Below are 144,179 nucleotides of genomic sequence, written 5' to 3'. Positions count from 1 at the left end.
GTAGGTAACTATTTGTCCCATGAAGGTCACTATTCTCTACCATGAAGAAAGCAGCATGTCTTCTAACCACAAAATAGTTTTTAAACCAATGTCTTGATGCAAATACTTCCCCATCAATTAGCAGTCTTTTATTGAGATATGCACATAGCTACCATGCCTTGCTGTTAATAAGACACAACAAGCAACAACACATATTCATCAAAAAAAAGGAGGTCCAGTATTTAAGGTTATTCTCAAAAAGTTAAGTACAAGTATATAACCAACATACTTGCTGTGGAAAAAGTATCAATGAAATCTGCATAGGAAGCACTGTGACTCTTCTAGAGACGCCAAGGGAAGACCGATAATTATAATGGCAATACATAGTGTTTAACCGTTTGCCGTGTAATGTTCTCATAGCTTTACAAATATTAAGCCATTAAATCTTCACAACATATGAGGAGCTCTTATTATTATCACCTCCCTTTTACAAATGATAAAACCTAAACAAAAATGTTTAGTAACTTGTCCAAGAGAATGACAGCTAGTAAGTGACAGAGTCTGGATATGAACCCAGGCATTTTGGCTCCATGTTCTGTGCTCATAATTATTCTGATATATAAGAAATAAATGTGATGGATATTTAAGTTTTAAAAATGGATTATACCTCTGAAGCTTATGAACTAAATTAGTTGATAATGTCTCTTTAACTCGAGCTCCTAGCAAATAGAATTAATAACCATATGTGCCAATCAGTGTGTTTAGCACCATGGGAATCCCACAGTGATACGTAAGGAATGATCCCTGTGCCAGAGAATTGACAATCAAGTTTAAGAGGCAAATGTGCATAACAAATAGAAACAGGAGTCAATGAAATAAGTGCAGTAATAAAGAGACACTTTGTGATGTGGGAGGTCACTGTTAGAAACAATTGGAACCAAGGCATTTGATTATTCTCAGACAGTTAAACTAAAAGTCCAGGATTTGGGGGGCTTAAAATCATAAACAGAAGGTCATAGACATAGAGTGCTATAGTGCAGATTAGAAATCTATGATATTTTATCTATGACTAGTTCTTTCACTAACTAGCAATCTGAGTTTCAGTTATCTTTTACATAAATATATCGAACTATTTCTCCCACATTTATGCATTCTTTTTTTGGATGATTTCACTGGATCATTTATTTTAGGTGAGGTTCAGGTAAGAAAATGTATGAGAATGAACACAGCAATCTGTAAAGCAATATAGGTATTATTAGTATTATCATCATAATTTTTGATGCTTTTCTTTTTATTTGCTGCCAAACAACAAAACTCACTATAGCCACCTGATATGGACGCTGTTTACGAATTTAAGGTGGGATTCATGTGGTTAAAGAGGAAGAGGAAGGGATTGTTCCTATCTCACCACCATCCTTGGGCATTTTATACTCAGGTTGCTTCCTATATTGCATTTTTAAATTTTGATTATTTCATCACTTAATCACGTTCTTCTTTGCGATTATACTTAATTGTCTTATGTTGTTGCTGCTACTTTGTGGATTACAGGAAGCTAGCACCATCATCACCACACCTACGGTGAGCTACATTTTCCAAAAATGGCTTCAGTGATAACTCACACCCTACATGCTCTTCTTACAATGTGACTTTGAAACTCTTTCCCTTGAGATGTAGGACAGGTCTATAGCTGCAGCAGAAGTAACACTGCATGGTTTCTAAGGCTAAGTCATAAGAAGCAATAAAGCTTCCTCCTGATTTTCTTGGGACATCATGTCCAAGGAAGTAGAATCAGCCCTCAGAAAAGATCCACATAGAGTATAACTCAGCTCCCAGCCCTTTCCTGGGTCAGCTCCCAGCTGACAGCCAATAGCGACTTACCAGACATACCAGTGAGCCATTTTAAAAGTAGCCAATCTAACTGATGCTATATAAAGCAGACACAGCTAGCCCTAAGATATCTTCCCAATTTGCATGTTTTTTAGCAAAATAAATGACTGTTGTTGTTTTAAGCCACTTAAGTCCTTGAGTGTTTGGACAGGCAGGAATAGCTAATTAATGCAACACCCATAATTAATTCTTACTCATTCTTTTCCTTTCTTTCTTTCCTCCCTTCTTCCCCTTCTCCAGCCTTCTTTCCTCCTTCCTTCCTTCTTTTCTTCTTTCCCTCCTACCTTCTTTCTCTGCTTTGTCTGCAACAGGCATTGTTCTAGGCACTAGAGATATACAAAATATAAACAAAATTTATTTCCTCAAGCAGCTTATAGTACATTGTGGAAAATTGACACATCAATCAATAATTAGAATACAGCCTCATAAGTGTTATAGTAGTGGTTTGTCTGATATTGAAGGGGAACTTTGAGGGAGATTCTAATTATAAATTTAATTGAATAAGGGATGAGATTTCATGATAACTAATGTTTTCTGAGTGTCTATTATATGCACGCACTGTTTAAAACATTTTAGTGTATCAATAATTTAACCTTCATGTGACAACTTCCTGAGTTAGACCCTATTGTTATTATAGTTGAGAAAGCATAAACAATCATCTGTAAATACACAGAAATTACCTAAGCTCAAAAAACTAAGAAGTGATTGAGATTTGAACCCAGGCAGTCTGGTTTAATCACTAAAGTATGCTGTGAGAACCTGAGGGCCATGCACCTTCAGGCTGAGGAACCATGTGAAGAGTCACTGAGGGACTGCGTATGTTCGGGGTGGAGAGGGTTAAAGTGGATGCGGGCAGGCAACAGACATGGAGATGTGCCACGAAGATCTCCCTTTCAGATGCAAGGAGTGGTTAGTGTACAGCTACCAGTCATTTGTTCCCTCAGGATCCACGTCATGCTCTTTTCAAGGTGGCCCCTGGCCAATAAATGAATAAAGCAGTGGTATAAAGGGTAAGTCATTTTTTTCCAAACACCGGGCTCCTCTAATTCCCGTTGGGCTGACAAAGACTTTGTCAAGTCTGCATCATGCCCAATCCTGCTTCTTCTCTTTTCCTTTCACAAATGTTACTTCCCAATAAACCTTTTCCACTCCTAATTCTACCTTGGGGAAACTAACCATAGCAGAGAAGATAAGAATAGAAACTCAGGCAGAGGCCAAGTCACCAAGAGTTTTATGTCCCTACTAATGAGTTTTTATTTTTTTCCTATGTCAGATCTTCGAATTATTTTGATTGTAAATATCTATTAGTTAAAAATTTTCTGACACATGCCCTCAATATATATGTATATATGCATTTACTTATAGAACTGAGAGGCAGACAGACTAGCAGATTTGATACATTCTAAACATACACAAAAATATAAATTTCTAAAAGTCAAATATATAAAATTTAATAATAATAGATGTTCACATTTATATTGGTACCCAATGAACTTGTCTTATACATTTCCTGGAATATATGCACCCTACTTAGGAGATTATTGCTTTTGGCAGTGAAGCTCTCTAGCTGTTTTATATTAATATAAGAGTCTAAACTACTGAGATCTGTATTTTATAAAGGTCATTCTGGTGAGACAGTGGGGAATGAATAATTTAGGGTCAAAACCAGGAAGGAATGATCAATTAAAAGGATACAGCACATGAAATACCAAAGTGGTAGTATGAATTAAAAAAAAGACATGATAGACTTAATGAATATTTGTGAGATAGAATGAGGAAGTCTTAATATCTGACAGAATACAAGTGGTGAGGAATCTCAAGTTGAAAATGATACATAGATATGGAACTTGAACAAATGAGGGGACAACTGTACCATTGACTAAGTTCAGGAATATAGTAAAAGAATACCTTTCAGAAAAATATAATAAGTTCATTTTGAGTAGTTAAGTTGTTTGGAGACATCTAGTTGGAGAGAAAGAGTCTAAAAACTGTAGCACATACTACTTTCTGGAAACATTAATTAGCAAGATATGTGTGTTAGATGAAATAGAGACAGTAAATTATGAATTAGATCAACCAGAGAAAGTATATGGATTGAGAAAAGAGGCATTCTATTTAAATTGCTATTGTTGCTATAATAATGATAATATTAATAATAATTTCATTATTACATTTATATTCATCAAAATCTTTCTTTGATTATTTTAAATTATTTTCTTATAAGATAAAAACAACTAAATGCCAAATATAACCATTAAGGAAATAAGAGAATAGAACTGTAATTCTGTAGTTTCTATTGAGAAATAAAGGAGTGGGGGCCAAGAAGGCAGACTAGAATCAGCCTGCACAGGCTGCTCTCACGGAGAAGACTTAAAGTGGAGAGTAGATAATCACCTTTGGATCAATTGTCTAAGAGAGAACATTGTCTAAGAGAGAATTGTCTAAGAGAGAACATTGGAAATCAACAGATAGTAACGAAGTGCACCCAAAGTGAAGGACAGGGTAGTGGTGTGGCCCACTCAGCAGGATCAGAGGTATCCAAGGAAAGGGCCCACATGTTGGGAAGGGACAGAGGACAGACCCCCAGGGCTCCACACTTCCCCAATGGACATTGCAATCTGAGCTGCAGGAGGGACCACTGCAGGCCTCTGGACTGATACAGGGAGTTTCCTGGAGACTATGCAGTGTCATTGCTCTGGAGAGAAAGCACAGTGGGGTCCTGCTGGTTTCTGAACCCTGGGCACTGTGGCTGACACCATTCTCATGTCCTACCCCCAGAGTGTTGCATCTACCCAGGTGTCAGCTCCCTCGTTGCTTCCTCCTCGTCAGCCCTGTCAGGCCAGGGAGGGAGTGGGGAGGCTGGGGGCTATCACATGCCCTGTGACTGGGGGCCACATGCCCCCACCAATACTGGAGGACCTGGGCAGAGCAAGCACCCAGAGCCCCTTTGCCCACTGCCACCACCTAGTTAGCTCTGCCCAGCCACTGCTGCCATAGACTTGGGCAGAGCATGTGCCTATGGGTCCCAGTACCTGCCTCCACCGTCTGGTTAGCACAGCTGCTGCTGCTACCACCTGAGTAGCACCACCACTGACAGACCTGGGAGGGGAAAATGCCCATGCTGTTGCCGCCACAACAGGCAGACCTGGGCAGAGCGAATGCCCACAGCCCTGACACTCACTGACACTGCTAAATACCTCCACCCAGCTACCGCTGCCACTGTTGCTGGTGACCCAGGTGGAGCAAAAGCCCACAGCCACACATTTCAACAGAGGGACACACTCTTCCCCACCCAAGTTTTCAGCAGTGGCCTGAGGACCAGCTCACCCCTCCACACAAATATTCCCCAGCACCTGCTCGGATTGTGGAGATCCCAGGGGAATGGGCAAATTCAGGAGAGCAGTAGTGTTACAGGTTACGACACATCCACGCCTCTCCTGCCAGCTCAATCTTCCAGAGCAGGACTCATGCACAGCATCCAGGGTCTTTTCCCTCTCCTCACCTAGCAACAGAGTTCCCATCAGAGGACAACAGGTGTACTACAAAGCTATCTGTTTTGAGCCAAGAAAAGAGGTTCCAGATGAGAAGGAACCAGCATAAGAACTCTGGCACCATGAAAAAACAGGATGTTTTGACACCTCCAAAAGATCACATTAGTTATCCAGCAACAGACTCCAACAAAAAGGAAATTGTTAAAATGCCTCTGCGGTCCAAGTAGGTACTGGAGAATATTTGCAGGAGATCCAATGATACAGAGACACAAGGGCTGAGACTTTCTGGGCAGGACAGAGGCCCACAATGTGTGCACAATCAATATGGCACCTGCCTCCTCAGCTTGGGTCCAAGGAGAGGGCAAGCAACCCTGAGCAAGCTGGCAGCCTGACACTTAGTCCTCAAGAATTTCCCAAATCGCTGCCCATAGCAGTCCTTGGGCTCATGAGGGAAGAAGAGCTTTCTGAAAGGTCAGAGGCCATCTGTCTGCCACAGGGATGAGGGGAGCAAAAACACCCCCATCTACCCTTTCCATGGGACTTCAAGTTCCTCGATGTTCAGTCTCTGCCAAACTCTTGGTTCCTTCTTTTTCTGTTCCCAGCTTCTTCCTGTGGGTTCTCGATAGTATTCTCTCTGGCACTCTTCCTTCAGTATTCTACTCAGGCCATGATTGTTCACCTGTAACTTTGGTACTTTCTGACAACTGACATCCGATGTCTCTAGTCAACCATCTTGAAAAACACCCATATTTTATTTTTTGACAGAACTTTATCATCTAGAAAATACTTCCACTTACATTGTTTGATTTTTTTAAGTAAATCAGGCATAGTAGGTATTATTATTCCCATTTTAGAGAAAGAAAAGTTGAGACCCTGAGAGAGTAAGTGACCAAGGTCACACAAAGAATAAAAGATTTCAAGTTAGGACCAGAAAGAACATCTGACACCTAGTTTTTCTTTCTTTCCACTTCACCATGGAATCTTTATTAAACTGAAAATGAGAGTAACCGGTGTTTATGACTCTTTTGCCTGTCCACTAACAATATGGGAAAGGGTCAAACCTTAAATCCACTCTTGCTCTAGTTACCATTTTACTCAAATGAGTCTGCCAAGGATGCTAGGTAAGTATTCTGTAGAAGTTACTATCAATAAAGCAATCTGAATAATAAGCAAGAGATCTGACAGCTTGTCACAGGTGCCATTGCAGTGCATGGAAGCTTGGAACAAACACAGAAGCACACTCCCTGTTCCCATTAAAATGGCTGTCAAAATAAATAAACAAACAAACAACAAATATTGAGGAGGATATGGGGAAATTGAAAGCCGTGTACATTGCTGATGGGAATGTAAAATAGTAAAGCTGCTGTGGAAACTGTATGGAGCTTCCTTCAAAAATTAAACATTGAATTTCCACATCATCCTGCAATTCCACTTCTGGGAATACACACAAAAGAACTGAAAGCAAGAATTTGACAAGTATTTCTGCACCCATGTTTATAGCAGCATTATTTACAATAGCCAAAAGGTGGAAAGAACCCAAGAGCCTATCAGTGGATAAATGGATAAACAAAATGTGGCATATGCAGACAATGGAATATTGTTCACTCTTAAAAAGGATGAAAATTCGGACACTTGCCACAATGTGGAAAAACCTTGAAGATCTTAAGCTAAGTGAAGTAAGTCAGCCACAAAAGGACAAAGACTATATGATTCCACTTATGTGAGGCACAAAGATTAGTTAAATTCATAGAAAAAGTAGAATGGTGGTTGCCAGGAGCTCGGGTGGAGCAGGAAATGGGAGGTTAGTACTTAATGGATGATAAAAATTTCAGCTAGGGAAGGTGAAAAATTTCTGGATATGAATGGTCCTGATGTTTACACAACAATGTGAATGTACTTAATGCGACTGAACTATACACTTAAAAGGATTAAATAGCAAATTTCATGTTTTATATACTTTACTATAGTTAAGAATAATAAAATTTTTTAAAAGTTGGGATCAGAGAACTAAAGACAATATACATGGACTACAACCCTCCCACCCTGCTAAAAAATTAAAATAAAAAGCAAAAAAAAAAAAAAAAAAAGAAAAGAAAAGAATGATTGATGCATACATTGATGGCAAAAAAATTTAAGTTAGCAAACCTAACAGGAAACCTCTGACTTCTCCCCTAGTCCTTTGGTATCTTTCTTCACAAGGCTTCTATTGCATTTTATGTCCAACAATAAGAATGTACTAGCCATTCAGTAAGCGTTTAATAAGAATGATTTTTCTGTGTTCCAGGGTCTGTGTTCTGTGCTGTGAGGGATGCAAAATAACTAAAATCAACCTTCTATAAAGTGTATTAAAACTTCCATAGGGTATTTAAATATTATTGTCCTGTACATGGTAAAGTTAACAATTCAAGATGAGCTAAATCTTCTTGCTGCCTATTTTCTTTTAGGTTTCCCCCAAATTATGTGAAAATCCTCTATTCTGAGGGTGAACATCACATTTGACAGTCACATAATGCTAGGTTAAGTGACTCTAAATCAATTGTCATTAGTACCTTTATAATGGAAGTTCCTAAAAAAAAAATCACATGAAATTTAAAATCGATTTTTGTGACCAGGCTGAGTCACATGGTCTAATAAAACAAAAACATTTTGATATTTTTACTCAGGATCTAAATGATCAGATTGACACTATCAAATTCTTTAGTCTATAAATCTAAACAGTCAATGATATTTCTGACAAAAAGCACACATATATGTGAATACACAGAGAAAACTTACACATTTATGATCCATTCATTGTCTGACCTTCTTTTTCTCTTTAGGTATCAATAAGCAACTTAAATTTAGTTTAAGTATTTTCCCACAGAGAAAAACATTACCTAGAAGAAGCCTCTGAAAAGACTGAATCCTTCTTAGTCATCTCTAGCAAACCTATCAAGCGTATACTTCCTAATTATTCTTTCTAAAGCACAGCTTTGATCATGCTAACTACCCTGCATAGAAACTGTTGAAAAGCCTCACTAACTGCCAAATAAAGTCCAAAACCTCACCCAAACAGTCCAGGGACTATCTCAGTCTGTATCTTCTTTCTCTGAATTATTTTTTTTAATTCATCCTCATCTCTAAATAGAATAGGAAACTTGCCATTTCTGAACAAACTCTAAAATTTCCAATGTCTAGACTTATTCTTATTCCATTCTTCCTGACTACAATGCAAGTCTATCCAAATTCCACTCTTCTCAATCTATGTGTATTATAGCCATTTGCTTAACATTGTGCTAGACTATAGGAAGGAGATTTACACATTTTGATGAATGTTTCACTATTTGTTTATAGATTAATACTAGATACCCCATGGTATTTATAAAGAGAGAGCTAGGCAGTCCTTTCAGCTTCCTAGGAAACTAGAAACCCCTGTTCTGCATGATTCTATGTAAGTTTGTCTTTTGGGAAGTAATAAATTTAATAAAAAAATAATTATTGTCATTTCATTTTTTCCTAGGAATGTTGACCCTCAAAGTGTAAAAGGAAACTGTAAACACAAATATCATTATTTATATATTCCACAAGTGTTTACTGAATAACTTGCATATACTGCAGATTATAGGAGGCAATGGGAAGTGATGGAAAAAATACCAAGGTTAGTAAGAATTTTTATCTTTCAAGAGTAATGAAGCCTAAGTACAATACAAGGTAGAAAGTGAAGTATTGTAAAAAAGAGAGAGAAAGAGATGGCTTTGGGGTTAAAAGAAAGAAGAGATTGCTTCTGCTTGGGAAGATCTCAGAAAGCTTCCTGTTAAAACAAGATGTTTCCATTTGTCTTCAGCAAATGTCAACCACGATGGAAAAACATTAAGACAGCTAAGTACAAAACCCTTCAACATGTATCTGTTTCCATGGTGTCAATTCTATATGTTTACATAGATTTTTTTTTTGTTGAGCTCATGAAGATCTTAATAAATCTACACACACAAAAGCACTGAAAACCACATTTGCCACAAAATACCAAAGTTCTTAAATATTAGTGATTTGCAATCAGTCTGTGTTCCCATCCTGTACTAGCTCTTTCTTAGAGATTTGGGGAATTATTTTCAGACTATATCTCCTTGGAAACTATTGACGCTATATGACTTCATCAACATAAAATGGTTTCATTAGTAGTAATACATTAATAACTGCTTATTTTATGAACTAAGTTCTATCTTTCACAAACTTGAAAGGCTAGAGGAAACCTTATGAATCAATGCTAGTTAATTTCAGGACTACTCTTGTTTTTAGTGTATCTCTGAAAAGACATACTTCAGAAGTGTGTTTCCTTCTTTAAATGAATATATAGATTCCCTTGTGGAAGGGAGAAGCAACAAAGAAATCCTGTTCATTTGGATTCCAACATTTGGAATGTTGCTATTAATGAAGGATAAATGAAACAAAATAGTAGTTATCTGAAAAGTCAAGCAAAATAATGGATTTTTAAAATAATTTAACAAGTATTTATTTAGTTTCTACAGGGTGTCACAGTTTTAGATTTGGTAGACATAGACATGAAAAAGGCAAACAAAATTCATGTTCTCTCTGCATCTTGTGTTCTGCATGTATGGGAAGAGAAGAGGCAAGAGGTAGGAGAGAAGAGGAGATAAAATATATGTGATTAACAAGTAAATAAATTTAAAAACTATTTCAAATAGTGATAAAATGTTATGAATACAATAACTAAGGATGATCTGATAAAGATGAATGTGGGAATTTTGGGAGGTGATTTGGGCTCTGCCTTCATGAATGGAACTAGTGCCCTTATAAAATAGGCCCAGGAAAGCTTGTTCACCCTTCCACCATGTAAGAACACAGCTAGCAGGCTCTAAATCAGGAAACAAGTAGACGCTTTGATCTCAGTCTTCCCAGCCTCCAGAATGGTGAGCAATAAACTTCTGTTGTTTATAAGCTGCCTAGTCTATGGTACTTTGTTATGGCAACCAAGATAATGGGCAAGGAAGGGAGGTATATATAAGAAGGGAATATTTTATCTGTTACCTGAGTTATCAATTTAAAAAGCAGTAAATCATATAAAAATCTATGCAGTAAAGCAGCAAATGCAAAGGCCCCAAGGTGGAAACTAGCTTGGGAGAATTCAAGAAAAAACAAGAAAGCCGGTATAACAGAAGCATGGTGACTAAAATAAGTGGTGCTGCAAATAAAACTATAAGAATTGGTAATATCATGTAAGGAAGATCATTTAAGTATGTGTGGTATATATGAACATTTTGGATTCTATTTCTTAAAGCCTAATTTGAAGTCATAATAAAGATCTCTGTATGCCCTCACCATACCTTAGTGAAATGAAACTTTATTTTTATGTTCAAATGAACATAAAAAAGCAATTATTGAAGAATTCATAGGTGCCAGAATCTGGGGCTGAAGGGAAGATAGGTAGGGGTAGACTTGGTATTTGCCCTCTAAGAATTTATAGAGTGATAGAAGAAAAAGTGCTAAATGCCATAAGTAATTATATTTATAAGGTATTATGGATATTCTAAGGACTGATATAACTTTTGCTAGGGAATATCTTTTCATATAATACAGCATATAAATTGAGCCTTGAAATATAGGTATGATTTGAACATGTGGAAATGGAAGGTGGGGGGTGCTGAAAAATAAAGACAGTAGGGTCTTTTATGAAATGTGGGAAATTACATGTATCCAAGAGTTGCTAATATAGTCCCTATGTATGTGGTAATGGAGGTATATTTTTTCATTCATTCAGTGAATATTTTATTGAGCAAGTACTACATGGGACATTACCATCCTAGCTGCTGATGAACAGTGATGAGTAAGATAAAGCCTGTTTTTATGGAGCAGTCCAGTAGGGGGAGACAGACAATAAACAAATAAGTAAGTACAGCTACAAGGTGGTGGTAGGGGCTGTGGAGGGAAACAAAGCAGAGACGAAAAGAAGGTAGTTTGTAAGTGATTCAGCTTTTACAAAGGGTGGTTAAACAAGGCCTGTCCAATAAGTGACATTGCAGAGATTTGAAGGACATAACAGAGAAACTCATGTGAACGTCTGGGTAACAGTCATCAAAGTAGAGGAAATAGTAGGTGGAAATGCCCTGAAAAGGGAGCATGCTTGGGATATTCAAGAAAAAGTGTAAAGAGACTGTTATAACTGAAATATTAGTAGTGAGCAAAGAAGGGATAAGAGATGAGATCAGAGAGGTGGGGTGGGAGGAGAGGCTATAAACACTACACACCTTGTAGGTGAAAAGGAAGCTGGGAAGCCATTGGAGGGAATGAACAAACTAGTAGGATTATCTGACTTTTATTGTCAAGGGACACTATGACTACAGTGTTGAGAAGAGCCAAAGAGGTCAGGACAAGGGCAAAAGCAGATAGATTAAATAGTAGGCTGCTAGGTTATCCAGGTATCAGAAAATGGTGGCCTGGAGCTGGGTGGTTATGGAGAAAGTGATAAGAGTGGTCAAATCCTGGATATACTTTCAATTGATTGGATTTGATAATGGATCAAATAGTGCATAAGAGAAGAGTCAGACTGACTACAAGTTTTTTAGCTCAAGCACCTAGAAGAATGGAGTAGCCATTCATTCAGATGAGGAAGAGACCAGGAAGAACAAGTATTTGTTAGGTTATCTAAATGTCAGTTTTAGACATTGTCTTAGTCAGTTTGGGCTAATAAAATAAAGTATAGACTGAGTGACTTACACAATAAGGATTTACATCTCACAGTTCTAGAGGCTAGGACATTCAAGATGAAAGAATTATTGGCTTCTGTATCTGTCTAGGACACTCTTCATGGTTTATAGATGACAATCTTCTCATTGTATTCTTGCATGGCTGAAAGCAGAAAGAGAGATACCTTGTCTCTTCCTCTTTGAATAAGGGCATTAATCTTATCATGAAGGCCTCACCCTCATGACCTAACCTAACCCTAATTACCTACCAAAGGCATACCCTCCAAATGCCATGGCATTGGGGATTAGGATTTTAACATATAAATTTCAAGGAGACCTAAGGATTCAGTCCATAACAGACCTAGTAAATTTCATATGTCTATTTGTAACTAAGTGGAGATTTTGAATAGACAGCTGGATGTATGCGAATAGAATTCAAGGAAATGCCTGGGCTGAAAATAAAAAGTGGGGAGTCATCAGGAGATAGATGGTATTCAGTGCCTTGTGACTGGATTATATGAATCATGGGGCAAGTCTACACAGAGAAGAGAAGGCCTAAGACTGAGCCCTGAGTCACTGCAAAATTTAAAAGCCAGAAAGAGAAGGAAGAACCAGCAAAAGAGGAAAAGAGTGCCAATGAAGAAGAAAGTCAGAGGAGAGTCAAAAGGAATTAGTATCCCAAACACTAAGTGAAGCAAAGAGAAAGTGATCAACTGTGACAAATACTCTTACCTATTTTGAGAACTGAAAAGTGATTATTGGATTTAGCAGTGGGGCAGTAACTAGTGATCTTGATAAGAGGAGTTTGAGTGGGCTGGTAAAAACTAAAACCTCATGAAAGTAGGATCAAGAGAGAAAAGATGGACAAGAATTAGTAAAGGTTGACTCCTTTGGGCCTATAAAAGGTGGTAAAGAAATGGAACAGTAGCTGGAGGAGACGATATGGTCAAGAAAAGATTTGTCTGAGATTTTAGATACTGTAGTCTAATTGTAAGCTGCTGGCAATGATTCAGTTGAGAGAAATTGATGAGAGAAGGACTGCAGAATAGATGTATTTAGTATAAAGTTTGTGTATAAAGTTTGATATCGAGTGCATTAATTATTTATCTATGCTAATGGGAAGGAAAGCAGAGTATATTGATGCTAACATTTACGTGTAAGTAGATGTGGTAATAGAAGCTTATGGAGCTTCTTTTCTAATTGCTTTTTTCTTTTCAGTGAAAGAGAAGACAATTTCATCAGCTGAGAATGAGGCTGAGAAGGAGACGATTGTGTTAGTTTGAGAAGATAGAAGTTTTAAGATTCTCTAAAGGAGAAGGAGAAAGGATGAAGTATTAATACATTTCCCTAAGTGGATTATGGGTGAGGACAAAGTATCTGAGATTGATTGATGGGCATGTATTTTAAGTGGTATCGTTAAGCAAAGCATATATGTTTTTTCTCCAGCTTGATTTCAGGGTCAGTACTGGAGGAGCGTTGAGTTTAATCAACTTTTATATTTTGTGTTTTGTAAGATTACCATGAGGAAGGCAGTATGATGCATGGATTGATCTAAGCTGGGAAGAGGTATTCAGTACATAATACAGTGAGCCTGAGGCTAGGAAGATCTTGCAATTATTGATATTGTTAGACTCTAGTTATCATCAAATCGGGATGGAAAGCAATATTATTTAGATGTGGAGATAAAGAAATTAGGATAAAATGGTTAAATGCCAGTATAAGAAAAAGGACTACACACTTAATCTTAGAGTACTTGAAAAGCTATGAATCTTTAAGACAGAAATTGGCATTATAAGCACTTTGAAAAAAGGTAATGAAAGTGGAGCATAGAGGATAAAAAGAAATAGGTAGAGATTGGAGGCAGAAAAAAAAATTATCAGTTTCCTGGCATAATTCAGAGCAAAAAATACTAAGACAAAAACTGAGGAGGAGTGTAGAGGTTAGGTTGTGCTCTGGTTGGAGTGTAAAGAAATATATGAATGGGGTGCATTGCTCTAAGCATTTGGCATTCAAACAGGGGAGACAGGCATGAAAACAAACAATTTTGGTCAAATGTAATAAATGCTATACCACAGGTGTGCACAAAATGTTACATAGATGCAGAGAGAGAATTAAATAATTCTGATGATTCTGCTACAAGCAAAAATGAAGGATAACAAAACTTAACTGAATACATATATATTTTAGCTGAAAGATGAGTAGTAATTTTTCATGTTGAGAAGGTACAATTGGGCATGATAAACAGAAGAGCTTGAAGTCAAGGAACCATAAGAACAGGGCACGTCAAATATATAGTGGCATTTTGGATCAGAGTAAGCATGGTTGCTCTAGGAGATATTGTGGGAAATAAGGCTAGACTTACAAGTTTAAGCTAGTTATAAAGGACTTTGAGTGTCAAGCTAAAGTATTTGGACTTATTTTTCTCTAGATAATGAGGACTTACTGAGAGTGTTAAGTCTGTTCTTTGAGAAGTTTCATGTGCATGTATGTGTGTGTTTTTGTGATAGTGAGCATGTTTATACATGTCTGTTTAAGACAATGTGTGATTTTTGTGTGTGTGTGTGTGAATAAGTCTGTGTTTATCTGGTCACATTTTTATCTCCCATGAAATGAATGACAGCATAAAGCTGGACTGGGGTTACAGTATTTTCCCATTGCACAGAGTAAATCTAGCCCCCCTTTATTGTTATCCAACTGGAAATACTGACTTTATTACTATTACACTTTAACAAATGAAGGTGATGAACAGTTATATGATAGGAGCAAAACCAGAGCCAGTATCATGTGGGGTTTGGTTTCTCTTTGAATACAGTTCCACATCTGCACAATGACAGGGGTTGAGGGGTGGTTGTACTTGATAACTCTAAGGTTCTTTTTTATGCATAAAAATGTGATATGACTATGTTAAGAGATAAAAAAGGAAAACTGTAACTAAAATTTCCCTGTGAACAAGCACATATCAAAAAATAAAATTAGCTATCCCTCTTTTTCAAACTCAGGAATAAAATGTAAAATCTAGTTGCCCAAAAGAGAAGTTGGTCAAAACACCAGTAGGTCAGCATCGAGGAGATAAACAATTATACTGAGTGTTAGTACATCCAAACTGATTTTCCAGGGTAGCATGGAACATTGCTGGCCAGTCTGATTAGCATAATTTTGTTAATGTTCAGTTCTTACTGAATATATTTCATTTGAATTCAGAGGAATAAACCAAAACTTTAAAACAAAACCAGAAAGCTTTTCCTCTGTTTATATGTTTATATAATTTTTGTGACAAAATGCTGTGACAAAACCATAGCTTTCAGTGGGTGCATGGAGGTTTAAGTGGTTTCATCTCAAACTGGAACCAGATGTGAGGAGTGGCAAAGTTACCAAATGTCATATTACAAAACCAAAACAAAACCGCTGTTCGATGTCTTCGTCTTTGCAAAGTACCAAAATGATGTGTTTCAAGGATCAGCAAAGATCTGAATGAAACTTGTCTTCATTGGGAATTAGGATTTAATCCAAGACGAGTAAAAGAATAAATTTTCAAGGGATTTGGGTGAAATATTTGTATATTTCAAAGGAAATTGTGTCAACTCTTGACCAAACTCAGGGAGGCTGATGATTAATCATTTTGAGGTATTTTTCACTGTCCTGCAAACACCATGATTATATCTACTCTGATACTCTGCTTCTTTTGTATCCCCTACTGAGGTTATTCTGCTTTTCCCCTCATTTGTTTCATTAGTGCTTATTACCAATGACCCAGTTCAAATTCAGTTGTGGTATAACACCTGCCATGAATACTACACCCTTCTCTAGAGATTAATTATCTAATCCCCTCATTTTATAAATGGTAAAAATATGTCTCAGATATTAGAAACTTTGGAAAGCCACACAGCTTACTTGAGGTTTATAATTCCTCTAAATTCCTACAGTTTTGACTATCCATAACACAATATTTATCATAACTAGAGAAGGGTACTTTCCCTCCATGTTTATGAACATCCAATTTGTGAACAATATAATCCCATGTTGACAATTAAGAGCTACCCATTAAAAATCCTAAAATGTGAGAAATGTCTTTTGAATGCTAAAATATGTTCTGTACATTGGTACTTCCTACATTGGTCTAGAAATATGGAAGGAAGCAGCTATATTTTTAATGTCTTTTAAACTGGTGCTAAGATCCAAAACTAGCACTTTACATTCACAGGTTCTTTTCTACTGCACCATAAATTATCAAATATTTTATTGTTGTGGTGTCTCTGTCCATATGGGCTGCTTTAACAAAAATATCATAAATTATGTGGCTTTTAAATAATAACTACTTATTTCTCACAGTTCTGGAGGCTGGAAAGTCCAAGGTCAAGAAACCAGCATATTCGATGCCTGGTGAGGGCCCATTCCTCATAAATGATGCCTTCTTCCTGGATCCTCACATAGCAAAAGGGACTAGCTAGCTCTCTGGGGTCTCTTTTTAAGGGCGCTAATCTCATTCATGAGGGCTCTGCCCTTATGACATAATCACCTCCGAAAGGCCCTACCTCCTAGTATTATCACATTGGGGATTAGGCTTCCATATATGAATTTTTTTTGGGAGGGGGGGACAAAAACATTTAGACCATAGCCTGTGCCATTCAAAACCCTGAGTTTTAATTTTTTTATTATTAACTATTCAACCAGGAAAGAATAATATGATAAATTTTCTTGTTCCCTGGATATAGATGAAGATTTCAAAATAGTTCATGTCAAGGTACTTGGAATCAAGTAGTGACCTAGAAGAGAAAATAAGCTGGTAGCCTAAAATTTCTTGATAATATGTATATAAGTATATATAAGGCATATATACATTGTTATACATATATATTAATACAATCACATATCATATAAGCCTATAACAGCTAAAATTCAGAAAAGTAAAAGAATTTGTATACAATCACCCAGCATAAATCTAAGGTCAGACGGCTGTTCCAGTTGTAAGACCAATGCTGTTTTCTTTCCACCTAAAAGTGTTAGTCACATTGCCATTTGTTTCCGTTTCCCTGGCCAAGATTCTACCAACATCTCATCAATCTCTTCTGTACAATGGTGACACTATTTTTAAGATTGTAATTTGTAAAGAGTTATTCTAAAAAGGACAAAATAATTGTTTTCTCTCCTGAAAAATTTGAAGGCCTTAAAGGAAATGGCATGAAATAAGGACACCTAAGTGGTACCTAAATATGAATAGATGAGTCAACCTTCTTACTCACATCCCGAAAGCCATACTGTGATGTATTTAGGATGTTGTTGAGCTCAAACACTTACACATAGCTCCTCCATGACTGTTTAACTTCCTGACTTCCTCCTAAGGGTAATTGGCTTCAATATGTAATCCTTCAATAAATTAACAGATTTAAGTAAACACCAAGTTAATAATAGTCAAGGGTATAAGGATTTAAGCTAATAAATAATATAATCAACATTGAGGAGAGGTCACATATGAAAACTGTAAGACCAAGGATTACTATTTCAGTAAATTCACTTCTCGTCTCCTCTGTCCATTTTCTAAATTTCTAATTTTATTAGGTACAATTATCAACAGTTATATTCACTATTATTTAGCAAATGTGGAATGATATTTGAATCCTATACTTCAACAGCTCATAGTCTAAATATAGTAAACATATACTTTTTTTTTTTTTTTTTTTTTTTTTTTTTGAGACAGAGTCTCACTCTGTTGCCCAGGCTAGAGTGAGTGCCGTGGCGTCAGCCTAGCTCACAGCAACCTCAAACTCCTGAGCTCAAGCGATCCTCCTGTCTCAGCCTCCCGAGTAGCTGGGACTACAGGCATGTGCCACCATGCCCGGCTAATTTTTTTTTTTTTTCTATATATATTTTTAGCTGTCCATATAATTTCTTTCTATTTTTAGTAGAGGTGGGGTCTCGCTCTTGCTCAGGCTGGTCTCGAACTCCTGAGCTCAAACGATCCGCCCACCTCGGCCTCCCAGAGTGCTAGGATTACAGGCGTGAGCCACCGCGCCCGGCCTATAGTAAACATATACTGATCACCTAATATGTGCTAATTACCATGGAGGCTCTTGAGAATATAAAATGGAAAAAAGTTATTTTCTTTTGGAGTTTTGAATTATAGCAATTCTGGAATACTTAGAAGATCAAAACAAAGAATTACATAGTTTACATTTTTAAATTAATCTATAAGTAAGAAAAGTAGCAAAGAAAGTAAAATGTTACTTTCATAAGCTATAAATTTAGTTACAGTGGTCAAATGCCTCCTAAATTAAGATTTCATAAACTAGTTTGTTTATATAAAATTTCAAATCCCAAACCTCACAGATGAAAATAAGAATAAAAATACACAAATTATTATTCTTTTATAACTCTAAGGAAAAGGGAGGCACAATTTTTTCTTTAAAATTTTGATTTGATATGAAATTACAAATGGGAAATGAGGCATTGCATTTTTAAACTTTATTCTAATTCATTTAAAAATCTAGAAAAATAGATTATATATAGATATATATCCATAGCTATATAAATGAGCAATGTTTATACAAGAAAAGGCTATATAGGTAAAAATCAAATACTGTAGAAGAAACAGGAAAATATATTCAAAGATACAATTTTACCAAGAAAAATAAATATTTCCTATGTTATGTAAACTCTTCTATAGCATAAAATGTAGATGAAAGTCTTCTCAACTCATTATAAAAAACTAGATACCAAAATCACATACCCCCAAGATTCAAGACGAGGTTCCTTTTATATACTTAGATTTAAAATCTCCTAAATAATATTTTAAAATCTGACAAGCAGTGAACTGAAAGAGTAAATATTCTGAAAAGATGAAATTTTCCCCAAGAATATAGTAAGAATATTCTCTTTGCCTCATTTGATGTTTTGTTATTTTGTTAGAATTTTTTAGAATTTGTCTAGCATATGTTACATTTCAACTTCATTATCGACTTTTAAAAATGTTTATTCTTTGTCTCTTAAATTTACTTTTGTTTTTGATTACTTTTGTTAGTTTTTATTAATCTGTTAGTTTGACTTTACCCAATTTGAAAGTGTCATATCTTTTAAAAGGGATAATTAGCCTTTTTCATTTATTGTGATCCCTACCTGTTGGTCCTATTTCATCTTTTTCCACCTAATCGTATGGTAAATTTTGTTGAGGGAGGAGGGCTTTGTGAGTTTTGTTGTTTTCTTTCACATATTTTATTAAAACTGATAGAGTTTTCTTTTAAAACTTATGTGCCTCCAATGATACAAAATTGATATATCCTGTTTTAACTTTTCAGTGGCTATAATTAAATTTGAAGTTTTTTTCTACTGTCATCTAGATTTACTTAGTATCTGCATACATGTGATAAAAAAATCTTAGCACAATTTTACTTTTCCTTTCCTTTTTCTTTCTCTTTCTTTCTTTCTTTCTTTCTTTCTTTTTCTTTCTTTCTTTCTTTCTTTGTGTTTGTGTGTGTGTTTGTATGTGTGTGTGTGCACACACACCCCAAAAGTCCAAACCACCTAAGCATCTAATCTAATCTAAGGTAGAATAGAACTTCCACCAGAGCACCAATTTTACTTCCCTTCTTTCCTTCACCCCAATCCCAGATATCTCTCGATTTAGAGCATCTGGAAGTTTAATTGCGGATTTCTATTTATGTATTTTTTTACATTATTCATTAGAAATTTTTTAAAATTTCTATGGTTTTCCTCAGTTCTTTGTTTACCAATATTTTCTATATCTTACATCTTTCCTTTCTTGGGTTCATTTTTATTTTATTAAAATATAATTTGGATCAAGTCTTAAAATGATGTAAATCCTTGATTATCTGAAAATGACTTTGTTGGGCCATTTCTCTGGGAAGGTAGTTTGAGAATGATTCTAATTGTAAAATCATTTATTTTCATAACTTCAAAGAGAATGTTCCATATTCTCTTAATTTTATCTCCTACATTTGCTATTTTCTCTCCTTTTAAAACTCCATTTTACTAATGTTGAAATTTCAGGATCTATCCTACATGTCTCCTAAATTTTTTCTCATTCTTTTCATATCTTTGGCTTTTAATGTTGAAGGACAATCTTGCATTCATTTATTTTTCCTTAATCATTAGTCATTCTGAAAATTATTGCATTTTTTGAAGCTTTGATTTTTTTAATGTAAATACATAAAAGTTTAAAGACAATATAACTTACACTCATATTCACACCAAATAGTAAATATTGTGTCATATTTTCATATTGTCTTATTTTATGGATGGACTTGAAGTCTTTTCTTGCCAACATCTTCTTAGTTCCCTTCCCTTCCCCCAGTTGCTGAGGCAACCACTACCATTACGAAGATAGACAAATGGCCAACAAACATGAAAAAATGTTCAACATCACCTATCATTAGGGAAATGCAAAGTAAAACCACAATAAGATACCACCTTACCCTTGTCAGAATGGCCATTATTAAAAAAATCATAAAACAATAGATGTTGGTGTGGATGTAGTGAAAAAAGAATGCTTACACACTGTTAGTGGGAATGTAAATTAGTACAGCCTCTGTGGAAAACAAAATGAAGATCCCTCAAAGGACTAAAAGTAGACCTACTATTTGATACAGCAATCTCACTACTGGGTATCCACCAAAGGAAAATAAGTCATTATATCAAAAAGAAACCTATGCCTGAATGTTTATCACAGCACAATTCACAATTGTAAAGATATGGAATCAACCGAAGTGCCCAGAAATTGATGAGTGGATAAAGAAAATGTGGTATATATACACCATGGAGTACCACTCAACCTTAAAAAGGAATAAAATAATGTCATTTACAGCAACTTGGATGGAACTGGAGAACATTATCTTAAGTGAAGTATCTCAGGCATGGAAAAACAAACACCACATGTTCTCACTAATAAGTGGGAGCTAAACAGTGGATACACATGGCCATAAAGTGGTGTAAAGGACATTGGAAACTAAAAAACGGGGAGGGTGGTAGGATAAAAACTTACCTATCAGGTACAATGTACAGTATTCTGGAGATGGGTACACTAACAGCCCTGACTTCAGCATTACACAATTCATCAGTTTAACAAAAACATGCTACCTCTTGGATATTTTGAAATAAAAAATTATTAAATAAAAATATGCATATCTCTTCAGGTCACTTGTAGTCACTTTTATCTAGATATGTATCCATAAAAAATACATAGTTTGTCATTTTTTTCATTTTGGAAAACATTAAAATTTATTAAGAATAGTTAACATTGCATGTTCAATTAACCACATCTTCACTAGACTGAGCACTTAAGGATTTGAGATGATCTGTGATTCAGCACACTCCAAAGATTGAGATCCGCTGTATTCACACCAAGCAAAGCAGCATCAGCGAGGAACTGTCAACCTAATTCTGGGAACAAAAACATTCAAAATACATTTTCCACTGATCCTTTAGGGAAACCAGCAATACGTCTTCGGCAGCTACACATACATCTCTATCTTTGAAAAATTGTGTAATTTACTAGATAGTACCTAATTTTCAAGTTTAAAATTTAAATTAAAATCCATCTCTATTTTGTGAACACCTTTTACTGATCCACAAATACACACGAAACCTTTTGGTTTTCATGTAGTAAGAGGCACCCACATTTTTGATCAATTAGTGCAGAAGGGAGCGGCAAAGGAGCTATACCAGATAGCAAAGTGAGACTGGAGCAAATGAGAAGGACTGGCCCTTCTGCCCTCTGTGATTCCCAGGAGGATCTAGACAGTTTTCATCTATTTATGTCCAATTTTGTTCAAAAATAATATAACTAGATGTGTTTTAAATTATACAACTATCATTCTACAATATATGTAGTCTTGCATCTTGCTTTTTCACTACATACTTCATTTACTATCTAGCTAATTTTATGTTGTTGAGTCATTTTAAAAACTATATGGCAGAGATACATGATATCATATATGAATTCTACAAAAATCTTTATGCACACAAATTAGAAAACCTGGAGGAAATGGACAAATTCTTAGAAACACACAGCCTTCCCAGGCTCAACCAGAAAGAAATAGAATTCCTAAATAGACTGATATCTAGATCTGAAATCGAAACAGCAATAAAAAACCTTCCCAAAAAGAAAAGCCCTGGACCAGATGGGTTCACACCTGAATTCTACCATACCTACAAAGAAGAACTGGTGCCCATCCTACATAAACTGTTCTCCAATATAGAGAAGGATGGGATTCTCCCCAACACTTTTTACCAAGCCAACATAATCCTGATACCAAAACCAGGAAAGGATGCAACTAAAACAGAGAACTATAGACCAATTTCTCTTATGAATATAGATGCAAAAATTCTCAATAAAATTCTAGCAAATCGAATCCAAGTGCTTATCAAAAAAATAATCCATCATGACCAAGTGGGCTTCATCCCAGAGATGCAGGGATGGTTTAACATACGCAAATCTATAAATGTAATTCACCACATAAATAGAAGCAAAAATAAAGATCATATGATCCTCTCAATAGATGCAGAAAAAGCATTCGACAAAATTCAGCACCCTTTTATGATAACAACACTTAACAAAATAGGCATAGATGGGGCCTATCTAAAAATGATACAAGCCATATATGACAAACCCACAGCCAACATCATACTGAATGGGGAAAAACTGAAAGCATTCCCACTTCGAACTGGAACCAGACAAGGCTGCCCACTGTCCCCATTACTTTTCAACATAGTATTGGAAGTCCTTGCAAGAGCTATCAGGCAAGAGAGCAGAATCAAGGGAGCCCAAATAGGGACAGAAGAGATCAAACTCTCACTCTTTGCTGATGATATGATGTTATATCTAGAAAACCCCAAGGTTTCAACCAAGAGACTCCTGGAATTGATCAATGAATTCAGCAAAGTCTCAGGATACAAAATCAATACACACAAATCAGAGGCATTCATATATGCCAATAACAGTCAAACGGAGAACCAAATTAAGGACTCAATACCCTTCAAAATAGCAACAAAGAAAATAAAATACCTAGGAATATATTTAACTGAGGAGGTAAAGGACCTCTAAAGGGAGAACTATGATACACTGAGGAAGGAAATCGCAGAACATGTAAATAGGTGGAAAACCATACCATGCTCATGGATCGGTAGAATCAACATTGTTAAAATGTCTATACTGCCCAAAGTTATCTACAGATTCAACGCAATCCCTATTAAATTACCAACATCTTTTTTCACAGACATAGAAAAAATAATTTTACGCTTTGTATGGAACCAGAGAAGACCCCATTTAGCAAAAGCAATCTTAAACAACAAAAACAAAATGGGAGGTATTAATTTGCCAAACTTCAAACTTTACTACAAGGCTGTGGTTCTTAAAACAGCCTGGTACTGGCACAAGTGCAGGGACACAGACCAGTGGAACAGAACAGAAAATCCAAATATAAAACCATCCTCACATAGCCATCTAATCTTTGACAAAGCAGACAAAAACATACTCTGGGGAAAAGATTCCTTATTTAATAAATGGTGCTGGGAAAACTGGATATCCACATGTAGAAGACTAAAACAGGACACACAGCTCTCACCCCTCACAAAAATCAAATCACGGTGGTTAACAGACTTAAACCTTAGGTCAGAAACTATTAGAATTCTAGAAGAAAACGTAGGAAAGACTCTTACAGACATTGGCCTAGGCAAAGAATTTATGAAGAAGACTCCTAAGGCAATCACAGCAACAACAAAAATAAATAAATGGGACCTGATCAAATTAAAAAGCTTCTGCACAGCCAAAGAAACCGTCACGAGAGTAAATAGACAACCTACAGAATGGGAAAAACTTTTCGCATACTACACATCAGATAAAGGACTGATAACAAGAATGTATTTAGAACTCAGGAAAATCAGTAAAAAAAAATTGAACAACCCTATCAAAAAGTGGGCAAAGGACATGAATAGAAATTTTTCAAAAGAAGATATAAAAATGGCTAACAAACATATGAAAAAGTGTTCAACATCTCTAATCATCAGGGAAATGCAAATCAAAACCACAATGAGCTATCACTTAACTCCAGTGAGAACGGCCTTTATCAAAAAGTCCCAAAACTATACATGTTGGCGTGAGTGTGGAGAGATAGGTACACTGATACCCACCTGCTGGTGGGACTGTAAACTAGTGCAGCCCCTGTGGAAAGCAATGTGGAGATACCTTAAACAGATTCAAATAGATCTACCATTCAATCCAGCAATCCCATTATTGGGCATATACCCAGAAGAACAAAAGTCATTCTATAAAAAAGACACCTGCACCTAAATGTTTATAGCAGCACAATTCACAATCACAAAGATGTGGAAACAACCCAAATGCCCATCGATTCATGAATGGATTAGCAAAATGTGGTATATGTATACCATGGAATATTACTCAGCTATTAGAAATAATGGCGATATGGCATCTCTTTGGTTCTCCTGGAGAGAGCTGGAACCCATTCTATTAAGTGAAGTATCCCAAGAATGGAAAAATAAGTACCACATGTACTCACCAGCAAACTGGTTTCCCTGAGTGGACATTTGGGAATAACACCAATTGGGTATCGGACAGAGGTCGGGGCTGGGTGGAAGGGATGGGTGTATACCTACTTGATGAGTGCGATGCGCACTGCCTGGGGAATGGAGACGCTTGAAGTTCTGACTGGGGGGGATTAGGTGGGGGGAGGGAAGGGGTGCACACCTACATGATGAGTGTGATGTGCACTGTCTAGGGAATGGACACAATTGAAGCTCAGACTCAGGGGGATGGGGAGGCATGGGCAATGTATATAGCCTGATCTTTTGTACCCCCTTAATGAGCTGAAAAACAAACAAAAAATAAAAATAAAATAAAATAAAATAAAAACTATGTGGCATTCTATCACATAAATACACATTATTTAATTAACACAGTTTTGTGACTGGACAACCAGGCTTTTCCAACAACTTTTGCTACTATACAAAGGAAATTATGCTTGCATTAAGTAGGGTTATTATTTTGTATTGCTTCACTTTTAGTAAATGTACATAGAAGTGACCATTCTAAAATTATTGAATATCTTCTTCATCAGAGCATACAGCTTATTTCCTCGCAAGTATTTTTTGGGTTATGGTTTCTCCAATCATATTTCTGGTAGCATCTGTTTTCTGCCTTTCTATAATTCTTCAACTATTACATTTCTTTTTTTTATTTCAGCATACTAAGGGGGTGCAAATGTTTAGGTTACACATATTGTCCTTGCCCCACCCGAGTCAGAGCTTCAAGCTTGTCCATCCCCCAGATGATGTGCACCACACCCATTAGGTGTAAATATACCAGTCCCCTTCTCCCCTCTCCCACTTGCCTGACACTCAATGAATGTTATTACTATTTGTGCACATAAGTATTGACCAATTAATAACTATTTAATGGTGAGTACACGTAGTGGTTTTTTTTTCCCATTCTTGTGATACTTCACTTAGAATGGGCTCCACCCCTATTCAAATATATCATAAGCATCTAAAATTTAAATGTCCTTTTCAAATACGACCCCAGCACCATCAATTCAGTTGCTTAAAATATCTCAATTCACCAATAATTCCTGTTGATTTAAATTCCATTGGTTTTACATATATAAAATATACACTTTTTATCTCTTCTGCTGTTATCCTAATCCAAGCCATCATCCTTTTTGACTAGGATTTCCATGATAGCCTCTTAAGGGTTATTCTCTCTTCTACTTTTTCTTCCTCCTTATCAATTTTCCACAACATTAGGGTTATTTATTAAAATTATGAGTGATTTCCTATCTGTATCCATAAAGCCATCAATATTTTTCCCATTTCATTTAGACTAAAAAAATAAATCCTTACTCTCTTCTAAAGGCCTTCAATGCAAACACTGTATACTTTTCTCCAATCTTATTTACTTCTAACTTTTTCCTCACTTTCCATGTTGCAGCCGGTATAGCTTCTTTTTATGTTCCTCATATACTTGAACTCCTTTCTGTCTTAGAGTCTTTATACATTCTGTGCCCTGAGTTTGGAAAGTCCTGTCCTATTTTTTATCATTTGATAATTTCTTCTAATTTCTTAGAAGTTACATTTTCCTCTTCTCCATAGAGAAATGACAAGCTACTGTGTCTCTAAGGACTGGGGCTTCCTTAATTTAGAGTGAAAGCAAATAGTATTTAAGAGGTGTTAAAAGCTGAGTCTCTTCCTGATAGCAGAAAATAAGCTAAATGATCTCTTTTGTCTGAAAGAACCTAAATGAGAAGGGGTGACCCTGGAGGAGATTTGGGAAAGAATACGGAGAGAGTATTGGATCCAAAGTTTGGATACCTGGATCTCATCCAAGAAGTGATTCAGAGATCAGCCAGTGACCTGCAAGCACCAGGCAAATGGGCTAGAAGGAATGACAGAAGAACAGCATGCAGTTGCTCAGGTCTGTGCAGGTCTCAGGGAATTAACTCCAGTATAAGTGCCCGAGAATGCCTCCTCAAGGAAAGGTAAATGGTACTTACAACTCTGATTATTAAACTTAATGTTTGACCTTAAGTCTATCACTTTATATTTATATATCTCATCAATTAAAGTGGCAATCTCTAAGATCCTTTAATTACCTAGAACCTCTACAAAGTATAAATTCCTGAAAAAACTTCTTTTTTCAGCTTATATTGCTTATGTTTATCACTTAGGGCAATATGAACTGGAAATTACTTTGGAAAAAGAGACAGTAATTAGGCTACTCCAGGTTTGTTTTACCTTATTATCACTTTATCCCATATATGAGAATCCAGAAAAGTACCTGGTATAGTATTCACTCTGTCTTGTTCCCCTCAGGTGACTTCAGAATGATTGCACCAGACACAAATTAAAGATCCTGCATAAGTTTTCAAACAATAAAGATGTAATTTTAGAAACAGCTGAGAAGTTGCCCTGTTCTTGTTCTTCAATTAGCTAGAATGTTTAGGCTGGAGACCTATTCGGAACACTCCCTCATGCCTCGTTTTACTTGTCAGTTTGTGTGATAGGTCTCTGGATGCCAGAAAAATATGTCAACTCCGGAAAGTGATTTTATGAGGAAGCCCATTTAACTTTTATGTTTTTACTAGGGCAGTTATTATTTCTACTAGTAAAAGATTTCTAAATTGGCTTACAATGTCAAGTGTAACATTTTGGATTTAAGTGTTTTGGTGGTCTGAACAATGAAAAAAAGGGTTAATAATAATCCTGTGCATGCAATTGTCCATTGAGCTGACTAGCTTGACAGCATGGCATACTTTTGAATGTCAACTCAACTTGTAAAAATAACTTGGACTCTTAAACACTTAGGTCTGTATAATGATTTATAGACATCAGATTAGAATCCCACAAAGTGCTTTGGAAATTTATTTAGGCAGACTTTATTCCAGGAAAATCTCATCATGCAAGTTTGATAGCTAAAACAGTGTGCTAAATGTTCCAGGCAATTGCCTGCTAACATGAAATCTTGTACACTCCATATAAAAATTATGGCTGCTAAATTTTCAAGGAAAAAAATGACATTTTTATTTTCTTCTTGCAATCAGTTCATTTATACTCTAAGCTCATAGATCCAAAGAACTAAGTGCAAGAATGGTATGAGGTACCATCTAACTTGATCTCTATTTTTTGTATGTGAACTCTGAGTCTTAAAGGGAGAAAGTGGTTAATATTATACAGACATTTACTGCAGACCTAAGAATAAAACACAACTTCCTCTACCCAATGCTCTTGCAGTTGTACCACAGATCACACCAAGTCTATACATAAACGTGTTTATGACCAAGAGTATAAAGTTTCAACTAGTTCCAGTATATCAACTACTAACATGAGACAAATTCTCTTTTCGCACAAATAATGGCAAATGAAAAGAAAGTTTTGATAGAAAACTATTAATAATTCCAAACATATACATTTAATAGTCTCTTACTGGTTAAGAAAAAACAACCAATTTATCATATGAATCCTAATAAAATTAGAATTTAAAATGATGTTTTCAAGTACAAAAGTAAAGTAGCCTGAAAAGAGAGGAAATGGATGGTTTTCTAAGGATATTTATTTGAATCTAACCACATATTTACTGTAAATTCCGTAAGAGCAAGGGGGACTTACAGGCGGCATTGTCTACAGCTGTGCACCCAGTGCCCTGACAATACCTGGCATTTTGTAAGCATTTATTAGCTAGATGTTAGACAGTAAATTTTATAATCCTGACTTATTTTTAAAAATTTATTTCTAGGTCTAAATAGGCACATTTATTCATTTCAAATCATATGGCATAAAATTTTGGAGTACACAGATATTTGGGAGATAAGTTATTTTATAAAAGCACATTTAGACCGTTCATTAGGTCAAATTTATTTTCTAATTTTTACATATTTCTTCTAGCCTACAGTTTTGTTTTTGTTATGGTTTTTAAAAGATTAAGAATTACAGAGAGATGATTAGATAGATAAATAGGTAGGTAGACAGAAGATAAACTCTGTTTCTCAGTACTTAACAAATGTCAGAGTGATTCATAAAGCAACTGAACCTCTTTGACAATGCTAAAGAGTATAAATGAAATAGGGATAGATGGCTCAATAACCAATGCAGGCCTTTCTATCCTGTTTCCCTCATTTGCAAAATCAAGGAACTGAAGTTGATGGTACTCAAGATTCATTTTAGTTTTTTGTTCTACAAGTTGGTTATTGTAATTTAGAAAAAAGTCCTTATTGAGAACTCAGAAATATAAAAAATAAAAATAATTTTACTAATTTTAATTTCTTAAATTATAGCTATAAATGACAATTAATTACATTAACCCTCTGTAATTAACAAGTATTGCCACCCAGATCCTCCACTTAACCGATTGTGTGACATTCAGGGAGTGGCTTCATCTTCCTATGCCTCAATTTCCTTACCTGTATAATGGAATTAATTATAGTACACACTTGCTACTGTACTTGTTGTTAAAATTAAATGAACTAATGTGTGGCATGTAAGTAGCATAAAAATAGCATATTAGAAGTTCTATACTTGTCAGCCAATAAATATAAACACAATTAATGAACTTAGGGTTTTAAGAATCTTAAATCTTCTTAATCTGCTACAAAATCTTCTTAATATTATTGATTAACTTCTAAAATTTTTTTTGAAGTTGAGGGTGTGGATTTGAAAAAGTAAACTTAAACATAGGCCTAATTTAATTAACACAAATTCTGAATCCATTCAGTTCAGAGAAGAAACATTATTATGATCATTTATTTTACTTTAAAAAACTTACGCTGACATATTAGCACTGCTTTTTCATATTTGAAATATCTTATAACAAATATAAAAAGAGGAATTCAATAATTTTCATGTATTATGACAAAAAAGGAAATGTACAAATCCTTTCTTTAATTAAACTATGAAATGACTATTACCCCGAACCACATACTATGAAGAATACTTGCCAAATATTTTGATATTTGAACCAAATCACAGGAGAGCACCAGAACAAATATCAACTTTTGATATTAAGCAATGTGCAAATTTCACTATAAGATTGAAAGAAGTTCCTAAATCACCCAAATCAGGATTATTTTTCTTGGAATGATTATTTTTATAGTAAAATGCAGAGATATCTGTGGGCCACAGAGGAAAAGAAATTTTCAATGAGTTTTTATTTCCACTCTGTAGAGCTTTAGGGAAGGTGAAACTGCAAGAGAGTCCTCAAAAACATGCCATCTTCAGCTTAAATCAGCTTTACCACTCTGAAATTAAGATGACTCAGAAGACACAAATAATCATTAAATAAACAAACAAGAAAGCTCCGATCTATAGAGCTTCACTGTGAGAAATAATGACCTAATGTAATCTGGCCACCTAGAGAGAACTTAGATTAAACATACCTCAAGCAAAGGGTACTACAAATTATGTGAAATTGTGTTTTGCAAACTCTCACTAGCTGCCACAGTTTCTCCTGTCAATCTCCACTCCCTTCACTAAACCACTGAACAAATAAGTGTAGATGGTAGTGCCAATAATATTCAGAGATCATAATAAGCTCTACCACATGGGATTTATACTTCTATTTTAATCAAAATATAAGGAAAGCAATAAAGCAAGTAAACAGCATGAGATAAAGAACATCCTTGAAAATGAAGTTTTCAAACATAATTTACTTAATTTGTTATAATAAAAGAAAATGTGAATTATTTGCAAAGAAGCTTCAAAGAATAAATATAAGAAATGAATAAAAATGATAATGAATATGAAAGGTGAAGCAGAAAAGATCAGGAAAAACATTGAAAATAACAATAAAAAGAGTTTTTAAAATTTGAAACTGAGCTATATTACAATTTGCAAGGCATAAAATAGATACCATTAGATTAGAAGCAATGAGGTAGAAGAAAAATGAGTAGACATGTAAAACCAAATAAAACAAATAATGACAAAAATGTTGAATGATAGCAGCTATGGAAAGCAAACAAAAGAGATCCAATCTATATATGATTGATATTCCTAAAGAAGGCTGTAGATTTGAGAGAAGGGGAATGAGAAATATACAACTCTGAAGTGATAAAATAAAACAGAAAATGAAAAGGATAATAAATGCAGATATGACAAAGATTTTAAAAATCACAAAAATCAATCAATAAATATAATAAATCTAAATTTAATATTAATAAAAATATAAATTTGAATATAATTTGACAATTCATAATAAAAACTAAAAGTAAAACATTTAAATAATTTTATTATGTTATACCATATAGCAAAATTGTAATATCGATAATATGATAAAGAGATATCAATGGAAATTTGTAAAACTGGAAAACTTAGATGGATAAGACAGAAAAATATAAAATGGAAAAATTGACACACAAAAATATAAAATTTAGACTATTTAGTAATCATTTTAAAAAACTGAACTGGGAATCAAGGAACATTTTTTCCTCTTTCCCTAAAAAGAATTCCTCAAACCAAAATAATTTTGTGATCAATTATCCCCAACTTGCCTTAAGCATATTGTTATAAAAAAATAGGAGGAGGAAAAGTAGTATAATCAATTTTATAGGGACATATGAATCTAAGCCCCAAAGGATAGAGGAAAATCAGAGGTCTATTTCACGTATGATTACAGTTGCAAACATCCTAAATAAAATGCCTGAGTCAAACACAAAAGTATCTTTGAAACAACATGTTTTGTTCAAGTAGCTTTCACTCAGAAATTCAGATGACCCATCATATTAGTGCAGTATAGGAGAAAATCAAAGGATTATTCAATGGGCACAGAAAGAGTATTTGATAAATATTAATAATTAATTATGTTTAGAAAAAATCATGTAAACCTAGGAACAGACTGAAACTTTGTTAATTTGATCAAAAACTTATAGGAAACCTCAGGATTCATGAAAAAAATCTTTACTCAGACATATTATCTTAAAGATCAGAAACAAGATAAATTCCTGGTTAACACAAGACCATGATGGGAAAAAATATCAATAGATGATATAAGGATAGGAAGGGAAAAGACAAAATTGCCATTATTTGCAGATGATGGAGTAAAATACATTGAAATTGAAGTAGAATAAAAAATCAGAATTACAGAATTCAGCTGAAATTCCAAATTCAAGATGAGTTTACAAAATACAAAAGCAATTACTTAAATTTTTTTAAGAATTATTTATATTGGTGATTTCCTACTTGGATATATATCAAATATCATTTGTGATAGCAAAAACTAGAAATTAACAAAATACCTTGCACAAGGAATTTATAAAGAAAAAAAACTTTTTTTTTGAGATGGTTAACTAGAGGTATTTCAGGCACTCCTCATCCACTTAGAATAACCAAAATAGTGTGCAGACAATCACACTTTGAATACATTATCCAAGAAAGAACATGAAAATTCAATAGAAAAGGGACTGGAAACACTAAAATCTAGGAACGAGAAGGAAAACAAGCACTCTGTGTGGCTGAGAACAGCCAGGAACAGGGGAACAGATGAATGAGTATCTTACCGTGGTCCACATTTCCACTGGGGAAATCATGTAATCCAGGCCACAGGAGAGCACTTTGGCCCTATCAAGCCCTGATTCTGACTTGAGAGCAGCCAGGAGACTGTGGGAAGGAACTGGTCCACACAGGGAACACACCTTGGGTACCACACCCATTCTGGGACTTGAACTTCTACAGTAAGACAGCATTCTTGATCCTGGCCTTTAAGAGGCTGTTTTGCATAGTCCTGGGAACTAGAGGTGCCAGCCCTAGTCATTAGGGAAATTCAAGATGCTCTTTGCAGAGCCAGAGCATCAGCAGAAGGTAGGCTTATGCAAACAGGACTGAGAAGCAAGTATGGTGTGGGCTGCAGCTGTTGGCACTGGAAGCAGACAACTCCCCTGGAACCAGAGCAGGATGAGAGTTGTCTTGCCTCAGAGACTTAGTCTTGAAATGATCTGCAACTCTTACAGCCTGGGGATAATTGTTCATAGTAGTTTCTTAATATCCTTTGTATTTCTGTTGTATCAGTTCTAATGTCTCCTCTTTTATTTATTTTCATTTATTTATTTACTTGCATCTTCTCTATTTCTTTTTTTTTTCACTTCTTTTTTATTTATTTATTTATTTTTTCTTTTTTTCTTTTTTTTTCAATTTAATTTTACAGAATCAAAGAGTCTAACAGTATATCTTGTTAGATACAGTATGTCCTCATAATTTATACATTATTTCTTGTACAATGATATGAAATAATATAGGAAATATTCATGATAAATTATTAAGTGAACAGTGCAAGTTAAAAACAATAGTTTCATATTTTTTCCCCACCCCCCCTTTCCCGAGTCAGCACCTTCAAGTGTTACCACTCCCCAAACGGTGCGCAATGCACTCATTGTGTAGGCATACCCCCATCCCCTCCCCCACCCCCCACCTCAGTCTGATGTCCAATTGGTGTCGTTTCCAGATTTGTATTTAGGTGATGATCAGGGAAACCAATTTTCTGGTGAGTACATGTGATGCTTGTTTTTCCATTCTTGGGATACTTCACTTAATATAATGGGTTCCAACTCTCTCCAGGAGAACCATAGAGATGGCGTATCTTCATCTTTCCTTATAGCTGAGTAATATTCCATGGTATACATATACCACAGCTTACTAATCCAATCATGTATTGATGGGCATTTGGGTTGTTTCCACATCTTTGCTATTGTGAATTGTGCTGCTATAAACATTTGGGTACACGTGCCTTTGTTACAGAATGACCTTTTTTCCTTTGGGTATATGCCCAGTAATGGGATTGCTGGGTCAAATGGCAGGTCTACTTGAATCTGTTTAAGATACCTCCATAATGCTTTCCACAGGGGTTGCACTAGTTTGCAGTCCCACCAGCAGTGTAAGAGTGTTCCTGTCTCTCCACACCCACGCCAACATGTGTTGTTTTGGGTTTTTTTGATAAAGGCCATTCTCACTGGGGTTAAGTGATATCTCATTGTGGTTTTGATTTGCATTTCCCTGATGATTAGAGATGTTGAACACTTTTTCATATGTTTGTTAGCCATTTTTATATCTTCTTTTGAAAAATTTCTATTCATGTCCTTTGCCCACTTTTTGATAGGGTTGTTTGATTTTTTCTTGCTGATTTTCCTGAGTTCTAAATAGATTCTTGTTATCAGTCCTTTATCTGATGTGTAGTATGCAAAAATTTTTTCCCATTCTGTAGGTGGTCTGTTTATTCTCGTGACTGTTTCTTTGGCTGTGCAGAAGCTTTTTAATTTAATCATGTCCCATTCATTTATTTTTGTTGCTGCTGTGATTGCCTTGGGGGTCTTCTTCATAAATTCTTTGCCTAGGCCAATGTCTGTAAGAGTCTTTCCTACATTTTCTTCTAGAATTCTGATTGTATCACGCCTAAGGTTTAAGTCTGTTATCCACCGTGATTTGATTTTTGTGAGAGGTGAAAGCTGTGGGTCCTGTTTCAGTCTTCTACAAGTGGCTAACCAATTCTCCCAGCACCATTTGTTGAATAGGGATTCTTGTCCCCAGAGTATATTCTTTCCCGCTTTGTCAAAAATTAAGTGACTATATGAGGATGGTTCTATATTTGGATTTTCTGTTGTGTTCCACTGGTCTGTGTCCCTGCACTTGTGCCAAGACCAGGCTGTTTTAAGAACCACGGCCTTGTAGTATAGTTTGAGGTCTGGCAAATTAATACCTCCCATTTTGTTTTTGTTGCTTAAAATTGCTTTTGCTATACAGGGTCTTCTTTGATTCCATACAAAGTGTATAATTATTTTCTCTATGTCTGTAAAGAATGATGTTGGTAATTTAATAGGGATTGCATTCAATCTGTAGATCACTTTGGGTAGTATAGACATTTTAACAATGTTGATTCTTCCGATCCACCAGCATGGTATATTTTTCCATCTATTTGCAAGTTCTGCTATTTCTTTTCTCAGTGTTTCATAGTTTTCCTTATAGAGGTCCTTTACCTCTTTAGTTAGATATATACCTAGATATTTTATTTTCTTTGTTGCTATTTTGAAGGGTATTGAGTCTTTAATTTGGTTGTCCGATTGACTGTTATTGGCATATATAAATGCCTCTGATTTGTGTATATTAATTTTGTAGCCTGAGACTTTGCTGTATTCGTTAATCAATTCCAGGAGTCTCTTGGTTGAATCCTGGGGGTTCTCCAGATATAACATCATATCATCAGCAAAAAGTGAGAGTTTGATCTCTTCCTTCCCTATTTGGACTCCCTTGATTCTGCTCTCTTGCCTGATAGCTCTCGCAAGGACTTCCAATACTATGTTGAAAAGTAATGGAGACAATGGGCAGCCCTGTCTGGTTCCAGTTCTAAGTGGGAGTGCTTTCAGTTTTTCCCCATTCAGTATGATGTTGGCTGTGGGTTTGTCATATATGGCTTGTATCATTTTTAGGTAGGTTCCATCAATGCCTATTTTGTTAAGCGTTTTTATCATAAAAGGGTATTGAATTTTGTCAAATGCTTTTTCTGCATCTAATGAGAGTATCATATGGTTTTTGTTTTGGCTTCTATTTATGTGGTGAATTACATTTATAGATTTACGTATGTTGAACCACCCCTGCATCTCGGGAATGAAGCCCACTTGGTCATGGTGGATTACTTTTTTGATAAGTACTTGGATTCGATTTGCTAGTATTTTATTGAAAATTTTTGCATCTATATTCATGAGGGAAATTGGTCTGTAGTTCTCTATTTTTGTTGCGTCCTTTCCAGGTTTTGGTATTAATGTTATATTGGCTTGGTAGAACGTGTTGGGGAGAATTCCATCCTTCTCAATATTGGAGAATAGTTTATGTAGGATGGGCACCAGTTCTTCTTTGTATGTATGGTAAAATTCAGGTGTGAACCCATCTGGACCAGGGCTTTTCTTTTTGGGAAGGTTTTTTATTGCTGTTTCGATTTCAGTTCTTGATATTGGTCTGTTCATGTACTCTATTTCTTCCTGGTTGAGCCTGGGAAGACTATGTGTTTCTAAAAATTTGTCCATTTCCTCCACGTTCTCCAGTTTGTGTGCATAAAGATTTTTGTAGAATTCATAGATGATATCTTGTATCTCTGTAGCATCGGTTGTGATTTCTCCTTTCATGTTCCTAATGGAGGTTATTAGAGATTTTACTTTTGTGCTCTTGGTTAGTCTAGCCAGAGGTGTGTCTATTTTGTTTATCTTTTCAAAGAACCAACTTTTTGTTTTATTAATTTCCCTTATAGTTTCTTTGTTGTCCTTTTCATTTAGGTCTGATTTGATCTTAGTGATTTCTCGCCTTCTGCTGGGTTTGGGATCGTTCTGTTCTTCTTTCTCCAGCTCTTTGAGTCTATTCGTTAGGTTGTCTATTTGCATGTTTTCTGTCTTTTTGATATAGGCATTTATGGATATGAATTTTCCTCTCAGGACTGCTTTAGCTGCATCCCATAGATTTTGATAAGTTGTATCTCCATTGTCATTTAATTCAAAGAAATTTTTGATTTCCATCTTGATTTCTTCTTTTATAGAATAATTATTCAGGAGAAGGTTATTTAGCTTCCATGACTTTGAGTAAGAGTGAGGGTTTCTGTTTGTGATCATTGTTACTTTTATTCCGCTGTGATCTGAGAAGATGCATTGTATAATTTCTATTTCTTTGAATTTTTAAGGCATGATTTATGTCCTAGGACATGGTCAATCTTAGAGAATGTCCCGTGAGCTGATGAGAAGAATGTATATTCTGTGGACTTTGGGTAGAATGTCCTATAGATGTCAGCCATGCCCATTTGTTCTAGCATTCTATTTAGGTCCATTATGTCTTTGTTTATTTTCTGTTTAGAGGATCTGTCCTGTACTGTCAGTGGGGTGTTAAAGTCTCCAGCTATTACAGTATTGTTATCTATCATTTGGTTGAGATCTAGTAGGGTTTGCTTTATGAATCTAGGTGCACTTAGGTTGGGTGCATATATATTGAGTATAGTCATGGCTTCTTGATGAATTATGCCTTTAATCAGTATGTAGTAGCCATCTTTGTCTTTTATTATTTTTGTTGGTTTGAAAGCTAAGTTATTGGAAATTAAGATTGCCACACCAGCTTTCTTTTGGTTACCATTTGCTTGAAATATCGATTTCCATCCTTTTATTTTCAGTCTAAATGCATCTTTGCAGGTTAGGTGAGTTTCTTGAAGACAGCAGATACTTGGATTGTATTTTTTTATCCATTGGGCCAGTCTATGTCTCTTGAGCGGGGAGTTCAAGCCATTCACATTTATTGAGAAAACTGATAAGTGAGACAGTTTTTTGTTCAGCTTGTTGGGTAGAACTTCATTGTGATGTTTTCTCTCCTGGACCATTGTGGTATCTGGAATTTGATCTTTAGCTCTTGAGTAGTTTTACATTCGTGGATCTTTCTTGAGCTGATCCGTGTATAATTCTCTTTTGAGTACTTCTTGGAGGGCTGGTCTTGTCTTGGTGAATTCCCTCAACCTTTGTTTATCTGAGAATGTCTTGATTTCTCCTTCGTATAGAAAACTTAGCTTAGCTGGATACAAGATTCTAGGCTGGGCATTATTCTGTTTCAGAAGAGTGAAAATGGGGCCCCAACCTCTTCTTGCTTGTAAGGTTTCAGTTGAGAAATCTGGCGTAATTCTGATGGGTTTTCCTTTGTAAGTTACTTGTTTCTTTCTCCTTACAGCTCGGAGAAGGGACTCTTTAGTGGATATTTTGGTCAGCCTGATGACTACGTGGCGTGGTGTTTTCCTGTGTGCTATGAATCTCCCAGGGGTCCTTTGAGCTTCTTGAATCTGTATGTCTAGAGTATTGGCAAGGCCTGGAAAATTTTCCTCGATTATGTCTTCAAATAGCTTGTCCAACCCTTGCTTGTTATCTTCTTCACCCTCAGGAATGCCAATACCTCTCAAGTTAGGTTTCTTCACATAATCCCACATTTCTTGAATACTCAGATCATTTCGCTTACTTTTTCGATCTATCTCTGTGACTGACTTATTTAGTTGGAAGGAGTTATCTTCAATTTCTGAGATTCTTTCCTCTGTTTGATCTACCCTGCTCTTGAGACTTTCCACAGTGTTTTGTAGCTCTCTGAGTGAATTCTTCACTTCTAGGAGTTCAGTTTGGTTTTTCTTCACTATTTCAATTTCTTTAGTGAATTTTTCCTCCAAATCCTGTATTTTTTGTGTGTTTTCCTTGTGTTGTTTATCCATTGATTCTTGTATATTATTCAGCTTGTTTATAATCCATAATTGGAATTCTTCCTGTGACATGTTGGTGTTTTGATTCTGGTTTGTGTCAAATGGTTGGGAGCTGGTATTTCTCTTTGGGGATGAGCTTTCCATTTGCTTCTTTGTGCTCTCCGTGTTTTTTCGCTGGGTCCTTCCCATCTAGATTTATCGTTGGATCTTTACTTATAGGTTTAGTCTGGTTAACAGGACTCTTTGTGCTCTATTCTTAGGCTGTGAAACAGTCTAGGTATGTTGCTTCTTTTGGCAAGAGGGGGAGACTGTTGTGTATTGTTCAGAGATTTTTCTGTTTCCGTTGGGGGACTGCTTCCGATGGGTCCAATCCTAGAGGATTGGAGTGATCCAGGACCGCTTTGGTGAGTTAGGACACTGTGTTGTGGTCTTTCAGAAGGCAGGCAGGGTCCACACTAATAGTAGACCGAAATTCTCTTTGTTTGTTTGTTTGTTTCCCTTTGGTTCTTCCTCTATAGGGGAGGTTTCTGACTCTATCTGCCGGCAAGATACTAGCTATGGGGAGAGGACGGTGACTTCGCTTGCTCAGCGCCCCAGTTGCTGTAGCTCCCACGGGCAAAAGTCTGTCTTGGCCCAATGTCCCCAGGGATCAGGTTCCACACTCTCGCTTCTGGAGAAGTATTCAGTGTTTACACTTGGGCAGGGATCCTATATAAGGTCCGTGGACCAGGGGAGAGGGCCGTCCAGGGAGCCTCTTGGTACCCTATTGCTCCGCAGTGACTTGGCTGTGGGCCCTAGAGTGGCGATTGCGTGCCCGCAGATCTCCGGCCCTGGGGGTGACTGCTCAGGATCCGGTATGTACCAGAGCCAGGGACCTGGCCCGTTCCGAAGCTCACCGTGGGTCCCCAGTTAGAAGGCGAAAAGAGAGGAGAAAGAGAAGAGAAAAAAAAAAAAAGAAAAAGAAAAAAGAAAAGGAAAGAAAGAAAAGAAAGAGGAGAAAACGTAAGAGAAAAGAAAAAAAGAAGAAAAAGAAAGAAAGAAAAAGAAAAAAAAAAAGAAAAGAAACGCAAAAAGCCAAACCAAAAAACACCAAAAACGCCAACAAAAATGAACAAAAACAAACTACATAGCACCTCACCACACCGCAAGGCAGAAAGATACACAAATCTGAAGTATATAATTCAGCGACTCAATGTTTTTTTGTTTGTTTGTTTGTTTTACGCCTTAGCACAGCTCCGCCCCTTCACTTCCGCTCGGCTGGGTCCGGAGCGGCCATTAGATGTTTTTGTTTTTACGCCTTAGCACAGCTCCGCCCCTTCACGCCCACCCGGCTGGGTCCCGGGTGGTTTCGCAGTGGATTTCAAGATGGCGTCTGCGCGCCCGCACAGCTCCGAGGGTGGTGGGGATCCAACCTCCGTGCTCAAAAAGGTGCGGCAGCCAGAGGCCCAGAGGGCAAAGGTGCCCGCCGAGGCTGTCCGCCGCCGGAAAAAAAAAAAAAGAAAAAGAAAAGAAAAGGAAAAAAAAAAAAAAAAAAACCCCAAAAAACAAAAACAAACACAAACACAAACACAAACAAACAAAACCCAGAAGAAATTTACCAAGAATAAAATATACAGTTCGGGGAGCCTATTCTTCTTGTTCGTGTTTTTTTTTTTTTGCCTAACGCAGCTCTGCCCCTTCACCCCGAGCGCGGCCCCGGCATATCCTGCACTCCTAGTGTTGGTTCAGAGACCAGCGGAGGGCGCCGGGCAGAAAGAGCCGCTGGGCACTTTTTGGCTCCCGAGCGGTTTTGCCTTCGCTTTCAAGATGGCGCCTGCCGAGCTCCGGGGCTGGAGGGGACCGGCTCCCCGGTAGGCAGAGACCGCCACTGCCCAGGGGCTGGCCAGCAAGGACACGCACCGGGGGTGACCGGCTGGAGAACTGCCGAAAAAGGCAGCACGGGGTACGATGCTATTTGCTGTCCGGGAGTCTTTTGTGTTTTTCCGCCCTGGGGCAGATCCGTCCTCGCCAAGCGCTGTCTCAGCTGAGATCCCCCAGGTTCTAAGGTAATTTCGCAAAAAAGCCTCCTGTCTGCAATGTGCCATGTATCCCTCAGTGATTCTGCGCTGGCCTGGGTCAGGGCTCTATTCAATTGGGAGCGGAGGGCAAGCCGCTTTCCCGAGAGGCTGCACCCGCCCCGGCTGGGGGCGGGTGTATCCGACCCGCGCTCCGCTGGCTAGTGTCTGTCCCGCGTTCCCAATTTTCATTCACCTAAGACCTCACTCGCTCTGTTTGTCCCACGCTGATTCTCCGTGGATTCACACCGCTGTTCCTGTGTGAGAGCGGTCTTCTAGCGTTGTGGCAGGTCCGGATCGATGCCTTCCTTCCCGGGAGCGCAGATTCAGGCCGTCACCACCACTCCGCCATCTTTGATTCTCCACATCTTCTCTATTTCTTAGTCTAGCTGAAGCTTTGTCAATTTTGTTTACCTTTTCCAAAATTCAACTCTTACTATGGTTGATCTTTTTCATTGTTTTTATAGTCCCAATTTGATTTATTTCTGCTGAATATATTTTGTTTCCTTTATTCTACTAACTTTGGACTTGGTTTTTCTTTTTCTAGCTCCTTAAAGTATAAAGTTAGTTTGTTTATTAGAGATTTTTTCTTAATATATAATAATCATTTATCACAATAAACTTCTCTTTAAAATGGTTTTTGTTGCATCCCATAAGTTTTAGCATGTTGTGTTTCCATTTTCATTTATCTCAACATAGTTTATTTTTTTTGCTTCCCCTTTGATTTCTTCTTTAGCGCATTGGTTTTTCAGGAGTGTGTTGTTTACTCTCCACATATTTGTGAATCTTTGAGTTTTCCTCCCATTATTGATTTCTACTTTCATACCATTGTTGTTGGAAAGATAAACTTTATATGATTTAAGTCTTCTTAAATTTGTTAAGCCTTATTTTGAGGCTACAAACTATTCTGGAGAATGTTCTGTGTGTATAAGAGAAGATGTGTATTGTGCTGCTATTGGATGGAATGTTCTTTGTATGTTTGATAGCTTCATTGGTTTAAAGTATAGTTCAAGTTCAATATTTCTTTTTTGATTTTCTGTCTAAATAATCTATCCATTGTCCAAGATGTAGTATTGATATTTCCTCCAACTATTATCTCACTGTTTATTATTTTGTTCAGATTTGTTAATATTTCCTTTCATATTTAGGTGTTCAGATGATGGCTGCATATATATTTATAGTTTTTTATATCATCTTGATGAATTTCCCATGTTATCATTATATAACAATATCCATTGTCTCTTTTACAGTTTTTAACTTAAAGTATATGTTTTTTTCTTATATAATGTAGTACTCCCTGTTTTTATTTTCATGGAATATCTTTCTTCTTTTCTTCACTTTCAGCCTATGTCTGGCCTTAAAGCTGAAGTGAGTTTCCATAGGTAACATATAGTTGGATCTCATTTTCTTTTATTCATTACATCAGTCTATGTCTTTTTATGGTAAAATATACTTCATTTACATTAAAGTAGCTATTTATAGGTAAGTATGTACTATTGTCATTTTGTTAATATTTTCTAGCAGTTCTGTAGTTCCTTTGTTTCTTTCTTTCCCTCTTACTGTCACCCTTTTTTATTTGATAATTGCCTCAATGATATGATTTGATTCCTTTGTGTTTATCTTTTTGTATCTACTGTAGGTTTTTGCTTTGTGGTTACTATGAGGCTAGCATAAAACATCTTATATCTATAAAAACCTATTTGAGGCTGATAACAATTTAACTTTGATTGCATGCAAAAACTCTGTACTGTTTCAGCCCTCCCTACATTTTATATTTTTGATGTCACATCTTTTTATATTGTATATCTATTAACAAGTTATTGTAATTATAGCTATTTTAATACATTTCTCTTTTAACCTTTATACTAGAGTTATAAGTTATTTACAAACCACCATTTTACAGTATTAGAGTATTCTGAATTTGACAAGTGAGTTTTATACTTTCATATGTTTTCATGTTACTAAATGACATCCCTCTTTTCAGTTGAAGAACTCTTTTCTTATATAGCAGGTCTAGTGGTAATAAACTCCCTCACCTTTTGTTTGTCTGGAAAAATCCTTATATCTTCATTTTTGAATACCAGCTTTGCTGGGTAGCATATTCTTGGCTGACAGGTTTTTCTTTCAGTACTTCTAATATAGCATCCCACTCTTTCCAAGCCTGTAAGTTTCCTGCTGAGAATTCTTATAATAGTCTTATAGAGTTCCCTTTGTATATGAGTATTTTTTCATTTGCTGCTTTCAATATTGTCTTTGTCTCTGATTTTTGACAATTTGATTTTAATGTTTCTTGATAAAGTCCTCTTTGGGTTGAATTTGTTTGGAAACTTTTGTGTGTTATATACCTGGATATCAACATCTCTTACCTTATTTGGAGAATATTCAGCAATTGTTTCTTTAAATAACCTTTGTACCTCTTTCTCTTTTCTGTTTCTGGAACTGCTATATTCCATATACTATTTTATTGATAGTGTTTTATAAAATTCATAGGAATTCTTCATGCCTTTTTATTCTTTTTTCTTTTTCTTCTCTGACTGAATTACTTCAAATGGCTTGTCTTTGAAATGCACAGATTCTTCCCTCTGTTTGATAAAGTGCCCCATTGACAATCTCTATTTCATTTTGTTTTATTCACTGAATGCTTTATTTTCAGAATTCCTGGGTAGTCTTTTTTTTTTAATGATTTATATCTCTTTGTTTAACTTCTCATCTGTGCATGTATTGTTTTTCTGACATCATTGAGTTGTCTATTCATGTTCTTTGGTAGCTTACTGTACAATTAAAACAAATATTTTGAATTCTTTGTCAGGTAATTCATAAATCTTACTGAAAAATTATTGAATTTTTTTGGTAGCATCATGTTTACTTGATTTTTTTGTGTTCCTTGAAGACTTGTATTGCTCTCTTTGTATTTAAAGAAATCATCTCCTTTAGTTTTTATCGACTGGCTTTGGGAGAAAAATGCCTTCACCAGTCAATGCTGCTAGGAATGCTGAGGTTCTCTCTGACCATTCCTATGGATGCACCTTCTACAAACCTCTGTTCCCTCTTTGGGAGTTAGGAATTCAGATTGTGTGCCTTCTCTTGATCCTGCAAAGTCAGTCTGAGTGCTGAGAGTCACCCATTTATTTTCCCTTGAGTGGTCTCCTAAAATGCCCAAGTTTGTGTGCCTTCTCACAATTCTACAGAGTTGAGCCAGTTGTCTTCATGTGTCTATGAGCCATCTGCAGAGATTTGTACTCACATTCCATGGGGGAACACACAGGGAGCTGGTTACAGTGGTGGTTGGGTGAGGCACATGGAGTGTTAGAGTGCTTGTGGGCCAGTTGAGGCAATCTTCATGACAATAATTCCAAGAGGTTCACCCCAAGAGGCTAATTTGGTCTACAAAGTAATTAGGAGAATCCAAAACCCTTTGTTGGGTTCTGAGCCCTTATTAGTGTGATTTCCCATCTCACTTCTTTGCTCCCAGTCTCTCCTCCCCACTTTACTGTTTCACTCACCTCAGTGTTCTACATGGGGTGAGAAAAAACTGGGCCTCTTGAGCAGCATTCCACACATCTAAGGAAGCTGGGACTATGCTCTCACTTTTCCCATAGGAGAAATAATGATCCAAGAGGGCCTGTCTTGGTACTGTAGCATGCTATTTTTGGGATGAGGTGATGCAGGTAAAATGAAAATGTTCTTCATACTCTCTTCAATAGGTCTATTTTTGGATTTGTGCTCTAACCATGTGCTGAAACTTCTCTGCTGGAATCTTGGACTCTTAGAAAAATACTTTCATTTGTGAGTGGTTGGTGAAATTTATTCCTTTGTTGGAGCTGACAGTAGAAATTTCTATTCTGTCATCTTGTTGATGCTACTCTAAGAATTAAGGTTACTGAAGAAGATATAAAGTTATAAATCTTTATAACGTAAAAATGGCACTCAATAAAAATTGAAGCTGGGTGCAGTGGCTCATGCCTATAATCCTAGCACTCTGGGAGGCCAAGGCTGGAGGATTGCTTGAGGTCAGGAGTTCGAGACCAGCCTGAGCAAGAGCAAGACCCCGTCTCTACTAAAAATGGAAAGAAATTAGCCGGACAACTAAAAATCTAGATAGAAAAAATTAGCCGGGCACGGTGGTACATGCCTGTAGTCCCAGCTACTTGGGAGGCTGAGGCAGAAGGATTGCTTGAGCCTGGGAGTTTGAGGTTGCTGTGAGCGAGGCTGATGCCACAGCACTTTAGCCTGGGCAACAGAGTGAGACTGTGTCTCAAAAAAAAAAAAAAAAAAAAAAAAGTTCCTTCTTAGATTAGGCCTAAATTTAAAAAAATTAAAAAAAAAATAAAAATTGAGATGATGAAAACAACTGTAGGAAGTAGGGAGACGTATGTACACAAATTCCTCATCCTTTCAAATAGATAAAGATAAGGTTTAAAGCTTAAAAATTAGGAAACAGTTTTAAGTAAAAAATTACTGCAAATCAGAATGCAACTCTCCAAATCACCAAAAAAATGAAAACAAAGGCACATAAAACAACAAAAAAAATCCAGACTATAAAGGGGATCAAAACAATGACTGAAAACACAAATATAAAATTAATAACTATAAGCATGGAAAATCTGCTCAATTTCCAAAGCCTGCCATTTAAATTTTTTAGAATACTTTTTTGTTCACATTTTATGTCTGTGGCATGCTCTTGTTTTCTCCTGTAGTATTTTGAGCACTGGTTTAATGTCTTATTCCAGTTCCATGCATGTAGTAGGCACTAAAATATAAATCCCCAATGTATAATGAACATATAAGGAAACTACAAAAACTTCATGGAAAAATGTAATCAGTAGATGAAAATAAAAAATATAAACTTTATTTCCCAACATAAGCTTCAACAAGGTCAAGACACTTTTATAAGAACCAGGGTGCTAGGAATTTAACTATATCAATATAGTCTTTTTTTACATTATTAACTCAAGAAAAATATGTGCCTATATTTTAAGATTAGGAAACAAAAAATTTTCAGTAAGAACGAAATCAAGATGCATAAAATGGATGCTTAATTTCCAATCAAAACTCTTACAAAATTGTCCTTATTTGATGAGAGGAATGAGCAGGAGCATTATTGCAGTGGAGTGGAACTCTCTAGTAAAAGTTTCCTGGGTGTATTTCTGCTAAAATTTTGGCTAACTTCCTCAAACACTCATAATAAGCAGATGTTATTGTTCTTTGGACCTTCAGAAAGTCAATAAGCAAAATGCCTTGAGCATCCCAAAAAACTATTGCCATGACCTTTGCTCTTGACCAGTCTGAATGTGCTTTGACTGGATTACTTCAGCTCTTGGTAAACATTGCTTTGATTGTGCATTTTCTTCAGGACCATACTAGTGAAGACATGTTTTATAGCCTGTTGAAATTATTGAAAGAAATTCTTCATGATCTTAATCCCACTTGTTTAAAATTTCCATTGAAAGCTCTGATCTTGTTTGCAGCCAACCTGAGTGCAACAGTTTTGTTGCTTATGGAATGGATTGTTGGACCAATTTTAATTTTTAGTCAGAATTGTGTATGCTGAACCAATTGAGGTGTCTATGGTGTTGGCTATTGTTTCTACTCTAAATCATTGACTCTATTCAATTACGGCATGACCAAGATTATTTTTTTCCTCAAATTGATCTGCATGGTCTGCTACCATGGGCTTCATTTCCAACATTGTCTCGTCCTTTCTTAAAATGAGTTATCCATATGTAAACTGATGATTTTTTTGTGGCATTGCCCCCATAAACATTTTGTAATGCACCAATGATTTCACATTTTTACACCCAAACTTCACCATAAATTTGATGGCTGCACTTGCCTCAATTTTAGCAAAATTCATGTCGCTCTCTGATAGGGACACTTTTCAAACTGATGACTTATCCTTATTAGTGCCTCAAATGAGATACTGTTTAGACATGTTATAATAAGTCAGTGTGAGTTTATTTTGGAACAAAAAATTTTGAAATCCATGCATAGTTTTTTTTTCAGAATATGCATTTTCCATGTACTTTTTTAATACCCCTCATATATATTTACAAACCTAGGTAAAAAGATGCAAAAGACTTTAAAAATACCATCCAAGGTGATTAAATTCTACATTTGATGACAATAGTTTGAGAAGGTTTGAAAAACAATTAAAATTTAGCTAGAGTTCAGTTTAGAATCTCAATGGGGAAAAATGACACACTCAAATTGGAAATTGGAGGGGAATTTCATAAAGTGATTTTTGGCAATGCTGTGGGTCTGGTGGAGGGAAACCATAAGAAACAGCACAGTGCCCTAGGACTAGTAATAGTAAAGCACTGTTACCATCCCGAATCCCACAGGAGTAAGGCAAGGACGTAGTTTTGCAAAAAGAGAGAGAAGTCCACCTGAAACAAACTGTGACCTTCCACCTGAAAGTCAGACTGTAACAATGCCTGAGGAAGACTACTAGTGGAATAAGACCCTGACTTTACTTCCCTCACACTCTCCAAATCTCCTGAAAGTGCTTTCCATTGGTCAAAACAAACTGAATGCTAGACAACAAAGGAGCTAGTTGATGCAGCTTACAAAGTGAGCCTCCCTGAGCAAAGCACAGGAAAAAAAAAAAAAAAGTGGGAGTCCTACTGTATTATCCTGGTTGGAGCTGGAGTCCATTCTTCTAAGTGAAGTATCACAAGAATGGAAAAACAAATACCACATGAACTAACTATTAAATTGGAACTAATTGATCAACACTAATGTGCATGTATAGGAAGTAACACTCATAGGGTGTCGGGCAGGTAGGTGGGGGGACGAGGGGATGGGTAAATTCACACCTGAGTACAGTGCACGCTGTCTGGGGGATGGGCATGGAGTAGCTCTGACTTGACTCAGGCTGTGCAAAGGCAAATTATGGAACCAAAGTGTTTGTACCCCCATAATACTCTGAAATAAAAAATAAATAAATAAAATAAAATAGTAAAAAAAAAGAAAGAGGTGGCAGAGACATTGGAGACACAAATAGAAGATACCCAGAACAGAGACTTCGCTTCCCACGACTGTGAGAATATATCTCAAGTCAATTTTTTTCCATGTTAGGCAGATAAATATTTGTTGTATTAATAAATACCATGTGTTGATTCCAAGCTTGTTTGACACTTAATTACAGCATCCACTGTCTGTATATCTAATATCTTTACAAATAAAACTTAAAAATGACATTCTATACACTCAGACAAACTATTCTTAGCTCTAGGTCTTATTTTGTTTTCCCTGGATTAGAAAATTGGGTCTAGGATCTAGTCAATAAAAATAAGTCATGAGTAACAGAGTTTTCTATTCAGCAACAATTTTCTGACCATGCAATTCTCAGTGCAGCAAAGATGGATTTATTCCTCTGCAAAGCAGAACCAAAGAAACTTCTAAAGAGTGTCTTCTCTGTTGGCTTCCAGAGTAGCCAATCCTTTGGCGCCAAATATTACATGACCCTTTTTACCACATCATTAATAAAAACAGATGTTTTGAATTGAGGATCACACAAAAGCCAAAATATGCTCTTGACCTTAAAAGACAGGATCAAACTCCACTGTACCATAATGCTTTTTTCATTCAGGGATGTTTATTTTGGGATGCATTCTTTTTGTTAGATTTCTGTCAAGTGAATTGAAATGCTTTCTTGGTCCCTTTTATATGGTTAAATTTGAGCTTTGCAGAAACATTTTCAACTGGTCTCAAGACAGAGAGATAGTTTAGGGTAGAAGATATTCTAACCAATGGATTGAACTTTGAGTTTCAGGTTAAAAGGAGGTAGTATGACATGCTATCCTTTCGTAACTTCTCTCATTTTTACAAGAATTCACATAACTTATGCCAAATTATGTTTCCTCACAGTAAAGTTTAGAGCTTATAGTGTCTTTATATTTTAGTCAATTTATTTTCCAACCTACCTTGTCATGATTTCAAATGTTCAGTTCTTTAATTCTCTTATCTACCTCCTTTATGGTCAGAAAAGGCTTATCCATGGCTTATCTCTGGAATGCAGAGCTGAAGAGTTAAGAGATTCCTGAATTGCTCCACTTAGATGTCACATTCATACTTAAAACTTCTATTTATTCTTTAGATATACCTTTCCCCCTTAGATTTCCAGTGTCATTAAATGACATATTTATTATCCAGTTTTCAAGACAGGTATCTGGGAGTCTATTGAATTATCACTCTTCATTATACACCCTCACCTCATATCCAATTACCATAGAATAGTTTCCCTGAGAAGCAAACTCTGAGTCACAATTTAGTGTACAGAAGTTTACTAGGAAGTACTCTTGGGATTTAAAGCTGTGGAAGGGAATAAAAGAAGTGGCTTCGGTAGAGGGAAGAGTTGAGTTGAGATGCAATCTCAACAGAAACCTCAGCTAACCCTATGGTTATTCCTGACAAAAACAGTTGTAACCTCATACTGACTAGTCACTGAATATGGGCCACCCCAGGAAGGAAAGGGAACTCTTGTTAGATGAAGCTGGGGCTTTTAAGCAGCAGCATTCCCTGAAGTGTAGATTTGCATGGCACAGTACCCAGTGTACTGACAAATCACCTTATTCTATCATTTCATTTTGTAAATCACTCTGAAGTCAATCCATTACTTTGTGTCCCATTTTTACTATCCTAGTCCAAGCCATTAACATCTTTCTCCTAATGTCAGCTTTATAAAGGGTATCACTATATTCAGCATATATTTCTTCTAATTTATTTTCTACCTGGCTGTGTAATCATTAAAAATCACTTATTAATCTCTCTCTCTCCTCTACTTAAAAACTTTCAATAGACTCCTATTCCCTTTGTCATAAAACATCAGTTCCTTACTATGACCAATAAAATTCTAATGATTTTTCCTCTTTATGTCTCTTCTTTAACATCCTAAAGCCACTCATCTTCTCTCAAGCTACCCTCAATGCCTGATTCCACTAAGCCTCTCAAATGTACCATATTCTTATCTCTCAGATTTTCCATACACTTCTTTTCCTGGTGGTTACACACATCACCCATCTCAGCTTTTATGGCTGATTTAGCTTAACCTTTTCCTTGGAGAGATAGGTCTTGAATCCATAGAAGAGGTTAGGTTCTTTATTCTTGCTCCCTTAGAACATTTTATTTCCTCTATCATAAAACTTTCCTATTATAAAAATATTTTATAATTTTCTACCATTCTTATTTTAATTTATATAAATTGCTTGCTAAATAATCTCATAAGGACAGAACTTCTGTTTAACCTAATAATCAACACGGCCCAGTATGTGGCACCTAGAAAATGATAATAAATATTTGTTGACTCAATGTATTAGGCTCATCTGAAGTGATCAATTGCTTAGATTGGTATAGGAGAATACTTTAAAATTTCTGAATCTTTTATAAGTGTAGTTCAATAATGATTCCATGCCAATTTGAGAGGATTAGATGGAATTTTTAAAATATTTTTCTTTTTTTCTAAACAAAAATATAACTAATTTATAGTAATTGTTTATAACAACAGTGTGTCCTCAGGTAGATTTCTGGTTGTACACCAATATATTACCTGCTGCTAAAGGTTTATTTAGTGATATATTTACTTTTTAAACATTTATAACTTTACGTCCTCTTCAACAACCATAATCAAAAGATCACACTGGAGTAGTAAGAAATAAGTGTATGCAGGAAAGTAGAAACAGGGAACTCATTCCGAGGATAAATTAGCTTTCTATTGCTACCCTATCACCCTTAGGGGTTTAAAACAATACAAATTTATCATCCTTTAATTCTGTGAGTCAGAAGTTGGATGTAGGTCGCCCTGGACTAAAAGTAAGGTAGTTGGCAAGGCTACATTTCTTTCTAGAAGTTCTAGGGCATTTCCTTGCCTTTTACAGTTTCTATAGGCCACTTGTACTCCTTGGCTCACAGCGTACTTTTACCTTCAAAGCCACCAGCAAGTTAATTTCTTCCACATTGCCTCTCTCTGAATAACCACATTTGGAAAAGATTCTCTACTTTTAAGGACTTGGATGATTAATTTGGACCCTTCTAGTTAATCCAGGGTAATCTCCTTTTGTTATGGTCTGTACCTTTAATCTCATTTGCAAATTTCCTTTTGACATGAGGTAATTATTCACAAGTTTCACAGGATTAGAACATCGGCATCTTTGAGTAGTCATTATTTTGCCTGATATGCCTACTACTGAGGTGGTTCTTAGGAAGATATTTTAGCAATATTTATGAGTAATATTTGAATAATTTAGTAAATTTAAATTTAGTGATATTTAAATAAGTATTTAAGGTAATATTCAAAGGAGTTCTCTGCAAATGTGATGCCTAAACATATGCTGTTGGTTTCAAATTATGGGAGGTCCTCATTATCCAAAGGCACTTAAAAAAAAATCCTCTTAAAAGGGGAAACATATCCTAATAAATAACAAAAATCAAGTTAATAATTTATCTTAAAAATAAAACTAAAATTAATTTGAGTTTACTTCATTTCAAATTCAAAAGTTTAAGCTATAATTACAATTAGATGGTAGTTCTTAGAATAAAAATATGAAGCATTATGATTTTTAAAAGTAAGTTTTCAGCTAAATTGTATGATAGCATGATAAACACTCTTTACATTAATTTTTCAAAGCAGAATGATAAAGAACGACATTTTGGCAATCAAGAGTCCATTTCTGATTAAGGCAAATTAGTTAATTTAGACCAACCCTCCTAAAAAGAATAACTAGAGAAGCTTGAATAGATAGATACATGATAGATAGATAGATAGATAGATAAATGTTAATATATCCATTGGAAAGTCCTTAAAGAACTAGCAAGACAGGGAAGATTTGCCTATTCAAATGTGACTACGTAGAAAAAAAAAGAAAAATGAGGCTCTGGATGGTGAACCCAGCGTGTGAGACATTTTGCCTGTGGGAGTATTAGCCAAAGGCTACTAGGAGAAAGATAATCTGAGTCATATTCATGACAACCTTATAGGGATTAGATGGATAAAAAAATGGAGTTAAGGGCCTGCTAATGTGTCAGGTCCCTGGTAAACCTCTGTATATCTTTGTTAAAAATTTAGAAGCAATATATCCCAGGAGAACATGTGAACTGAATGAATATAGACTGATACTTTCAGAGACAATAGATCAAATAACTTTCAAATCATCTGAAAAAGTTTTAAATACACATAAACAGTAATAACCAGGAACAAATGGAGATAAGAATACATGAAGGAAATCCAGCAGAAACAAAATATAATAGAAGCCTATTCATAGGAGCTCCAAGTATGGAAGTTGCCAGACCAGCTCTATAAAATAGAGAAAAAATTATGTAGCTGAAAGGTATAAAAACTGAAATTGATAACTGATAATTTAATGATAGGATTTAACAGTTTAGACACAGTTGAAGAGAGAATCAATGACCTTGAAGATGCATCAGAAGAAAACATCCCAAAGAATCACGGAGAAAAAGGAATGGAAAAAGCAAAACAGTTGAGTAAATGCATGAAAGATATAGTGAGACATTATAACATAAATATAATTGAGTCTCAGACATGAGAGAGAAAAAAGTAGCAGCAATATGTAAAGAGACAGTACATGAAAATTATCTAATGATGAAAGATAAAAGATTCAAGAAAGACTATGAGATTCAAGCAAATTGTTACATAACTGTATCTTTCTGACATTCATGAAAACTTGAGATAATAATCATAAGTAAAAGAAGCTAAAAACAAAATAAAATTTCGAAGCAGAAACAATTGGATAGAAATGTGAATTTTAAGCAAAAGTTATAATTGTTTTAAATATTATTTTTGGCCACATGTGGTGGCTTGCTCCTGTAATCACAGCACTTTAGGAGGCCAAGGCAGGAGGATGAGGCCAGGAGTTGGAGACCAGCCTGGTTAACATAGAGAGACTCATCTCTACAAAAAAAAAAAAAAAATTAAAAATTAGTCAAGCACAGTGGCAAATGTCTGTAGTGCTAGCTACGAGGGAGGCTGAGGCAAGAAGGTTGCTTGAACCCAGGATTTTGAGGCTGCAGTGAGCTATAATCATGGCACTGCACTTCAGTCTAGGCAGCAACGCAAGACCCTGTCTCTAAAAACAAACAAACAAATAAACAAAAAACTGTTATCTGTAAACTATTGTCTTTATTATAGTTAAATAAAATAAATACAAATCAGGAATGCTATACCCAGAAAACCAAAATGATAAAATAAACACCTCCAAGAATTTATGTGAAATAAAAGTATTTTCATATAAACAAATATTCAGAATTTTTCTCAAAAACCAAAATGAATTATGAGGAGTATTACTCAAGGAGAAGGAAAATAATCTCAGAAGATCAGGGGTGCATGAGAAATGAAGAAAAGTAAAAGTGGTCAATATCAGGGTGAACCTAAATAATCATTGACTATATAAAATAATATATATCCTAAATTGAAAATGCATTTAACACACCCAACTTACCAAACGTCACAGTTTAGCCTAACCTACCTTAAACATGCTCAGAGCACTTACGTTAGCCCACAGTTGGGTAAAATCATTTAACTCGAAACCTATTTTATAATAAAGTATTGAACATCTCTTGTAATTTATGGAATGCTGTACTGAAAATGAAAAACAGAATGATTGCTTGGAAACTTGGAGTATGGTTTCTACTGAATATGCAAGGCTTTCACACCATTGTAAAGTTGAAAAATCATAAGTTGAACCATCATGAATCAGAGATCATCTATATATGTGTGTGTATACACGTATGTGTATATATAGTCAGAAATTAGAGTATGAAAAAACATATACAGGTGAGAATCACTAATTCAGAAGTCCAAAATCCTAAATGCTCCAAAATCTGAAACTTTTTGAGCACCAATATGAGGTCACAAGTGGGAAATTCCACAAGTGCCCTCATGCAATGGATCTCAGATAAAACACAGGTGCCCAGTAGAAAAGCTTCTCATAAATGACCTAATGATGCATTTCAAAGAACTGGAAAAACAATAACAAACAAGCCCAAAATTAGTAGAAGAAAAGAAATAACAAAGATCAGAACACAAATAAATGAAATTGAAATTTTTTAAAAATACAAAAGATAAATAAAACAAAAAGTTGGCTCTTTGAAAAGAGAAAATTCACATACCTTTAGCCAGATTAACTAAGGAAAAAAGAGAGAAGATCCAAATAAATAAAATCAGAGATGAAAAAGGAAACATTACAACTGATACTGCAGAAATCCAAAGGATTATTAAAAACTACTATGAACAGCTATATGTTAATAAATTGGAAAACCTAGAAGAAATAGATAAATTCCTAGACACCATACAATCTACCAAGATTGAAGCAGGAAGAAACTCAAAACCTGAATAAACAAATAATAAATAACAAGATAGAAGCACTAATAAAAAGTATCCCATCAAAGAAAAGACCAGGATGCATTGGCTTCACTGATGAATTCTACCAAGAATTCAAAGAATCAATATCAATCCTACTTAAACAATTCCAAAAATTTAAGGTGAAGGGTACACTCTCAAACTCATTCCATAAAGCCTGTATCACCCTGTTACCAAAATCTGACAAAAACACAATAAATAAAGAAAGCTCTAGGCCAACATCTCTGGTAAGCATAGATGCAAAAATCCTCAAGCAAATTCTAGCAAACAGAATTCAACAACACATTAAAAAGATTATTCATCATGAGCAAGTGAAATTCACCCCAGGGATGCAAGGATGGTTCAACATACACAAATCAATCAATGAAATACATCATGTCAACAGAACAAAGGACAAAAACCATATGATAATTTCAACTGATGCTGAAAAAGCATTTGATAAAATTCAGCATCCCTTCATGAGAAATACTCTCAAAAACTGAGTATTGAAGGAATTTACCTCAACATGACAAAAGCTGTATAGGACAGACCCATAACCAGTATCATACTGAATAGGAAAAAACTGAAAGCCTTGCTTCTAAAATCTGGAACAAGACAAGGATTCCCACTTTTACCACTGCTATTCAGCATAGAGCTGGAAGTCCTAGTTATAGCAATCAGACAAGAAAAAGAAATAAAGGGCATCCAATTTGGAAAGGAAGAAGTCAAATTATCCTTTAGGGAGATGATGTGATCTTATATCTAGAGAAACCTGAAGACTCCACCCAAAAACTATTGGAACTGAGAAACAAATTCAGTAAAGTTGCAGGATATAATATCAATATTAAAAAAATCAGTAGCATTTCTATATGCCAACAGTAAACAATCTGTAAAAAAGAAACCAAGAAAGTATTACCATTTACAATAGCTACAAATAAAATACCTAAGAATAAACTTAACCAAAGATGAAAGATCTTTACAATTAAAACTATAACACATTGATGAAGGAAAATGAAGGGGACACAAAAAAAAATGGAAAGATGTTCCATGCTCATGGATTGGAAGAATTGATACTATTAAAAAGTCCGTACTTCCCAAAGCAATCTATAGATTCAATGCAATCCCCATCAAAATACCAATGACATTCTTCACAGAAATAGAAAAAATAATCCTAAATTTTCTTTAGAATCACAAAAGACCCAGAATAGCTGAAGCCATCCTGAGCAAAAAGAATAAAACCAGAGGAATGGTTACCTGACTTCAAATTATACTACAGAGCTAACCAAAACAGCATGGTACAGGCATAGAAATAGACACATACAACAATGGAACAGAATAGAGAACCCAGAAATAAATTCTCATATTTACAGTGAACTTCTCTTTGGCAAAGGAGCTAAGAAAGTGCAGTGGGGCTAGGACAGTCTCTTCAATGAATGATGCTGGGGAAACTGGATATCCATATGCAGAGAAGTGAACTAGACCCTTATCTCTAGCTACATACAAAAAGCAAACCAAAATGGACAAAAGACTTAAATCCAAGACTGAAACTATGTAATTATTAATATTAAAAAAAATGGGAGAAATGCTTCAGGACATTGGTCTGAGCAAGTACAAACACAGGCAACCAAAGCAAAATGGGACAAATGGAATCACATCAAACTAAAAAGTTTCTCCACAGCAAAGGAAACAATCATAAAGAAAAGAGACAACTCGTGGAATGGGAGAAAATATTTGCAAACTACTCATCTGTAAAGGTACTAATAACAAGAGTATATTTCAACAACTCCATAGGAAAAAATCAAATAATCTAAAAGAAATAGCAGAACTTGGAAATAGATGGAAAAATATACCATGCTCGTAGATCGGAAGAATCAACATTGTTAAAATGTCTATACTACCCAAAGTGATCTACAGATTCAATGCAATCTCTATTAAATTACCAACATCATTCTTTACAGACATAGAGAAAATAATTATACACTTTGTATGGAATCAAAGAAGACCTCGTATAGCAAAAGCAATTTTAAGCAACAAAAACAAAATGGGAGGTATTAATTTGCCAGACCTCAAACTATACTACAAGGCCATGGTTCTTAAAACAGCCTGGTATTGGCACAAGTGCAGGGACCCAGACCAGTGGAACACAACAGAAAATCCAAATATAGAACCATCCTCATATAGTCACCTAATTTTTGACAAAGCGGGAAAGAATATACTCTGGGGACAAGAATCCCTATTCAATAAATGGTGCTGGGAGAATTGGTTAGCCACTTGTAGAAGACTGAAACAGGACCCACAGCTTTCATCTTTCACAAAAATCAAATCACGGTGGATAACAGACTTAAACCTTAGGCGTGATACAATCAGAATTCTAGAAGAAAATGTAGGAAAGACTCTTACAGACATTGGCCTAGGCAAAGAATTTATGAAGAAGACCCCCAAGGCAATCACAGCAGCAACAAAAATAAATGAATGGGACATGATTAAATTAAAAAGCTTCTGCACAGCCAAAGAAACAGTCACAAGAATAAACAGACCACCTACAGAATGGGAAAAAATTTTTGCATACTACACATCAGATAAAGGACTGATAACAAGAATCTATTTAGAACTCAGGAAAATCAGCAAGAAAAAATCAAACAACCCTATCAAAAAGTGGGCAAATGACATGAATAGAAACTTCTCGAAAGAAGATATAAGAATGGCTAACAAACATATGAAAAAATGCTCAACATCCCTAATCATCAGAGAAATGCAAATCAAAACCACAATGAGATATCACTTAACTCCAATGAGAATGGCCTTTATCAAAAAAACCCAAAACAACACATGTTGGCATGGGTGTGGAGAGACAGGAACACTCATACACTGCTGGTGGGACTGCAAACTAGTGCAACCCCTGTGGAAAGCATTATGGAGGTATCTTAAACAGATTCAAGTAGACCTGCCATTTGACCCAGCAATCCTATTACTGGGCATATACCCAAAGGAAAAAAGGTCATTCTGTAACAAAGACACATGTACCCAAATGTTTATAGCAGCACAATTCACAATAGCAAAGATGTGGAAACAACCCAAATGCCCATCAATACATGATTGGATTAGTAAGCTGTGGTATATGTATACCATGGAATATTACTCAGCTATAAGGAATGATGAAGATACTCCATCTCTATGGTTCTCCTGGAGAGAGTTGGAACTCATTATATTAAGTGAAGTATCCCAAGAATGGAAAAACAAGCATCACATGTACTCACCAGAAAATTGGTTTCCCTGATCATCACCTAAATACACATCTGGGAACGACACCAATTGGATATCAGACTGAGGTGGGGGGTGGGGAAGGGGATGGGGGTATGCCTACAGAATGAGTGCATTGCGCACCCTTTGGGGAATGGTCACGCTTGAAGGTGCTGACTCGGGAAGAGGGGGTGGGGAAGGGCGGGATATATACCTCATGATGGGTGCAATGTGCACGACCTGGGGAACAGACACGCCTGGAGCTCTGACTTGGGGGGAAAGGCAGTACAGGAGCAACGTATGTAACCTGCAATTCTGTATCCCCCATAACAAGATGAAATAAAAAAAAAATAGGCAAAGGATCTGATATTTCTCAAAAGAAGACATATAAAGGGCCAGGATGTATATAAAAATGCTCAATATCATTAGTTATCAGAGAAATGTCAATCAAAACTACAATGAGATATCATCTCACCCCAGTTAAAATGGCTTTTTAATCAAAAAGAAAGAGAATAATAAATTCTGTCAAGGATGTGAAGAAAGGGGAACCCTCATACACTGTTGGTGGGAGTGTAAATTAGTGCAACCACTATGGGGAACAGTATGATGGTTTCTCAAAAATGAAAAATACAACTACCATATGACCCAGCAATTCCACTGCTGGGTGTTTATGCAAAGGAAGGGAAATCATTATATCAAAAAGATATCTGCACTCCAATGTTTATTACAGTACTATTCACAATAGCCAAGATTTGGAATCACCCTAAGTATCCATCAAAGGATGAATGGATAAAGAATTGTGAGATATATATATATATATATATATACACACACACACACACGCACACACAGTGGAATATTATGTAGTCACAAAAAGAATGAAATTCTGCCATTTACACCAACATGGTTGGAACCAGAGAACATTATGTTAAGTGAAATAAGCCAAGCACAGAAAGACAAATCTCACATATTCTCAGTCATATGTGGGAGCTAAATATTAGAAACAATTCATCTCATGGAGGCAGAGAGTAGAATGATGGTTACCAGAGGGTGGGAAGGGTAGCAGGGATGGGCAGATAAGTGAACATGGTTAATGAGAGCAAAAATATAGTTAAATAGTTAGAACAAACAATATTTGATAGTAAAACAAAGTGACTATAATTAACAATAAGTTAGGATATACTTTATTTTTATTTTTATTTTTTTTCTTTTTTTTTTTTTTTTTTTTGTTGTTGAGACAGAGTCTCACTTTGTTGCCCAGGCTAGAGTGAGTGCCGTGGCGTCAGCTTAGCTCACAGCAACCTCAGACTCCTCGGCTTAAGCGATCCTACTGCCTCAGCCTCCCGAGTAGCTGGGACTACAGGCATGCGCCACCATGCCCGGCTAATTTTTTCTATATAGATTTTTAGTTGTCCATATAATGTCTTTCTATTTTTAGTAGAGACGGAGTCTCGCTCAGGCTGGTCTCGAACTCCTGACCTTGAGCGATCCACCCGCCTCGGCCTCCCAGAGTGCTAGGATTACAGGCGTGAGCCACCGGCGCCCGGCCTATTTTTTTTCTATTTTTTAAATTTCTTTTAGGATATACTTTAAAATAACTAAAAAAGTAGAATTGGAATGTTCCTAACAAAAAGAATTGATAAATGCCTGAGTTAATGGATACCCCAATTACCCTGATTTGATTAATTTACATTGTATGTCTGGTCAAAACTTCACATGTACCCTATAAAGATATACAACCATTATGTACCCATAATAATTAAAATCAAATATAAAGGTGCACAACACACAGTTTATTCAGCTTTCCCCAGGAAAAAATAAAATTGCCTTCAGTATATCTGTATATCTGTATACAATATATATAGAACATAAAAAATGAATTTTAGGTTTAGATTTAGGTCCCATCCCCTGGACACTTCTTTACATATATGCAAATATTTCAAAATCCAAAAAAATCTGAAATACAAAGCACTTCTGGTCTTAAACATTTGCATAAGGGATATTCGATCTGTATATAGTCAGAAATTAGAATATGAAAAATCATAACTTTATTTTCTCTAATTGAATGCAAGTTATGATCACGTCCTTCTGACAACTGATAATAGATAACACTTGACCTTGACAAATAAAGATATCTCAGTCTCTTCTTTTTTAAAATAGTCTATTTTGGGTAGTTACTAGATATAGCACCAGCTGTCCTTTTGTCTTTGGCTTAGATCCCTTCCCAACAGAGTGTTCAGCATCTCCTCAAAAGTCATATTGCACAAATATTTAAAGGATGTAATATTGAAACAGTACTAAAATAGTAGACTTTATGATAAACCTACCTAACTCAGTTGTTCCTTTATATCAACTATCCATGTATATCTGTTCTACTTCACCAAATCAGTATCATTTTCCTTAAAGACAGACTTCATATAATTCTTTTTTGTCTCTTTGTTTCTTCTGCTTAAAATAATATATTCCACAGACTGGGAATTCATCAAATTTTTGTAAATACTACCCATGGTCATATGCTTTTAAGGAAAAGTATTAATAAAGTTTAGAGGAAGAAATTAAACTACTCATGGGCACATGGATAGGAAATGGAAGAGTTAGTATTTTTAAAAAGTCTGATTCTAAAACTAAAACTGACTCTGTATATGAAACTCTGTACCCTCCCTAAATAAAAACATCATTTTAGACTAACTATAAGTTCCATTTGACGCTATACATTTTTTTTCTAAAACTTCATGGCTTTATAATAAGTATAATGCATTTCACAAATCATATAAATGTGATATTTTTATTGTGAATCTGTGTAATGAGATTATGTTCCAAAACAGGAATTGGCAAACTACAGCTATCACGCCAAATCTGGCCAGATGTTCATTTCTGTAAATAAAGTTTTACTGTAACATGGCCACTCTTACTCATTTTGTATTACATGTGGCTGCGTTAGCAGAGTTGAATAGTTGCAACAGAGACTGTATGACCCAGAAAACCTAAACAACTTATTCTATGGCTCTTTATAGAAAAAGTTTGAAAAAACTGGTAAAAGAATTCCAGTATTTTTCAATAATATGTATTATATAATCTGAGTTTCCAGGACAATAAAATAAAAAGTAAAGCACAGTGTATTTTCATTATATAATAAAATGGAAAATAATTTATTTTTATTTGTGATGTTAAATTTGTCATTTGGGTATTTATATGTTACTTGAACTAGTATAAAAAAAAGTGGGATATATCCATCAGAGTCCAAATCAGAAGATTTAAAACACATCAATTATTTGAACAAAGAACTTTTAACATGAAGAATTGTTAATCAAAAGGTAGTTAACTGCTTAACGAAGTAAAAGAGAACTTTTATGAGGTCCACAAGTGACAGGTGCCAAAAAAGCAACTACTACCTCTAGCCTGAGAGAGAGTGTACAAATAAAGGAACTAAGGATTAGGAGAAGGGACCTGCCTCCCAGGCTGAAACTCAGACTTCAGTGGCACGGCGTGGCATGGCACGGCATGCCAACCACAGGCACACACAAGGCTTCCCATGGCCAAGAAACTTGCCAGAGAGTTCAGCTTAGAGCTGGTTTGTGCAAGTACCCTGCCATTGCAGTGAAGGTGGGGAGGAGAGAACTGGTCTGTTTAAGCCCTGGGCTGCTTGAAAGTGGTTTCTTCTAAGGAAATACAGTCTGATGATAAAGCTGAATCTCCCTTGCTGAATAATAATAATGGTAAGTCCCCCAGAAGGGAAGAGCCTTCCTTCCTCCATCACCTTGGAGTTTCACTTCTGTGCCACTTACTGATGAACACTTACATTCCAGCAGCTGGCAAGATCCACGAGATCCAACTCCAGTATCAAAGCAGCGCAAAGAAGGGTGGATGAGAATATGAGCAACAATAAATTGATACCTGGCACATTTTTGCAGAACAGGTTAGCAGAGTATACATAAATGTCTTCTACAGCTCTTTTTAAAATTAACATTTAGGTCATAAGATTGAATTAGATTCAGTGAAAACATTCTTTTGGCAGAGAGCTAAATTTTTGAAATCCAGGCTCGCTACTTCTTACTGAACTAAGTCGGAAATAGGAAAGTGTCTAGAAAATATAGAAGAGTGAGTTGTACGTATGTTGTCTAGGATAAATGCATTGAAATTTTAATTATGGTTTATTTTTCTGTAGAAAAAAATAATCTGAACGAAGAAATTAAAAATGGGGACAGATGGCTGTGTAATAACAGTACCAAATAATGCTCTCTGTTATGCCTTTTATCCAGTGTGGGTCATATTTTGAAGATCCTTGAACTCTACCATCCTAGTTCTTAGTGCCTGCAAAGGGTGTCATTCCTGTCCTCACAATACTATAAGTCCTCTCAGTGATCATGTGTTATCTGGCATTTTTCTTCTCTACTGATCCAGATAAGTGGGAAAAGATTGCTGCTGAGTGTGCTAAAATCACCACTAAGCCACAAAGACAATCAATGCCAAAGCAGCCAGTGCTCCCAGTGCCCAGGCCAAAATTGCTGGTGCCTGTGCAGAAGATGACATGATGGCTATCCTGTTGTCAGAGTTGCCCATAAATGCTAAAGCATGACATCTTCCCCTGCTTCTATTCTGGCCCATTTTCTGGAGGGTGTTGCCCACTTGGACTACTGTGTTTACCACAATCATGAATTGCACATACCCTGTACACCATATATGTCTTTAGCAGAAATTTAGAGATTTAAATCTTTCGTTTTCCCTTTTCTCCTCTCTTTAGGACCTAAGCACATGTCTGCAAGAAGGCTGAATAAAAGCCCCCTCTTCCACTGAGATATGGATCCATTTTTTATACATTTCAACCCACACTACTACCTGGAGTTCTTTCCTGTAAAGCTCTTTGGGCTTTCATGCAAAGAAATTCCAGATGAGTCCCCACTGTTGAACTTCCAGACCTGTCCAAACATCTAAATCCTCTAATAAGCATTAATGCCAAAATCTGTGAGTCTCTAATATATAAAAATAAGGTTTATTTTTCCACCAAAAAAAAAAAAAGAGATTTAACATTACATTATGTGAATTCTTCTAGCATCCTTATAAAAATCACCTTTTTTTTCCTTTGGATAAATACCCAATAATGGGATTGCTGGATGCAATGGTAGTTCTACTTTTAGTTCTTTCAGGTATTTCCATATTTGAATGTTTATGGCAGCACAATTCACAATTGCAAAGATGTGGAAACAACCCAAATGCCCATCGATACATGAGTGGATTAATAAAATGTGGTATATGTATACCATGGAGTACTACTCAGCCATAAAAATGTGTATTAATACCTCTTGTATTAACCTGGATGAAACTGAAGACCATTGTTCTAAGTGAAGTATCACAAGAATGGAAAGACAAACACCACATATACTCACCATTAAATTGGCACTAACTGATCAACATTTATGTGCACACGTGGATATAACATTCATCAGAAATCAAGCAGGAGGGAGGGGCAAGGAAGGGATGAGTAAATTTACACCTAATGGATATAATGCACACTATCTGGGGGATGGGCACACTTATAACTTTGACTCAAATGGTACAAAAGCAATGTATGTAACCAAAATGTTTGTACCCCTGTAATATTCTGAAATTTTAAAAAAATTAAAATTAAAAAAAATCATTTTCATGTGTCTCTTCCTCTAATTGGTAAATTTCTCAAAAGCAGAATTTTTTCTCTGATTTTCCTAACATTTTCTAAGCTCTTAACACACAGTGCCTAGTACAAATAAGTATGTAGTTAATGTTTGTTGTTCTAATTTGGATGAAAATGCAGTAGATTAGCAAACCAAGTCAAAAAATGAAAAGGAAAATCTAATGCTGTGTCCATATTATTAAGGCTTAGTTTATAGTAAATAATTAAGATAATTTTCTTGATTCTCACCTGTTTTTCATGTTTGAACATGTTAAAAAAGAATACTAAAGATCAATCCCAGTAAAATGTGTGGAAGTATTTCCTTCAACGATTGTATTTGCAAGGTTTTCCACTTCTTCACTAAGATTTGGTAGCTGATGGAACACACAGGGCCAGTAATAGCAGTTGCTAATGGTAACATATCTTGAGAACAAACAGGAGGGAGATCCTGGGAAGTAGCATGGAGAAAATTGTAGAGTTACAGGGAGGATATCAAAGTAAAAATAGAATAATTTAGAAATCACCATCTTTCTTTGAATGGATATCCTGGCAGTCAAAGTCCCCAACCAGAAGCTATTTGAGCCAAGACTTCCTTTGAAACCACTTCTAGTTCATGGAAACTAATTTTTAAAATGCTCAGTGGTTTGGGAACATGAAGAGTCAGTTTACAAATCATCATCTACTTTGTGAAAAGAGAGAAAAAAAAGAAATCGCAAGATTTTAAAACCATATGATGGAGTTAAACATTAAGTCATGTGACAAATTAGAGGGACACCGGAGTAATTTCAACACAGTCAAATCATCAGCCTTCAGTCCTCATAGTGATTATGCTCTCAGCTTACATACATCTCTGCATTACTGTGGTGTCTTAATAACATCTGTTAAAAATCCTGACATGTTGGTAATGTGAGGAGAGGACATCCTTCAGTGTACCTATGCCAATAAGCAAATGTCTGTTCTAGTTACTGAAGTTTTTAGTCTTTTTAACTATATATAGCTCATATTTTTCTAATCTCCTTACTTCAGAATGAGGTATATTTAATAGCTCAATGAAAATAAGCAAGTTATGATTATTAAGTTTAACTAGTTAATGTGTTGGCTTAAAAATCTAGATCTGTGATACGATGTTCTAATAGTAGTCATGAAGTGAGTGTGTTTTAAATCTGAATATGACAAACAAGCCGCATTAATTTTATCTTAATTATGAGGCACCCATCTTATTACTTACTAAGGTAGTATTTTTTTATTTTTCCATTTACAAGATTGAAAGATTATGTTCCCAATTATTTTACATGCTGGCCTAAATATAATTCTCACTTCTCCTAGAACATGTACTTGTATCCAGGGATGCCTTTGCAAGTAGTGTTTACTCATTACTTCGTATTTTTACACACTCTTCAAGTCTTAATTCAAGTACCCCTTCTTCATGAAACCTTCATCCACCCAGGTAGGGACAGTTATGCTACTTTCTTCATGCTCACACTGAACTGACAGTAGCCATTGCACTTGTTATCACTCACTTATTTTTCCACTTCTTCTCTCAGAATGTATTTCTTAAGGGCAGGAGGAACATGCCTTGCTCTTTTGATGCCTTTATTATTCAGCACAGTTCTGGAACATAGCTGAGAAAAAAAGTGATTTGTTAAATAAGCCAATCTGCCTTCTACATGGTATCTCCCATAATGTATTTTATTATGCTTCAGACACAGAGGAGTATTTGCCATTAAGAAACTTTTCACATTTTTGTTACAGTAGTTTTGTTCAATGAGTTGCGTCAGTCTGAATTGCTCATCACTTGGCAGAGACAGAAGATATTTATAGATATATAATATAGGAGAGCTGTTCTCTGTTGTATTTTAAGTAATTACTGAGAACTGCCTCAGCTACCAAAACTTTTACCAATAGAGTATCTTCATTTACATCATCACCCAGTCCTATTTTAACTTTACAATACTTCTGGAAAGATTAAACATTTATTTCTCTACATTTTAGTGTACCTGATACTTTCCAACGTGCTAATTATCTGAGAATAAGAGAACAATTTGTTCAAAGTTCAAGATAATCTCTATACTTTATTGAATATATGATTTGGAGCGAGTCACTTCATTTTGTCTCAAGCTCTTAACTGAAAAATTATGATAATCATAATAACCACCTAAAAATATTGCTATTTTATAAAGCTCAATTGCATATGAAAATGTGATGGTAGTCACTATGTATTGAAAATATTATGAATTTAAATTTGCTTTACATACATTATTAATTTTGATCATACTTACAGCCTTAAAAAATAAATAATTCTCATCTACTTTGCACAGAAAATTTACCCAAAGTCATGGTTATGTATGTGTGTATGTGTCTCTCTGTGTGTGTACTGGGGTAGGGGATAAGGGAAAACATGACTAGTATAGTAATTTGCTTAAAATTAGTTGAAATATGACAAGTGACAACTGCAATGTAATAGGGAGATAGGACCATTCAGTTAATTTGGATTTTTATCAAGTGTAATACAAAAGTTGTTAAGATAATAAACCAGCAATTCATTTTCAAATAGGAGGTACTATTTTTAAGAAAATAATTACAAAGCTAAGAATATTTTAGCAAATAACTAAAAAGGCTCATGAGCTGGAACCTCAAGAACAGACGCATGTAATCCTGGTAAGGCAATAACAAATCATCAGTTAAATTAATGGAAAACTTATCATTACCTTAGTACGAGTCAGAGATCAAGCTAGACTGCTGAGATGGAAACAAAGATGATTAAATGCTGCTGTTACTATGAAGTATCAAATAATGTAGTGGAGGAATCATAGAAACAGTGGAAATTTAAAATTAATAAGTGAAATGAAATAAAAGTGCTTGTATTATGGGATGTCAGAGTAAAAAAGCATTAATTCCAACTGGAAACACTAGGAAAGGAATCACAGAAGGGATAACATTTATGTGGTCTTTGGAAACTGAGTAATAGTTCATAGATGGGAAATAAGGAATATTAAATATAAGATTGTCATGTACAATTTAAAAATAACACTAGAAGATCTAGTCTATTTGGAAAATGTTGAGATACTGTATTTTAGCTAATGTGTATCCAAAAGACATGGGTCTCAAAAATGGAATCTAAATTTTAGACAAACTTTAGATATTGTTATCATGTGATCAGAACAATTAATCATCAGCATTTTAGCAATGAGATATAATGTTATTTCATAATTAATTTTAGAATTCCTGAACAGACCAATATCAAATACCAAAATTGAAGCAGCAATAAAAAACCTTCCTAAAAAGAAAAGTCCTGGACCAGATGGTTTCACACCTGAATTTTCACAGACCTACAAAGAAGAATTGGTGCCTATCCTGAAGAAATTATTCCACAATATCAAGAAGAAAGGAATCCTCCCCAACAGGTTTTATGAAGCCAACATCACCCTGATATCAAAAAAGGAAATGATGCAACAAAAAAGGAAACTACAGACCAATATCACTTATGAATACAGATGCAAAAATTCTCAACAAAATTCTAGCAAACCGAACTCCAGTGCTTATCAAAAAAATAATCAATCACAACTAAGTGGGCTTCATCCCAGAGATTCAGGAATGGTTCAACATAAGCAAATCTATAAATGTAATTCACCACATAAATAGAAACAAAAGCAAGGATCATAAGATCCTCTCAATAGACACAGAAAAAGCATTTGACAAAATTCAGCACCCTTTTATGATAAGAACGATTAATAAAATAGGCATAGACAGGACTTACCTAAAAATGATGCAAGTCATATATAACAAACCCAGAGCCACCATCATACTGAACAGGGGAAAAATTGAAAGCATTCCCACTTAGAACTGGAACCAGACAAGGTTGCCCTCTACCACCACTTCTATTCAACATAGTGCTAGAAGCCCTAGGCAGAGCAATCAGACAAGAGAAGTAAATCAAGGGCATCCAAATGGGCGCAGAAGAGGTCAAACTAACACTCTTTGCTGATGATATGATCTTATATCTTGAAAACACCAAAAATTCTGCCATGAGACTACTGGAATTGATAAACAAGTTCAGCAAAGTCTCAGGTTACAAAATCAATATACAGAAATCAGTAACATTCCTATATGCCAACAACAGTCAGACTGAGAACTAAAGCAAAGACTGAATACCCTTCACAATAGCAACAAAGAAAACAAAATACCCAGGAATATATTTAAATAAGGAGGTGAAAGATTTCTACAAAGAGAACTATGAAACACTGAGGAAGGAAATAGCAGAGCATGTAAACAGGTGAAAAACAATACCATGCTCATGCGTAGGCAGAATCAACATTGTTAAAATGTCTATACTACCCAAAGTGATCTACAGATTCAATGCAATCCCTATTAAAACACCAATATCATTTTTCACAGATCTAAAAAAATAATTCTATGCTTTGTATGGAACCAGAGAAGACTCCGTATACCATCAGCAATCTTAAGCAAAAAGAACAAATTGGGAGGCATCAATTTACCAGACTTCAAGCTATACTACAAGGCTACAGTAACTAAAACAGCATGATACTGGCACAAGAACAGAGACATAGACCAATGCAAGATAATTGAGAACCCAGATATAAAACCATCCTCATATAGCCATCTAATCTTTGACAAAGCAGACAAAAACATATACTGGGGAAAAGAATCCTTATTCAATAAATGGTGCTGGGAAAATTGGATAGCCACATGTAGAAGACTGAAACAGGATCTGCACCTTTCACCTTTCATAAAAATCAACTCACAGTGGATAACAGACTTAAGCCTAAGGCATGAAATTATAAGAATTCTAGAAGAAAATGTTGGAAAAACTCTTGCAGACATTGCCCTAGGCAAAGAATTTATGAAGAAGACCCCAAAGGCAATCACAGCAACAACAAAAATAAAGAAATGGGACCTGACCAAATTAAAAAACTTCTGCACAGCCAAGGGAACTATAACAAGAGCAAACAGACAACCTACAAAATGGGAGAAAATATTCACATGATACACATCAGATAAACATCTGATATCTAGAATCTATATAGAACTCAGGAAAATCAGCAAGAAAAAAATCAACCAACCCTATCAAAAAGTGGGCATAGGATATGAACAGAAACTTTTCAAAAGAAGACAGAAGTATGGCCAAAAAACATATGGAAAAATGTTCAACATCTCTAATCATCAGGGAAATGCAAATCAAAACCACAATGAGATATTACTTAATGCCAGTGAGAATGGCCTTTATCAAAAAGTCCCAAAACAATAAATGATGGCGTGGATGCGGAAAGATAGGAACACTCACTCACTGCTGGTGGGACTGAAAATTAGTATAACTTCTCTGGAAAGTAATATGGAGATACCCCAAAGAGCTACAAGAAGAACTACCATTTGATCCAGCAATTTCATTACTGGGCATCTACCCAAAGGAAAAAAAGACATTCTATAAAAAAGACATTTGCACTATAATGTTCCTAGCAGCACAGTTCACATTTGCAAAGATGTGGAAACAACCCAAATGCCCATCAGTTAATGAGTGGATTAATAAAATGTGGTATATGTATACCATGGAGTTCTATCCAGCCACAAAAAAATGGTGATATAGCACCTCTTGTATTATCCTGGATAGAGCTGGAGCCCATTCTACTTAGTGAAGTATCACAAGAATGGAAAAACAAGCACCACATGTACTCACCATCAAATTGGTATTAACTGATCAACACTTATGTGCACATATAGTAGTAACATTCATCAGGTGTCAGGCAGGTGGGAGGGGGAAGGAGGGGATGGGTATATTCACACCTAATGGGTGCGGTGCACACCGTCTGGGGGATGGACATGCTTGAATTTCTGACTTGGGTGAGGCAAAGGCAACATACGTCCCCTAAACATTTGTACCCCTGTAATATGCTGAAATAAAAAAATAAAAAAATAAAATAAGATAAAATAAAAATATATCACCAGGCAGCACCAAAACTGTGAAGAGAAAAATTTAGTTCATGTTTTGCATTTCCTCCTGAAATGCAGCCAAATTTGGAAAATAAAACAATTAAGCTTAACTTCTCTCTTAACAGGAAGTAAGCAATAGGAAATGAGAATAGTGTCTTTGAAAACAAATTAGCTATGGAATTAAATGAAATTCCATAATTCTAGTTTAATATTTAGTGAAGAAATTTTCACAACTATTCCATAGATATTTCTCTTTCTAACTGCTATTCCCTTGTTCCTCCACTTATCCTACTCTATCTTGGTAAAGGAAAATAATAATTTCTATTCCCATATAAGGTAGAGTATGCGAGCCAATGCCATTAGGACATATTTCGTAGGACTGAAATGGAGCTCAGAGTAGGAAACTTTTATCTTGATAACTTGAAAACATAGGACAGATACCAGAATCATGCACCAAAAATTAAAATCCAGCAGCAATCACAAAATTATGAAGTCAAACCAAATAGTAAAGTAACTAGTGGGGGTCAGCAAGAAAGCTCACTGGTGATTGAGAAACCAGAAAAATTAAGGATAAACGTAGTGGAGTGAACAAAAGGAAATTTCCCCAGAATGACATAAAGATGTCTCCAGAAGCTAAACCCAAACCAGGTACGGGTTCTGTAGGTCAGGAACACCTGATAGACACTGAGAAGAACAGAAAGAGCACTCATTCCTTTCTACCAGAAGATATGAACAATATATGCCAGAAATGAAGCCATATCTTTTTAAATTTCAATACCCATGTAGTACCTGAAATCTACCTGTTCTTTCATCATGGTCCCTAGATACAAATTTCTTCTTGTAGCAGATACAAACTCACCCGAAGAGAAACATGTGGAGAACCAGCATTTTCTCTCTGAAATAGAAGAAAAGATAGGGCTTTTGAGAAAGTTAAAGGCAGTTTTTGAAGATGGCCTAATTAAAAAAGGTACTAACAAAAGAATTGTACTGCTTTTCATGTTTAAACCCACTTTTAAGCTCTTGAATTTAAGCATATAATTTTATATTTCATACCCAGAATCAATATTTTACATTAACTAAAAAGTACTGCGTTAAGGAAATCAATTTTTGCTTATGTCTTTGAATGAATAAAGCTTTGATTTTAAGATAATGGATATAGAAAAACATTTCCAACAGACATGTATTTCAAGGTAGTCCAATATGTCATTAACTCTTGCACTTTAAATCTTCAATTCTGTAGAGAGCTTTCTCCCTGGGATTTTGAATTCTTTGTACTAAGGTAATAAATACTGGACCAGATTCCATGACCCTATCTCCAATTTCTCTTTCCTTAATCTGACCAGCCTTCCTCCCAGAAAGAGATTTTTATATACTTACGTGGTCAGCATATCATCTTCTGTATACTTTCTCTGAAGTTTCCCAAATACTTTTTTCATACTAGCAGAAGATTTCTGAGAAAGAAAAAGAAAGAAAGAGAGAGAGAAAGAGAAAGAGGAAGGAAGGAAGGAAGGAAGAAAGGAAGGAAGGAAGGAAGGAAGGGAGAGAAAAAGAAAGAAAGAAAAAAAGAAAGGAAGGAAGGAAGGAAAGAAAGAAGGAAGGAAGGAAGGAAGGAAAGAAAAAAGTTACCTAATTCTAGGTAACTTGTTCTAATTTCAAAAGGGTATGTAGAAATTACTTATATTTAGAAGGCATACAATATGTAGTGAGAAATGTGGGTTCTGAACATAACAATATTGAATTGCACCTCTACCACCTACTAGCTGGGTGACCACTGATAAGTCATTAAAGTATTTCATGCCAAATTTACTTTTGATGGGATACTTAAATGTACTTATAGTAATTACCTATAAGTTTAGAATTTAGAACAAATTTAGAATTCCCATGAGAGTCAAAGAAGATAATGAATGTAACAATAATACCAGAGTATTGGCTCTGAGTAAGCATTGAGTAAATGCTAGTAATTATTGTTATTACTAGACTTCATGTTTTGGTAATATGGAAGTAAACGTGCCATTCTACATTTTCAACTTCCTTTACATTGACCCAAATATCACTTTCCAGTTGACAGGAATGGAAGCTCATGAAGTTGTTTAGATCACATAATCATAATAAAAAAATAGGTACTTTTTTTCAATGAGACAGGGTTCAATAAATCATGATTTTTGAATAGTGTTGTGCCAAAGAATCCATGAATAAAATAATTCAAGGAAACATTTTTGAAGAATTCTATTGTTTAATGAACTCAGAATTTTTGAAAGCATTTTAAAACTTTTAATAAATGAAGAACTAGCTGGATCGATCCTTTTTAATTTTTAATTAAGTGGTTAAGTAATTTTTAATACATACATAAACTTTAATGTTATTGTTTTCAGTAGTTTTTTTACTTCATTCTGTTAATTTAATGTCAATAATGAAATTAATTTTTCTTCCAATAATTCAATGTATTTTTGTTTTATTTCATGCTAGATTTTAGGGATGTGTGAAAAATGAAAACAAGACGAGAGCACTCCAGTGCTTCTCGGAAACGACTGGATGAAATTGGAAAGTGTTGTGGGAGGGACTGAGAAGAGGATGGCTTTGCTTACACCCACATATCTTTCATTTGGCAACTCTGCATGAGGTTAGGGCCTAATTTTATATTTAATTTAATGTTACCATATCCACATTTATAATTACATTTAAGACTGAAGTTTACATTTTATGTAGAGGTATACTGTTATTCTTCCCTTTGACAGGTCAGAAAAGTCTAGTAACTTGGCAGACTTATGGGTGAGAGTTTATTTCAGGTAATGAGCAAGATCAGTACAAATGCTGAAAGAAAGACTCAAAGTGAACAGCAGAAAACAGCAGTCCTTTATAGTCTAAGAAATATAGGAACAGGCTAAGCATGTGTGATTTCTATTCAAGGAAATAGTTCATGGTGATAATTGTAGGTATGATCATTTTAAGCCTGGACTTTTATTTATAAATTCAATGTTTTTTTTTTTTTTTATAAACATCCATGGAAGCTGACAGAGAATGTGAATCTTGGATTTTAATGATGTGGGCCTATTCTAGTCTTGGCTTGTGCATGGTAAGATGCATCCTTATTCAAAAAACATGTGTGCACATACTTAATGTTAGTGTGAGATCTGTCAGCCACTCCTCAAGCACCCTGGCAACTAAAGTAATATGACAGAAGGTAAATCTCTTAAATCATCTTTAAAATATTCTTCCATAAAAAATGTTTTTCATACCGTTTGTATAGTACCAATCACTCAAAATGCCATTATTTTATAAATTAACCTTCCTCCCTTCTTCTCTGCAAGACCTTAAGTTACTTGAAGACACAGCTATCTCTTACAAACTTCTTACAAACTCTTTATTCTACACAGGGATTTTCTCAGGACTGGGTATTCAAGAAAATAGTCTGCGAAAATATTTGGGAGAATGAAACACACAATAATGTAATTAATGTAGACACATTCTCAAATAGCAGTTGCCTGGCTTAGTAAATTAAAGAGACTTGAAAACTGGAAAAGGCCTTGGGACATTTGAATAAATTTTTTATTTCACAGATGAGGAACCAGAAACCTACAAAGTGTAAGATTTGTCTAAGACCAGCACAGAACAGATACATTCTCATTTCCTGATCCCAATTACAGCAATCTTGGTCCATGGATAGTCAAATTGCTCCAGGGAGTTATTGTTCTACTGAATATCTTACTTTTAATGTGCAAAGAGAAAATCTGTGAGATACTCCTAAATTAATTCATGGCTGAGAGCCAAAGGTTCAGTTCTGCAGAAGGATATGGGATGTAAAAATTCTGTCTGAATAAAAACGCAACTTCATGCCTCTGCTAAACATATATTCACCTTTAGTGCACAAAGTAATAAAATGTGCAAAAAGACAAAAATGTTAGTGTGTGAGTGTGTATGTGTGTGTGTGTAAGAGAAAAGGAAGGAGCATATTTTTTTCCCTTCTTTTAAATTTCAGAATATTACAGGGGTACAAATGTTTTGGTTACAAGGATTGCTTTTGTATTGCTTGTGGCAAAATTATGTGTGCCCATCACCCAGATAGTGTACATTGTACCCATTAGGTATGATTTCACCCATTCCCTCCTCCCCACTCCAGCTTGCATTATTTCCATTGAGTTTTACTTCCAACAATCTGTGCACATGAGTGCTGATTAGTTAATTTCAATTTAATAGTGAGATATATGGAGTGTTTGTTTTTCCATTCTTGCAATATTTCACTTAGGAGGATGGTCTCCAATTCCATCCAGATTGCTGCAAAAGGTATTAATTCATATTTTATGGCTGAGTAGTACTCCATGGTGTAAATATACCACATTTTATTAATCCACTCATTAATTTATGGGCACTTTGGGTTGACTCCACATCTTTGCAATTGTGAATTATGCTGCAATAAACATTCGAGTGCAAGTATCTTTTTGATGAAAAGTTTTCTTTTCTATTGGGTAAATATCCAATAGTGAGAATACTGGATCAAATGGTAGGTCTACTTTTAGTTCTTTGAGGAATCTCCATACTACTTTCCCTAGAAGTTGTACTAGTTTGCAGTCCCGCCAGCAGTGCATAAGTGTTCCTATCTCTCTGTACCCATGACAACATTTATTGTTTTGGGACTTCTTGATAAAGGCCATTCTCACTGGAGTTAAGTGATATCTCATTATGATTTTGATTTGCATATCCCTGATGATTAGAGATGTTGACCATTTTTTCTTATGTCTTTTTGTCATTAGTCTATCTTCTTTGGAAAATCTTCTGTTCATGTCTTTTGTCCAACCCACAGCCAACATCATACTCAATGGGGAAAAGTTTAAAGCATTCCCACTCAGAATTGGAACAAGACTAGGATGTCCACTTGTCACCACTTCTATTCAACATAGTGCTGAAAGTCCTAGCCAAAGCAATCAGGTAAGAGAAGAAAAGTAAGGGTATCCAAGTGGGGAAAGATGAGGTCAAACTATTATTCTTTGCTGATGATATTATCTTATTTCTAGAAAACCTCAAAGATTCTGCCAAGAGACTCCTGGAATTGGTAAATGAATTCAGCAAAGTCTAAGGCTGAAAAATCAATGTACACAAATCAGTAGCATTCCTATACACCAACAGTCAAGCTGAGAATCAAATCAAAGTCTCAAAAACTTTTAGATGATGGAAACATATGGAAAAACATGTCATGATCATGGAACGGCAGAATCAACATTGGTAAAATGTCCATACTATCCAAAGTGATTTACAGGTTCAATGCAATCCCAATCAAAATACCAACATCATTTTTCGCAGGTGTAGGAAAATAATTATATGCTTTCTTTGGAACAAGAAAAGAGCCCACATAGCCAAAACAACCTTAAGCAAAAGGAAAAAAATCTGAAGGCATCATCTGACAAGACTTAAACTATACTACAAGGCTACAGTAACCAAACAGCATGGTACTGGCACAAAGATAGAGACATAGACCAATGGAACAGAACAGAGAACACAGATATAAAATCATCCACATATTTCCATCTGATCTTTGACAAAGTAGACAGCACTATACACTGGGGACAAGAATCCCTATTCAACAAATGGTGTTGGGAAAATCGGATAGCCACATGGAAAGAGCAAGATTTTGATAAGAAAATATTCTTAAGGAAATTATATTAATTATAAAATCTAAAATTTAAAAATAAATATAATATTGAGATGTAAATATTGACCTTAAAAATAAAAAGGAAAAATCTTCACTAATTTTGACTATTTCTTATGATTAAAACTTACTGCTATTCTAGCTAAGATTGATACTTGTCAGTGCCTTAACACATTGTACTTTCTTTATCAATAAAGAGTAAGGACCAGGCATCTGGCCTCTGCATCAAACAGAAGCTGATGACTAACCTCCGTATACCTCAGTTTCACTATTTCAAAATGAAAATAATAGAAGAACTTGCCTCATAGGATTATTGTGATGATTAAAGAAACTGGTACGTGTAAAACACCTTAGAGCAGTGTGGAGTTTATACTGAGTGCTCACTGAATGTTAGAGAGACATAGATAAATAAAATTTATCCCCAACTCCCAGACATTGAGTTATGAATTCTTCAATATGCCTCCTAATCTGAACTTGAAAGAAAAGGAAATTCAAAGTTTAAAGAAACTACCAAATCACTTGTAAGTCATTTCCTCCTTCCTTCCTCAACCTGAGTTTATTATTAAAACAGACAAACAGAGGAAACTAAGCTTAAAAATTGTTGCTTGATAAAGCAATAAGTTAAAAAGTAAAATGCTTATAATTCTAGAGCCATTTGCATGTGGTTTGAGTAAACCACTATAAGTTAATACACGGAGGTAATAATCAGAGAAATGAGTGAAATCTGACAAAGACTATGGCTGATGAGGACTACATTCATACCTACATTAGTCTATCCCCACTTAAAATGAAAATATTTATAATTTTGTAAGCAAATATAGGGGCAATGCTCGACATCACTGGGCCTTGCTTGGCATCACTGGGCATCACTGGGCCCAGTGATAAGAGAACTAATTATGAAGAGAACTAATAAGAGAACTAATTCTGAAGCAAGAAAGACGAGTGATTTAATTACATATTACATATATGTTTCATTTAAGCAGTTTATTTGTTTATATAACAGGATATAAATTGACTATATGGCAAAGATGAGCATTATCAAATAAAATTTTATTGTGCTTGCTCAATATATCGGATGAGCATGCTAGAGTATGTGATTTATAATTGAATTCTTTTATGTGGTACTAACTTTGAACAAGATATGAAAGAGTATTTTAAAAAGCTGCTCTTTATGAATTTGAAGCATGTGTCTAATTTTTATTTTTGTTTATATATCAAAGCGTAGAAGCATAGAAGGACCTTATTAGTTCCCTAACCTCACCTCCCACTTGATGTGACAATCTTTTTTTCAGCATCCCCAACAGATCTACTTTTGCATAAATATCTTTAGCTGTAGAGGCTCATTCTTCTTTAAGGAAAATAATTCCATTGTCAAAAAGTATCAAATAGAAACAAAATTGATAAGTAGTCTTTTTATTCCAATTGAATTCAAACCTATATTCCTGTAATTTATAAGCCAAGATAATTATTAGTACTCTAATTTTTTTCTTCAAACTAAATGTATCCATACTCCCAAATGATCCTCACATTAACTGGATTCCAGTTTCTACCCTATGCTGGGTCCCCATTCTGGGACACTCTAGTATGTCTGTACCTCTTTCTTATAGTATTATCTAATCTGATCAATACAGAAGAGAACAGGGCTATTACCTCCATTTTTTGGATACCATGTCTGGGTTTAAAAGAGTTATTAATATTTTTAGGCATCCATATAATATTAACAGTTGATTTGCACTAGGTATATAAGCTTTACCAGATGCTTGGAGAATGTAATAATCTTGTTAGCAGAAATGTGTTTACTTAGTTAGCATGGCATATTGGGCAAATTTTAATTTATTTGTGATGCCTGAGGATTCTTCCTACTATGAATTCCTAGAGATGAGTTTAATGGATGTGCAATTCACAGATGGTACTCCTCCACAATGATAAAAGTTGATGGCCTAAAGAGCTGCTCACGAGAAATGCCAAGGAAACCTCATGTTTTTATAAATGAGGATAATAAAAATAATTTCTCCTTCATTGTATAGAAGTGAGGATTTAATAACATAATGCTGTCATATGGTAAGTTCTCAATAAAATTTGTTTATTACAATCACTGTAAAAAACATAATACAGTGCTGTCTCATACAAGATAATCAATAAATTGTTGTTATTATTACACAGTGTCCAACCCCTATAATTTCTCTTAATGTTAAGACAATAGTCCTTGACTCAACATGAGGGAAATCCCATAAAAATCATGCAAGCAAGAGCTCAAAGAGGAGTGTTGAATTCCTCACAGAATAATATGGAAGCCTTCCTGGAGTTATTTGCTTTCAATTTTGCCTTCTCCACTAAAATATAGGCTTTTAGAGAGCAGGGTAACTATTTCTACACAACCAGAAAAATTCCTTGCACATCAAATGGAAAAGGTAAATATTTTAAAATTTTAGTTTCTTTATCTGTATGATGGCATTAATAATAACCATTCCATTATTTAATAGAATTATTGTAACAGCAAGAGAACAGTTACTATAGCAGTAATATATATTATAAAAATACATCTAAATTTTGATGTGCTATATGCTAGTAGGTTATTATATAATTATATTATATAATAACTATAATATTAGTTCCTCATTGTAGGTAACCAATTTTCTTTGAGAGAACTCCGTGTCTACATTCATTACATCATTCTATGTTTAGGCACAGGATGCGTGTGTGCATAAGTCTATATCTGTGTGATAAAATTGGGGATATATGGCAAATTGTCTAGTGTGACTTCCAGTGTCCCCAGAATTTCCATGTCCTTACACTTAAAGTCAGTGATGAGCTGTTAGAATGTGGCCAGTAGAATTCTGAAGTTAATGTAACTAGTGGAGATTATCTTAATGGGGAAAGTGTGTATGAGACGGCAAGGGCATTTCATTAGGGTCAGCTAATAACGTGGCTGTGAAAACAGTTCTTGAAATAAAGCCAACAAGACTAATGGCAGCTCTACCCCTGTAAGAATAAATGTTAAAGATAATGTGCTTTGGCTCAAAAGTAATCTGTAAACCTTTGGTCTATTGAAAAAGCCCCCGCCAGAGCAGCTGTGTAGGCACAATGTGCCCATACATGAAATACATCAAAAATCAGTGCAAAGTCAAAGTAACATGAGAAGGCCTGTAGTGATCCAGAGGTGGAAATCAGTCTCCTTACCTAGGATATCAGGATGAAATAGAAATATAGCCTTTAGGACAAATACAGAGGAAAACATGAGAATGTTTATGAATACAGTTCTCAAACCTCTGAATTCTATTATTGATCTAGATGAAAATGCAGTAGAAAAGGTAGAACTTAGCCAAGAGACATAATTTACATTTTATTCATATACAGTGAATGCTTTCAAATCTGTTTTCACATTTACAAATTGAGATGATAGTAAAAATAACACTGTCAGAAAAAAATGGAAATGAATTATCAAAATGTTTCTATACTACAAAACAAGAAAAAATATTAGGAAGGAGACTTGCATTTCTACTTAGTGCATAGAAAGCTGCAAGACAATATCACTTTTAAAAACTCATGCAAAATCATATTTTCTTTGAACCCTTCAGAGAGGTCACTAGTCAACCAGGGGTGTTATTAAATAGATTTAAAATAGTTACAAACCCTTGTGAGGGAAAAGAAGGCACACAAATTGTTTCACCTTTGGCAGAGCATTTGAGGAAGAATTTTATGATGGTGATCTAAACATCATAAAAGTGGTTAACATAAGAAAAGTTGAAACTTTAACAAATTTTAAAGTAAATGTGTAGTCTTCATGAGAATTTAGAATTCCTGAAAGCCTCAAACATAAGTGAAATCCATATTTATTTTCTAGGCCTATAAGATGCTGAAAGTATACACACACACACACACACACACACACACAGTATCAGAGACTAGATTCAGAGTAGGAAAGAGTAAATGCATTTGAAGCTAAGTCAGTAGAAACTAAGCTGAAATACAGAGAGGAAAAAAGACTATAATGAAAATCAGACTTTCCAAGAGGTGTGGGATAATATCAAATGATCTAATATACATGTAATTAGAGTAACAGAAAGGGGAAAGATAGTGAATGGGAAAAAAAAAATTTTGAAGAGGTAATGGCCATTTTCCCCCAAATTAGTGAAAGAAAGCAACCAAGAAACTCAGAGAACCACAAGCAGGATAAATATAAAGAAAAGTACAACTAAGCACGTCATAGACAAACAGATGACAGTTGACTTCTCATCAGACACTATGCAATTCAAAAGAAAATAGAATATTTACTTTAAAACATTAAAAGAATAAAAGGTGTTACCTCAGAATTCTATAATGAGTAAAAATTACATTTGAAAATAAAGATGAATTAAACATTTGTTTAGAGAAAACACTACAAGAAATTTCAAAAGAAGTTCTTCAGCCAAAAGGAGAATGGTATTACTTGGAAATGTGAATCTAAATACACCCAACGAACAGCATCAGCAATGGTAAATGTAGGTAAATATGAAAATTTTAGAAAAATTGTTTATATCACTAAAATGATTGTGTAAAGCAAAAATATAAAAAGAATTGTGGTGTTATGACAGGTACAATTAAAGTATATACTAATAGCACTGTGACAGATGAGAGAGAGAAAAATAGATGTACACCAATGAAAGATTTTTATATTTAGGTGAAAGGGAAAAATATGATTTGAAGAAAGATTATGGTGATATAATGATACATATGGTAAACCTGAAATCTAGCAACAACTTAAAAAATAAAACAGAGATATAAGCAATAATCTAAAATAAAACAGAATGAGTGGAAACAGAAAACAAAGGATAGGACCAAAAGAAAAACTTTCATGATGGTAGTTTTGAACCTAAGTACATCAATAATTGCATTAAATGCATATAGTCAAAACACACTAATTAAAATTAAGAGGTTCTCAGATTGGGAAAAAGAAAGTATAAACTAGTTCTGTGCTCTCTACAGGAACTCATTTTTGAATAACAGCATAGATCAATTAAAAGTAAAAAGATAGAGGGAGAAGATATACCATGCCAGCAATAATCCAAAGAAAGGTATAGTGAAGAAAATGGTATCAAAGTAAACATCAAAGCAATAACTTTTATTAGAGATAAAAAGATAAATTACATAATGATAAAGGGATATGCACCTAACAAAGACCTTAAAATTCATAAATCAAAAGCTGATAAAACTAAAAACAGAAATAGGAAAATTTATAGCTATACTTGGGGACATCAGCAATCTTTCCTCAGTAACTGGGAAAACAAAGTAGATAAAAATTAAAATACAGGTTTGAACATTATCAGCCAACTTATTAATAGTTGAGATTTACAGAATAATCCACTCAATAATGGACATTCTTTTTAAAGACCACATGAAACTGCACCAATATATGGTATATTGTCAGCCATAAAACAAATATTGACAAATTTAAAAGAACTAAAATAATACAAGGTATGTTTACTGACAAGAAAACAATTAAACTAGAAATCAGTAACAGTGGAAAATTATCAAATATTTGGAAATTAAATGGTATATGTCTAAATAATCCATAGTAAAACTTTTTTTTTTATTTCAGCATATTACAGGGGTACAAATATTTAGGTTACATATATTGCCTTTGCCTTACCCAAGTCAGAGCTTCAAGCATGTCCATCCCCCAGATGGTGGACACTGCACCCATTAGGTGTGAATATACCCATCCCCTCCTCCCATCTGTGATACTTCCAGTGAGAATGGACTTTATCAAAAAGTCCCAAAACAATATATGTTGGTGTGGATGAGGAGAGATAGGAATACTCATACACTGCTGGTGGGACCGCAAACTAGTACAATCATAGTAAAACTTTTCATTAGAAAATATTTCAAATTAAGTAAAAAATGAAAACAGAGTACCTTAAAATATATAGGATATAGCTAGAGTGGTGTTTAGGAGAAAATTTATAGCACTAAATGCCTATCTTACAACAGAAGAAATATCTATAATCAATAATTTAAGAATCTACTTTAAGAAACTAGAAATATATGAGCAAATTAAACACAAATGAGATAAAAGGCAGGAAACAATACAAAGTAGAAATCAAATAAAATGATGCAAATAGTAGAGAAAATTAATGAAACCAAATGCTATTTCTTTAAATAAATAAAATTGATAAAATTCTAGACTGAATAATCAAGAAAAAAAGATTAAAGAAAAAGAATACATATGTATAACTATTATGTACCCATACTAATTAAACATAAAATTTTTTGGAAATATTGGAATGAAGGATGAAGTACGGACCTCACTACAGATCCTACAGATATCAAAAGGAAAAAAGAAATTAATATAAATAACTTTAATTCAATAATTAATGAAATGGACATATTTAAAAGACTAAAGCTGTGAGAGTGCATTCGGGAAAAATAACTAAAATGATTAGCCTTATATCTGTTAAAGAATTTGAAGTTTTAGTTAAAAACCTTTCTACAAAGACAACTAATGGCTCAGATGCCTTCACTAGTGAATTCTCTAAATATTTAAGAAATAATATAAACTACACAAACTCTACCAAAACATAGGCAAGGCTTTAATGTTTCTCAATCATTTTAAGAGATAAGCACAATCCTGATACCAAAGCTGAAAAATATATTTATCAGAAATAAAAAGCCTGTATCATTTATGAATAAATATCCTTTTAATATATTAGCACTTCAAATTCAACAATAAAGAAAAGTGAAAATATGTCATGATCAAGTAGAGTTCATTTCAAGAAGATAAAGTTATAATTTACTACATCAATAGACTAAAAGCAAAATCATCTCAATTATTGAAGAAAAATGGAAAAAAATGACAAAATCTAATCTTCATTTATGACCTCCCCTCGAAAAAGAAATTTTCAAGAAACTAATAATAGAAGGAAACTTCTCAACCTGATAAAAGGCATCTATACAAATTCTGCTGTTATTAATTTATTGGTGACCTACCCCACATTCAGGAGCAAGGTAAGGATGTTCACTCTTTCCACTTCTATTCCATATGGCACTGGAGGAGCTCACTGAGGCAGTAAATAACAAAAGGAAATAAGAGATACACAGATTAAAAAGTAAGATATAAAACTTTTTGCTCTCAAACAAGATGATTTTATACACATGGAAAATTCTATATATTCTACAAAAATTCACTAGAACAAAAAAAAAAAAAAAATAAGTGTACCATGATCACAGAATACAAGGTCAGTATACAGTAATAAATGGTACTTTTACATATTAGGAATGTCCACCTAGAATTTGAAATTTTAAAAGTTATTATTTACAATAGCATCAAAAATATAAAAGAATTAGAGACAAATTTAACAAAATATGTGCAATATCTGTATGCTAAAAATAAAAACATTGTTGAGAGAAATCAAATATCTAAATGAAAGAGCAATATACTATGTTTATAAATTAGAAGACTCAATGGTGGTAAAATGTTAATTCTCAGATTTATCTACAGGTTCATTGAAACACCAGTTATAATCCCAGCAGACTCTTTTTTACACATTGATAATCTTATCCTAAGTTTATCTATTTATTTATTTTTGGAAACAGAGTTTCTCTCAGTTGTCCAGGCTGGAGTGCAGTAGGGAAATCTTAGCTCATTGTAACCTCAAACTCCTACCTCGGCTTCTCAAGGTGCTGAGATTACAGGAGTGAGCCACTGTGCCTGGCCCGATCCTAAAATTTATATGGAAATGCAAATGATTTAAAATGGCCAAAATAATTTTGAAAAACTTTTAGAATAAAATATAAAAGTTTTGCAAACTTGAGTGAGGGAATGATTGATTTATTGATTCATTTTTCAGTCCCCATAGGGACCATTAAGATTGCCAATGCTGACTATATTCCAAGTCATCATGGCAGGGTATCGGGAAAAGTTTTCAATTATCAATAATTGTGCCTCAGATAAACCTCATTGGCTACGATGTTGCCACTGCGCAAAGCTAGGGAGTGATTTCTTAGGGCACAAAAAAGCATGATCTATTATTAAAAAGGTTAATTGGATTTCATCAAATTTAAAAATGCCTGCTCCATGAAAGAAACTGTTATGAAAATGGAAAGACAAAGCAAGGTATAGTGTAAAAAAAAAAAAGTTTGCAAAACACAAATCTTATCAAAATCTTGTATCCAGAATATATAAAGAACTCTCCCAACTGAAAATTTTTAAAAAGATTAGAACAAGCAAATTACCCAAGAAGATACATAAGTCCTTGAAAATATTCTCAACAGCATTAGTCATTAGGGAAATACAAATTAAAATACAGTGACACGTTTTACCAGTGTACATTTATTAGAATGGCCAAATTATTTTAAAGGCAATGTCAAGTTTTAGCAAGGATGCTGAGCAAATAGAACTCTCCATACATTGCTGGTGAGAATGCAAAATGGTAAAGCCATTTTGGCTATTTCCTATTAAGTTAAAAATACACTTACTGCATGATATAGGAATCCCATGTCTATGTAAGTATCCAGGTAAAATGAAAACATACACCCACTCAAAGAACTCTACATTAATGTATGTGGCAGCTTTATTCATAATTGTCAAAAACTGGATCTGAAAATGACCCAAATTTTCACCAACTGGTGAATGAATAAGCAAATTATGACACATTCATCCAATAAAATAATTTATCATTTTTTAAAGTGCTAATACATTTAAAAACATGAATAAATCTCAAAAACAATATTCTAAGTGAAAAAAGGCAGACACTAAAGACTACATACCATATGTCGTGTTCCTACACACTCTAAGAAAGGCAAAATTGTAGGGACACAGATCAGATCAGTGGTTGCAGGACCTGGGGGTGGGGTGAGGGATTGATTACAAAGGGGCATGAGGAAAATTTGGGGGAAAATAAAAATGTTCTATATCTTGATTGCAGTGGAAGTTATATACTGTCTATATTGGTCAAAACTCATCAGACTCTACACTTTAAAAGGGTGAATTTTGTGTATGTAAATTATACCTCAATAAACCTGATTTTTTTTTAAAAAGTAGGAAGTATTAGATAATAATGTGAATAACAGTGGCATCTGCAGTCATGTTGATCTTTACAAAGGATCAAAGTTATATGCCTCTAAGCACTGTTTTGAGGTTAAGCAATGTACTGGGTTTCTTTTGTCTCCCCTTTCTCAATCCCTTTTCCAGTTGGATTTCAGCAAAGGGAAACACCACAGGAGATTGTAACAAGGAAGTTGGTGCTCATTTCAAGGGTCCCCTCCCCTGTAGATTGCTCTTGACTGGCTGTGTCCCTTGATGAAAAATCACACTTTTGCCAGACAACTTTTTCTACCCAGATCCCTCTGTTTCTGGGTCCCTGTAACCAACCCTGACTCTTCAGGACTAGGGTTCACTATACTGAACCAGCTCCTCTGCTGCCTAAACACTATGTCCATTTCACTTCCTCTCAAATTACTCAGTTTGAATACACCATCTCTTTCATGCCACAGCCTGACTGATACAGATAGGAAGATTCAACCCCTGGTTCCATAATGTCTAAGCTAAGAAAACTTGTGCTATCCACTCAACAGATTTGAGCTTTAGTTCTGTCATTCATTGTATCTGAATGATTATACCTCCTTGGCAAGGTTGTTACGGGAATTAAACAATGATGGGCTAGCAGAAAAAATTTTCGTTACTATTTTTCCCTTTCTCATCTTAGTATCTCCCCATCCATCACTGGAGCTTTATTCTCTTTATCTTTTTATTTCTTGGTATGTTCCCATTTATCCTCTCTCTTTTAAGGTAACAGAATTTTTTCTATCATGTATAAATGCATAATAAATCACATAGGGGTATATACTGTACAGAAGACTGTATAAATGGCTTAAATGTACCATGGTTATGTTCCTGGAATAAACTGTTGCTATTTCTACTGCTGCAGAACAGTTAAGTCAAACTTTTGAATTAGGTCAACAAAATCCACAAATAGGGTGGAATCTTTGGACTGTCTAAGCAGGGACAGATCTGGAATAAATCAGCCACAGATATCACTTGTCAGCATGCTAAGAGAGGCGTTTCAAATAAGGATAGAAGGTACGTCAAGAATATTGGCTTCTGATAGCATTATGATGCATCCATTATATATTGAGAGTTTTCCATTATGTGGATTCAAGCTAACATAATTGTTTCATGGCAGTAATGTCTAAACAAGGGTCTACAATTAAGTTGTATTTTTATCTCGACTTGTGAACTGTTGCTGCCAACTACTCAAATTTCAAGCTTGTTGAGACATATGTTATCCCTGGAAACCCTTCGTAAAAATGAAGCATTTTACCGTCCCATCAATTCAGTGCACTCTGGTCAGTTCCCCCGTCTAGATCCAAATTAACCATGTAATAGTTCCTGTACTAGTGAATAGTATTTTAAATGGCTTTTTAAGCAAAACCAAAAAGCACAAATTTATTTCTATTTGTGCAAAAACATAATCTGGTTTGGATTCTTTTTTCTAGCTTTTTAAATAGTGAGACTGAATACATTCGTGGGGAAAGAACTGGATATGAAATTAAGAAGATCTGTATTTGAAATCCGACTCTACCACTTCCTAGCTGTGTGATCTCATGAAGTCACTCAATTTATCTGAACCTCAGTCTCTTTATCTGTCAAATGGGGATCTACTGGTGAATCAAATGAGCCAATAATGATCTAATAACATAACATAGTGCCTTTAGATGTTAATAATTTATTTTTTAATAATTTGTGTATGTAAGGATGCAAATATCATTAGTGGGAGAGGGGAATGAAGGAATCTCTCAGACGGGGGCAGGAATATTTTGGTTGAAAGGAAATCAAAATACTGGAGAATAAGAGCAAGATAAGAATGATTACAACGTCTGCATTTATAGCCCACATGTCACAGTTCAGTATTTATAGGTTTGTTAGTGACAGCCTTCCCATTATAGCAATGTTAATTACGAAGTAGCTGTCATTGTGTTTCACTGAGACAGCGCTGTGCACCTGACTGAGGCTGAAACTACTCATTATTTGCATGGTGGATCATTTAATTTAAGGGTCCAAACAATACACAAATTAATGTTTAAGTCTGATTATATTCTCCCTAAATCTTACTTTGAAATTTCCTGGTGACTTTGTAACAAATCCTAGTGCATTTTATTTCCCAAATACGATTTGTAATAATCAGAGCTGGACAAAAACCTCAGAAAGAGGTGATGGGTCTGAAGCTGAACCCAATATTAATTGTATACTTAAATTTTCCAAAGTCCAAGCTCCCATTGCTACTTAAATATCATGATCAAAGAAATAGATAGAATAAATATGGAGAGGGAGAAAAGAGGGAGGGAGAAAAGAAGAGAGAGAGAGGGAGGGAGAGAGAGAGATTGAAGAGAGGCTTGGGAAAATGTTCAGTGGAAAATCTGTAGAAATGATGTAAGAGAAAGCAAAGGCAGGGATTGGAGTAAGGGGTGTATAACTGAGACTATAAAAACTCGGAGAGAAAACTCACCATCAGGGCTGAGTTTGGGATAAACTGCACAGAGAGGACTCTAAAATTAGAATCTCCTGATTTTTCACAAGGTAAGTTATATGTAAAAACTGATAAAGATTTAGGTTTTTTTCCTTTTAACTATTATTTTTACTTTCACAGAGTTTTAAAATGTTTTGATTATTTCTTGATTTAGTTAAAATTAGGAAATTTTTGTTAATATTTCCCTCTCTAAAATGAGTAGAAATTCAAAGATATTTTTGAATGCAAACTTAAGGTGGAGTTAATTGTTTCCTCAGACATTTCATATTTATTACATTGCTTTTTGCTTTTTTTCCATTTCAAAACAAAGAAAGGGAAAGTTCAAAAGGGAACTTAAGGTTATGATTCTGTAATGTATGCTATAAGTATTGTTTTGCTTTCATTAAAGATGTTCAACATAAGGAAATTTTTTAATGTACAAAAGTGGTCTAGTTTAAACAACCTGGGTAAAAAAGAAAGTTTTTCTTTTATTTCTGTCAAAATTGGAGCCTAAGAAACATCTCTAAACTAATCAAATTTTATATTCCATATTCTTAAAATGAAAAGTATCCCCTGTTTTTCTCTTATAAAAATCAAATATGAAATATGACATTAATAACATAGTTGGAGTAGACTTAGATGATGTCTGTTCTTCAAAATTTGTAGTACTCTTGCTGTTTGGTGAATGAATTGAAAGTTTATCTGAAGCATGCATTTGAGTTCTGTTTGAGAACAAATTTAAAATTTTGTTTCAGATTTTGATCTATGGAAATTTAAGTGTGCACTCAATAAATTCAGGTCTAATAATGCAAAATATTGTTCCTTTGAATTACAATAACAGACTGTATAGGTTTATAAATATATTTACTATTTGTTTCTGAGTTATCCTTCTAAAATTAAAATATTTTTAACAGTGAGTAATGGTGATTTTAATGTCCACATAAGCTATAGAATTGGTAATGTTATAACTAATGGTCTACCCAAAAACTTTAGGCACATTTTGTGTCTTCTCTTACTTTGGTACTACTCTTCAGCACTGTTACAGAACTTTTCTAAGGAGAGCTTTCTATCAATATGAGTTAAAGTCTCCTCTGTGTAAATGAATTTCACTATGGCTTCATTCAAGAAGCTATTTAAAGTATATAAGGTTGACATTTGCTTTCTCTCCTTTATTTTCCAGGGTTTTGAACTGATTCTTATATAATGAATCATGGGCAGTAGAGAAGCAGATATCTTTAGTTGGCTAGGTATGAGAACCCAAGGGCTATAATTTTAACTTCTTGTTCCTATACTCTCAATGATTTGAACATTTGATTAATAAAATTGGATTAATTGAGCTTGTCTCAAAGCAAAAGAAGTCAAAGTAAGAAATCCTAAAATTTCTAGCTCTGCCACTGTCTACCTATGCAACTTCAGGCAAGGCTTAAGCACAAATTAGGGCTCAATAATGTTCTATCATTGTTCAAAGAGACAAAAGAAATAGAAGTGCCAAGGATGCTGAGTGTAAGAATGATGTGGGGAAGCCCCTATGTTGGAAAGGCTTCCCTATGGTAGAGAATATGTACTCAGTATCACAGAATCTTAGGGCTAATCTTTAGCCATGACCTAATTTAATCGCTTCCCAAATATCTCATTTACTGTGATGCCTACCCACTTGACAACTCTTGCTTAGATTCAGTGGTGCAGTCAGAGAAACACAAGTTTTGGAGTTAGAAAACCAGACTTCTAATCCTGGTTCTGACTTCAACAGCTTTGTGACCCTGGACAAATCAGTCAGCTTCTCTGGGGCTTTATTCTCTTCTCAGTAAAACTGGAGTCTGCGGGAATATAGTAGGTGAGCTACAAGTTCCCTGGGCAGCTCTCTAAATGAACCAACTCAACATATGCCTGAATATCTCTCTGATTAAGAGCATTTTTTAGCTAAGATCTCCCTCTCCTTTCTTCAAATACGTCTCAGGGTACCTCTCTGGAGCAGTGATGAGCATGATTTGCCAGTTACTTGACTTGTGCTTTGCTTGGCTTGAAATGGCTGTTGCCCAGCATTACTCTGTCTCCTTATTGACACCCCATCAGCTCAAGCCTCGTACCAAGAACCTCCTCCCTCCAGTAACAGTGCCTCTGCCTCCACCTTCTTCTGCTCCCTCTCCTCTACATCCCTGTCTTATCTGCTCTCCCTTGAGCAAGCTCATTCTCTCTGAGCCTCATTTTCTCCATCTATTGAGAGTGTTAAATTCCACAACTCTGACAATTGCTTTCTCTCTTTCTAAAATTCCATATTCCTGTGACATATAAGGCTATAAACGTGAAAACTTCACTTTTAAAACATCGTATAAAATAATGATAAAAATTCATTTTAGGTAGCATAATTGGAGCTTGAAGAATCATTATGCCTTGAACACAACTAAACATTTTCCCCTTTGATTCCTTCCCAGGATGGTATTTTCTATAATTGTATGCTATTTTTATAGAAATAGTGTGACTCAAAATAATGATAATGCATCAAATGTGAGAGTGCTACCTATAACTCTCTTTAGTAAAATCACCTTCCCCTACTCAATATTATTTTCCTTATTACATTTTATTTCCTATCATTCTGCCATAATTCTAGATTCTAAGGACTAATTTTGTTCCTTAAAGAAATGATTAAACATAATATTTTTTCATAAAAGTAAAAAGTAGTAAAAATATTTTGAAAAGTTGTCATATTTAGAAGGTACTATCAGGATAATGATAACTATGATTTATTGAGTAACCAATTTGTGCCAGTCACTTTACCTGTATTATTCCTAATCCTCATAATTAGTCTACAAAGTAAGTCTTTGCCCTATTTTCTTGACGAAGATGTTAAAACAGAGAGGCTAAATAACATGCCCAGTCAGGATTCAGATCCAGGTCTGCATAACTTAAGGACCAACCTCTTCCTACTAATTCACTTCATTGTATTAGAAAGTGTACATAAAATATCAGGAGTTAGGACACCACAGTTCTAAAGTAACTCAGCTTATCTCAGTTCTTCAATTTAAAAAACAGAATTAGAATGTTTTCCATATAGATCAAACAAACATGACTTTTGTGAGAATGAAGGGAGATAAATTAATTTCAAAATAATAAATCACTATGGAAATGTTATTTTTAAAAAGGTTGTTTATAAAGTTTATACTTGAAGAAAATGGAAGCATTCCAGAAAGAGTCTGCTTTTGCAGAAGGAAATCCCTGGGCAGGGCAAGTGGTAGAGGGATTTCCACCTCAGCCAGGCTGTGAGCAGCTGGAGGACAGGGAGACTGTCTTACTTTTATATCCCCAGTACCAGACATACGGTGTATGACAAACAAATGCATCCTGTTGTTGATTATTATGAAATTTATATTTTTGACTCTTTGTTTACATGTTAGAGGTCCTTTTCCATTGATTATATTGGCTAGTTTAATGTAATTAAAATGTAAGACTTTTATTAAATATTATATGTAAACACAAATTGGGGTAAAGAGTGAAAGGGGTGGTGATAGTCCACATTATCTTGAGGCTTAAATATGTTATATTTAACTTCATTTATCCAACTTTACCCTCTGAAATCCTTTTTATGCCACATAAAAATTGTGTATGTATCAAATGGCCAACCATCATGTTTATGTGCAACTCTGTCACCTTTTTCCTATCCATAGTTTTAAAGATTTTCTTTTTTCCATTAGTGAACATGAGAATTAAACAACTAATTTCCATAGCAGAATTGTCTGCAATCATACACTGAAGTTCTTTTCTGTTTCTAAGTGACATAGTTTTATATCAAGAAATACTTAGTTTTTCAGAGATCAAACTACAGATTGTTTCATAAGGAGAATCTTTAAACTTAGAGGGAAGATTATTGGAGAATACTGATTGATGTGTGCTACTTTTTTCCTTTTTTAAATTTTTAATTATTATGAGTACATAATAGTTTTATATTTTTTATAATGTACATGTGATGTTTTGACACAGGTATATAATAGGAATTAATCAAATCAGGGTAATTGGGATATTCATCAATTTAGGCATTTAACATTTCTTTGTGTTAGGAACATTCCAATTCTACTCTTTTAGTTATTTTAAAGCACACCATAACTTATTGTTCATTATAGTCAATTGGTGTGTTCTAACTCATATGCAGGAGCTAAATATTAAAAGCAATTGGACTCACGGAGACAGAGAGGTGGATGGTTAGCAGAGGCAAGGAAGGGTAGTGGGGCGAGGAGTGGAGGATAAAGTGTGGATGGTTAATGGATGCAAAAATATAGTTAGATAGTTATGGATGCAAAAATACAGTTAGATAGAGTGTCACTTTTATAAGAATGAGAATCTATGATGTGAAATATTAAAGGACATATCAGAATTCTACCATGAACTTCACCACATTGTACTATAAATATAAAAACTGGGACCAGTGTCTTCTCTTCTCTAAGCCTTAGTTTCCATATAAATAAAATCGGGATATTCTTGTTGACCTACCATATAAAGCTGTTTCATTCATTCATTCAGTACATACTTTTGACTTTATAGCAGGCATTCTGTTGATTGCAGAGATGCAATGATGAACATGACATAATCCCTGCCCTCAGTAAGTTTACAGCAACAGCTAAGTGTTTTGTTAAATGTGGAAATCTGTTTTTGTTTTTGTTTTATTTTAATAAAAGGATCTTTCTTTAAAGTGGCATTATAGATTTCTGACTTAATTTTTTGCAAGAAAGAAACCAGTGGTATGATTCAAATAGAAAAAAAAAATACAGAGATACATAACAACAAAATTTTGAGATTTTGGAAGACAAAAGTGTCTTAAAAAGAGTGAAAATGGTGCCAAATAGAATAAAATTAGTTAACACGTGTACTAGTAAATTATTGTTCTTCATGATTAGTAGCATTCAGGGAAAGTCATTTTAAAATGTAGGGAACTGCTACATTAAGAGCACCTCATGCATAAAATATTTACATCATAAGAAATTTGTTTTGGAGATGGAAAAATGTTTTACATTTAAACAAACAGTTTATACTTGAAAGAGTATGAAACTGGAAGTCTAAAAATGTAAGTTGTTGTTCTGGCTCTTCTTCTAACTGGCTTTCTGACTTTGGAAAATCTACCGCTGCAAATTGAAGACCAATAAAAAATGATAAAAACACACACTTGATATTTTAATTTTTTTAAGAAAATGAGAAATGCTAAATTTCCTAGTCTCAATTTGCACCTTCTTTTCAGGAACCCAAAACAGAAAGTAAATCACTGTCACACAATGTTTTAGAAATAACAAATTTCACAAGGAAAAGTTTAAATAAATGAATAAGCACCGTATTTTTCAGATGTGTTTTTGTGTAGATGATGTATATTTTAGTGACAGAAGCTACAAGCCAAGTCAATTGCTCTTGGGTGAAAATCCACAGTAATTCTAAATCTCTTGTTCGAGTTAATGAGGATTTTAAACTAATTCCTCATTTCTAAAGTTCTGAGTGCCACAGCCACACTCAGGTGTATTGTTTGTGGGGCCAAATTAATTAAAGACTGTGGAATCACAGGTTTAGTAAGAAAGAAAGCCCAATGGCATGAGGTCCCAGTCCTTGCTTTCTAGCAGGTGTCTCAATCATCCCGTTGCTTCCCTCATCAAAGAACGATAGGAAAAAAACCTTCTTTAACACTTTGTTTAAATATTGTCACTCATTGAAATGTCAAGATTATCGATATAATGACAAACGTCTTTATGAATGGCTCCAAATTCCCTAAATGGTTGTTGAGTGTTAAGTTTTATGTTTGCTGGAAGAACTTCACTTCAGAACCTGACGCCAGCTTCATAATAATCAGATTTATAAATGTAAGTAAGAAGATCTTGCTCTGTCACATTATCTTGTAGTTTACAATATGTTTTCGTGCCCCTTTTTAGAGTTCCCATTGCTAAGTTTTCATTTACAATAAAATAAAAGTAAAAAGGATGTAATAAGTTTTTTCATAGATAAATTTATATCCTCATACATTTTTAGTAAATAATATTAAATATGAAATTAAATATATTTTTTGCTCTTATTTGGCAACCTTAAGCTAATTCCAGGATTTGTGCTATTAATAAATTAAATAATTTAAAATTAACTAAAATTAATTCATTCAAATTTTGTGAGTTAATAAAATGAGTTTTATTAGACAGTTTAGAGAGTTTAAAAGTCTTGTTCAAGGTCACCAGGTCAATAAAGAGCACAGCAAGGACACATATCCTTATCCTTCAAGTCTAACCCTGAGTTTTCTCCTCACCATGACAGAAATATTTTTCTGATGTTGTTGAATACCAATTTGTTGTCTGAAAGAGTTTTATTTTTTAAATATTCATTAGTTCATAGACAAGATTTTTAGAGTGACATCATGCAAAAAATACATATACATATATGGACATATGTGTGTGATATTGGCAGAGGTGTCAGATGTCTACAAATTCGTATTATCAACAATTTCTCTTTTTGTATTCACTAATTTTATATCCACTAAGATTTGTGGTTACAGAGAAAATATTCAAATGATTATTTTATCTTGACAGACAGACCGTTAATTCCAAATGCAGGAAAGTATTATGATACTCATTCAAATTTAAAAATTTTAATATTAATTGTGTGATTTTTAAAATATATATCTGATAATTAGGTTAAATGTCATTCCATCCTTTCCATCTGTAAGCCCAAAAAAGGTACTATAACTGTTTTTATGGCATCTGGAACCTCGGTTCTAACTGAGGTTATTTCGAAAAGATGGAGGAATGAATGTACTGATTTATGAATGATGAAAAAAAGAGAAAAGTAAAAAAAAAAATCCCAACCAAGCATTTGAAAGTAAACACATATATGTATACCATATTTTAATAATTTTGCCTCACATTTAACATCTCTAAAATTGGAACAAGTCTTTAAAAGCCAGTAACAACATTAGAAGTCAGTTAGATCAACCCCATTTTAGTTGGTCTAGAGTGAAAAGGGAAATGTTTTGCCTAACATTGTATCATTACATAGCAACAGAGTCGATGAAAGCCTATCTCGCAACTCCCATCCGATATGGAGTCTTTCTATTACAGCAAGCTATACAGATTTTGTATGAAGCACCGGTCCTTTTGGGTCTTGCCAAATAAAAAATTCCTATTACTCTCTAATCTACAATTCCTGAAGCTCTTCTCTGTTATCAAAAAGACCTAGTGACTATAACTGAATGGAATGAGATAAAGTCTAAACTAAAGAACTATACTATGTTTTACAGATTTACTTAAGGGCCAAGCTGACTCACAACTTTTGTAGAATCATCATTTCAGAGAGAGAAGATTTTAGCCAGTGGTGTTGGGAGCCACATGTGGTCATTTCATGGTGTCAGAACTAAGGCCCCTTTATAAAAATATCATGTTAAATCTCGTTTAAATGTTTGTGCTCTGTCACAGTGGGAAGAGAAAGTAAAGAAAAGGTAAAAGTTGAATTATTTTGTCAATATATATATATATATTTTTTTTTTTTTTTTTTTTTTTTGAGACTGGGTATCATTCTTGCTCAGGCTGGTTTCAAACTCCTGGCCTCAGCAATTCTCCTGACTCAGCCTCCTAAAGTGCTAAAATTACAGGTGTGAGCCACCACGCCCGACCTGTAAATCTTTTATGTTTAATTAAGTTCTTTATTTTTTGAAATGGGGTGGAGTGGAGTCTATTTTAAATATTTCCAGTCAAGATATTAGTGTAAATAAAAAATTCTAAATGGTTTCTGGTTTCACTCAGAAACCCTGTACCTTTGTGAGTTTCTGATGGTTGGATCAACTATCCATAAGTAGATATTAACCATAAAGTCTCAGGTTAAAGAGAAATTTCCTTAATCACCTGGGTAGTTTGTTTTTCTTCAACACCAGCCTTCAAATGCAGATAGTTTAATAGTTTTATCAGTTAAAAAGTGAATTATATCAGAAACTGGCTTACATTGCTTCTCTTTTTCAGCTTAATCATCTCTAACTTTAACACCTCCCCTCATTCCAGTTTGCTCTTTATTTTTTATTTATATATATATATATGTATATGTATATATATATATATATATATATGTATATACTTTTTTGAGACAGAGTCTCACTCTGTTGCCCGGGCTAGAGTGCTGTGGTGTCAGCCTAGCTCACAGCAACCTCAAACTCCTGGGCTCAAGTGATCATCCTGCCTCAGTCACCCAAGTAGCTGGGACTAAAGGTGTGTGCCACGACGCCTGGCTCATTTTTCTATTTTTAGTTGCTCAGCTAATTTTTTCTATTTTTAATAGAGACAGGGTCTAACTCTTGCTCAGGCTGGTTATTTAGTTTTTAGATCAGGGGTTCTTAGCCTTTTTTCTTTTCTGCTCCCCAACCCCCTTGAGAGATTTTTTTTTTCCACAATAATAATGGCTCATTGCCCCACGGATTCTTTTTTTAAATCATTATGGGTACATAAGAGTTGCATATATTTATAGGGTACATGTGATGTTTTGACAAAGCATACAATGTGAATTAGTCAAATCAGGGTAATTGGGGCATCCATCAACTCAGGCATTTAACATTTCTTTGTGTTAGGAGCATTCTAATTCTACTCCTTTAGTTATTTTAAAGTATACCCTCACTTATGTTGATTACCCTAACTTATGTTGATTATAGTCACTTTATGGTGTCATCAAATATTGTTCATTTTATGTAACTTTCTAAGTATATTTTGTACCCATTAGCCATCTCCACTTTATCTCCCCTTCTCTGCTACCCTTCCCAGCCTCTGGTACTCATCATTCTATTTTCTATCTCCATGAGACCAATTGTTTTTAATATTTAGCTCCCACATATGAGTGAGAACATGAGAGATTTTTATTTCTGTGCTTGGCTTATTTCACTTAACATAACGTTCTTCAGTTCCATCCATGTTGTTGCAAATGGCAGGATTTCATCCTTTTTGTGACTGTATAATATTCCATTGTGTATATGTACCACATTTTTTTATCCATTCTTCCCTTGATGAACACTTAGATTGATTCCATATCTTGGCTATTGTGAATAGTGCTGCAATAAACACTGGAGTGCAGATATCTTTTCGATATACTGAATTCCCTTCCTTTGGATATATACCCAGCAGTGGGATTGCTGGGTCATATGGTAGTTCTATTTTTAGTTTTTTGAGGTACCTCTATACTGTTTTTCATAATGGTTGCACCCACTGATTTTTAATAATGAAAACATCTTTCTTCATTTTAATAGGCTTCTCATTAAATTCTGGTTTATATGTAATTAAACTAGATTTGTTATTTTTTTTTACCACTGGACTTTCAGAGTCTTTAATATGTCAATATGAACTCTTTCTGTTCTAAAGGAATATACAATATATCCCAAACTTAAATGAAAAAAACTTTATACCTCCCTGACTTTCTCCATCCACCATCACTTCAGTTTGGAGGATCCTTTTAGGATACAATTAATTCTTACGTGTGGAAAGTCTTTGAAAGAATGCTTAAGATGGTATGCAATGTAAGATGTTTGTTTATTCAGCAGTGCTATTTAACAAGTAAAAACACATAATAGTCCAAATAGTTAAAAATGAATTGAGTACACAGCCAATCATCTTATAAGGCAGATCCTGTGCCCACTGTCTCTTTTGAAACTCCTCACTACCCAGAGAAATATTACTCAATAAAAATGATTGATGTGCAGAAAAAATTGTAAAAAAAACCTCCACTTTGGTTTATTCACACAGTCAATGAAAATCTTTTTAATGTTCTTTCTGCGTACATGAAGCCAAGGAGAATTTTAAATCATGGGCTATATTTATCCACTATCAACAAAATAGGAAAATGGGGCTGAACCTAGTCTTTTTCTTTCCTCCCTATAATTTTCTCTGTTTCTAATTTTGTAGAAATCAAGTTTCAACTAATCAAATGTCTTTTGTGTGGCAGGTGCCAGGGTGTTTGTTTTCATTAGTGTACCAAATGCCATATTTAGGAACTTGGCCTTCTGGTTAACTGGCTACAGGTCTGGCTTTAAACCATTAAATGTGTGTATTTAAACTCTGCATCTATTTTTACATCTCCCTATCCAAATAATCAGGATGTGGTTATCTGTAAGATGATACATTATGATTTTTCCTATATACACCCAAGCACAAAAATATATGCCTTAGACCTAATCATCAATATTATAAACAGCCATCATCCTGTGCCATTTATAAGATTGCAGAGATGAAAAGAAACCTGGTTAGTAAAATATGCATAAAAATAGTTAAAGGAAATCCACATGGAAAGCTTATAAAATTAGGCAATTTCACACTTTGTAACCTATTTTTAACATGATAAAAGCAAGAAAAAAATCACAATTGTTTATCTTTGATTAAATGAGAGCTATTTTTTAAAGAAAGATATATCAGAAATATGAAATCATTTTTTAAAAATACACTTATGTTTTTAACATATCATTCTTTAAGTGGAGGAAATTCTAGAGACATCAGCAAAATCAGAAAAAAAAATATGATTAAGTGGCAGGTTTTCTAAAGGCAGTTTTAGGTTCTTATTTTCAACAGATAACTGCTGCATTCTTATTGTCCATATTCTCAATTTAGAGACATAGTCATGATTTATTGTGTGTTGATACTTACAAAAAAACTCAACTCAAATATCAGTTTATAAGAAAGAGACACAGAGAGAATTTACTGCTCCCGTCCAAAAAAGAATGGAATACAGAGATGCTGCTAGTGACTAGCATTATGTGACAAGATGCTGAAACAGACTAACTAGTGTCATAATGAACTAGTTTCGACTACAATGGATAAAAAATAAGACTAGTTTTGTAAAAATGTTATAAAGAGTGCTAAAATATTTTATCTTCATTTTAAGTCTTAAATGACTTAGTTAATGCAGATACTCTGTCTACATAAAATATTTGTTCATATTCTAGCACATAACATTTGTTACTAAAATCTATACTGAGGTTTCACAGAAATAATGTTTTAAGAATGTGATAAAATCTTGGGTCACAATAAACAAATGTAGTTGTTAAAGAAATATTTAGTAATACCTTATAAATATTCTTACACTAATAAATTACAAGTAATAAATGACATAAAAGAGTTATACATTAATCAATTCAATCCTCTCAAAGCTTTTTTGATGTGGGAATTACTTCTCATTTCTCAAATAAGGAAAATGAAGCTCAGGTAAGCTAAATGATATATATGCAAGGTCACACTAATACTAAAGCAAAAATGAGACTCAAACCCAATCTTTCAGATTCCATTCCAGCTTCAATTTTCTCTTTGCCCTCAGCAGGTTTTCCAAATGATTGTTGTTTAAGGAATTAGGTTTACTGAGACGTCTCATTCATAAAGGATGAATTTGGAAGATTTTACCGATACCATTTACTAAGTAGCAAAGCTTAGGTTTAAGCCTACTCTGTTCTGTCCCATACTCTGTGATCTTCCTCAGCAGGTCAACACCTTCTGCTTTACTATATGGTGTTATGAGTTCCAGTGGTCTAACTGGCAGCTGGCAAGCCTGATACAGACCATAGATGAGCTTTAATTTGTTTTTTTAATCTAAAAATTCAAAAATATATAAATGATACACCTTTGTGCTGACTACTTAGAATTAACAAATGTAATATTTTTACATATATGCTTTAAAAAAATATAGATTAAAAACTGAATCCCTTATGTTTCCTCCATAATCTTATTCACTTTTCTTTCTCCCCAGAGGCAGTAATAATTATAAATCAAGCTCAATTGGCTTATACTTTAAATTATTTGTATATATTCCAAAATTTATGGATTTTCTTTGTGTATTTGCAATTTAGGTAAATTGTGTCATGTAATATATATTAGTCTACACCTCCCATTTCCCCCAAATATTGTTTCTTTGAAATCCATGCATATAGATATACACACATTTAAAATATTTGTTTTAACAACAAATACATATGTATTTAAATCATTTGCTTTAATTTAATAATTTGAATATATCTCAATTAATAAATCTATTTTATCTTCAATAGGGCACTTGAATAGATTCCAGTATTTTACTACTATAAACAATGAGGCTATAAACTTTCAGGAGCATGTCTTCTTATAAACATTTTGAGTTTCTCAGGGATGTAAACATGCCTAGAAGTGAAATAAATGTGTCATAGGTAGAAGATGACCATTTACAACCTTTTATATATTGCCCAATTTTCTCCAAATGATTGATCCATTTCCAACTCCACCAGTATTTTTTGTATTCTTCTGTTTCCTAACACCACTCTAATATTTGTAATGTTAACTAAATTTTTGCCATTCTGATGTGTATAAAATGGTGTATCATTTCTCTTTCTATTTGCATTAAATAAATTGTATTATGAAATGTTTATTTTCCATTTAGTTCTTTTCTGTGAAATATTCATTTATAATTTTGGCCAATTTTTATTTATTGTATGTCTATTTTTAAAGTTTTATTTATCAGATTTATTGACATGTTCCAAATCCCAATCTTTCTTTTTATATATGTTGGAAATATCTTCCATTTAGTAACTTGTCTTTTGATTTTGTTTATTGCATCTTATCATATGGAATCTTTCAATTTTGATATAGTGAAATTTGACAATTTTTTATAAGATGTCCATCTTTTGAATCTTGCTTACAAAATCCTGACACAACAGAATTTGTAATATACATAAATTAATACTTCTAACTGATCTTTGGTGTTTTGGAATTTTAAATTTAAATGCTTTTAGAGGCATCACATTCTCTCTGGTTCACCATAGAACCTACCAGTCCTTATTTTTATACAAAAATTTTACACATTTCACTTTTACACATTTCTTTTCAGGTACATGAGGTTGTACTCTCTGGATTAGATGATCGAAGAATAAAGTTACGTGAACTGTATTTCTCAGACCTTGAGTTAGTTTGAATTAAATTGTTATTATAGCTGTACAACTCTAATCTAGGTCTCCATGAAAATGAAGCCTTGATAGAATTCATTCTGGGAAATTGACAGCATCTGTTCAGTATTATTTAAGTTTGATAGAGATGCACTCCAGTACATTGAACCTGAATAATTTGGCTCATCATTTGCCCCTAACAATCTTTTTAGGAGCTTTTGTTTTCTATCTCTATATTTCAAATGAATAATCAATGCTAACTCTGATTTATGTGACCCATAGATGCTGGACTGGAGATTAGCAAGTGCACATTTCATCCTGGCTATGACGCTGATGCTGGGGAGCTCAGGAAAAGTGCTCTCAGAGGATGTAGCAACACAGGTAATGGGAACTAGTTTACAGGACAACATATACATGCACACATACATTCTTTCATGAACGTAAGTCATTTCTACTAGGGTCAGAAGCTACAGGTGCAGCTGAAAAATAGGAAAATGCACACAAAATCAAATAGAGAAATAACACAAAATCAAGAAAATAAGTATTTTTCTATTGTCTTATTTTTATTGCCATCATGACATTCAAGGTTGCAAACTTTAAATGTAGAGTAGTGATTATGATTTTTTCCCTCATGGTGGATAACAAGCAAGCCAGTTATCTAAATGTTAAAAGAAACTTACAGTAACAACAAAGATTTGTACTCCTTGAACAAAAAAGCATTTAAAGAAAAGTCATTATCATTTCAGCCATATTTTAGTTAAATCAGTTACATCAAGATGAAGTATTTTATGTAAATTTGAAGTTGTTGGCATGCCAAAATTCGAATAGTTTTGTCTGAAATTTTAATTACAGTATAAATGTTTTCTTGGTACTATGATTGAGGTAAAAAGGAAAAGAAATGTCAGGACATCACACAGAGAAAAATTAATTTGGCTTATTTGATCTTTCTAGAAACATATTATTTGTGCTTCTTAAATAACAAAGTGAGAGTGTGAAATGCACATTAAAAAAGGATAAGTTTTGTATGAATTGTATGCTTTTCTTTGAAGATTACGGATATTTCTGAAAACAAATAATACTCTAATTTGTATGTGTGTCAGTTGGAAGAATAAAAGCATACTTTTTAGAGGATGCTTTGAAAGAGCAAAAAGTCTTTGTCCATTGAAGGCTTGTCTCATGCTTGTTGCGATTTCTTTCTCGTGATTACAACATCCTTCTCTTCTCCACTTTCTATGTTGTCGGGCTTATACAGGGAAATGGCAAGTTGAGATTTCAGGAGTAGTTTGAGCTTTGCACTGTAAGTAATAAAGAACTATGAGAAGCATTAAAGTTTCTTTTCGTATGATAAAAGTAGTATTGGGGATAACTAACTTCATGGCAGTATTCTGGATGAAATAGTGAACAGGGAGATAGAAGGTATAGAAACAAGTTATAAGGTGATAGCGGGAGTACACTAAGTGGTGAAGAGAACTTGACTTAAGTCAATACTGATGGGAATCAAACATAGCAGGATCAGAAGAGGTTGTCCAGGAAGAACTGATCAGATTTAGCGCAGATCTGATTGGATAAGGAAACAGGAGGCTCAATTGCTTTGAGTTTGTGTGTCAATCTGTATGTATTTCAAAAGAGCTTTGCTTGAGTCAATGATGAAAGGGCTTGAAAAATGCTAGTCTTTCATTTCATTGGAGAAAATGGAAAGAATAGAAAGACAATGGAAGAAATAATCCAAGACGAAAAAGAGAAAGTGAAGAAAACTCAAAACCAAGACCAAGAGTCTGGCACATGAAAGAGTGTGATTAAACGGGGAGAGGGGGCCGGGCGCCGTGGCTCACGCCTGTAATCCTAGCACTCTGGGACATCGAGGTGGGAGGATCGCTCGAGGTCAGGAGTTCGAGACCAGCCTGAGCAAGAGCAAGACCCCATCTCTACTAAAAATAGAAAGAAATTACCTGGACAACTAAAAATATATAGAGAGAGAAAAAATTAGCCGGGCATGGTGGCACATGCCTGTAGTCCCAGCTACTCGGAAGGCTGAGGCAGAAGGATTGCTTGAGCCCAGGAGTTTGAGGTTGCTGTGAGCTAGGCTGACGCCATGGCACTCTAGCCTAGGCAACAGAGCAATATTCTGTCTCAAAAAATAAAAAAAATAAAATAAATAAATGAAGGGGGAGAAGGAAGAGAGCCCCAGGAGGTAAGAATTTTTCCCACAGGGGAATCTTCTCAAGGTTCTGAGAAAAAAAAGTAGTACCCTGGCGCTACAGAATGACTCAGGATTGTTAATAGGAGCATTTTAAAAATTCCGTTATTGGGCCTGGGAAAGGAAAAGATAGACTTCACAAACTGAACACCTATACTTTTATGGCTGGGATGAAGTACAAAGTAGCAATATGTGTAACAAACAAACAAGCAAGAAATTTTGCATGGGTCAATAAAGTTATTGGGAAAGCTCAGACACGTTGTAGACACTCAGTATTGGTTAATAAATCATATGGATGGAGATGGTAAGGCCCCTGGGCACAGAGACTGGATTTTGTTTATTTTGTATCCCTTAAGTTTTATGCAGAAGCTACATAGTGGATTCTTAATGGTTTGAATCAATAAAGAATGAATGAGTAGTTAAAAGGAAATAGCATGAGGTTTCATTTTTTCAGAATTCATTCAATAAATATTCATCAAAAATTAATTGAGCACTAACTCTGAGACAAATACAGGGACAGGCATTGAGTAGAGAAAATAAAAGACTAATTAGACAAAGTCATTGGCCTTAAGTTTCAATCTAATAAGAAATACAAATGTATTATAACCACTCTAATACAGTGTAAATATAATGAGTGCAATGATGAAAGAGGAATAGATAAGGCACTATGGGAATGATAAGGAAGGATGAAGTTGTTACTTGGAAAAGAATATGAAAAAAATGATTTGTTAATATGATAAATTTCAGAAGCAGCCCAGGAAGGTTTTTTTACTTTATGTGTTTGTTTAGTTTTGTTTTATTTTGTCTTGGATATACCCCACCTCTACGTGTTTCATTCCCTAAAGGTCAAGATTTCTCTCAGGAACATAACCCCAGGAGAAATCATTAATATGAAATATTAATGATTAGCATGTCAGCTAAAGTTAGCAAAAGCCAAATGCAGATGTTTTACATATTTAGATTTTCTTTGTCTGAATGAATGGAATCACCCTTCTTTACCCTATAGGCATTTGATTCTGCAGTCATAGATGTACAGTCACCACCTACAGTCAGGGAAGAGAAATCAGCCACTGATCTAGCAGCAAAACTCTTTCTTCTTGATGAACTGGTGTCCCTGGAGAATGATGTAATTGAGACAAAGAAAAAAAGGAGTTTCTCTGGTTTTGGGTCTCCCCTAGACAGACTCTCAGCTGGCTCTGTAGATCATAAAGGTAAACAGAGGTAAGTGAACTGTTGGAGAAGGAAAGTTTTTATTTTCTAATTCTTTCATTCTGAGTTCTGAAACAGAGAATTCCATACAAAAAATACAGTAAAAACCCTGTATATAAACAGCTTTGATAGTGTGTTAGCTAACTTGTGGGTTTAGTAGTATGATTTTGGAAATAACTGTTTAGGGAGAAAGATGACTGCTACAGTATAAATTAATATTTTTGTCATACGTTTCTTAAGGAAGATTTTGTTGTATGCAGACATAAAATAGTGAGGTCAGGAGGCATGTGTGCATTGAGGTAAATATTTTTTGATATTTTTATTTATGAATTTTTATATTCTAGCACCTCATTTCTTTGTGTACTCATCTTTACATCCTTTGCTCCGGTCTTACTTGGTTCCTGGAGTTCTAGGACTTGTCATTCTTGTTCACAGTTCCATGATTTTTCTATGCTCAGTGATTGCCAAGATACAGAATGCCATTTTCTAGAGGTCACCAGATTACCACTTTTATTTTGACTTTTGATATAAAGCTTTCCAAAATATGTGAATGAATCCTGAGTGGAGAGCTCACAGGACTTGGACTCAGAACACATGTGTTTAAGTCAAATTTCTGCTCATTTCTAGCCAGGTGACTTGTACATGTATATTATCCTGTCTTATTCTGAGCTTATTTATTCATAAAATGGGGATACTTACTTCTTTCCATAAAATCAAATAAGCTTTATAAGATGTTAATTATCATGACAGAATTAGAGTAGTCAATTTCCCTTTAATAATTGAGCAACTGTCAGTATTTTAAAGCAATCATTTCAAACTTAATTCATTTTCTCCTTCCTCAATATCTGTTTCTCATGTTGTATATCTCATATTAGCAATGGCACAAAAGCTCACCTAATTACATAGATAGGTATCTGGGAAATTTACTATTACAGATTCCTTTTGCTCACCCTGAACATTCCATATCTCACTAAATTCTCTAAATCCTATTTGTTTTATATGCAAAGTATTCCCAGAATATCCTCTCCCATTAAGACTTTTCTAATTCTGGACTAAATTATTATTTTTTTACATTTGTTCTTTCTCCAGTCTTTCCTCATCTCCACCTCCACCTCCATCGCCACGCTTTATCATCAAATTATCCTCTGCTCTGCTATCCAGATGATCATCTAAAATAAGAATCTGTGTGAAATGTTGCCCATTGCTTGTAATGTAAAAGTTAAACTCCTTAGCAAAGCCTACAAAGAATTTTATGGTCTAGCACCTCATTTCTTCTTGTACTCATCTTTACATCCTTTGCTCCAATCTTACTTGGTTCCTGGAGTTCTAGGACTTGTCATTCTTGTTCACAGTTCCATGATTTTTCTATGATCAATGATTGTCAGGATACAGAATGCCATTTACTAGACCTCTGTTCTGCAAGATTCTCAAAGTTACACTAGAAAATGAAACCATCACTTGGAGACTGCAATTTATCCTACTTGTACTTCAAAAACAATCTCATACTTATAATTTGAAATTCAGACCCTACTCTAATTAGAGAAATGCAAATTCTTTCCACTTCTGTTCTAGGTACTGTGTTAGAGTCTGGTAGGAAAGAGGAGGGAAATATAGTCTCTGTCCCTCAAAGAAACTACATGCTAATGAGAAACAGAAATGTTTACAATGAATTGCAATACAAGAAGAGATATACATTTAAAGAGCAATTTAAAAAGAAAACCATGAAAATCCAAGGCATAAGTGTTAGAGAAGAAAATATTGTGCCTCTAATGAATATTATTTCTTTGACTCTTGGATCTCATAGCATAGTCAACTAAATAATCTCAAAATCCATATATAAATACTATATGTAAGTATATATAAATTTATAATGGCACAAATACACTGTATGTATATCAAACATATACTGCATAAATATTATAAATATAATATAAATATATATGTATAAACTATTGAGGTTTTACCATAATAATTTCTCTAAAAATTATCATAATAAGGATCTATCTTAAGAGATACAAATCTATCCATCAAATATAGCCAGCTTGCTAGAAATAATGGGAAATTGGCAAGTATTTAATATACTGCTGAACAGATTTTTATATATAAAGGCTACAAATAAAATAAACATGTGAAAATCTAGACAATATTATTCCCATGCACACATCCTGAGGAAACTACTAGCTAAATTACTTCAGGCAAGCAAAATGATTGGTGACATATTACCATAACAATTGGTCATAAGCATTCATTACCTTTAGAACTAAAGTGAAATGATGGCAGCAGAGAGTGCCATGTGTTATAGTATATGGTCTGACGATACAGATACAGCACAACTATCAGACATTCAGAGACGATGGTGAGAGTGCATAAAATTTGGAATGAGCTTTTGATTGCTTCATGGCCATTAACTGGGAATAAAAGTGTATTAAAACAAATAGATGCTTGAAGACATGAAGAAGAGAGAAAAGAAAAGATTATAAACTAAGTTTAATGAATCCTGTACTAAAGAATAATAGGCATAACTGAAAAGAGAGGGACTCAAGCTTACTATATAAAAATATTAGCACAAAGATAACCATAAGAATAAAAACTAAAACCTCTCTATAAAAAAGAGAGCACAATAAAATAGAACACAGTGAAAATCTGTATATAATAGCCGCACATGTGAATGTAACTTTTAAAATGTGATAAAAAATCAAATATATTAATACATGCAAATGGATGTAACTTGCCTATTAAAATACCAGTGTTTTCAGATTGGCAGATAAAGAAAAATCCAAAGCTTTTCTGTATTTAAGAGATACAGTTAAAAATAATAACTGTTAGAATGGCTGACAGTAAAAAAATGGACAAATTACACCAAAGAAAAATATAAATTAAAAATGAAAAACAATACAACAACATATACCAAAGAGAAACTACAGAAAATGCTAGGAAATAAAAAGAAATACATTAATAAAAGGAGACTTAAATTCATATTTTAAAATCTAAGACAGATTATATATTCAAAATTTATAAAAGACCAGTACAACATAATCCATGAAATACAATTTATAAATCTATTTTTAATTTTGACCATAATAGAGAAAATATGATTTATTTTCAAGTGAATATGAAACATTCATAAAATTTACCATATATGTGGTGACAAACAAACCTCAAGAATTTCTAAAGAGAAGATGTATTACAAAAGTAATCACTAACTAAAATTGAATAAAACTAGAACTTAATAAAAAAAACAGAAAGAAAGACACTCTTACCTGGAAAATATAAAACATGTCATTGATTATTTGGTCAAAGAGGAATACAAAATAAAATTATACATATTATTGAAAAAATATTAACAAAAATATAATATTACGGGCAAACAAAGCAAATACTAGATTTAAAAAATACAAATAATACAAACACTATGCCAAAAGAAAGAATAGCAAAGTAAACCAAGATAAGCAGGAAAAAAAAAATCAGAAGGTGGAAATCAACAATGACAAAAGCTGAAATCAATAAGTTTGTAAAGCACAACACAAAATATAATAAATGAAAAACTACAAACAGAAATCAAATAAAATGTATAACAGAAGACCTCATTTGCAAAAGCATAAAGACAGGAAAATACCTAGGCATAAAGTTAACAAAGAATATTCAAAGAATATATGAGCTAAACTATAAAAATAATGCTAAAATACCAAAGGTAGATCTGAACAAATGGAGACACATAATAAATTCTTAAGTCAAAATGCTCAAAATCACAAAGATGTCAGCTCTCCTTAAATCAAATTATAAACAAGATGATTTTAAAGTTCATTTGAAACAATAAAAGCTAGCAGAGCCAGGAAAAGTCTGAGAAAAGTAGAAAGAAGAGCCCTACCAGATCTTATTTTTATACATGTAATCCAATATGTTTTATTTTTTTATTTCAAAATATTAATTAAGGAGGTACAATGTTTTAGTTACATTTATACCTTGAATAATGCTTAAGTCAGGGCTTTTAGTGTGTCAATCACCAGAATAGTGTTCGTTGTACTCATTAGGTCAGTTTTTATCCTACCCCCCCACTCTCACCTTTCTCCTTTCTTGATTTCTCATGTCCTTTACATTGCTTTGTGACTGTGTGTTTAGTTCCCAGTTACTAGTGAGAATATAGGGTGTTTAGTTTTCCATTCCTGAGATACTTCACTTAGGATAATGGTCTCCAGTTCCATCCAGATTGTTGCAAATGACATTATTTCCTTCCTTTTTATGATTGGGTAGTTTTCCATGGTATATATATACATTTTCTTTATTCACTCATCAATTGATGGGCACATAGGTTGATTCCACATCTTTGCAATTGTGAGTTGTGCTGCAATAAACATTCCAGTGTAGGTGTCTTTTTGATAAAGTGACGTCTTTTCCTTTGGGTAGATATCTAGCAGTACGATTGCTGAGTTGAATGGTAAGCCGACATGTATTTCTTTAAGGAGTCTCCATATTGCTTTCCATAGAGGTTGTATTAATTTGCAGTCCCACCACAGTGCATAAGCGTTCCTTTTTTCCTGCATCCATGTCAGCATCTATTGTTTTTGGACTTTTTAATAAAAGCCATTCTAACTGGGGTAAAGGGATATCTCATTGTGTTTTTAATTTGCATTTCCATGATGATTAGTGACGTTAAGTATTTTTTCATATGTTTATTTGGCCATTTGTCTATCTTCTTTTAAAAAAAACTTCTGTTCATGTCTTTTGCTCACTTTTTGATGAGAGTGTTTTATTGTTTTGGGGGGTTTTTTTGGTGATTTGTTTGAGTTCCTTGTAGATTCTGTTGCAGAAGAATGAAACAGAACCCCTACCTCTACTATAATACAAAAATTAAGTCAAGATTGATAAAAGACTTAAGTGTAAGGCATGAAACCATAAAAATTCTAGAAGGAAATGTACGAAAAATTCTTCTAGGAATTGGCCTAGGCAAAGAATTTATGACTGAGACTCCAAAGGCAAATACAGCTGCAACAAAAATAAATAAATGGGACTTAATTAAATTAAAAAGCTTCTACACAGCAAAGGAAATAATGCACAGAGTGAATAGGCAACCTACAGAATAGGAGAAAATGTTTGCAAACTATACATCTGACAGAGGTCTAATATCCAGATCTTTTTAAATAGTCTTTTCTTTATAATAGCATAGCCTATCAACAGACAGACAGATAGATCAGAACAGAAATTCAAGAAATAGACTCAATTATATTTGCAATTTTATTACATTTAAAAAACAGCATCTCATGTTAGTGAGTTAAAAGGATAGATTTGGAATAAGTGATGATGAGATATGAAAAAAAAATCGGTTAATTTTCAAACTATACATCATGATAAAGTCTAAATGGATTAGAGATTTAAGTGGAAAAAAAAAGTAGATGAGCCCATATTGTAATAGAAGAAAACATTGGTGAAATTCTATGTAGAGAGAGAATACATAAACTCTTCTAAATTCTGATGCAAAATCTGGAAAAGTTTAGGAAAAAATAAGGGAAAAATTTATTATGTGTTTTTAAAAAGTTTCCATGGCAAAAGATAAGAACAAAGCAAAGTAGAAAGACAAAGAATAAACTGGAAAAAAAATGTTTGCAACTTATATCAAAGACCAAGGGTTAATATCTTCAATATATAAAGAACTTTAAAAAATAAAGAAGAAAAGAACAAACCTATAGAGAATGGGGTAAAAACAATAGACAATTCATGGGAAAAAATGTAAATGTCTGTTACCAATGTGAAAAGATGCCAACCATTCTCATTATAAGAAAAAATATATTAAAACTTCACTAATACACTATTTCTCACCTGTTAGAATGACAAAACGTGCGTTTTTTAAAAAGCGAAATACTTAGTGAGGCTGTGAAGAAAAGGCATTCCATGTGTTGCTGATTGGAATACAAAATGGATCGCTTCCTATCGTTTTGGCTAAGACCAAGTGTGGAATACAGAATGAAATCCATATAGAGGTGAATATGGTAATATCCAGTATATTCTATACACAGGTATGATTATATCTCTGGCAAAAGAGTACCTACTATCTGAATGATTCTTAAATATTAGAAGAGATTGATGATTGGCCTGGAATTTTTCTAAAAAATGGTTTCTCTCCCTCCTTCACACAATCCTGAAAGTATCTTACAAACAATAACAATAATAATACTCTATATTTGAATTGAATTACTACTTAAAATTTTCACTACAGTTACTGCTTTAATTCTCTCATTAATATTATGAGGTCAGCCAAGCAAGGAATGCTATTGTGTCAGCCAGGGTTCTGACAGGAAATAAGTGCCACCTTTGAAATGGGAAAATTTAAGGAGGGTTTATTCAAAGGAAGACTATTTTCAAAAATCTGTGTATAGGTGGATCATAATGAGTGGAACAACAGCCCAGGGCCCTGGCCTGAAGAGATGATGAAGGGAGAGGTTTCTGAAAATCAGAGAGTTGTGGAGAACCAGATGCCTTGAGGAAAGCAGTAATTTTTGTTCAGGAGCATGACGCGCTGGAAGAGGTCTTCCAAGGAAGGAGCCAGGAGAAAATTATCCTGACCTCTCTCCAGTCTCTCTTCCCAAAGCTGCCTATTCTTTGACTGAAACCAAAGCCAGAGGGCACAGGAACTTTTATGGGATCCAAAAAGGTCAGCTTCCTAGGGATGAAAGTAGGATGAGAAAAGGCAGAGAGTAGACTGGAGAGCAGAGGGCAGATGTCTAGCACAATTCTGCATATTCTATAGATTCAGGTCAAGAAACACTTTATTAGAAAGCTTTATTATTATAACCTCTTAACTGAAAGAGAAAAACTCCATAGGACATAATCAGAAAAGCAATTTTACCCCTCACCCACAAGCATTCAAACCCACTCAGTGAGAGTTGTTGTTCCCCATCCCTTAGATAAACCTAATGGCAGGTACTAATGGCTCCACTGGTCACACTGAAATATTAAATAATAAGAACCCGTCTGGTCAAATTTATTAGAAAAATAACTATATTTCAGTAATTAAAATAACCATTCTTATGTCTTAGCCCAAACCATGAATATCATGAAAGCATCTCCTTTCCCTATCTTGGCCCCATTCATGGTGGAAAGCTGCAGTGGGAAGGGGGTTGTAGCCAGTTTATCTTCACACGCTACCCTGTGGCAGTGGGCTGCCTTCGTCTCCTTCAGAATTAAAGATGGAGATGCATGTAGAGAAGTAAAACCAAGTCTTACTTGACTGATACTATCATGACCTACATTTAGTACCCTCTGGCCCTGGTGAATGCCCCAAACTGACTCCTTATCATGGAACTATTTGGGGGTCTTCACATAATCCCCAGTGGGAACATTAATGTAGGCATCCTTGCCTCCAGCAATGCTCCTCTTCTGCAGATCAGTTATGCCCCTCACCCCCATCCTACTCTCTCATCTTCTCCACTGACACCACCATCAGCAGCCTGCTGAGTTTGCTTCACCCACCAGCCCTGACAGAAAACCCTGCAGGCAAGGTCCCTTTTATAATTAACCTAGGCCAACCCTATCCACATGCTCTGCCCAGAAAACCCACAGCGTTGACTCTGATTACTGAAAGTGAAGCTGTTCCTCATGCAGTCATCTCTTCACTCTGCTATCAAGTTAATTCTTATGGCTTCTCACCCTTTAGATCTCATAGACACTGTTCTATTTACTCTACCATGCTTCAGTGGGTATATTTTATACTTTATGAGTGGTTTTCTAGAAGCCCTTTCCCTTTATGAAGGAAAAACACAAATGCTGCTGTTTTTTAATAACTTGCTCCCAAGAAATCCTTCCTTCATGATCTATTCAACATCAATCCTTTTATTGGATTAAAGTTGGAAAAAATCATTTTCTAGCAACCTTCTTTGCCAATATTATACAAATCTAGCACCTCACTTTGGAATGCAAGAGGTAATACTTGCCACCTACTCTTTTTGTTATCCCTCAGTCTTTTTGGGCCACAGCCAAAAACTGAGATAGAAAGAATTCCATTTTAACATACTGATAAATTCATTTTTTTGTAAATCCCTATAACACCCTAAGAAGGAAGTATTATTATCCCCATTTTGTTAGTGTATTTTCAGATAGATAAAATGATTTACCTGAGATTAACTAGCTATAAATTATATGACAGGTTACCTCCAAGACCAATAAGCTACTTCCTATAAAGAAACTAAAGCTCTGTGTGAATAAGATGCTTGTCAAGGACCAGGAACAGTGAGGGTCACTTAGAATAGATGCATTAAATAAATACTTTTAGAATTTCCATACCAATGATATATGAGTTTCTATCCTAAGCTATACATAGTTTTGGGCTAAAGTTGAGAATAGCAGTATAAGGTTCAATTTGTCAGATAGGACTGCCCTTCCTGATGACAGCCCTAAGACAAAAATTCTAACATTTTATTTCCCTTTCTAATTCATTGTGAAGAAGTGCCACAGACCTAGGCCAACCTGGGCATCTCATGGTTTTTGCTGTTTCTTTCCAGCTCTTATTTGGTAGTTCAAAGGAGGTAGTTCAGAATGGGGTCCATTTCAGATGTGGGACACACAGAAAAGGGAGTCAGTGTGGTACCTCTTTTATATGCTTCCTTCTTCTTAGTTAAAAAGCTTGGCCACACAATGGGAAACGCCCTGGAACGTAATGATACTGGACCATTCTTGCCAATAACTGTTCTTTATTGCATGCCTCTTCTCACTGTTAGTGTGGAAAGCCTAGTAGGTCCTCTTGGTGCGGGTGGAGAAAGATTTCTGATGCAGAGATTAAGTTATAAAAGTAAAAAAGTTTATTTTATCCTTCTTAGAGGGGAGCGAGAGAGAGAGAAAGAGAGGGGAATGTTGGGGGAAGAGAGCAGGGAGATGGCGTGGCATCCCAAAGAAAGAGAAGGGGATGCCAGCAGGGAGACCAAGTGGCTCCCTGATTTTAAGGGGTACAAAGAGAAAAAAAATTGATGGCTGTCAGTTGATAACAAAAACGGCAGCAGGTAGATAACAAAAACTGCAAGGATATCAGTCTAAGAGTTGGTTTCCTGCCTTTCCTTGGAGAAGGGATTATCACAGGGCATGTGACTCTGTTGTCCAGTTACGTTGAGGCTGTAGCTTGTGCTTCTGCTGTTTACTGAGGAACTCTGTTAAGAGCAGATTCTCAAAAACCAATTTTGAAAGAGAGAGATTTACATCTCTCTTCCATCCCTTCAGCTCTTGTGCAAAACAGAACTCCTGCAGAGTACCTGTTAGTCAGAGAACTCATAGGATTGAACTTTACCTGTTCCTGGGGAAATTGTGAGATTAGGTCTTTTCCCTTACATTTGCAAGGCCGCCCCTTTCACTCACCCCAGCTCAAGGCCACAGAATGAGACAGTCCTTTTACAGTTTCTCCTTACTCTAACTTATATATGAAGTTTAAAAACTTTCTCTCAAAAGGGATTTTACTTAATTCCATGCATAGGCTTTGTAATGTTCCTTACCCACTTCACCCCCCCAAAAAGAAAATTCTACAAGACATGTTTGTATAAATCCATTTGCTGGATAGAAGTTTTAAAAGTTTCATTAGATCCTCAAGAAGATTCGGGAGCCAGACAAATGGATATCCCCTCTGCCTTATGCTAAAACTCTGCAGCCGTTTCCAAATTAAACATGCCCAGGTTACTTTACAGTCACTTAAACCTTATTATTTTATTCTAGTGCTCAGGGTTTCTTTCTGAATGCCTGTTCGTATGGCCCATTCCGTGAGATAATAAGTCAGAAGCTGACATTATTCCTAGTCAGCACTATCACCATAAATTTAATAGAACCTATTTAACATTGAATTACCATGTTTTAGATAGAATTTCAAAAATCAAAAGTATACTTTCTGACAAGTGAAGTAGCGCTTTCTTCCATCATACTAATTTTATCCCATTTATTAGGAGGAAACCACCTCTTTCCCCTCTCCATGTGAAAGAACTTCTGTTAGGGAAAGACTGGCCTTTTGTCCCAGCCTTTATTCACTCCTTCCCAGAGGAGGAATAGACACTTACCTGGTGGGTCTGTTTGGGAGGAGTAGTTAATATGTTCAGCTCATCCATCCCCTTCCTTCCTGTTTTTATTGGGTAACAATGACTAGTCATGTAAATCTGTCTAATCCGGGGAGAAAACAACAGGAAGCCCTTTGAAATGCAGATATAAAGCCATATTCTACATTCAACATGATGAATAATAAAAATGGCATTTTGACTACTATGCATTGATAACTCATATCTTATTTCTCTATTGTTTCTGAATGTGAACTTGGGGGAAAAGAAAGCATTATACATTGGTCCCTTAAAACCATATCATCACTCAGATTTAGTGTGGTCCTTCATCCTAACATTCTGGAATTTGAATTTTAAATTCTGATTGTTTTAAATTTAAACATGGTTCTGTGGATTTTATAGGGCCTTGCTGAGTCCTTCATTTTGGTCTGTCCTCACACATCAGTCCTTCCGAGCTTGTATATATTGATGTATCTGTCCTGCTACAGCCATTTCTTAATTTTAAATTGCAGTAACCAAGATTGCAAGATTCAGGGATAATCATTTGTTTTATTATTTTCATATACTTCCTTAATTTCTCCTATGTTTTCTAAGTTTTTCCTGGAACTCCCAAATTGGTATGATCTCTTCTCTCGTGGAATCTCAGAGTAGTTTGAATCTCATGGTAATAGATATCTATTGCTATGTTACAAATGACTAAAACTGAGCAGCTTAATACAACAATAACTATTTTTATTCTCACCCAGTTTCAGTGCATCAGAAATCCAGAAAAAGCTTGATTGGGTTCCTCCCATTCGAGGTCTCTTCCAAGGTTATAATGAAGATGTTGGCCAGAAAGTCAGTCATCTGAAGGTTATACTGAGGCTGGAGTACGAACTTCCAAAATGGCCCACTCACTTGGCTGAAGTCAGGAAGTCTCAGTTCCCCACTGGCTCTTGGCAGGTGGCCTCAGTTCTTTGCCATGTAACCTCTCTACAGGGCTGTTAGAGGATACTTAGGAAATGGCAGCTGGCTTCTCCCAGAGTGAGTGATCCAACAAAACAATGCAAAAGCTGCAACAGCTTTCAGTACTTCAAATAGTGTCATTTCCACAATACCTTATTGGTTACAGAAATCAGCCATATTCAGTGTGGAAGGAGACTACATAATAGTAGGATTATTGGGGGCCATCCTGGAGTCTGGTTACTGCACTCATATAATATAAGCTTTATACTACAATAATTTATTTCCCTGTGTAACAAATCTAAATTACCAAACTATTTAAAAGAACATCCTTTGTTAGCTATTACTTCCTATACTCTCCCTTTTTGGATAGTACTCTGGACTGGTGGAGCTATATGACTTCCTGATGAGGCCTAGCATTTTATTGTCCCTTTAAGATGTAGCAGCAAAACTGACTATCGTTTTTAAGGAACATTCTCTATACTCTGATTCCAAGTTTCTTTCTTTAGAACTCAAAACCATAAACCAGATCAGTAAAAGTTGTTGTATTCTAACAACTGGGGGGAAAAAGTTTTTAAGGTACACATGAAATACCTATTAAGTATAATGAAACAACATTTACACATGAAATTAATGGAGTGCTCACTCACAAAATAAGCCTTCCAAATTTTAAAGCCATGGTTATCCTACTGAACATGTTCTCCAACCATGATGTGTTTAAATAACTAACAAAAGGATAGCCAAAAAAGAGGGTGCAATTCTCAACTTATATAATGAGAATAGCTTTATCTGAATATCAAAACTGTATGTGGAGATAACAAGAAAAGAAAATTGTGGGACAACCTCATAAATCACTATAGATGCAAAATTCCTACAAAACTATCAAAATAAATCCAGTAATGTATTAAAAAGATGATACAGCATTATCATGTTGGGTATATCACGAAAATACCATATAAAGTTGATTTACTTTAGAAAATCAATTAGTGGAATTAACAAGTTGAAGACATAAATCACATTATCCGTATAGATGCAGAAATAGCAATCAATAAAGTTAAACATCTCTTCATGATTGAAATCACCAGTAAATTAACAGCAGAAGTAAAATTTTTTTAATAAAGTATGGGACACTATAAAAATCACCTACAACACATATTCTTAAGTGATACCACTTACAACAATAATAAATCCAACAAACTATAAAACATCTTTATGGAGACAATTATAAAAATTTTATTTGAAGATATTAAAAACAACCTAAATAAATGATTTTTGATAATAAGACTCAGTATTATAAAGATTTCAATTCTCTTGTAAGTGACTTACACCTTAGATTCAATATGATTCCAGTCAAAACTGCAATAGGGACAGGGGGAAGTGGCCAAATAGAAACCTCCTGCAATCATCCCTCCACATGAACACTTAGTTCAGCAACTATCCACATAAGCAAGCACCTTCAGAAAAACCAAATATCAGGTGAGTGATCATACTACCAGGTTTTAGCATTATATCAAGGAAAGAGGCACTGAAGAGGAGAGAAAAGACAGTCTTGCATTGCCTACATCACCCCTCCCCCATCCCCCAGCAGTGCCATGACAGCATGTCACATGGAGAGAGAATCTGTGTGCCTGGGGCAGGGAGAGTGCAGTGACTGTGGGGCTTTGCATTGAAACTCAGTGCCACCCTAGTACAGGGGAACACAGCACAGGGGCAGAATTCTGCTGGTGCCCACAGAGGGAGCATTTTGAGCAGACTGGCCAGAGAGAAATCCTCAAACCTGAAACCTTACTTCCAGCTAGCCATCAGCTGACAAAAAGTAGCTGGGGCCTGGATAAAATTGGTATGGAGGTCAGGCCACAAAGGCTGCAGTCCTTGGACAATTCCTGGAGCTGTACTGGTTCAGAGCCAGTGGACTTGAGATGCACATGACCCAGTTAGACACCAGCAGCTGTGCCCAAGCCAGTGCTTGTGTCACTCCTCCCCCAACTATAAATAGCATGGCTCAGGGACAGTCTTCTTCCACTCAGGGAAAGAAAGCTCAGTGGATTCTATTTTACAACTTGGTACTAGCTCAGCCACAGTAAAATAAAGTACCAAGCAGACTTCTGAGTGCCCTGAGTACATGGCTTAGTTCTTGGATGCCATTTCTGGACACCCCAGGCCAGAAGGAAACATGCTACCTTTGAAGCGAAGGACCCAATCCTGGCAGGAATCACCACCTGCTGACTAAAGAGCCCCTGGGCTTTGAATAAATATCAGAGGTAGCCAGGCAAAAGTCACCACGGTGTTTGGGCGAGACTAGGCTGGCTTCAGGTATGATCTGGCACTGGTGGCCACGAGGGAGTGCCCATGTCACTCCTCCCCCAACTCCAGCAGTCCACCACAAAGAATGAGAGAAGAAAGTGAGAGACTTTGTCTGGTAATCCAGAAAATTCTCCCATATCTTACCCAAGTCCACCAAAGCAGTACTCAAGAAGTCTGCAATAGTCACAGTACTACTGGCTTGGGGAAACCCTAGTGCTGATATGGCTGCAGTGACCAAAGACTTAGACCGCAACACTCAATTCTCTTTGAATATCTGGAAATCCTTCTGAAGAAGGACAGGTTCAAACAAGCCCAGACTGTGAATATTAAACAAAATACCTAATTCTTCAATGCTCAGACATCAACAAACATTAAGAACATCCAGGAAGACATGACCTCACAAAATGAACTAAATAAGGTACCAGTAACCAATCCTGGCATGACGGAGCTAGGTGACTTTTCAGATAAATAATTCAAAACAGCTGTCCTGAAGAAGCTCAGTGAATTTCAAGACAACACAAAGAAGGAATTCAGAAGCCTATCAGAAAAATTTAACAAAGAGTTTGAAATAATAAAAAAAAGTCCAGCAGAAATTCCAGAGCTTAAGAATTCAATTGACAAACTGAGAAATACATCAGAATCTCTCAACAGCAGAATTGACCAAGCAAAAAAAAGAATCAGTGAGCTCAAAGACAGGCTATTTGAGAATACACAGTCAGAAGAGACAAAAGAAAAAATAAGAATGAAGCATGCCTATAAGATCTAGAAAATAGCCTCAAAAAAGGAAATCTACAAATTATTGGCCTTAAAGAGAAGATAGGGAGAGAGATTGGGGTAGAAAGTTTATGAAAAGAAATAATAACAGAGATCTTTCTAAACCTAGAGAAAGCTATCAATATTCAGGTACAGGAAGGTCAAGAACACCAAGCAGATTTAACCCAAACAAGACTACCTCAAGGTATTTCAAACTCAAGCTCCAAAGATCATGGATAAAGAAAAGGTTCTAAGAGAAGGAAGAAACAATTAAAAAATAACATATAAAGAAGCTCTAATATGTCTGGCAGCGGATTTCTCAGTGGAAACCTTTACAACTCAACAGAGAGTGGCATTACATACACAAATTGCTGAAGGAAAAAACTTTAACCCTAGAATATTATATCCTGCAAAAAGATCCTTCAAACATGAAGGAAAAATAAAGACTTTTCCAGACAAACAAAAGCTGAGGGATTTCATCAACACTAGACAGACCTGCACTCCGATGTTTATTGCAGCACTATTCACACTAGCCAAGATATAGAATCAACCTAAGTGTCCATCAGTGGAAAAATGGATAAAAAATTGTAGTACATATACACAGTGGAATATTAGTTATAAAAAAAGAATGAAATCCTGCCATTTGCAACAACATGGATGGAATTGGAGAACATTATATGTTAAGTGAAAATAAGCCAAGCACAGAAAGACAACTCTCACATGTTCTCAATCATATGTGGGAGCTCAACATTAAAAACAATTGATTTCATAGACACAGAGAGTAGAATGATGGTTACCAGAGGCTGGCAAGGGTAGCAGGGAGGGGGAGATTAAGTGGAGATGGTCAATGGGTACAAAAATATAGTTAGATAGTCAGACAAAATGAACAATATTTGATAGCACAACAAAGTGACCATAATCAACAATAAGTTAGGGCATACTTTAAAATAACTAGAAGAATGGAATTGGTATGTTCCTAGTACAAAGAAATGCTAAATGCCTGAAGTGATGGATACCCAAATTCTTGATTTGATTAATTCACATTGTATGCCTGTATCAAAACATCACATGTACCTTAAAAAGATATAAAACTATTATGTACCCATAATAATTAAAAATAATACATATATTAGAAAAAATGTGTAATAAGATTTTCCATGGAACTTGACTAGCTGAATCTAAAATTATTAATAATTAAATATGCATTTTTAAAAAAGAAACATGATCTTTCCTTACCCCAGAATAAAAATCAATTTCAAAGTATGAAAAATTTAAATATGAGTAGCAAAACTACAAAAAATATTTTAAGGTAACATGGAAGAATATCTTCATAATATTTGGGTAAAGATAATTTATTAAATGAGATGCAAAAATATTGATAAATTCTAAAACAATATCAAAGACTTCTGTAAAAAAAATAAAGATGGAAGAAGTTATTTGAATATATGTATGTATATATATAACTGACAAAGTCCAGAATATTCAAAGCCCTCCTACCAATCAATATTTAAAAGAAAAGCAAACCAATAGAAAAATAGGCAACAGATTTAAAGAGGCACTTCCAAAAGAAGAAATTCAAGTGGACAATAAAATGAAAAGGTGAGCAACTGCTTTAGTATTTAGGGAAAATAAATTAAAACCACAATGAGATATGATTACTATGTATTAGTCTGACAAAATTAAAAGTCCCACAATACAAGGATTGGCATAGATTTGAAATAATAGGAACTGTCATACATTGCTCTTGGGTATATAAATTTGTACAACAACTTTGGAAAACAGTATGAAACTATGTAATAAAATTAAATATAGGCATAGCTAGCAGTTCTACTTTTGAAAATATGGTGTAGAGAAATGAAATGAGTACCAAAGGCATGTGTAAGAATATTTTCAGCTGAATAGGACATAACAACAACAAAAAGGAAATACCTCAAATTTCCATCCACAGTAGAATGGATAAACAAATTTTGTGTATTCATACAGTGAAATATTACACGGCCGTGAAAAAGGAATTACAGTTCCATATGTCAACATGGACAAATCTCAAAACATATAATATTTGCTGAAAGAATTAGAGAAAAATTCACATATGATATCTTTTATTTTTTCCAGTTTTATTGAGGTTGAATCACAAATAAAAATTGTACATATTAAGTGTACACAACATGAAGTTTTAATATATGTAAACATTGTGAAATGATTACCAAAATCATATATCCATCACCTCACAATTACCTTTTATTGTGGTAAAAACAATTGAGATCTGCTCTCTGAGAGCAGTTCAAGTATACATTATTAACATGATGAATCATATTAATAAGAATGTTAATATTAATATTATTATTAACTATAGTCACCAAGGTATATATTAAGTATCCAGTACATAATTCTAAGTAAAATTCTAGAAGTGTCTAAACTAAACAACAGATTTTTAAGGAATATAAACATAGATTATAAGATAATAAGAAACATCAAGGGAAGAATTAGAACAAAATTTAGTCTACAGATTATCTCTGGGACTGAGCCATGGGAGGGATGCAGTTTTGGAGGGGGAACACTGGGATACTTAAAGTGCTGGTGATACTCTATTTCTTATGCTGGTTCTGGGAATAGGGATGTTCATTTCTGTTTTCTTTAAATTGAGCATAGATAAATTTATAGACTTTTCATATGTGTAAAGTGATTTTCAATAAAAAGTTTAAATACAATTTTTCTAACTGCTTTTTTAGAATGTAAAATACCTTTAGAAGTGGACTTATCCAAGAATATAAATGTTAAAGAAAATCCTATTTTACACAGAAGTCTATATTTTAGTGTAAAGATTAAAGTTCTGTTCAAAACGAACAATCCAATCATTCTATTTATTTAGTTTGATAGACATTCTATGTGTTTAAACTACTTACAGAAAATTTTAGAATGATAAAGGTGGATTATTTTAAATGCATATATGATACAAGCGGTGTCATACCATTATTTTGTCACAAGAGGGACTAGATAGTCAGAAAGTACTGCTTTGCCTTTTGGTCTTAAGAATAATTCTCTACCTAACGTTTATTTTGTACACACTACATTCAGTGTATGTGTTATAGAGTGTAGTACTAGTATATACATTCATATCAGTAAAAATGTTAAAATAGCTACTAGCTTGCCATTTTACTTCTGAATGGATATAGATTGCATAGAAATTATTTAATTTACTGAACTATTATGTTTTCTTATTTATGTGCTTTGTGAAAATAATTGTTTTCATTTTGTATTAGTGCTAAAAATTTAAAACACTAAATGCATTTTATTTGTATTTGTTTTATTTATTTTTATTTGATTTCTAAATACCTGTGAGCATTTACAACCAGTTCCAATTTTGATAGAATGAATCAAAGTAATTATGGATCTATTGCTGGAATAACATGCACAATCTAAGTCTCTATCAACTTGACCAGCAGTTTTCATTCAAAGTCTGCTCTGAGCAACCTAAAGTGTTTCTGGAAGTTCTTCGAGGAGCCACTATATATGGAGAGATGGGGGTACTGCGACAATTCTTCACTTAACTTTTTAGATATTGCTCTCTTTCATAAAGCTTTTATTTGTGGAAATATTAATAGTAAGCTACAAATAGTTTGAAAACCACTGGACTAGACTGGTAGGAAACAATAGTATCAGTTAAAATGTGTAAAATGTTTTCACGTGTGCTGCCTCATTAGCTCTTTTCAATGTAAAATGTGAACTCTGAGAGGTAATATATGTCTTATTCAGCACTGTATCCCCAGTGCAGAGAACGAATACATATGCTTATCACAAAACAATCAAATATTAATCGACAAATAAGTATGTTAAATGAATAAACAGCTCCAAAAGATAGGCACAGCAAGTATCCTCTGAATTCTATCAAAAGGGAAAGAGTAGCTTATAATAACAGACTTTCAGAGGGCTACACTATAAGAAAGTAAAAGAATCAAGAAGAACCCAAGTCCTCCATCTCCTGGTTCCTAATACTTTTTGGATCAAATCTAGGGGAAAGAAGGAAAGGAGAAAATGGGGAAGGAGGGAAGGAAGGAAGTAAGGCAGGGAGGGAGGGAGGGAGGGAAGTTTGCTTTCCACTATTACAGCTGCCTCTCATTTGCCTGAGCAGGGAAAGATCAACTGTGGTAAAGCAAGAAAGAAAAATGCTATTTTCATTTATTTTACATTCATCTTTGAAAAAATAAATTGATAGTAGGGACCAATAAATTTTCTGTTTTAATCATACTTCTCTTTAAAAGAAGTAAAAGGATTATTTTTTCCTGACAACATTTATTCTTAAAGAAGCTTTAAGAGATCAGTACACATGTCATATGATTCCTTTTCCCAGCTGCTATTTCCTTCCCCTTCTCACAAGTTCTTTAAATACCTGAATGGGGTTGGTTTTTCACTTCCTCTCATTCAAGTTGTTAGCAGAATTTAGTGCCTTACAATTGTATGACTGAGGTCTCCATTTGCTTCCAGAACTCCTAGAGGCCATAGCATTCCTTGATACATGACCCTTTCTTTCCTCCATTTTCAAAGCCAGCAATGGTGGTGAAGTCCTCAGATTGCTGTTCTTGTCTGACTCTTCTTCAGTCATCATCTACTTTTGCAGACTCCGATGACTAGATTTGTCCCACCAAGATAATCCAGTATAGTCTTTCTAGTTCAAGATCCTTAACCTTATTTCTATCTGCAAAATTGTTTTTGCTATGTAAAGTGACATACTTATGAATTCTGGGGATTATGAAGTAGACATCTTTGGAAAGCCATTATTCTGACTACCACAATGAGAATAACCACTTAAAGTTAAAGCCTATAAATTTACTTATGTAATGTTATAAATATAATTAAAAATGTAAAGGATACAATTTTTCTTTTCTTTCAATAGCCATTATTTATAATTACATCAAACCATGACTGATATACATAGTTTCTTATGACTCTTGACCATGAATTTTATGCTAATTTCCAAATAGCATGTTTATAAATAGTATGTTTCCCAATTGGTTATCAAGTTGAAAAATACATAGCCAATTTGTTATCAAGAAATCTAGAAGTACAAACAATAGATACCACTTACAAGGATATGTATTCCAGAAATCTAAAGAAGGGAGGTAGGGGTGTGGGTAGGGTAAGGATAAGCATTAAATATTTTTTTCCTAGATTTTCCCACCTAAGTAACTGATCAAATTGTGGTCTAGGAGATAAAGTCTTGTAAAGATCACACATAAAGTCAATGCAGATAACAAAACCAAGAGCCAACCTAGAAAGGAAGATAGATGTGAATCAACAGAAAAGAAAGTTGAATAAGGTTAGAAATATAACATGGCCCTATTCCTATAATATCACTTGAGGAGAAGCACCATGTCAGGTTCCATGTCTCTTTTATCATTCTTGTATATACTCTACTAGGCACAGCACCTGGCATATAGAAGGCACTAAGTAAATACTGATTGTCTTCAAGTTATTTTAATTAGAATTAATCAATGTTTATAGATTTTTATGTGCAAATTACAGCAATGAAAATCTCTCATGTTTCCATTGTTCTCCATACTTTTCAGAGCCTTTTAATACATTATTTACTTAATAGTAATATCAGGAATACTAATAAGGCCTGGTAGCTAAGGTAAAAACTTGGCATCAGTAAAAACAAAAGATTTTTCCTCTAGTATTTGCATTAAATCATTTTCAGTCTGTGAGTAGTCAGTTATAGGTTTTTGAAGTCAAAGACTATTTCTAATTCATCTCTCCCAAGGCAGACACAAAAAGAACTTTAGGCATAGTTAAGTACACGGTAAATTATAATAAGAAAACAATCATTCTGTGAAGGAGTAAATTTAAAAAAAAAACAAAAATAATTGAATGACAGGCCAGGTGCGGTGGCTCAGGCCTGTAATCCTAGCACTCTGGGACATCGAGGTGGGAGGATCGCTTGAGGTCAGGAGTTCGAGACCAGCCTGAGCAAGAGCGAGACCTCGTCTCTACTAAAAATAGAAAGAAATTATCTGGCCAACTAAAAATAAAAATGGAAAAAATTAACCGGGCATGGTGGCGCATGCCTGTAGCTACTCGAGAGGCTGAGACAGTAGGATTGCTTAAGCCCAGGAGTTTGAGGTTGCTGTGAGCTAGGCTGACGCCATGGCACTCACTCTAGCCCAGGCAACAGAGCGAGACTCTGTCTCAAAAAAAAAAAAAAAAACAAAACAATTGAATGACAATAGGAAAAACCTCAAAGATATTGTGATTTTCATTCATTTTTAGTGTTTAAATTATGTAGTATGGATTAACAATATAATGCAAGTAATTAGAAAAGAACTAAAGAAGCTATTGAAAATGTTCTGAAACAAATTGATTTTTAACTCTTTAAGCTCCTGAAAATTAAACTGTCTTGTAAGGGACTAAGTCCCACACCACTGAGATTTTCAAGCAATGAACTGTATGTATCTTTACTGGTCAAAAAATGGAAGTAGAAATCCTTGCATTTGGTGGAAGAATAACCTTTAAGATTCTTTCTCATTCCAAAAATGTTATGACTGCTGGTACTGTTCTGGTTTTTTTTTTTTTTTTTCCCTATCTTATCAGTAATTATATATATTTTTTTAATTTCAGCTCATTATGGGGGTACAAAAGTTCAGGTTATATATATATTGCCCATGCCCCCCCATCCCCCTGAGTCTGAGCTTCAAGTGTGTCCATTCCCTAGACAGTGCACATGGCACTCATCATGTAGGTATGCACCCATCCCCTCCCCCCATCCCCCCCAGTCAGAACTTCAAGCTTGTCTATTCCCCAGACAGTGTGCATCACACTCATCAAGTAGGTATGCACCCATCCCTTCCCCCCAGCCCCCACCTCTGTCTGATACCCAATTGATGTTATTCCCAAATGTGTACTCAGGGAAACCAGTTTGCTGGTGAGTACATGTGGTGCTTATTTTTCCATTCTTGGGATACTTCACTTAATAGAATGGGTTCCAACTCTCTCCAGGAGAACCAAAGAGATGCCATATCGCCATTATTTCTAATAGCTGAGTAATATTCCCTGGTATACATATACCACATTTTGCTAATCCATTCTTGAATGATGGACATTTGGGTTGTCTCCACATCTTTGCAATTATGAATTGTGCTGCTATAAACATTCGGGTGCAGGTATCTTTTTTATAGAATGACTTTTGTTCTTCTGGGTAGATGCCCAACTACCCAGTGTAACCCCTGTGGAAAGCAATGTGGAGATACCTTAAACAGATTCAAGTAGACCTACCATTCGATCCAGCAATCCCATTATTGGGCATCTACCCTGTTCTGTTTTTTTGATCCACTAGCTTGCATTTGTAGTCTGTACATGTTTAATATTGTCATAATATGCCCTCTTTTCTGTCCTCTTTTCTGCGCGTGTAAGTCAACAAAAAACCTAGCATATCTATAAGCCAGTTACTTTTAGCTTTGAGATAAGTAACTTACTTACATAGGCATCTTAGCTTCTCCTGCCTGTCTCTTTCTTCATTAAGAAGACACACTTCTCTTAACTCCAATGTCAATGAAAGTTACACACTCAAAGTTCTGGGACCTGTCCTGTTAGTGCTTTGGTTTGACAGAACTAAGTGATAATGATAACAAATCAAATAAAAATATTTCTAAAATGTTTTTTATTTTTAAAGGGGTAATTTGTAGAAAATATAATCTGGAAGGTATATTATGCCTCTGGTAGCTCTCTGTGGAAATTTTAAACTTCATTTTAATAATGAAGGTGTTTAATTGTTTTTGAACAATATTCAGCATAGAGAATGTATAAGCAGACATGGACCATCACATACAAAGCTTCTCAAGGTGAAGTCTAAGTGAAGACATGGGAGGCACGCTTACTCTGCGTTCAGTTTTAGCATCAGTACTCTCTCCTCTCCCAACATCATCCTTCCTCGGAAGAACCCCTTTCTGAAGCAGATGTCGGGGGAAAAAAACCCTGATTTAGTCTACTCTTCCTCAATAATAGAAAAACAAAATCTGAAGCAGGGAAGCAATTTTCCCTAACTAAAGCACTTAGCTAACAGATTAGTATGCTGACAAGACCTGGCTTTTCATGTGGTCTATTTGAATTTAGTTAAGATAACTTCTTTAAGCCTCAGTTTCCTCAATGTAAATTGGAGGTAGTAATACCTAACCTACTTCTACATATGCTGAAAATATTAGATACTGTCTGGCACATAGCAGGTGCTGGTGAACGGTAACCATCATCTTTATTCCAACTCTCAAAGAAAGCATGAAATAAAAGAACAAAAGTAATGATTGATAACTTGGACTTTAGCTAACAAATGTCCTCCTTGGTTTGTTTCAGAAAAGTAGTGGACCATCCAAAAAAGCGATTTGGTATCCCCATGGATCGGATTGGTAGAAACCGGCTTTCAAACTCAAGAGGCTAATTGATTCCAATTGTGAGTACAATTTAAATAAGTAAGAATCTGTGCAGGCCTTTGATTAACATTTTACCAAGGACTAATCAATCCAAATCCCCCTTTTAATTTCTTATCTTATAAATCCACAATTTCAAATTTTCTATACTCAATTAGTATAGTATAGTAATATTGAATAATTTAAACATTTAAAAAGCAAAAGAGTATCCAAGATCTTCTTTGTCCCCCACAAAATTAGTGATTTAGCTATTTTTACAGAGTCCTGTTTAATTATTGAGTATTAATATGCAAACAAGGGTTCAGATTGTAATTAACATATTAAATCACCTTCCTAAATATACATTACTGTATAGCAATACCTGTGCTATGAAGAAGACACATTTCTGTGATACATATCATTTTGTTGCCAATAAATACATTAGCATGATAACATGGAACATACAGGAGAGAATGATGTAGCAGTTATTAAAGTATTAGCCATGAAATCAAAACACCTTATCCAAATCCTGGTTCTGTCACTCATTCGTTATCTTATCTCTGTCAAGATACCTTATTTTTCTACATTATGTATATATTGTTAATAACATAGTAATAGTATGAAGATTAAATTAGATGTTTGTGGTAGTCCAAGAATATATTGGACACACAATAAATGCAAGGAGTAACAGTTTATACTACAGTTCTGAAATTTACTCTGTGCTGGGTCCTACACTTAGTGGTTTACATGCATTGCTTCATTTAATCACTTTGTTTCATAAAGTAGTACTATTACTATCTCCAGTAGCTTGAGAATTAGTATGGTGTAAGGGGTAATGGTGCCAGCTAGGGAGATTAGCCTTCATGGGTTCAAATACCAAGCCATCTATTGCTAGCTGTGTGAACTTGCTTAAATTCTGAAACCCTCCTCCATAAAATTAGAATAGTAATTTTTATCACATAGCATTGTCCTGAGGACTACGTGAATAGATACATATTAAACACTTAAAATAGTACTTGGCATATATTAAGTACTTAATAATCATTAGTAATTATTATTACACAAATAAGTGGAAAGCTTAGAAATATCAACTTACAATGCCACATCGAGTATAAGTGATGCAAATAGAATTAAAATCCAGAAGGCTTAAATCCTGAGTTTATATGCTAGACACCATGTTTAGTCATGCATATTATATCTTTTAAACATTAAATAAATGTTTCTTGAATGTGAAATCTAGGTAATATATTTTCTCCCAATAAGGCTTATAGAAAGTGCATCCTCCCTCCCAAACAAATAAGACAACCTGGAATTGCTGTAACAATTTCAGGCTAGAGAAGAGGGAATTCTCCTTTCTTCTTCTCTCAAGATGATCTTCAGACTAATGATACAGAGACCCTCTAAACATCACATTAGCCCTGATCTCTTAATTTAAATCACCCAATTTTATTCCTCATTCTCAAATGCTCTAAAGCCACAATGAGTAGTCAATATTTTACCTCTACTCTCATTCTTAGAATAACTTAAATAAAAGAAATTTTTCTCTCATGGAGTTGTTTTTTAACAATGTTCTCAAGTTACTGAATGCCTATCAACACAAGAGGACTTATTGAATACTTCCAAGAACACTGCCTTTTGCAGCACCATCTTCAAAACTCAGATTGAGCTTTATTTTTTCATATCTAGAGATATACAAAGTATCGTCACACTTTAGGGTTGTTAAAATCTGCCACATTATATCTAAGTAGGAAATAGCTAATTGCTACTAAAAACCAAGTAACTCTTTAAATCAGGGTCATGATACTCCAGTTTCTTGATGTATTGAGAACACTATGACACTGAGATTAAAATAATTAACCTTAACTGGTTTACACATATACCTTTGCCACCCTTGATTATCACCCATTTTAACATTTCTGAATTCAACTAAAACAGTGTTATGATAAACAAATCACATAGGGAACTTGTTTTCATGTGAATTTTCATGTGAAGTCTTAGACCGTAGGAACTTCAGATAGCTACTAAACTATGAAGAGAGTTGAATTAATACAGTGTTTCCTGAATCACTGTTGGGTTAAATCCAAATTTGTATATTTTGTCCTTCTCTTAGCAAACTTTGTTGAGCATCTTGATAATCACTGTCCTTATTATTAAAATCTGAAGATAGTAACATCACAAAAGAGAAGGACTCATCAAATATTTTCCCTTTCCCTGTTGTCAATCATTGTGGGTTCATCTTCTCAACTATTGTTTCTATTTATTAATATTATTTCCCACCACTATCACCAAGATTTCCCATATGGTTTTTACTTTCTCATGTAGTTTCATGTTTTATTTCATGAATAGCAAAACCATGAAATAATAATTTATTTCTAATTTCCAATCAAATTTTCAGAGTTATTTTTGATAATATTTTCCTACAGTCACAATATTTCTTTTAATTAAATAGGGGATGTAATATGTGCATCATTTAATAGATTATATGTTAAGAATCATTACATAATGTTCACAGAGTCATAGAGCTTAGTGATTCAAGAACATAAAGTTTCATTTCATTAAAACCCAGTTTTTAAACAATTCAGGAGCTGGAGCTGTGAGAGGACATTGATTTGCCCAAAATTTTATAGACTATTGGGCAGAGCAAGATCTAGGACTCAAGTCTTTGGACTTCAACATTCTCTTCATGACCCAAAAGGTCTTAGTGCTAAATTTTCATTGTGGGATGCTAAGTTCACTGGTTATACATTTCTAAAGCAAACAAAAATGGTATTTCAGACTTTGGTAAAACCTTTCACTTCTGTGAGGGTTGATGTGTTCTCTTTTAGAGCAGGTCGATTTGTGAGTTTTTGCCTTCTGGGTTTCATTTTAAGTCTTCACACTAAAAATGAAACTGGTACCTAATCATGGAAGTTTTGCTTGGTTTGAGGTCAAGTCTAGATACAGCTGCTGTGTTACCTAGTCTCCACACCAAACGCTAATCTCTTCCCTGATACCTGTTTTGGAAAGGAAGATAATCTGATATTTATGCAATGGCTTCTTCAAACGATTACTATGCTTTACCAAAACTTTGAGTTTTTTATAGACTTTAGTTCTAAGTGACTCAAATTCAAAGAAGTATTTTGTCTAAGGTTTCATAGCTTCTTCTCTAGATGACAAATTCTCAGTCTTTGCCATTGAATTCAGGATGTCTACATGATGAAATTAGAAATTTGACCATTAATTGAACTATCACTTGGTGCCACATGTATTAAGACTTTTCTTTCAATAAAGTGAGGCACATGTTTGCTGTTTTATACTGACAATTTTTATTTTAGAGCAATATTAACACACTGTCATTCAAATAAATTAATATAACTCTCAAATACAGCAGGAATATCATGTTTAAATACCAGGATATGGTTGGATCCTTTTAACATGAGCAAAATGTATAAAGTTATCTTTATGTTATCACAACAGTAAACAGAAAGTAGTAGTCAGTTCTCTTTATCCTTTTGTTTCATGGAAGCATCCTTTGAACCAAGATTGAAAACTAAAGCAAAATATACTATATTAGGTATCTGAAGGAAAAAGTTGTGACAAGGTATTTTATAATTTTTATTAAAACTTGAGCATAAGCACCTAGTTTATATGTTTAAAACATTCTTTTTAATACATTTTAACCTGAAATTATCATTCTGCATTATTGTCTTTGAAATAAAAACATTCCATATAAATAAAAGCCATAATGAGCAATAATTAGAGGTTAAGAGCTTAAGTGAAGTTAGTAGACTTCTGTGTGATCTACAAAGTTCTCATTAGCTTTAACAACTTCAACTTTCATTTTTGCAGATGCAACATCCTTGGGTGAAATGTCACAGAAATATGAAAGATGCTTCAGTGAAGTTCTTCACACTCCTTAATGATTAAACTTTTAAGGAACTGGCCTTCTGCAAATCCTTTCCCAAGCTTGAACTTCAGTTCATCACATCACAGTATTGTTACAGCTTCAGTTAAACCATGCTGATAATTTTGATGCATGTAGATTTTAAAATATATGTATATATATTAATTATTCAGGTATGGTTACCTGCCCCCCAAATTTTACTTTTACAATAGCAATTAAAAATCACAGTTCAGTGAAATGTCTTCTATATGCATTTACTATTCACATTTTTCAGTTAAAGAATAATAATGAAAGACAGATTTGCTTCTGTAAAATTTAGATAAAAATTTTTTGTTCATTATGGGAGAATAAGGAAAGGCAATGCTATATATTTTCTTTTGAGTACTTTCATATTACTCTTTTCTTTTGTCAGTGAGCCTGTTGGATAATAATTATGAAATTAGGCTTCTCTTATTGTTTTCAAGTTTCAGTTATGTTCAACCAAATAAAAACACAGCCCCAGTGAGCATGTTGACTTAGAATTTAAAAAGTGAAGGCTTTATTCATTTGCCAAGCTCAGATATTCCTTGTCCCCTAACAACTTTCCATATGTCTAAATTTTAATTGATAGTTAATTAAGAGCATTATGAAAGGAATAGCTACACACAGAAGTAAAGATAAAAGTAGGGGAAAAGTTAAAGGATCACCAAGTAGTAAACTACCAGAGCAGTCTGGGGTCAGTTAAGTGCACATCATTTTAACACAGTACATTTCAGCATAGTACAATAAGTGATCATTTTGATGTTACTGACTCATCTAAGAAACTGTTTAATCTGTTTCATATGCTGTGCTTAATAAGCCATTAACAAGCATAATGTATTTAAAAATTATTTCTTTAAAATATTTCATATTATTTTTAATTGACCTATCAAAGCATAAGTTTTGGTTTTCTGGAAAGCTCAGTTCTCAGCAATAATTGTGATGTTACTGTAGTTAGGAACAGAAGTCTGCTGTGCATTGAATATGCTTTCAAAACACACAATAAACCTTATTCCCTGGACCAGAGATTCAGCATAAGTTACTTAGCAAAAGTTTATAAAGCATCTGGAAAACACTTCTTTAAGCCTTAGTAATCACTGTCAAACAGACATGGGAGAAAAAAAGTTTTATAGCCAATAGAGCAAAGTTTTATTTTAGCATAAAGAGTGCCATGAGAACATGTCTTTCTGTTCAAAGAAGAGAGAAATGAGTAGTTACTAATTTTCACTAAAATTATTGTACTTGTATGATCCAAAGAGTAAACTAAACTCAAAGAAACATCATGATGGCAAAATGCATCAGGAAAGAGCTGAATTCAATGATTGACCTTTATAAAAGGCTAATTGTTCAATTGTCCAATGTGCTTTTTCGAGACCCAGTTTAAAAACTGAAAAGAAGTGACAGAAATGAACATGTGTACATAGAATACATATTGGTTTTGTATATAACTTCTTAGTTTTTCTAGAAATTTTTCAAATTGAAAATCTGCAGATTTAAGTTTGGGGAAAAAACAGTAAATGAATGTTTCTTGTAATTGTAGTAGAGGGCTATTGCAAAGAGAAATGAATTTTGAGAAAGTTAACTAATTCTGATTTTCATAAACTTGTATTAGGAAGCTAGTAGTGTTACCTGGGTGAATACCCTGCAGGACTTACAGTTTGAAAGAATTATTAAGAAGTTATCTCATCTCACCTTTTCCCAAGCTTCTAATGAACTATGGAAATGTGTCCTATTCCTTAGATACCTTTTCTTTCCTTTTTCTCCCATTTGGATATTTGTAAGCTTCTAATTCAGCTGGTACTGCTTCATGCTTTGACAAAAAGTATTAAAACCTACTTCGGCCTAAAAATTTCTCATGATAAAGATTTGAAGTTGGATTAAACAAACTGATTTCCTACATTCTTTATTATCTAATTCAAAATGGGCCATGGCATCCAACTTAATTATCATAAGAAGTGACAAAATATTGATTTATGCTCTATTCTAATGCATAATGTGTTTGTCTCATAATATATGCACAAGACTTCCATGAAGAAAAAAAGAAAAATGTTTTCTCCGTTTATAACTGTTTTATAACGTATTTTAATTTTTACCACTACTTTATACAGAGTAGAAAATAAGTCAGCAATATACTTGCTTAAATAGTGTATTGTTTTAGTGTAGCAGTAAATTAAGACATAATTTCTGTTAAGAATATGACGAGTCATCTCATTTATTTGTCCAGTGCATTGTACAGTACCAAATACGACTACATTTCAACTTCAAAATAATGCATTACCTTTTTTTCTCTTGTTTCCTGTGTGGAGCTTCATAGAACAAATGAATATGTGAATATGGATTTCTGAATTCTGGTGTCAAATACATAATCAACTTCAATAGGACTTAATTAGTGCACGCTTTGTCTTAACATTTACTCACACTATGGTCAAATTGTACCTTTAATATACACATAGCTTTAGGGAATTAAATTTTTAAAGCAAATTATTAAAAAATAAATTGATAGAATCTTTTAAAAGGAAGAAGTATCAAAAGCTTTTTGAATGACATTACCTGTTATATCAGAAAGTTCAAGATGCTTGAATATTGGTCAACTTTTCCAAAGTTAATAAACTTGAGATGATGAAAGCAGTTGTTTTCATCTTTCTTTATGATAGCATTATATTTGTGTTCACAACGGTTGTAAATATGTGGGAACATTTTTAGGCATCATTGTGCAACTAATATTTATTTATGTACATTTGAGTGGTTCCTAAGCAAGCTCAGCACTACAAGCATATTGCTCATCTTGGACTGTTTATGTCCTTGTTTATTCTTCATTTTTAGTTTTAGCAATATTGTTCATTTTATCTTGCAAGCTAGTTTTATCTTTAAGCACCACAAAATTAATATTATATAAACAAAACTACATTCACCCCCATAATGTAAAGTAAGGGAATGTATGTATGCTCATCTAATTTGCTATCCCATACTAATGTAGTCATTAATATTCTTTAATTATAAAGTTACTTTGACGATATATCTGTGCCAGCGCAGGTAGCAAACAAAATTAAGGTTGAACTCCCAGCAATGGGCAGTTTGATGTATAGATATAAAACAAAAACAAATCAAGAAAAATCCAAGTTTTAAAATTTTTTTGTGGTTCATTTAGCACATTATTTCTAGCCCCTTACAGTCATGTTGAGAGTCTCACATAATTTCTCATATTGTGGAAGAGGCAGGAATAAGAAACAAAAGGCAAATTGCTCCGTAAGAAAGTTTTCTTAACATTTTATATCTGAGACATTTACTACTTTCTCCCAGAGCCCAATAAATGATATATTTCTACTTCTTAGTAATGTATTCATTTGTTGTAATAGTTTCAATGACAACTGTCCAAATTAACAGAAAAAAGAGGGTGGCCATCACAATCATAAAAAAGAGAAAGAATAATAATGCATATTTTCCACATAAACTAAGACAACATAATTTATTTTAACTTTCCAAGATGCTTTTGAAAATATTTTAAGTAATAGCTCAACAGCATATTCACAACAGGAGAAAACTATATGTAGACAATGAATTTATAAAAAACATGCAATTGGACATACAACTTTAACTCTACAAAGCCATTTTGATAGTCCTATGCCATTCAAAAGTGCAAGTGATTTGTCATTCTTCACAACATAAACTTACAGCATATTATAACCTACTTAGTAACAATTTAGCAAGGTGTGAAAGTAATACGCAAAATAAATGTCACGGTTTCTTTATGCTTGAAACCACAACAACCTTTAAGCAGTAAAGTGTGTGCGTGTATATATATATATATATATATATATATATATGTCTTTTTCTGATATCTTTATCTTTTTTGCATCCAGAGAAAAATCTTTAAACACAGTATTTCCAAAAGCAGGCTAAAGAAGAAAATGAAAAAAAATTATTTATTAGGAGAATATTTGATAAAAACTTACATTTGAATAAAATAATTTATGTGCCTGAATAAGAGAGAGAAAAGAGAGAGAGTTTTGTAAAAGGGATGTTAAATACAGTAGCTATTAGCTTTATGTGGATCTTTAAATTAATTGCAATTAAATAAATTAAAAAATCAACTTCTCCATTATACTAGTCACATTTCAAGTGCTCAGTAGTGACTTGTATCCATTGACTACCACAATGGGCAATGCAAATTAGAGAATGTTCCTATCACAGAAAGTTCTACTGGACAGCACTATTATACATTATAATACATGTGACACAGTCCAGAGAATACAGCAGATAGTTCTTTGAGATTCACCCATTTGTTTTACACTTGGGGTAACCAAAATACTGGAGAGAAAATCACATAAGTAAAAAGCAGTCCTAAATGTGCTTCTATTTATTGAGAGAAGAAGAAGGAAGAAAATTTAAAGATCATTTTGCAAACCACCCAATAATATTTAATTAAATTCATTCTGTATCACATTGAGTCTTCCCATTCTGATCATATAATAACACTTCAGACAAACAAAACCAAATCTATCAGCATTTCAATCTTCAAATGTATAAATGAGTCATTTTAAAGCTGTAAGTTGTTCCCAATCAATTGTCTAACTTATAGTAACTTCATCTAACTAATTATACATTTCTTTAATTTCCTTTATCTAAACAGCTTATAAAACTAAGATCTTTGGGAGATCTTTGATTCACTACTGATTAATGGATTTATTTATTTATTTTTTTGTTTGTTTGTTTGTTTTTTTTTTTTTGAGACAGAATCTCACCATGTTGCCCTGGCTGGAGTGCAGTGGCTATTCACAGGCACACTCATAGCTCACTGCAGCTTTGAACTCCTGGCCTCAAGCAATCCTGCCTCATCTTCCTGAATAACTGGGACTACAAGGGCACACCACCATGCCCATACAAACTTCTTTTTATAGTATGCTTTGGAAAGTGATCATCACTGCCCACTCTGTCCTTTCAGATATCTTTGAATACCTCTGTCTGGAAGAAAAAATGTTAACCTTCACTTATCCAAGACTTACACCACATGAGCAGCTCAATTAAGTATGTAAAGAAATACAGTTTGGAGAATTTTTAGGACCTGATTGAAAGAAATTGTCACAAATGGTATTGCCAGTAGAGCTAATTTCCCAATGTTACACTGTATATCTCTTACCATTTGCATGCGGTAAAACCCCAGCCAGCATTCTAATGTCCCTTGATGTCTGTCTGGTGCACTCTTATATTCCTTGTTTTTAGCATGATGCTGGATTTCGGATAGCTATCTGTGTAATAAGTGTCTATCAACTATACAAATGATTAAAGAAAATTATAATATTTCACAGTAATCCAATAAGCTGGATTTCTAGGTTCATTTTGCCTTCATTCATTGTTATTCATGATGATCAGTTTCTAGTTTTGATAATAGTACTATACTGCATGTAAAATATGGCTTATGTTTTTGTGACTTAGGCATCTACTTCATACTTTCATCACCACAATATTTACTTAGTTCCTACTATATACAAATATATTTTAGTATCAATTTGCTTAAAAACAAACAAACAGCTTCCTTTACCCTTTCAAATCATTCTAGTTAATGTCCCAATTTTTTCTACCCTTTAGAACAAAATTCCTCAAAAGAGTTGATTGTCAGTGGTTCCAGTTCCTTAATCCTATTTTCTTTAAGCAAAATTTCATGAAACAATTCTTATCAAGGTTATTAATGACATTTTCAGTACTGAATTCAACTGGAAGCTCTCAGTTCTCAAATTATTGGATCTACCATAGCTTTAGAAACAGTTGAACTCCTTTTTTCCTAGAAACTATTTTTTTTATGTGACTTCTGGCCATTACTTTACTTGTTACCTACTTCCTTGGTAGCTGCTCCTACTTAGCCTCTTTTGCTGAATCTCTCTCAACTGCCCAGTCTCTAATCTTGAAGGGACCTGAGCCTCAGTCCTTGGCTATCTTCCCTTTATATCTCTAGTCACTCCCTAGATAGTCTCATCACAATGCAAAACTATAATGATATGCTAATAACTATCAAATTTATATCTCCACTCTGGGCTGCTTTCCCAAACTCCACATCCATATATCTAATGGTATACTCAATTACTACTGGGAAGATTTTTATCGTACATGGCATAATAAACCGCAAAAATCTATGGTAGGGACAGAACTCTTCATCTACTCTTTGTGCTTCTCTACCTTTCCCAGGAGCTCCTCCATCTCTATTAAGCTAGATTGGGATCATGTGCCTAGTTCTGGCAGTTAAAAGCATCATTAACTGCTTCATCCTTCTCCTAAGCTGCTAGGGGAGCATTAGAGACCATGAGTTTCACATAGTGTAGGCACAAAGTGAAGGAAAAGTGATTGACATACCTAAAGCTTCATGTAAACTCAAGATAAAACTTATAGCAAGTTGTACCAATGAAATTTTAAGGTTATTTTGTTGATGTAATTTGCCTAGCATATCCCAATATACAATTTCATAACTTGAAGTGAGGGGCGCTACTCTAAGAAGTACCTAAAATGTGGTACAGTGTCAATAACTCATTGATGGCAAGGAAATTGATATCATTAGTTGAAGAAATTAAGAGCCATTTTATTAAATGGAAAAATATGTGGTAAAACAGACATCTGCAACAGTTTGGAATTCAGATCATGTGTCTCTTGAACTTCTAAAAGAAAAGGTTTAAAAACAGAAAATTTGCAGGCATTAGCAAAGAATTGCAAGAAACTGATGAGCTCAGGAAGGAACTGGCTTCTTTGCAAACAAATAAAAAAGGAATAAAGAGAGTTCAGAAATACAATGTCTACAATGTTGAAAAACTAACTGGTTCTAGATCCCAAACGCTATAAAATGGAACTTAAAATCACTGTCAGATGACTGTCAGTGACAGATGCTCAGTAAATATTAGTTGTAATAAAAAACTCGGGGAAGATATCAGATTAAGTGTGTGAACTTTAAGGTATGTTCCAGATACCTTCAAGGCAACTACCCTTAAGTTGGGGGTAATAATGGAAAATAACTAAAAGTGCTTTTTAAAAAAATCTTTGTAGCAAATTGTTGAGAAGCTTCCCAAAATCTTGAAAAACAAAATCATTGCCAAAGAATCCATGAATCCTAGAATAAAACTGTCTTGGGCACTTCAAGACAAAATAAACCACAGGCTCTTAACCTTGTGAAAGTTAAGAAGAGACCTGAGATAACTGTGCAATTCACAAGAATAGAATATTCCCCTAAGTAGGACATGTGTACAGGGATAATAACAGAAAAGCAAAAGCGTGAGAAAGGGTGGGACCAGGGGAAACAACACAATGGACAAAGGGATCTTCCTGGAAACTACCAGGCCCTAATTAAGAAACCTTTCTTTATTCCAGGGTAAGAGACCATTACAATATTTGCCCAGGGAGATTTGAGAATTGTTGGAGGCCAGCATTCCAGATGTTATGTGTCTCTTATTCTTCTCTCTATGAACAGAATTATTGGTTGTGGTTATCCTTTCCCTGTTCCTCTGCCAATTATTGGGTTTGTGTGGGATTAATAACTTGTCTTTTTAGTTAATAGGCCTGTGAACAAAGAGCAGCCACGTTGTAACTGATGAAGACTAGTAAGTATATCCTGGAAAACCTCTTTGTACTGCATGCAGGCAGAAGAGATTTGAGGTTGTCTGTAATGGGAATTGGTTGAATATAGTCTGTTTTTAAGAAGAGACCAAAGGATTGATTGTGGTAAGGCAGTGCTCGCCAAGTATTATGGGTACTTCCTTACATTTAACAACAGCCTGTCTTACCAATATGTTGGTGGCAGCCCAAGTTACTAGTTCTGGCCAATGGACTTCAGTAGAATTGATGTGAGTCACTTCTGAACTGAGGCAGTTGAACACTGGGATGTGTTCTCTCCCCTTCTCTTCTGTCCTGGCAATCTTGAAGGCCATTAAGATATATCAACATTCTAGATGATGTAGCTACAAAAGAGTGGTGCTGTGCTACATGCATTGGACTTTGGGCTTGAACTTTGTTACACTCAGCTTCTGAGATTTAGATTAAAATTGTTAACACATAATAGCCTACGCTATATGGACTCAGAAAAGGTCCAAAAAAAAAAAAAATCTGTTTCAACCCTTCTCCTCCAAATTCTCTCTTGTTTTAGCTATCCTTGGCTCAATAAATAGAAATTGCTTTTTTCCTAGTTGCTAAGAAAAGAAACCTTGGAGTAATTTTTGACACCTGCCTTTCTTTTACACCCCACATATAAATCTAAAGAAAATTTTGTTAAATTTTTGTTAAAAATATATCCAAAATTGGAGCCTTTCTCAATTCACTATTGCCATCCTAATCCAAAGTATTACCACGCATCACACAGACCATGAAAGTAGCTCATTAAATGTTTCTGCTTCCATCTTTGCCCCCCCCCCTTTGCAGTATATTCTCAATAAAGCATCAAGAGTGATTCTGGTAAAACTTATTCTATATCACTCATTTGCTCAAAACTATCCAGTGGTTTCCCATATGACACAAAATCCTTAAAAAGCCACAAGGTTCCCTCTCTTCCACCTTCCACTTCATCTGCCATTTTCTCCTTCAGGCTCATTCGCTAAGTCACTTAGCATTTGGGTTATTTTTGGCATATAATTTAATCCTTCTAAGATGTAGTTTTCTCATCCATGAAACAGTCACATTAGAATAACATAATAATTATAGTAATAATGATCAAAATGATAAAAAAATAGTTAAGCTAACATTGTACCTACTACATGACAAGTATTATTCTAAATTAAAATCAGTTCATTTAATCCTCCCCAAAATCCTATGAAGATTATTATTATTATCTCCATTTTGAGGCAAAGAAAATGAGGCAGAGGAAATTAGATAATTGCCCAAAATCACTTAGGTAGGAAATATCAAAGTTAAGATTTGAACTCAGTAGTCTAGCTCTAAAGTCAAGTATTTAACCACTATATTTTGAGATATTAAAATATAAAATGTCTGGTATATGCTAAGTGCTTAATACTAATTCATCCTCTTCCCTTTTAGTAGTTATTGTAAAAATATGTTTTTACAGAGGTCAAAAAGGAATCTGGGATGGGGACAAGTAAAAATAAATATGCTTTAGAAAATCTCATATCACTATATGAATAAACATTAATATAATTGTTTCAAAAATAAGAACTAAGTAAGAAATAAGAATATCCTAGGAAAAGTTATGAAAATTTAGAGTGATCCAAGAGAGTAATTATTCTAAAATTAAATGTTATGAATGAAACATTGGACCAACTGCTATAACAATGAGGTTTTTCCTTATGTCAAAAAATATTCTCTAAAATTTTGAACAGACTTAAAACTTGATTATTTCTATTTTCGATCCTCCAAGCTTCAATGTTTAAGTCAAAATAGCACAAGTAAACAAGATTTATACACTAAAGACCTATTTTATTTAAACCTGGGAAGTGTGACATTGTAAACATGACAAAGCTCAGAGACATTTAAATGGAACACATTTATAGGGATTTTTTTTTAAAAAATATGAGTCTTGATCTTCATCACCACAGATTAAGAAATGTCAACTGAATTTTTTCCCTAACTGAAATAATCGCAAAAATAATCTTTTGGAAATCAATTTTAAAAGTTTGAAATAAAACCTTACCACGCTTGTTAGGATGGGAAGAGAATAGACCATCTATAGCATAGAGCATCTTAGCATCCTTTGCCCTCACAAGCAGTTCTTTTGGCTTTTCCAGCTGTTAAAATTTAAAAATGATAATTAGTCTTCAATAACAACAATGCTTTTCTCTATTGAAGAAGAGAAAGGATAAAAATGAGGAAAAAAAAATAAGGAATGATGGAAGAATGCAAGAAAGAGAGAAAAAGAGGGAAAAGGTAAAAAAAGGAATAAAAGAAAATAAAAGTGAACAAGTAGGAAAATAGGAAACATGAATTTAAGGGCTGGATGGAAAAGGTACATGACTCAACAGGAGATTAGGAAGAAACAGGTTTTGGGCAAAGGAAGTCAACTCTGGGTGTTAAGGAATGGGGAACAAGTAAATATAGGCTGTGTAGCTGGACTTGATTTTATGTCACCTATAATGAACAGGCCTTTTCAAGGAGCGCCAAAGAGTTATGTGTTTCCACACAGGATTCAACTCATCTTAATTTTTCATAAGCTCTCTAATTGCCGAGGCCTTGCAAACCTAACTCTACCAAAGTAGGGTTCAGCCTGGACCACTGCATGTCTCCATGTTCCCTGCTCAGAAGAGAATGATGGATATAATTTTCTTTCCCAAATGGCCAGTTTGCACAATAATGGAATTGCATGTAGTTGTATTTGAAAGAGTTTAGAAATCATCCAATCCAAAGATTTTCAAATTTTCTTCATAGCATATCAAGAAGTGAGAAGAAAGGGTTGCTAGGGCCCTCCCTACGAAGAGGGCAGCTCTTCAGGCTCTCCACACCAGCTGCTTCAAGCAGAACAGTTGTATTCTCTCATGTTTCATTTGCTGGAACCACTAACATTTTGTTTGGGGGAAAAAGAGATTCCTGCTCTTTAAAAAGAATAGAAACATCAGAAAACACCCATGTGTTTGTAGCCTCCCATTTTACAGATGAGAATTCACATCTAGAGAATTGTAGTTTGCCCAAGTTTTCATAGTTAGGAAACTGGAGAGCTAAAACTAGAATCCAGATTTCTAGACATTCTATATTATGATCACTTTAGCCATAGTTTTGTTTTGTTTTTGTTTTTTTTTTTTAGTTTAACTTGATTTTTTTCTCATGAATTACTTCACCCTTTCTCTAGCAGTAATAAAAACTTTACATTGTAATATTAATGATTTTTTAAAACATTATATCAAAAAGAATTTGCTGTATAATTGTTATTAAAATCGATCACTTCAATATTTCACATTCTCACCTGGTTAAGTTCTTCCAATTTGTTAGCCAGTTCTATATCTGCAAGATACATTTGTCACATGAAAAAATGTACATTGGAAGTAATATTTAATTCACTTCAGAAAACACATTTAGGACCTTAGGCAAAGGTCTTATTCACATGATTTGAGATCACCCACCCATTCCTTACATAAATCCCTCAATATATTTTTTAATGTCCTCAATACTGAAATGCAGTCTTTTTATGAGAAAATATATAATTTCTAATAATAAGCACAAGTTTGCTAAAGTAGACCATAGTTCTAACATGGCCTATTATTTAGAAATAAAATATTTTTACTGACCTGAGTAAATTCTTATAAAGCAAGATTAAGTGAAAATAAAAGCCGGTCACAAATTCTGTACATAATTCAATCAAGAAGAAAATTCTCCAAAATATTAACTCTCCAGGTTTTACAATTTAGGTATGAATTTTTTTTAAATTCATTTATTTTCTACAATAAGAATATCTTATTGCTACTGTTAAAACCCTGCATTTTAAGAGTTTTTATTAAGTTATTTTTTAAATTCTTTTAACTAGCATTTTGTACTATGGATGCAGGCATTTTTTAGAATACTACAGATGTTATATGAGAGAGTACAACATTGTCATATTGTCCTGTTTTCTCTTAGGCTAGACTTGCTAAATTTCGGACAAAATCTAATTCATGTCTTGGAGAACAGTCTGATGCATATTTGTGAGTCAGATTCTCCTGCTCTTCAATTGAAACTAATCTGCATTGGTACAGCCTAAATTTCTTGTTCATGGTCTCTACTCCACTTCCCAAATTGGAAAAATTGGATTGAAAAAAGTGCTAAATTAACTACCACAAAACTGCAGTTAATTTATGAAATTTCTAGTAGAAACATATAAACACAGTTATCTTGAAATATTTAGTAAAAGAAAATACTAAGTGTACAAGTAGAGAGTTGCATAAATAAAAGGAAAATATGAGTAAAGGTAACAATTTTTTAACTAGATGGTTACCAATCCCATTAGAAACCCTGAATTAAACAAAATAGGCTTTTAATATTTTTTATTAACTCCATAGATTTTAGGATGAATATGAAATAAGAAAAACACCTAAGCCCCTTGAGTATGGCATATAAAACAGTTATTTTTTTAATAAAAATTAACATTTAGAAAGAGCAAGTTTCAAGATTAAAAAGATTCTGTTATTTTTTTAATAAATGAAGGTTGACTTTATTCTTAACTCACCAAGGTTGGAAAGTCTTTGGAAATCAAAATTTTTATGCAGTAGAGCCGGCAAGAGTTCCTCATGATTTGTATCCTTTTTGTAGGGAAACACTTCATTTCCTGTAATAATCACAAGCCACCATTTTCAATCTGAGTTACTGAAAATATTTCTAATTAAATGGGTTTTCATGCAATTATCAATTCGTATATTCACCCGTGAAAGGGATGTAGAGAGAGGTGTGTAATCCAAAGAGATGGGCTGTTTTAAAAATCATTGAACATATAAAGGTATATGAATGATCAAAGAGAGACACAGAGAGAGAGGGAGAGGAAGAGATTGAGAGAGAGAGAGAGAGAGAGAGGGAAAGAGGATATACCCGGAAGGTTGCACCATAAGTTTTACCTGTGATTACTTCTGGGTAGTGGAATTGCAGGTGAATTTTGCTTTCTTCTTTTTGATCTGTACTTTTGAAATTTTCTACTATTGCATTTAACATAAGAAATATAAACTAACAGTTGGTTTTAAAAGAAAAAAATATTTGATTTTGTGATTTTATTTGATATATACATTTAAATGTGAGCCATTTGTTTTCAGGAATTGCCTTCAAACCATCCAAGAAGCTTTACAGAAGAGCTGGGGTGGTGTCTGCCTTGTCCTTATTGATATCTTTCCATCTTTGTCAATTTACCTCATAGCTGTTTGTTGCTCAGGTGCCTCTCTCTCTCAGCACTATAAATGTTTTTATTCTGGAGTAGAAATTGGGACAACAGACTTCATTTGGGCTATAAAACCTGAAGATTTGACAAACTATCTATTAACAAATAATGCCATGGAAATAATAATATATTCTAATGAAATTTTATGAGGTGGTCTGAAAAATCAAACCTTTATCACATAATGTCTGTGGGATCATTTTTCCCTCTTCCTATCTCCTTGTACTAACAGCCACAGTGTCGGCAGAAGTTAGATTAATAAGGTTCAAATTTAGGAGTGAGAATACTGTAGTCTCAGCTAAAGAAATGGCTCATAATTTGACCCGATTATTTCTTTAAATCATCTGTCTTTCTTGTTTCTACAAAATGTCAATTGATTTTCTTCCTTTAACAGATGGTTAAAGGAAGAAAAGGAATGATTTGAGGCAGATGACAGTATCAAAGTTTTCTATTAATACATAGACTAAAGATAATTATTGCTCAGTTCTTTAATTTTCTTTGCTTCATAAACATAAAAACTATCTTTGAAATTCTAGGATCTTTTTGAGTATTTAAAACATTAATAGAATACCAATGTAAATTTTGCTCAACGTCAATTATACAAAGACCCTTAGAGATAGTTCAAAAGACAGACATGATTATGTAATAATACATTTTTATTTTATCATTCATCAAAATGTTAAGTTGTAATCTTTAAAATGTTTTCATTGGAAAAAAGGTACATTTTAGAGCCAGATAATCATGACTATTTGTTTTAGAAAGAGAACTGTGATAAGAGAAACAATTTCATTGTATTCAACTTAGAGAATTCATAAGAAGACTAAGAGTAAGGTAACTAGGAAAGTATAGATCTGAAGCTTTTATTTGCTTAATTCACAGTCCATTCTTCTGCATATTTAAGTGGAACATTTTTCAAAAAACAAAATTTTCTTTATCAATTTTGCTTCCAGTGACTATACCTGCGTAACTTTGTCATCAGAAATTCTTGTCATTATCTTTTAAGACAAACATCTTTTATAGGAACCTCTGAAATTGATTTCTAAAGCTAAGTAAAACATTGGCTAAGAAAAAATAATAAAATTTAAGTACTTAGTTTCTTGTTTTCATTTTAGTTTTAAAACATATAGTTTTAAAAGGAAAAATGTACTTTTAATATGTTTCCATCTTTGAACAGAGTTACTATTGGTAAGCAAAATATTTGAATATAAAATATCTGAGTAGAGATACACATTTGGCACAAAGGATGGCAAAGCTGCTTAGATGTGAGAGAGTGAGTGCTTTTGCAATTATTACATAGAAAATACTATTTCATTACTACTGGAGATACTGAATCTTAAAAAACCAAGTTGTCTCCTTCCTTTCTATTCACTTGTGAAGTTTTTTACTGGATAAAGAAAAGAAATTTTATCATAATGAAACCTAGAAACTCCAAAAATGATAATATTCGCCCTAATAAATTTCCCATAATCTTCTTGGTCATGGTATTCTTTCTTCAACCTTTTGTGGTGGGCAGTTTTCCCAGTTTCAGGCTTATCCACTGAGGCCTGTTTTTATATGGTCATTGCCAAATGAAAGCTGGCAGGATTGTGCCATTTATCTTTGATATCATCTAACATATAGAGAGAAGGCTGGTGACCCCAACTTTGTAGTCTGTGTCAGCAGATAAATGCTCTTTGAAAAATATATTAAAAGACTAAAATCAGTCAAATATTTTGTTAATTTAAAAAATGTGTACATGGAGAGAGACTCACTCTAATCTTGGACAATTTACAACAAAAAATAACTTTACTAATAACTTATTCTTTCTTATTTATAATACATATAATAAAACTGAGATCAAAGGAGTCCGAGAAAGAAATATTTCCACTATGCTGCCAGTAATATATGCATATCACTGTGTGATATTCTAAGGTCAGAGATGTTATCTAATTGTAAGTCTAACGAATGTTTTAGAGTTAGCTTTTTCTCTATTTCATATACACATGAAATCTGAAGTTACAGTTAATACTAACACATCCTAATTTTGCCAAGTCCTCGGCAAATGACCACATTTTTCTTTACACATCGATACCGTGTCAGAAACACTGGAAATCTCATTATTTTACAGAAAGCACAATGGAGGCCTATCAAGTGCTATAATTTAAATCAGACAAAGACAAAATGTGAGTACCATGGATAAAATCTATAATCTTTGATTCCAAGACTTATATTTAAGTCTCTGAGACTATTTGTTTTTCAAGGCAAAATTCTTCTAAATAAATATCAAGTGATTATGCAAATTTATTTCCACTACCAAAAAAAATGCTTTAATTTTCATTGACTTTTAAGACCACATTTGAGGCAACAAGATCCAACAAAGTTGAATTAGATCCAGACGTGAGACACTTGATCCTTTTCTCAACCTAGTGTCATGTAAATAAAATTTATTACATTTGTCTTGATTTCCCCCTAAGTAAGATGAGTAAAAGTTTATCTGGCTTTTCCTGACAAGGAGGTCAGTTAGATAAAAGAAAACCCCAGAATTTCAAGCTGGAAGGGATATTAGAGAGCATTATATTAAGTCACTACTTTTAAAGCATAAAGAAATATATAAAAGTTTCAATGAGGTTAAGTTGTTTACTAAATAAGCACTAAATCTGGCTCTATTAATTCTCAGATTAAGAGCTATTTCTGCAATAGAGTGCACTGAAAAATTTAAAGAAAGATTATAGAAGTTACAATGTTGTAAGAGAAAAACTTATTTTCACCTACTTTATCGTGATATATTTGTAGATGTTATAAATTACATTATTTCTTTTACATAAATACCCTAGGTATGTTAGAAACCTGAAAAATACAGTCAATGCATAATGTGGGTCTTAGCACTGCCCTGGAGATTTCACCAATGCTTTATTATCCTCAAATCTCTGTAAATACAAGTTTTTAATCTTGATGTATTTTTCTTTGCTCTATTTACCTTTCATAAGTAATTTACTAATAATCTCATAAAATGAAGATTCCTTCCCCAAGATGTACTTTCAAAATATGATTAGATTGAATAGATTATGTCCCTGACTATACTATTGTTTATACATTCCCAATCTTTGCTCATGGAGTACAAATGAGAAACAAGTACCTCATGATTAGAAAAAAGGAAGTGTAGTTGAAATTAATTTAGTAAAATTTGGGTAAAATTAATTTGGTACCATTTGCTTAAGAAGAACAGCAGTATAGATTACATTTAATTCTGGACAGCAACTGCTCAAAAGAGAAGTTTGGCCATTCAATTATATTAATGTCTTAAAACATTATTTCAATAATGGCAAAAAATACATAGTGATGCAAATGGAAAAATTAAGATTTACTCACCTATAGGCTTTTAGATTCATGTGCACGTACCTTGGGTAAGATATGGCCATCCATGCACCAATTCTAAAAGGGTCATCACAGATAACAAAGTAAGGAGTCCAAAGCAAAAAGATATTGAGAAGATCTTGGTCATGTTAAAATTTTCTGTGCTAGCAGAGAAACTGACTTTCCAGGTCAAGACGAGTATTTCAATGTCTCTGGAATGCAGCAGAGCTCACTTTTAAAAGGCAAGTGTGCTTCAGTTACAAATGTTCTGGATAAAGAAAAAGAAACTTATAAAATATAATGCACCCTGTCAACATGATTCACTACTTGGAGAAGTGACAGGTTTGTTACACA

General features: G+C 34.4%; 2 protein-coding genes and 1 non-coding gene across 3 annotated transcripts; 1 reads left to right on the top strand and 2 right to left on the bottom strand.

Annotated features, from left to right (window-relative positions):
- Positions 1-81,441: 81,441 nt before the first annotated feature.
- Positions 81,442-81,581, bottom strand: LOC138388703 (U4 spliceosomal RNA). Its single transcript, XR_011234201.1, has one exon. It is a non-coding gene; the product is annotated as a U4 spliceosomal RNA (small nuclear RNA).
- Positions 81,582-98,257: 16,676 nt separating this feature from the next.
- Positions 98,258-123,818, top strand: OSTN (osteocrin). Its single transcript, XM_069472780.1, has 3 exons — positions 98,258-98,356; positions 101,179-101,393; positions 123,734-123,818. Exons 1-3 carry the CDS (start codon positions 98,258-98,260, stop codon positions 123,816-123,818), a joined length of 399 nt encoding a protein of 132 aa, XP_069328881.1.
- Positions 123,819-131,557: 7,739 nt separating this feature from the next.
- Positions 131,558-143,973, bottom strand: UTS2B (urotensin 2B). Its single transcript, XM_069472779.1, has 5 exons — positions 143,871-143,973; positions 139,800-139,898; positions 138,564-138,601; positions 137,301-137,394; positions 131,558-131,583 (listed from the first exon to the last, which is right to left on the bottom strand). The coding sequence occupies exons 1-5, from the start codon at positions 143,971-143,973 to the stop codon at positions 131,558-131,560; spliced, it is 360 nt and encodes a 119-aa protein (XP_069328880.1).
- Positions 143,974-144,179: the final 206 nt, after the last annotated feature.

This window comes from Eulemur rufifrons, chromosome 7, assembly GCF_041146395.1.
Source record: "Eulemur rufifrons isolate Redbay chromosome 7, OSU_ERuf_1, whole genome shotgun sequence".
NCBI classification, from domain to species: domain Eukaryota; kingdom Metazoa; phylum Chordata; class Mammalia; order Primates; family Lemuridae; genus Eulemur; species Eulemur rufifrons.
This window is presented reverse-complemented; position numbering and strand designations above follow the sequence as displayed.

Coding starts and splice junctions, on each gene's coding strand:
- OSTN (XM_069472780.1), top strand. CDS start 98,258: ATGCTGGACTGGAGATTAGCAAGTGCACATTTCATCCTGGCTATGACG. Junction 98,357..101,178: donor CAGAGGATGTAGCAACACAG/GTAATGGGAACT, acceptor TTTACCCTATAG/GCATTTGATTCTGCAGTCAT. Junction 101,394..123,733: donor GATCATAAAGGTAAACAGAG/GTAAGTGAACTG, acceptor GGTTTGTTTCAG/AAAAGTAGTGGACCATCCAA.
- UTS2B (XM_069472779.1), bottom strand. CDS start 143,973: ATGACCAAGATCTTCTCAATATCTTTTTGCTTTGGACTCCTTACTTTG. Junction 138,602..139,799: donor CCAAAGACTTTCCAACCTTG/GTGAGTTAAGAA, acceptor TGTATCTTGCAG/ATATAGAACTGGCTAACAAA. Junction 137,395..138,563: donor AATTGGAAGAACTTAACCAG/GTGAGAATGTGA, acceptor AAATTTTAACAG/CTGGAAAAGCCAAAAGAACT.